The sequence below is a fragment of the Labeo rohita genome, chromosome 3 (assembly GCF_022985175.1).
Source record: "Labeo rohita strain BAU-BD-2019 chromosome 3, IGBB_LRoh.1.0, whole genome shotgun sequence".
NCBI classification, from domain to species: Eukaryota; Metazoa; Chordata; class Actinopteri; order Cypriniformes; family Cyprinidae; genus Labeo; species Labeo rohita.
This window is the reverse complement of record NC_066871.1, coordinates 12,361,961-12,484,961: the sequence shown is the minus strand read 5'-3', so window position 1 is coordinate 12,484,961 and position 123,001 is coordinate 12,361,961. Positions and strand designations below refer to the sequence as shown.

The window sequence follows — 123,001 nt, the reverse complement described above, 5'->3', positions numbered from 1 at the left end:
GTGGTCACAACAATTAGCCTAAACTCATATGTTAATGTTTCTAAAGCTTCATGAGGGAAAAACATGTTGTAACAGTGAAAGGTCTACAAGCTGATTTAAGTTTATTTAATTGTCAACTAGACTTTTACAGTTTTACACAGAAGTTATTTTTGTTTTTTTGCACTCAAAAGTAATCTCGTAGCTTCATAAAATTACGGCTGAACCACTGATGTCACATATGGACTATTTTAACAATGTCCTTGCTACCTTTCTGGGTCTTAAATGTGTTAGTTGTGTTTATGCAGGGTCAGAAAGCTCTCGGATTTCATCAAAATATCTTAATTTGTGTTCTGAAGATGAACGAAGGTCTTTTGGGTTTGGACGACATGATGGTGAGCAATTAATGACAGAAATTTCAATTTTGGGCGAACTATCCCTTTAAGATTCATCTACTTTACTTTAGTTCAGTGTATTTACAAATGCTGGTGTTATTCTTTATTTTTATCATTTTGCATCTGTTATGGAAGTTTCACAACAGTTTCTAACTACAGTATCACAAGAACATAAATGAAAGATTTTACCTTCTAACAGAAATTGCCATTCATGTGCTTGGCTAAAAACATTAAGATTTATTCATTCAAAATGTTGTTGTCCTTTATTGAAATCAATGAACAGTGAACTCAAATGAGTAATTAGCAACATTTTTACCACTATTTTATTATATCTCAACCATATTCGCAAAACGATACATTTTCAATGACTTCAAAATCATTATTTTGATCGCTGGCAGCTTATTCACCACATCCACTATCAAATGGCAGTGACATTTATATTTTATTGCATACAGTAATTGCTCTGCAGTAAAGTCATTTAAACCAGTTCAATTTTTGCTGATGATATTCTTTTGTTTTATGCCTGCGATAATTATGAGTGAAACTTCACGTCATTATTGTCTATCAAATTGCATGTATTTTGTCATCAGATATTTACATATTTTTGCATGAAAAATATACTTACACTATTACACACCTCTAGTCTCTAGTGACCCTATACACATCTTACAAAAAAAATATTCAGAAAATGGACATTCTTTTATATTTTATTATTTTTTCTGTTTTTCTATTTTATTATTTATTAAAAAATGGGTAGTAAATGACGCATTTAAGGGTTAATATTAAGATATTATAATAATATGGTAAGAAATAACAGTTTGCAATATCAAGAACGAGCTGTTTTGTACAGCTAAAAATAGCTGGAAACGATGAGACCGGAAGTCAGACACATAAAATTTACAAATGGCTATGCCTACAGAAAAAATAAGATCAACAGAAATGTTTGATCAAGTAAATATTTATTAAGAACATGAAATCTCACAAATGCTTCTCTCCTCTCTCAAGCAAAAAACATCTCCCCACTTTGCCTCAGACATTCGTCCATTCAATACAACACAATCTTCGCCCAAAGGATTGTCAGCTGATTTGTAATCATCAGGAGGCATTGACCAGAAACTGAAAAATAAAAAATGTAAAAATAAATAACGAATGAATAATTGATGGGATGTTTCTCATGACCCATCCAAACAGGTTCAAAATATAATTTTTAGATACATGTATCAGCAGACATTTAAATCAATACTTGCCTAAGATGATTCTTTGTCCCATCCACCCACAGCCATACACCTTCCGTGTGACTATCAGTCAGACCAATCCAATATAATGTTTGTGCCCCAATAGCGTGTATTTGCTCCGCAAGATATCTCTACGAAACAGAGATTAATCTATTTGATATGCATATATTTCCAATGTGCATATTTTATCTTAAATGATTTTTTTCTAATAGTCCTATTATATATCTAAACCTGCTCATCAGTGCTGTTGATAACAAGCAGGTCTCCACCCAGATCCTGACAGCGTTGTCTGCTGCTGTTCCAGTCCTTTGTATCGGTGGAGAAAACATAGAATCTGCCATTTTTCTGGACCCACTTCTCTGGGAGATCTTACATGAAAATTTCTGAATGTTTAATATGATTGTGCTGTACAAAACTGTTGTGTGTCACATGAGACATAACTTCTAACGTTTCTAATATGTGCTCTTGTTTAAACTAACATGAAAAAAAAATTGACTTGCTTTTTTTGGGACAGTGATGTGCTACAGATCTGTTTTCCATATCCTTGTGAAAAAACTGTTTGATTTGAGCAATGTGGCCAAAGTCTAGCATAGAAATAAACAAAATTATAAATAAATTATAAATAAACATTGTGTATCTGTATTGTCATGTAAATGAGAACGATAAGGAATTTGTCTACCTCGATCTGAACAGTTTCTTACTGGTTCACAACTTATTACCCAGTCCAGACCATTGCTATAATCTGTAATACAAATTAAAAAGACACATTTGAAATTTGAATTTGACAGAATTTGATCAATTTGAAAACAAATGATTTGAGATTTCCAAATTAGAGACTTCCTCCTCAGTTCAGACACAAAATGAACAACAAAAAGTTTATTAAACTAGACTGTAGTAGATGGAAAACTACAGAAAACCAAAAGCAATTTAAAAGTTTAAGACTAAAACGTTATTTTGTTGGAACAAAAAATAAGATTTTAACAATCTAGATAATCTGAACAAACATCGGAATAAACACAAACCATTTTAAGATTATTGTGTGAATTATTGTGTTATTTAAACATTATTATATAACACTTTTACACAAATTAAGAATGACCGTAAAGTTAAATCATGACGTGTGAGAAAAAATATACGGTTTGTTTCAATAATATAAAGTGTACATGTAAAACATGAAGATACTCACACAGGTAAGTCAACACCGCATTAGCCAGCAGAGACAGGAAGAGGAGCACCGAGAGAAAAACCACCAAACCGATAGCTTCTCTCTTATCAACTAAACAATTACTATCTAAAAGAAAAAAAATAAAATAAAATAACAAAAAAAAAACTTAAACTAAAATAAAACAAAAAAAAAGCTGTGAAATAGCACTTACTTTGACCCTTATGTGCTGACTTTGAGGTGGATCTTGGAATGGTGTTGGAATAAATAGGTGCAGGCATCTTTTGCAAATATGTGAGAAATGAAGGGAAGATCTGGTGAAGCATTCAGGCTGAAGGGGTTTAACTACTTTAGTCGTGATATTTCCTGTCGTCATTTCCTGTAAGTTGTTTATTAGCTGTTAGGGGCATCATCTTAAACAATGAATGATACATTTTTATCTGTGGTCAATACTGCTTGAAGGCTGTTTATGCTTTAATCTAATTGCTGAAATGTTGCTCTAATTTAACTTTGATCCTACTGTAATTCAATACTGATGGCAGTCTATCACACTGAAAAGAAACATGGCTTTTTTCTTTTTGGTTACTCTCATACTGAAACAGAGGGTGGGCCTCTTGCTGTTCACAGTTCACACAAATAGATAAAGCAGCAGCAAACACAGACCTTTATACATACATGCTATTAAAACAATGTACAAGGTGGAGGTCAAAATCAGAGAACTATTAGCACTTTATTTTTTATGAAATATTGTTAGTTTTCATTGCTCAAAATGAAGGAATATTAGAAGGAATTTGTGAAGGAATATTAGCTGTGGGTATACCACTGTTCTACTAATAGTGGTATGTTTGACAAAATAACCAGAGAATTTCATCAAAAAACTGGAAAAGTGACCAAAATTAGAGAACAGTAACCATTGTAGCATGAAAGAAGATTACAGATGAAATCTTGGTTGGGTTACGGCTCTCAGAAATGAGTAGGAAGTGTAGAGGCCCATGCTTTGAATGATTTCACCACATCTGTGGCCGCAAGTCATCACTAGTTTCTCACCCTGCGCTGGTGGGATATTGGTCTGCTCTTTTTCAACTCTCTTCCATAGTTTGGTAACTGTAGTGGGTTTCTTAGCCATAACATTGTCGCCAATGATTCTCCAGAGATTTTCAATCTTTCGATCAGGACTCAACTTCAAGGAACTGATTTACCTGCTTTGCAGTGTGATGAGGGCATGAGGGCAGGCTGATTGGGAGATGCTTGCAGGGAAGGAACTGCTTCAGAAAAAAACTTTCTTTCCTTACACACTTAGGCTTCAGTATTTCCTCAGACTGATGCTAAACAAAAAGTTTCCCATCAGACCCAAATAAACTAAACTGGCTCTCATCAGTAAAGTGAACTTTGGACCAGTCCTCTCTCTGCACAACATGTTCCTCAGCAAAGGTTAGTCTAGCCTTTTGATTCTTTCTCCTGATGAGAGGCTTGGTCACTGCAGAGTGCACTTTCAGTCCGACTTCCCTTAAACATGCTGAGACAGATCCTTACCCTTTTCAGCACTCAACTGGCAAGCAATTCCAGCTGCGGTGTTGAACCGATTCCCTATTGAGAGTCTAAAAAACTGCCCTTCTACTTCTGTTAGGATAACTTCAAATAGGACTAAGCAGTGACCTTTAAATTTAGAAAAAATATAGGTTATTCTCTAATTTTGATCTCTTCTGTACATTCAACACCAACACATCAATCAGTCAGTCTATGCACTGGTGAGCAAATGAACATCTGCAACTTGGATGGCCTTAGTGTGACAAAAATTTCAGCTATTTTTTATTTTATTTATATATATTTTTTTATTATTATTTTTGGGATGAACTGTTCCTTTAAAAAGCATGAATATTCCACCAGGGGGCAGAAGACAGTAATTTACAGTAATAATAGAGCACCTACCATCCACCTCCTCAACTGTCTCTGTCACTACTAACAATAATAGCAAAATAAAATCTACAATAAATAAAATAAAATTTTAATCTAGTCTTCATAAAGAGCTACACAGATTTCTACACTTTATTGTATATAATAATATAACATATAACAGTGATATTGAGTCATGAAGTATTAAAAGAACCTCCTTCTGAAACTTAAGAGTGTAGGTGCTGTAGTACTGATCAAGAACACGGAACCTCACAAATGCTTCTTTGCATTTTCAAGCAAGAAATATCTCCCCATTTTTCTCCTCTTAACTGTCCATTTATTACCGCACAGTCTTCACCCATTGGATCTTGTATATCATTATCATCAGGAGGGAAGATCCACCATCTGGCAAGACAGAACAAGTGTCAGGGCAGTAACCCATACAAAAAATCCATACGCTAAGCACATAAGATGTTGAAAAAAAAAAGGTACTTACGAGATGTTGTTGTTTAGGGTGGTGTTGTCCACCCAAAGCCACACACCTTCAGTCTGCTGGTCAGTCAGACCAATCCAGTGTAGCGCCATTGCATTAAAAGTGACTATTTTCTGAGCAAGAAATTCCTAAAAACACAAGGCAGAAATATGACTTTAGTCATGTAGTATGTACAATGCAGTGTGTGCTACAGTGTGGTTGATAAAAGTGTTTGCATAGTTTTTAGTCTTTTGCAACCCCGCATTTAAAGGGATAGCCAAACTCACCCAAAAATGAAAATTCTGTCATTAATTACTCACCCTCATGTCGTTCCAAACCTGTAAGACCTTTGTTCATCTTCAGAACATAAATTAAGGTATTTTTGATCAAATCCGAGAGCTTTATGGCGCTGCATAGACAGCAACGCAACTGACACATTCAAGGCCCAATTATGTAGTAAGGACATTGTTAAAATAGTCCATGTATGTCACATCAGTGGTTCAACCATAATGTTATGAAGCTACAAGAATACTTTTTGTGCACAAAGAAAACAAAAAATAACAGCTTTATTCAACAATTTCTTTTCTCTTGCATCAGCAGAACCACACGCACACTGTAAAAAATGGCAGTGAATTTAATAGTAAAAGACACTAAAAATGCTACAGTAAAAAATAGTTAACAGTAAGTTCCCCTACTATATACCCTGTAAAAAAAATTCAGTAAAAACTAAGCTGTTGTTTTTTTACCGTAAAAAAATACGGTGGGAATGTTTTTGGTTTTACGTACTAAAATCTGTTTTGTACCTTTGTAATACACTGATAACCACCGAAAGCAGGTGGTGATGAGAAAGTCACATAATGAACCAAAACCCATCACAAGCAGCTTTTAAATATTAACATACATATAGAAGGTCAAACATTAATTTAACAACATTATATGTAACATACAACCCTAATGTACAAAACTTTGTTATCTCAGCAAAAAAACCTCAAATTTGAAATTTAATGGGAATACGGTTATTCACCGTAAAATATACACTCCTTTTTACTTACAAAAACGATATACTTCTGTAAAATTACATGCGATGTCCAATACGGTTTTTCAACATATACATCATGGAACTGTTGTGAATGTGCGGCGGAGACTGACACAGAAGAGAAGTTGCTGAACAAAGTTGTTATTGTTGCTTTCTTTGCACATAAAAAGCTTCATAACAGTATGGTTGAACCACTGATGTCACATGGGCTATTTTAATGACGTCCTTACTACCTTTCTGGGCCTTGAAAGTGTCAGTTGTGTTGCTATCTGTGGAGGGTCAGAAAGCTCTCGGATTTCATCAAAAATATTTTAATTTGTGTACAGAAGATGAACAAAAGTCTTATGGGTTTGGAACAACATAAGGGTGAGTAATTAATGACAGAATTTTCATTTTTGGGTGAACCAACCCTTTTCATTTCCTCCCTTCAGTGTATAATCCTAATTACACTAAATTTGTAGTAGACACCCTTAAAAGCAATAGTAGCTTTAACAAAACCACAAATAATTAAATATTGTAATATAATAATATTATATTTTTCTGTATGCACCTGCTCCTCACTGCTGTTGATGATGACCAGGTCTCCACCCAGATCCTGACAGCGTTGTCTGCTGCTGATCCAGTCCATGGTATAATTGGAGAAAACATAGAATCTGCCCTTGTCTTGAACCCACTTCTCTGGCAAACCTAAAAGTGAAAGATTATTCAGTGTTAGTTTAGGGTTATTTTAATTATGTATGCATACATTCTAAAAAATGGCAGTATGAATAATTTCACAATTTAAAAAAAAAAGTACATCCGTATTAACTTAAGCATACAGAAAACACCTTGTGCATTCCAAATATGTTGAAAGGCAGTACTATGACATACCTTTATAAGAACAGGGAAGTAATGGCTTGTTGACTCCTGCGGTTGTGTAATAGTCTTTAAAAGAAATGTTTAAAAGGTCAACCAGTTATTTGTTTAATCAGAAATGGAATATTGATTTATAATAAAATAACAAAATGTGATTTGCAAACCTAGATTTGAGCTGTTTGTCACTGGCTTACATCCTATCAGCTGATTTGTGTTACTGGTGTAATCTGTGACGCATTAAAATAGCATTGAGAACGAGATGCACAGTGCTAACATGACATATACAAATACAATTTAAATGTTAGGATACTCACACAAGTAAGCCAACACTGCAGTAGCTAGGAGAGACAGGAAGAGGAGAACAGAGAGAAGGACCACCGTATAGACACCTTTTCTCTTATTGCTGACACACTTCTTATCTGAAAATAAACGAACTGTTACTACAAAAAACTAAGAGCTTTCAAAACAAATCCACACAGTTTAAGGTCGTACTTCTTTAAAGCATTTCCTGTCAGGCAGATTGCAGGTTATTGTGTGGGACCTAACACTGTCAACAGTCATTTTTAACTACGGGATTCCACAGGTTTATGCCATGGGTCCGCTAAGGTAATCGTCATTGCACACAATCGCAAAAAATAAGACCTCGGAAGAAGGTCTTATGACTTTTCAGTTTTTAAATGTGGATAATGTTACATATGAAGAGATTAGCATATAAAACTTTTAATTTAAGTTCAGAACACTAAATGAATTTACAAACAGAAAGTATACTCAAGTGGCAATGACTGAAACATGTATTTGATTTTCCATGCACAATTCAATAAGATTACTCTTGAACACATAAAATATAAAATTATAGAGTAAAAACGCACTTACCTTGATCTTTCCCAGCTGATCCTAAATTATGTCGTGGGAGAGTATTTATATAAATATTTTCAGACATTTTGTGTCTACTGCTGATTTTCAGATAGAGAACTGCTCTGATTGAACTTGGTATATGAGGGGTTTAGCTGCCACACTTTGCTTTTGTCATTTCCTGTCATCATTTCCTGTCAGGAGGTTATTAGGTGTTAGGGTATATCAAACCATTTGGGAGAAGTTTTCATTTGTAGTTTTATTCGTAACACTTTATCAGTGATAACATCGGTTTATCAATAACTATGTTTGTCTATGTGATGCAGCCGACATAAGAATGCGATTAATAAAACATTTAAATATATATGACACTGACATGTATCTGATGGCATTGGCTATATAGTTGTACAGCTCTGGTTGTTATTCAGGTGGTGCACTTTAATATTTTAATAGTTAACTGTTGTTATTCACAAAGATCCTTAAAATTAAAAAAAATAATAGATTATAAAAAGTTTTTTTCCCCTCTCCTAGAATTGATAAATCTAAAAATGTACTAGTCTGCTATCACTATAATGCAACATATTAATCTCACACACAATCTGGAACTTTCATTTTCTGTCCATAATTATGCAAGTTTCATTCCTGTTTGTGGTATTTTGTAAAACCATCTGTAAATGTCTATTACTATGGTAACTCAATGCCAACAATGGTTCTTTTGTGCAGGAAATGAGGAACATTTAGAAATACTTATGCTGAAACAGCAACACTTTTTAAAGCAATCATGGGATATTTAGCACTGTGGCCAATGACTGATCCTTCCACACCCAAATGTATTTTTTGTTTGTAAGATTCCTGTAATCACAATGCACTTTGCATGGTAGAAACTGGGGAGTATGGTAACATTTTTTGTAACATCTTAAACTTTGATCACATTTCCCATATCTGTTCCCATATCTTTAGCCGTGAAACTTGCTAATTAGCACGTTATTAGGAAAGGTGATTGCAGAGATTCATAAAAAAACCTTATACTCACTTCTGTTGTAGGTGAAGCTGGATCACGAATGATTTGCGTGAACATACGCATTTATGTAGATCGGGAGGTGCATTCCCTTCGCAAACAAGCATAATTCACTGCATCTTCATCGACTGAGATGTTGGGAGGAAATGACGACCACTATGTTCATTATTACATCCAGCAACACAACACCTCAATCACTCAATCAGAGATATATTCTTGTCTAACTTACATCCCTGCTCCGACATTGAACAATGAAGGTCAGTTACAGCTGATCTGAGGTAAAACACTCATGTCAATCAACTGTCGTGGGAGAACGGCTCGATTTGAAAAAGGGTATATTATTTTTACAGATTAATTAAAAACCACTGCATGAATTTTTATCATTATAGGGTAGATTTGTACATGCACTGCCAACACACATTAATGTTCAAACACCATGTAAAAGTGAACTTAGCATCTGATGACCCCTTTAAGGACTGTGTAATTTTTCTGTGAAACAAAAGTTAAATTTGTCTAGAATAGATGTCCATTTTTTCAGTGACAATTTTTAACAAAATTGTAATTTGTACCAAGGGGTTGTTTGCCCTACAGGTAAATGCCCCCACCCTCGCAAAGCAATTTTCTTTATACATATACAGCAAAATCAGAGCAGTTTTAGCTTAAACAAGACAATGTAAAATAACAGTAAATAAGTATGAATATTTATTAATCAACCATAAAAACAGCCTATTTGAAAAGTATTGTTAGATGATGCTAACTGGCTAGCTAAGCAGATAGCTGATGCTATCTTGAGGTAATTTTTATTTATATAAAGTCCAAATATTTTTTATTCAACCACCTAGTTAGATTAAATTTGATGGAAAAACAAAAGATGTGATGTTCAGAACATGGCATAACTACGGTAACTATGTAATAATTACTAAGTAATGGTATTTGCTGAGGCAGTGACAAGACTCTTTTTGTATTAGCAAATGTGTACTTTGGCCTGCTAAGAAGCAAGCTAGCTAACAGGTAACTAAGAGAAAAGTTATTAAAACAAATGCTTAAAACAACAACAACAACAACTTTGTCTGGCCTTACACTGTAAAAAATAAAAAACACAATTTGTTGAGTCAGCTTAAAATAATTTTTTACCCTGCTGCCTTAAAATTTTAAGTTCAGTCAACTAAAATAAGTTTATTCAACTTGAAATGTTAAGTTGTACTAGGTAACAACTTAGATATTTGTGTTTGCTAAACTTAACAGATGGGTAAGTAACCCAGCTGCCTTAAAATTTTAAGTTGATTCAACTCAAATATCTAAGTTGTCACAGTATAATTTAACATTTCAAGTTGAATAAACTTTTTTTGAGATGACTGAACTTAAAATTTTAAGGCAGCCAGGTTACAAATTATTTTAAGTTGACTCAACAAATCGTTTTTTACAGTGTAGCTGGTTTTAGCTGGTTGTTCCAGCTCCAGCCTGACCAGCTAAAAAAGTGGTTGAAACCCCTCTAAAACCAGCCTGCTGACCAGCTAAAACCAGTCAACCAGCTTAGGCTGGTTTTAGCTGTTATTTCAGGTTTAGAATCATAAAATAATTTAAGTGGAGTTAAAATGTATTTTAGGAAATATTACTTTAGTGAACTTTAAAGAAGTTTACAGTACTTGGAACTCTTGGTTTCTGAACTTAAATAAATTGAAGCAATCACTTCCTCAACTTGTTGGGTTTAACAGTGTATTATTTAATGCTTTTAAGGGTAAGTACATTGTAAGAGTGAACATACTGTAAAGAAAGGGAAACCAAAAATATCATACACAATGAATAAAGTACATTTAGATGTAACAAAAGTGAATTCTAGTCGACTGAAATGAGATGCATTAATAAGCAAGAAGAACTGAGATAATATCACTGAAACTAGTAGAATCAGAAGACATTGTTGAAAATGATTCATCAGTGTTTAACCGCTATTAATGTGAAGTCTTCATTCTGGTTATTCTCAGGGGGAACCTGAAAAAAATTAATGTAATATGTAAACAGACTTTTTTTTTTTTTACCTGTTGGGAATCATACCTCAGATCTTTTATTGTTAGTTTATGTGCACTAAAGTAAGAAAACAGAAAATTGTGCGTGCATTACCAGGTAGAAGTCATGTGGATTTTAGCCACCTGGATTTGAGTAGTTTGTTTCTTGCCCACATCCCATTAAATGATTTGTGCCATTGCTGTAATCTGTAAAATCAGTGATACTATGAAGATAACACATAGCGTAAAATTAAGATTGTACCATGGCATGTGTGTTTGCGTGTATTTTAAACTTGAGGATACTCACACAGGTATAACAATACACCATTAACCAGCAGAGACAGGAAGAGGAGAACAGAAAGAAGAACCTGGACACTGACACAATCACTCCTCCTCCTGCTGCTGGATGTCTTACCTACACAATACACATTACACATTAAACATGAACAAAGAGACACGCTGTAAAAAACACAATTTGTTGAGTCAACTTAAAATAATGTTACCCAGCTGCCTTACAATTTTAAGTTCAGTCAACTGATATTAAGGTTAGTCAATTTAAAATGCTAAGTTGTACTAAGTGACAACTTACATATTTGAGTTCATTCAACTTAACATTTTAAGGCAACTAGGTACCCTACCTAACCAGCATCAAAACATACCTACCAGCATATGCTGTTTTTTCACCAGGGTAACAAGCCCAGCTTTTAAGTTTAACAAACCAGTTTGTTTAGTCAACTCAAATATCTAAGTTGTCACTTAGCACAATTGAACATTTAAAGTTGACTAAACTTATTTGAGTTGACTGAACTTAAAATTATAAGGCAGCAGGGTAACAAATATTTTTAAGTTGACTCAACAAATTGTGTTTTTTTTTTTTTTTTTTTTTTTACAGTGCGTGTGGAACACAAATCAGCACAATGTATGAGCATTTAGGAAGAAAATATTGTGTATAATTGTCATTTTGGCATGAAAACCTCGGCTTCCAATTAATTTACTAACTCACTGCACAGGATTCGTTCATTCTATGATCAAAATTCCTTCAAATCTGTTACTATGAATAAACAAACACATCTACTTTGTTGTTAAATTCTCAAGTTTTTGTTTTTGGTTTAATTTTTCCTTTAAAACATAAGATGACAGAAGCCTAAAATTAGCAATATCCTTAACAAAACTGTACAGAGGAACAAGTGTGTCATCCTTGTGGCTCTCTAAACTGACTGGAATATGTAAATTTCAGTCATACAGATAAAAACAAAACAAGAATCACTTACATCCATGTGTAGCCTCCAGCCTCTCTTCAGAAAGTGGAGCAGCATTACTGTAAATAGGATCAGTCATCTCGTGTTTAGCCATAATCATCAGACAGTAGTGAGGAATTAGAGCAAAGATGTCAGGTGTGCTTTGATTTCACACGCTGCTCTGTTAACACACACACAGCAACTGTTAATATGTATCACTTCCTGTTAGAAGCCAGTGGTACTACTGACAGCCTTTGCCACTGGTTAGATGTGAATCTGTCTTGAAATTAACATTTTAATATCAGCTATAAACATATACGCGTCTAAATGTGTCAGTGTGATTCAGCTGAAACCCTGCTAAGCTTTCAAGTATCACCATTTCCTGCTCCAGGTCTGAATTTGGAGGACAGAGTGCAAAACCCTTCATTCGACAGTTGCATCTGCACTTCTGCAGAACTGAGCAGTGACACAGTTAAAAAGACATCTTCCATTCACATACAGTTAATAAGCACATTTATAAAAATCCAAATAGGAAACATGATGCATTGAGAGCCGGGGGGATGAAAACTTTTGGAATTTGAAGTTCAGGGTAAATTTAACTTATTTTGTCTTCTGGGAAACATGCAAGTATCTTCTGTAGCCTCTAAAGGGCAGTACAGAATGAAAGAAATATGATATTTAGGCAAAATAAGAAAAATGTACACATCTTCATTCTTTTCAAAAGTTTACTCTCCCTGGTTCTTAATGCATTGTTTTTCCTTCTGGAGCATCGGCGAGCATTTGAACCTTCTGTAATAGTTGTATGTGAGTCCCCCAGTTGTCCTCTGTGTAAAAAGATGGATCTTAAAAATCACACAGTCATTGTTGGAAAAGCTGTTGAACAAAAGAATTTGTGGGACCTGAAGGATTTTTCTGAAGAACAGTTTAACTGTTCAGGATAAACAAGGGACTATGTACAAAAGGTACACAGTCTAAACCTGACTGCTGCAGTGGTGGAGATTAACAGAACAAAACATGTTGTTGACCTGATTGAGGTTTGACTGATCTAGGTGGAGGCTAGACTTAACATTTTCAACACTAAAACCTAGAATACATGTGTAGAAGAAATAGCAGCATTAAGCATTACAGAAAAAAAAAAAAAAGTTTGTAATGTACGACCATGCAAGACAGAACTAAGAAATGACAAACCAAAACCCAACCGTTCACAGCAGCTGCTACTTTTTATTTAGCACAAAAAAAAAAAAAAAAAAAAAAAAAAAAAAAATTAATACACGTTGACATCTTTCACTCCATCATAAAAACCTAAAGACCCGTTTTCAGTTGCTTCCATTGTATTTTCCACAACCCGTTTCCTCAGATCACCAATACTCTGTTCAAGAAAACCACAACTTTAAATAGATACTGCCAGTTACTCATAAAACTGTACTCATTTGGTACATCAACCCACTTCCATTTGTTGGACAGGTGAAGTCATGTGATAAATAAGAGTTACAATACAATCAGGATATGACCCAATCCTTATAGAGCTGTACAACTTTATGAGCAGGCAAAATCTATCATCCACGACACAAATCACCACATTTCATTCTTAACTCTGCATTTCAGCTCCCCCACCCACCCCGATCAAAACCGTTTCCTCAAAAACACCGTCATTATTGCTAATTTATGATGATCCCCCTTCCCTAATCTGCCAGCTGTACATTGTAGTTACAACCAGTGTCAATTATGGATGTTAAACGGTATTTCCCATTGTTTCCGGGAAACAAATGGTGTTGGCAATTCAGTGAAAGGGGATCACAGGCAGTTAGAGACAAATAAGCAATAAACTGATTAGAAAACAGATTAAAAGCAAAACCAGGACAAAAAAAGATCTTGTTTGCCATGTACCGCGTCCATCAGTTGGTCAATGTTTGTCAAAAGAAAGTAGACATTGTTTCAATGGCAACAAACAGTTTAAGATGTGCGAAGGAGAGAATGACCACAGGAAAATCATTGACAGCAGCCCTTGTCATGTCCACTTGGGATTTTTATTATCTCATTGGCTGTTTTTCTTTCTTTAGGAATTTTCACGTGTCTTTGATTGTTGTCTGTTCTTTTCTAAAACACTGAGGAGAGAAACATTTTCATCCATTTTTTGCAAAAAGCACCTCCCACTGGATAAGGAGAGTAAAATCATGTTATACTGACTGAGTTGAATCTACCGATGCGAACAGCGCAACACTTATGCATCAGGGTTCATCATGAGCGTGTGTGTGTGTGTGTGTGTGTGTGTGTGTGTATGCACCGTTGTTAACAATCATAACAGATTAAGGTTCCTCATCTCTGATGATGGTAAATACAATGGCTTTAGGTCCATGCGCAGAGAGAGAATAAGAAGAGTGAAGGAAAGAGAGAAAGAGAGAGAGAAATAAGAGAGGAAAGAGAAGACACATCTTCTCTCAGTCTGGCAGCAGTAGTGCAGGTCCAAAAGGTCAAAGTTCAAAATTAAAAATGGGCGGTGAATTCTCCTTCCTGAAGCAGGAAGTCCACTGGTAGCATCTGTCAGGTGGTCAGTGCGTGATGTCGTAAATCAGCCTCGCTGTCGTGTGAGACACAGATTATGGATGGCGGAATGGGTCACTGTAGAACCAAACCCACCTAAAAAACAAAAACAAAAAAAATATTTCTAGGGTTTTTACACATTACTTAAAATGAAATAAATAATATATATATATAAATATGTTAATATAAATAATGGATTTCCACACAAAGTGACATCTAGGTGCTTGGGGAGCCAGATTGTGAAGCACTATGGCCACCTAGTGTATGAATTTAGCAATGCCAATGCTAACTTACTGTGCAAGCCAATGAATTTAAAGGGATAGTTCACCCAAAAATGAAAATTACCCCATGATTTACTCAATTTCAAGGCAACCAAGGTGTATATGACTTTCCTATTTCAGATAAACCCAATCAGAGCTATATTAAAAAAAAATATCCTGGCTCTTCTAAGCTTTATAAATCACAGTGAATGGCTGCTGAGATTTTTATACTCCAAGAAAAGTGCATCCATCGATTATAAACTGCCCCACACAGCAGGGGTTAATAAGGACTCTTGAAGTGAATCGAAGCATTTGTGTAAGAAAAATATCCATATTTAAAACTTTATGAACCGTAATCTCAAGCTTAAACTAGTCTCGCGTAGCCAGACCTTCAGACTGATGGCAGAGATCTGGGAACTTTGGGCGCTTTGAATGGCCAAGGCCCACCCACAATAACAGACTGGTTCGTACAACTCTCGAACTTTACATTTTTCACATACTTTTGAAAAGCCAGCGTTTAGTACATCCTGATAAGCGTTCGTTGTCACAGTTGTAAACACGACAGCTTTCTTTTTTCGTGAGAGGGTTTTGTGGCACGGCAGTTTTGTTTCCAGGAGGAAACACACGTTTTTGGCCCAGACACACAAGTCTCCCGGAAATCCTGTATAATCTAACCAATCCAATGACAACTTCAAAACTCCTGAAGTGTTTCCAGATAAGTGTGCCTTATGCACCAACTGCTACGTAAAACTAGCCCAATAGCATTTTGAGGGGGGTTCCTCATTAAAAATTGTGGTCCTTGGGGTAAAATACTTGTTTTGGTTGGGGTTCCCCTGGTAAAATTCGCATTCCATATTCTGCGGGAAAACCGCAGAGTTGGCAAAACTGCAAAGTTTCCTTTGTTCAGCAAAGAAAGTCTCCTCTTGGCTTATATTGAATTCTCTGACATTTTTCTTTACAAATACTCATTTTATACTTCTAATTCATAAACAGTGTTTTTTCTCTCCACTGCGTGTCCGTGTTCGTCACTTTTCACCAGAGCTTACGCTACACCTACTTCCTACTCATCTGCTGGAACGCACTCTTGTGAATGTGTGTAGGACAGTTAGCGGAAGCTAGAAATCACTGTTTATAAAGTTTTAAATATGGATATTTTTCTTACAAAAATACATTGATTTGCTTCAGGAAGCCTTTATTACCTCCCCGGAGCCCAGTGGGACACTTTATGATGGATGGATGTGCTTTATTGGACTTATTTTGGACTACTGAAAAATAACACCCATTCACTGCCATTATGAAGCTTGGAAGAGCCAGGACATTTTTTAATATAACTCTGATTGTATTTGTCTGAAAGAAGAAAGTCATATACATCTAGGATGGCTTGAGGGTGAGCAAATCATGAGGTAGTTTTCATTTTTAGTTGAACTATCTCTTTAACCTGACTCTTACTGACTGAAAAGGACTGGTTTTAATGTTTTAGGAACATTCAATCATGTGTATGAGATCTGAAAACCCATACCTTTTCTGACCCCATGCTGGGACATTTCCAATTGTAGAGGTAATACTGCAGATTTCCATCTCCAATGCCAAACTTGAGCTTCTCCAAAAATGTCTTGTTCTCCATCAGGTCCAGTGCATTAAAGACATCAAATCCTTTCTGAAAGGGGAATAAGACAAGAAAAGCTTTAATAAATCTGCTCATAGCTGAACGCTTCAGTTCATGCCCATTGCCCACTTTAAACTGAACTGAGGTTCACCTATGGTACTTCACTGCTACAATAACATTAAGTCATTTATAAAAGTCTTTTACAAATAAGGAAAATTGTACATCACTTTACACCCAAACTATAGCTAAGTAAACTCTAATTAAGGCTAATGAATCAAAATTGATACGGAAAATCAACAACAAGCTTAACTGTGCCTGCACATGCAATAAAAGATTTAGGATGCAATGGTTATATTTTAAATCTTTTTTGCACATAATGTATAGCACAGCCTTCACAGACAATAATAAAGGGAATGTTTCACCCAAAAATGAAAATTCTGCATAGACAGCAACGCAACTGACATGTTTAAGGCCCAGAACGTTAGTAAGGACATCGTTAAAATAGTCCATGTGACAGTGGTTCAACCATAATATTATGAAGCTACAAGAATAATGCGCATGTCAACATGTACAATTTGAACAATGTCATTAATACTGGGCTGTACAGTGTGACAGTTTCAATTTACGACTATAAAAAAAATTTAGGAGCACCGGTGTGAATGGCCTGATCAGCATGTGTGTGTTTGCGCTGAGGGGAGCTTCAAAAACTACTGAAAATAGTTTGAAACAAAGTCAAAACTGAGCCACTGCGCATTTCCATTCAAAGACAGCGGTGTTTCATTTATGAATGAACATGCGTTTTTAAACGAATCTAGTGAGTCAACGATTCAATTTCCCATTCATAAAGACAGTCACCGGCTTTATTCCTGAATAAATCAGCTGGTCGAACGAATCAAATGAATGAATTATTCAGTATTAAAATCAGTGACTTGCCACCACCTACTGGCAGTTTTAGTTTCATCTTTAATCTTTGCAGTTAAGTCATTTAATATTTCTATATTCAAATTTTTATATTTAAAAACTTCAACTCAACATGAATTTATGAATTTGATTGCACTCATCCCACCTCTGAGCCTCAATACACATCTGAAAATACACCTACAAGCCACTTTTGTGTTCCTGTTCCACCTCTGTAGTACAAATTAATTTTGTTAATACTGATTTAATTTGATTGATAACTTATTTGTATTCTACTTGTTCATATTCTGTTTTAATTAGAAATTTTAAAAAGCTTATAAAATATTTTTTTTTTTTTCAAAATTTGACATAAAAGATGACATACTTTTAATAAAGTTAGAAAAATGCCATTACAAAGGTAAAAACAAAATTCCCCAGTAAATCACTTTAAAGGGTCAAATATCACCTCGTAATGGGAAAGCTAATTTATTATCACATTTTTTGATTATTGATTAGGAGATGCTCCTGAAATTTTTGACTGTGCTCCTAAAAATTTAAGCGTAGAGCCCCGTTACTGCCTTTCTGGGCCTTGAACGTGGTAGTTGTGTTGCTGTCTATGCAGGGTCAGAAAGCTGGATTTCATCAAAAATATCTTAATTTGTGTTCTGAAGATGAACGAAGGTCTTACGTGAGAGTGAGTCATTGTTGACAGAATTATACTTTTTGGGTGAACTATCACTTTAAAATAATCATTAGTTGCAGCACCAACTCATACACACACACGCGCACTTTCACTGACTGACCGACTTGGCGAGGATGAGAGCGTCTCCCATCAGATCCAGCAGGGGGGTGGTGGTGTGTACGTTATAGAAAGAATACGCTGCCTTCAGACTGCGATGCACTGGATGGTTCATGATGGTGGACGGCAGAGTGTAGAAACTCAGGAAGTCAGTCACCTTCCCGTCTGAATTCTACAATGACATAAAGGACCATGAGTTCACATCAAATATATTTGACAGAAATAACCCAACTGTTTGTCACTAGGATGGTGTGTATTCTTAGGCTTCAGTGAGTGTAATACCTCCACTATATAGGTGTCAATGATGTTCTCCTGAGGAAGCAGCCAGTGTTGGACCTCATCAGGGCTCATGACGGGAACCAGGTTAAACTGACTCAGGTATTCCCTCAGCAGGCGGTGAACTGCTGGCACATCCTTTACAGTCATCGGCCTCAGGCCTGAAGTCTTAGGAGCCTACAGGAGAGAAACATGCCATGAGGGGGAAAAAGGAAACTACACAGATTATACTCAGAGAAGCAGGCTGGCGTACACACCTCTGGCAGACGATAGAGCTTCATGGTACGTTGCATAGTCATGTTTCGACTCAGGTGAGAGAACTTCACGTCAATCAGCTTCCGTGGGTTCAAGGACCGGTGCCAGTATCTAACATAAAAACAAGCAAAGCACTTAGTGGGAAACAGATTTGAAAAAAAAATTAAGCTCTGTAACATTGAGATTTTAATTTTTATGGGAATTTTGTCATTTTTTCTCTCCACCTCTCAAAGGATTGGGCTTGGTACAGTTTATGTTTTTGAAAGAAGCCACCCAATAGCCAATCTTATGGTAGCTTTTACAGAAGCACCTGTACATGTTAAAAGAGGGCAGTTGTGTGTCTCACCTGCAGGTGCCCACTGGTTTGGGCAGCACCACACCTGCGGTGTACACAGCCTGAAAGATGCCCTCCAGGTTGACCCGTCTGGTGATCTCCCTGATGAGTACCGGAGCCACTCGTTTCGAGCGAAGTTTCTTATGCACACACAGGAAGTTAATCTCCACCATCTTCTTCTCTCTGGGAGGATCGAAAAGCAGGCACAGGTCAACAATGAAACTGAGTGATCAACATAAATACTTTCAATGCAGACTAATTTAAACACCTCAGAGTGACCATTGCACTCATGCAAAAATGTGATTGGTGACAACTGTCACTATAAATGTTATTCTTTTAACAGTCTCTTTTAAAAATGGTCAGTAATCCGTAATAGAAATGTAACCATGGACCATAAAACCAGTCTTAAGTAGCACAGTTAGATTCAAAGCAATAGCCAAAAATACATTATATAGGTCTAAATCATCGATTTTTCTTTTATGCCAAAAAAACATTAGGATAAGTAAAGATCATGTTCCATGAAGATATTTTGTAAATTTCCTACTGTAAATATATCAAAATGTAATTTCTGATTAGTAATATGCATTGCTAAGAACTTCATTTGGACAACTTTAAAGGCGATTTTCACAATATTTTGATTTTTTGCACCCTCAGATTTTCAAATAGTTGTATCTCGGGCCAAATATTGTCCTATTCTAGCAAACCATACATCAGTGGAAAGTTTATTTATTAGCCTTAAGATGTATAAATATCAATTTTTTAAAAAAATTGACCCTTAAGACTGGTTTTGTGGTCCAGGGTCACAAAAATAGTTCTATAATTATTACAATTTAGTTTCATTAGCCCTATAAAATAATGTTTTTTTTCCAGATGTACTGGCAGTCATTAGTTGTCTGTGGATATATTCATAAATTCATTAAAATGACAGTTCACCCAAAAATGAAAAATATGTAAACACCCTTAGATTGTCCCAAACCTGCACCTGGGTTTCTTTCTTTTACTGAACACAAAATTAAAAAAAACTGTTTGGTAACCAAAAAAAAAAAAGGGTAGCAATTGACTTCCACAGTATTTTATTCTCCATAATATGGAAGTTAATAACTACAACCGTCAACTGTTTGATTACCAATATTCTTTGATACTTTCTTCTGAGAAAGAAAGAAACGCATACAGGTTTGGAACAATGATGGGAAGTCAATGAAGACAGAATATTAATTTTTTTGGATGAACTTCATTCATTTCACCCATGTTGATTAAATGCTTAAATTAGCTGCTTTACAACCAATTTAAAAAGTAGTTTCTGGACTTAGAAGCTGATTTTAGTGTATTTAAACCAGTATATGGAAACACTTCTGACTTCTTACATTTCATAGATGCGGATGTTGGCTGGAATGGCACTGATGAAACCAACTAGCTTATGATTAGAGTTCACTCTCACTCCACAATGCCACTGAGGCAACCAGCCTGGAGGACGCAGAGCCCTGGGACAAAAACAGAGTTCAGCTAAACTCAGAGACGAGGGCACATATCAATTAACTAAAAAAAAAAAAAAAACAACTTTTCAAACATTCTTACCAGAGCAGAAATTCAGGAGAGTAATCGAAACGAAACATGTTGTCATCATCCTCCACATAGTTCTCGTTCAGGAGAGTGTACAACTCTTTCAGCTTCAGAGAAAGAGAGAGAAAGAGAGAGGGAATAGAAAACAGATTTATAGTTGTATCCAGGTGTATATCTGTACGTAAATAAGATAAAATAAGCTTTATTTGTTTAAGTGTCGTACCACTCCAGGGTCTCCCAGGTCGAGAGTGTCCCAGGTGAAGCCCTGCGGGAGGCTGTAGGGCTCCTCTCGTATGTTATCTTTATCCGGCTCAATGCAGCCATGTGACATCACAGTCTCTCCTACAAACAAACAAGCGAGAGAATCAGACTGCTGTCATCAGGCAATTCAACAAAAACTTCAGTTTCACACAGTATCATCAGTCTACACTGTGCCAAAAGTCATGAGTCTCAAGAAATCATGTTGTACTACTGACAAATGGCATCACTAAAAAGCGATGTCAGACCAAGGAATAAGTATAAAAATTAAAGCAAATTACTTTAAACGTTGGAGTTACAAAACAAAAAAACAAATGTTCAATACCAAGTTTGGGAACAGGCTGAGTGTCCCAGAACTGATAACTGCGACGTGTGGCCTCCTCCATGGTTTTAGCTGGACCCTGTCCCACTGAAAACAGCTCAATGGCCTTCTGGATCTCCTGTAACTTGTCCGCAGGGAGGGAGTTTACCTGAGGAAGAGACAACAGGTAAAAATTAAGCGAACACTTACAAATAGGGGTGTCACGATAAATCGATCTCTGGAATTGATTCTGAGCTTAGTTCTTAACTGCAAACGGCGCTCTAAGCTAGTTTTTAACTGCACACTTACATGCTCACAAAGAAGAGCGCTTGTGCGTTTAACGTAATTAAAGTGGTTCAATGTAACTTGGACCTCGGGTTTTATGCTTTTATGACACAAGATTAATGCAAACACAGCCCAGTGTGAACATTCTTGTAATTCGCTTTAACCTTTTCAAACGTTATGAATGATTATTTTAAGTTCAAATGGTGTGCGTGTAAGGAACTAGATGCAAGCAGAGTATGGCTGTTTTTAAAGCATTCAGTGCCATCTACTGTTAAAAAACTAAAAATCTGAATCTATTCAAGAGAGAATCACAATGTATTTGGAAAATCGTAGAATCGATCCATTAATCGATTTATCATGACAGCCCAACACTCTTAAAAATAAAGGTTCTTTATCGGCATCAACGGTTCTATGAAGAACCTTGAATATCGATAGAACCTTTCAAATGCAGAATCGAATTGTTTATAATCGAAAAAGGTTCTTTCGATTTTTAAAATGTTCTTCCAATGGTTCTTTTAGGAACTAGGAAGGTTCTTTGGGGAACCAAAAATGGTTCTTCTATGGCATCACTGCAAAAAGATTTTTTTTTCTTTCTTTTTTTTTTTTTTTTTTTTTTAAAGAGTGCACTTACAAAAGTACTTTGGCAGTGCCATGGTGCCATATTATCAGATAGCAATTAATATTTCAAAAAAATACTATGGTATTCAAGGTATTTCCAGCACTAAAATATAGGTATAAATTAAAATATTTTAACTGTACATGAGTACACTATGAATTTGGGACAGCCCTTGTAAAGATTTTTTTCTCTCTTATACATACGTAGACATGTACAAATTATATTTCAGGCTGATACTGCTATAAGCTGAAAAATAAGGAGGCAAAGGTAACCTAGACATAAAATATCCTGTATTAAACACATGAAGCCATACAAATACACTTACTTTGGCTAGCGGATCCTGTGCTGGATCTTTTGCTCCAGACTTGTCTTTGTTCTTTTTCTTCTGTTTCTTTTTCTTCTTCTTCTTGGCACCTGTGTCCCCCTTCTCCCTGTGGGTCACATGAACTCAGTTGACATGGGCAGATATAATGAGAGGTTATGTCCACACCGCACTAACCGCGGATGATGCAGGTAAACAGGCAGCATGTAACATCCCAATAAAAACATCACCGTTCCTGATGCAATCAGCAGTATTTCAGAACGACAACCAAACTTCCTGCTGCCATCTGGTGGCACTATGACTATAACTTAATATTGACAAGTATATGTCTTCAGGGCAGAACATGTGAAGTTTGGTGCAGATTGGACATTGTATGTTTAAGTTAGTGCAAAACATGACATGTCCTGTTGCCAGCTGGTGGCACTATGACTGTAACAGAATACTGGCCTTCAGATGTGTTCAAGCCGGGACTCTTATTGAACATGTGAAGTTTGGGGCAGATCATTTTATGGCTGAGTTATAACTTCTATTCCCATGCTGAAACATCAATCTGTGTCACATTGCCATGGACACGCTCTTTAAAGAAAACTCAAGATCTTCGCTATTTAATAATCGCAAAGGCCTTTAGATTAGACTGACCAAATATAACGTTGATGTCATTAAATCTCTAGGAGGAGTTCGATACAGCATAAAATATGTCACTACCTGTTGCCAGCAGGTGGCGCTATGACTATAACTGAATATGGGCATGTAGATGTCTTTTGGACAGGACACTTATCAAATATGTAACGTTTGGGGCAGATCAAATATTGTATGCCTGAATTATAACAACTTCCTTTTTCAACATCGAAATTTGCCAGGCCGCCACAGATACGGCGTTCAACGAAAACTCAAGATCTTTGCAATTTAACGTCTTTAGATTAGACTGACCAAGTTTGGTGTTGATGTGCTTAAATCCCTAGGAGAAGTTTGTTTAAATACAACGCCTGAAAATGGAAAAACAGGACAAAATTTGCACAGAAAATTCTAAATAACTGACATCCTGTTGGGATTCAGACTTCGAACCGGGGGTATTTATTATTTTTTTTTTATAGGTATTGGTGTGACGTGTCTACCGAATTTCATACACTACCGGTACTTCACTGGAATTTTATAGGTGGCGCTATCGAGCCTTTTCCCCACACCCACTTCGGAAACCATTTGACATAAATTTTCACTACTTTTGGCGTGTGCAAAGTTTCATGAGTTTGAGCATGTTCAGGCCCTCAAAATGTGATTCATTTTGGAGAAGAAGAAACTGAGCAATTACAATAGGGTCCTCGCACCACGCTTGCTTGGACCCTAAAAAGAAAAAACAAAAACAAAACTGAAATATATAACACTAATGCCCCTCTATCCCACAATGCAGTTCAACTCATGCTTAAACTATATAGACACAAGAGCCGAGCCACACACCAGTGGTCGAGCTGGAACGGGACGACTTACAGAGAGATGCGCGGCTAATCCTATTAATGTCCACGAAGGGAGAGAGGTGACACAGCTGAGCTACACTTGTCAATGGGGGACAGATGGTCTATCACATGACCTGCAGAAAAAGCATGTTTTGTGTGTGCGAGGGGAGGTGGGCTATATGACAAAGACTTACGGATAAACAAGCACCCCTGTGACTATTGCTTTGACAGCCGTCCATCCCTGTTGGATGGGCCAAAGCCATCAGGGCTTCCCTTTTTGGTCTCTATATTGATTCAATAAGTATAATCTGCAATGAATGACCTCCTCTTAACATAACGGACAGCTGTTTAGTAGATTTAAATGATGCATGTTTAATTTGATTGAGAATAAACTACTAGTCTGGTCACTGAAGAAATGATGGGCGCTTTTGAAGTGATTCAATTGTTTCGAAGCTTTGAAAAGGTTTGTTTCTCCCATCACTACTGCGAAGTCAGTTGGCTGGGCAGATGGTAAGGTTGAGAGATCTGAAACTAGTTATGACCAGCTGTAAAAAGGAAACACAATTTAACTTGTCGCAAAGATAACATGCTTATGACATTAAAAGGAAAATTCTGTCATTAATTACTCACCCTTGTGTCGTTCTAAACCCGTTAGACCATCGTTCATCTTCAGAAAACAAATTTTTGATGAAATCTGAGAGATTTCTTTTTTTTAATCAATGTTCTTACTACCTTTTTGGGCCTTGAACATGGTAGTTGCGTTGCCGTCTATGCAGGGTCAAAAAGATGATCTTACGGGTTTGGAACGACATGTGAGTAATGTGAGACGGGTGAGTAAAAAAATGACAGAATTTTCAATTTTGGGTGAACTAAACCCTGTAATATCAATAGTAATATAGTCATAGTCATATACATTTTAACTGTAAATAATGCTTTATTTTAATGTAGGGAGGAGCTATGAAAAATAATCAGAAATTTAGGTTGAGACTAATGTATAAACATTTTTTTTCTTTATAAATGGAGGGATTTTTGACATCTCTTATCACTCCATAAATCAGAAAATACTGTTAACAGGCAGAAAAAAAACAACATCATATTTTTAGGAATAAAATAATACACAAATCAGGTGATTGATATGGAATGTTGATAGAATGTAGAAGGTTTAGAATGTTGATAGGAATGAAACTGATATTTTCTGGCTCTGTGCATAAAACTAAAGAAAACGGCTTTTAAAGATATGTATTGTAATTGAAATATACAGATGCAAACCTATAAATTGTAATAAACTAAACATTTAAATGTGTTTTGGATGTGTATTTTGAATGTTTTAGGTTTACACTAGTCTAAAACAAGACATGTTTTGGGAGCAAGACAGCCCAAAATTTCATTACTGACAAATTTATGAAAAAAAGAAAGAAAAAAAAAATAATGGTTTAGCTTGTCTTATCTTAAGATTACGTACTGTTTTTTTTTTTTCTGCACTGTATTTCACCTCATGATTTTAATTAAATATAAATCTACCAAACGTGTCATATGACTGTTAGACACATATAAACAAAACTAAAATGTATAAGGAAATATTAATAAACACATTATTGTTATAATAACGGCAAAAAACGGCAGTAACTACATGTGGCAAATCCTGACAGGACAGACAGAGTTTAGTCATATTACGTGATCTTAGGCACGCTACCATTACTTCATTATAATAATAAAACGCAATATTTCACTCACGGTGTCTGAATATGACCTTGAGGGACCCGAGTTAGATAAGAAGCTGGTTAGTGAGTGTCTTTCAGTAAACCAGGGACAGTAAAAGGATTTTGGTGAAACGCTGGAGCTCTTTGCTACTGAAAGTGAAACTCAGGCAGCATCGGTGAACACGCTTGAACCGGGAGCAGGGGGATGAAAACGTTTACGGATGCTCTATTTGCTACTAGCAGCAGTCAAGCTATCTTGATCAAGTTAAACCATTGGTTAACGACAGCAAAGCCATATTACTACCAACCTTGTGGTCATAAAGGCCTAAATTACCATGCTTGTAAGCGATTTTCGGTGGTGATTTATTAATACTGGGCAGCTTATGAGTTATTGAACAGCACATGCGATAGCGACTGTGTACGATTTAACGTAATAGCTTATTCGTTTTTATACCAAACCAAGAATTATGGTGAGGCTGCTAAACCTCTCATACAAATACCAATGACCATAAACCTGGTCATATGGAACCGTCCTTTTGTTTGATTGACGGCGTCCGAGCCAATCGTTTTAGAGATTCGTCCGTCAGTCAAGGCAGTGAACCAAAAGCGTAGAACCAAGGGGCGGGCTGATATGCTGCTAGCGTGCCACAGCCTAGCTGAACAAGGGCCCTGTCTTTTCGGGCCTCGAGGAAGACTATTTTACATTTACGAGCCAACAATAAAATGCATGCACGCTCACCCGTCATCAGAGTGGTGCTCTTCATTTTCACAATTGCTGCAGTGTCCGTGATCCACTTCTAGCTCAGTTTCTTGCTCCGGCTGCGGTGCTGTCTCATTCTCATCCGCCATCTTTAACCAGGAAGTGAGGATCTCGCCCTGCGCTCTCACACCCCGCGAAACTATTGGTGGGCTGCCGCAAAGCCCGATGGTCTCGGTAGTTCTATCATTCTATGCCTCACATGTCCATCTTATCCCATTTTAAGATGTATGTGTTTTTGTGACAGTGCACATTAATAAACATTACTGTAATAGCTAAAGGCTTTTTTATCTGTTATCCCTGGATAGAAGATAAAAGCATAATACGAATTTTAAAGTGGAAACCAGTCAGTACTCTACCAGTCAAAAGTTTTTGAACAGTAAGTTTTTTAATGTTTTTAAAGAAGTCTCTTCTGCTCACCAAGGCTGCATTTACTTGATCCAAAGAACAGCAAAAACAGAAAAAAATATGCTGATTTTGCGGTTTAAGAAACGTTTATTATTATTATTATTATCATTATTATTATTATTATCAATATGTGACCCTGGATCACAAAAACAATCATAAGGGTCATTTTTTTTCAAAATTGAGATGTATACATCATCTGAAAGCTGAATAAATAAGCTTTCCATTGATGTATGGTTTGTTAGAACAGGACAATATTTGGCCGAGATACAACTATTTAAAAATCAGGAATCTGAGGATGCAAAAAAAAAAAAATCTAAATATTGAGAAAATTGCCTTTAAAGTTCTTCAAATAATGTTCTTAACAATGTATATGACTAATCAAAAATTAAGTTTTCATACATTCACAGTATGAATTTAACAAAATATCTTCATGGAACATGATCTTTACTTAATTTCCTAATGATTTTTGCCATAAAAGAAAAATCTATAATTTTGACCCGTACAATGTATTTTTGGCTATTGCTACAGATATACCCCAGCGACTTAAGACTGGTTTTGTGGTCCAGGGTAACATATTTAAAACAGCTGAGTACATTTTTTAGGATTCTCTGATGAATAGAAAGATCCATAGATCAGCATTTATCTGAAATAAAACAATGTACACTATACCATTCAAAATTCAGAAATGATAGAAATTAATATTTTTTTAGCAAGGATGCTTTAAATTTATTAAAAGTGGTAATAAAGACATTTATAATGGAACAAAAGATTTCTATTTCAGATAAATGCTGTTCTTCTGAACTTTCTATTCATCAGAGAAACCTGAAAAAAATCTACTCAGCTAGTTTCAACATAATAATAATAAATGTTTTTTTGAGCAACAGTTCAGAATAATATTTCTGAATTTCTCAATATTTCTATTGCTTTGAAATCACAGGAATAAATTACACTTCAAAATATATTCAAATAGAAAAAAGTTACTTTAAATAGTTAAAAATATTTCAAAATTTTACTGTTTTGCTGTACTCTGGATCAAATAAATGCAGGCTTGGTGAGCAGAAGAGACTTTAAAAAACATTAAAAATCTTACTGTTCAAAAACGTTTGACTGGTAGTGTATCCTACCATGCACACATGCACATACAGACATTCAGAAGTCATTAAATCACACAATAATTAAGTTCAATTAGATTTTTAGATTTATAAAATATATGCATGCTTTCAAAGGCACTACATCTTTTCAAATATCAATACAAACAATTATTAAGCACAGTTGCACAATGGAGATTGATTCACATATTTTCAAAAATAGACTACTCAAGCATAAAGAAAACAAAGCTAATAAGTATCTGTGGTAAAGAGGTGAGGCGTTGCAACTGATGCCTGCTGTTAATAATGTAAAAACAAATACTAGTTTATAATAATTTATTTAACTACTGATTATCTATTTCAACACATCTTAAAAACAGAGTTTCCTTGCTAAAACGTATGCTAGTATTCACAAACATACACATACAGTACTGTATAAACAAGTAAGACATTAAGATCAAGACATGTTGTGTTTTCTACTTTGAAAATTAAAATTTACATTTAAAACATGTCTTAACAGAAGCAGCTGACAATGTAATATTATGATAAATTAATTAGCATAGCCTAGTACAAAACAGAACTTTATGAGTTGTCGATAACCACAAGTTTTTATGATTCATCAAACTTGGATGTGAAACAGAGTATCTAACGGCAAGTGCTATAGTTGCCTGCATCTTCAGCAAAGACTCACTGACCAAATTGTGTAATTTGACCAAATTTGAACATCTAACAACACTGAGTATTTTCACAGCTTGCTTTTAGCTTTCACGATAAATTTTCTGTCTCAAGCATTGTTAAACACAGATTTCACCATTAGCGGTAGCTTTTATAAAATATATATAATATAATTATTTTATTAAATTAATTATATAAATACATTTCATTATTTTCTCTTTTTTTCTTATTACCTATACACTGCTGAATAGCTGGTGTCTGTGTTTGAATCAATTAAAACTTGCATCAAAATAGTCATGATTCTTACTAAACAGTCCATACACTTGCTATGCTTCCTTCTAAATGTTTTTCTACACTTTCTTTACCTTGCTGTCAGTATTCAGCATATCAAAACCACCAACAAAAGACAAGATTTAAACATTAAAAAATATTAAAGACAGCTAATTTCTGTCTGTACATACAATTCTTGTCCAGCATGTAATGGCTAGTTTAAGCTCTAAATTTTCACAAAATGTGTTACCTTTTTTTTGATTTCAAGGCTCAAAGAGACCATATTTCAATGGAAACAGCCTCTATAATGTCAACACTGGCTTGTAACTTCTAACAATACTGATTTCATAACTTCCGCAATAACACTTCTATGACACATTAGACGTTCTGCTCTGCAGACAACACCACAAATGGACATTAAAACAGCAAAATGCACTTTGAATCACGCATCTACACTGACTTTCTGCAGACTGTTGTGCACAGTGTTTGTGCTTGCATGTCCATTGTCACATGCTTTTTCAGGTGGTCTCATTCTGGAGTCCCAGCAGCACCTTGAGAGCCTTGCTCAGGGGCTTTTCCTTCAGTAAGGTACTTCCAGAGACAAACATTTCCAGGAATCATGACAGAAGCCTCAGGCCTTGCCTTTCCGCTCAGAAACAGTTTTAATAGGAACTCCTCGTCGTACCACCTTGACGTGGATGAAGAGGGTGGCAGGAGACAGACTGGAGCCGTCAGCTTTTAGCAGGTGAACATGACGATAACCTGGAAAACAAAACAAACACTGGAATAAATATATGTGAAAAATCTAGTTAATAGGTGTTCCAACCCAGCAGGTACCAGGTGTCAGGTTGACGTTGGACCCCAACGATGGATAGACATTGCACTGTGGTTGAGACTAAAAATCGGGTTGAGGTCAGTATTTCACGTCAATTTGACATTGACTTAACGGATTTTGGTTACACAACCTAAAAACAACAAAATATCAACATCAGCTGATTAAATTAGCTGATTGAAATTAGACATTGAATTGACATGGAATTTTGGTCACCTGACATCGCAACCCAAATTTAACCAAATATCAGTGTTTTATGGCGTATGGAATCGAGAAATATGTAGCAAATAAACCACAGATTATTATTCTCTTATCCATTAAATGCATGTATGTTTGGCCAGTGATTATTACATATTCGGATCTTTAGTAACACGGAAGTATCTCTAACTGCTGCAATAGCATAAAATTCTCCTGATATTTTAATAACAATTACAGAAGAATTAAATTAGGCATTTTTATTACCTATTAAAACTTAGAAGGGTTCAAGTTTGAGCAGATGATTTTATCATCACCGTCATTGTTGAAACTCATTTCCCCAGTACATTCAGCATCTGCCTCATATTCGCGATCTCAACCATATTCTCAAAACTATTTTCAGAGACTTTAAAAACAATATTTTGATCACTGGCAGATTATTCATCACATCCACCATCAAATGATAATGAGATATTTATTTCATTGCGTACAGTTATTGCTCTGCAGTAAAGCCATTTAAGCCAGGTCAATTTTGCTGTTAATATTTTTGTTTTGTGCCTGCGTTAATTATGAGTGAAACATCACTTCATTATTATCTATAAAACAGTGCCACCTTGAGGAACAAAGGTGAATTGCACTTACAGATATATCAGATATTTAATAAATGTTGCTCAGGAAAAATATATCTACACTATTATACCACCTAGTGACCCTATACACTTTTTTAGGGCTGCCCCCTAATAGTCAATTAACCGTTAGTCGACGAGAACGGGCTTGGTCAATCAAAAATGTTATTAGTCACTTAGTCGTAGAAAAAAAAATCCACGGACATGACGGACAGATCGTTAACGGCTGGTCTATGTGGTAATATATAACATAGGACAGGACATTCAAACACTCATTTATCATTTATCGACCTCAAATATGGCTTATCATCTAAAATATGCAAGTAGTAGCAACTTTACATTGCCATTCAGTCTAATGTTTACCTACTAAAATGTGCGCTATTCAAGTGTCTGTGTGGAGTGTGGAAGCTGAAATCAGCGTGCTTACTACATGACAGATGGAGGCGCTGTTGTGGTCACTTGCTCCTACAATACTCTGTCATTTCTGGTCATAAAGATGAGAGCAATATGTCTTTAGAATCGGTAAAAACTCTACGTTTATTTGTGTGCACTCACAATAACAACGAAACGCTGTGCTTTTGTAAAATAATGAAAGCAGGATGCGCTTTCTGCCGTTTCGCTCTCTGTGAACTTGAGCACGAAACTTGGAAACTCTGTGTATACTTGCCTTACAGACATAAGAAATATATCTATAGAAAGTAAAATGTCTACTTTGATGAACCAATTCAAACAGAAAACAAATATTCACAGATTATGTATATGAAATATGCATACAGGCGCATCACTACTGCAGAGATGATGAGTCAGTGTCGCCGACTTCCTGCATGCGCTTGAGTGCTTATTAGGTTATATTTGTAGGCAATTAAAGGCTCATTATTATAATTTATACAGTTTTAATAACTGTGTGACTAATAGTTGGTTAATGCTTAAAATGAACGACTACTAGTTGACCAGAAAAATCTTCAGTCGAGGACAACCCACACTATTTACAAAAAAAATCAGAAATCAAACATTCCTATAATAATTATTTTCTTGTTATATTGTTTATAAGAAATAGATTGACGAATAGTAAGAAAGATGATGTCTAATTTTAAAAAATAAATGAGGGGGAGAGTAGTGAACGACGTCCCAGACCTGATGTATGCATAAGGGTTAAAGATGTCAGAACAATTAAAATTTTGTTTATATTGTATTATTTACAGTTATCTAATTTAGAGTTTATGACTTTCACTGTCTCAGTGTTTTTCCAAAATGAAGCCAAAGTTTCATGCCAATCAGGATTCGTTCAAATGCAGTTTCACATCCTTTTTGAACTTCAGATCTAGGCATTTTTTAACCATTACATGCTTTAGGCCATGGCCTGAGAAGCAGATTTCCATCTCATTGATCTCTCAGTGAACTGGAAGCTATTCTTCTTTAGGAATGGTGCAAAATCCCACTCCACACAGTAGTTGTACACAGGGTAATTGTATAACAACATTCCAAAAACTACTAGAGCTGTTTTAAAGGCAAAGGTTGACCTGACCCTTCATTTTGTCCTTTTTATGTCCTTGATAAATAATTCTTTTTACAGTGGATATTTCAAGCATTGTTTTCTGATTACTATATGTAATAGTTTATTTAAAAACATTAATTTATATAATTCACACTACTGAAAAGTTTGGAGTTGGTAAGTTTTTTTGTTTTTGAAAGAAGTCTTTTATGCTCATCAAGGCTGCAACTATTTAAAGGAGAAGTCCACTTTCAGAACAACAATTCACAGATAATGTACTCACCCCCTTGTCATCCAAGATGTTCATGTCTTTCTTTCTTTGGTTTGTCAAGAAATTGTGTTTTTTGAGGAAAATATTTCAGCATTTTTCTCCATATAATGGACTGATATGGTGCCTTGATTTTGAACTTCCAAAATGCAGTTTAAATGCGGCTTCAAATGATCCCAAATGCTGTTGTAAATGAGGAAGAAGGGTCTTATCTAGCAAAATGATCGGTTATTTTCATTAAAAAAATACAATTTAAATACTTTTAAATCTCAGACGCTCAGAATCTCATAGACTGCAGTCAGAGTTCAAAAATCATTTCAAAATCATCCTACATCACTGCAGAAGTACAGACCCAGTCTTTGCAAAGTGAACAAGATCAAACACCATTAACAAAAAAGGTAAAACAGCGATATAGGACAATTTTGAAATTGAGGGAGAAAATACGGTCAAATACGGTTTTTCGTCATACCCTAACTGCCTTGAGCCAGAATACACAGAGTTCAGGGAGAGTAAGACCAGACGAGCATTTCACATTAAAAAGTATATAAACTGTATTATTTTTATGAAAATAACCGATCATTTCGCTAGATAAGACCCTTCTTCCTCGGCTAGGAGGAAACAAATGCATTTGGGATCGTTTGAAGCTGCATTTTGGAAGTTCAAACTTGGGGCACCATATCAGTCCATTATATGGAGAAAAATGCTGAAATGTTTTCCTCAAAAAACATAATTTCTTTACGACTGAAGAAAAAAATACGAACATCTTGGATGACAAGGGGGGTGAGTACATTATTTGTACATTATTTGATACTTCAATAATCATTTTAATATATTGATTTGCTGCTCAAGAACCATTTAATATCATTAGCTGTGCTGAAAACACTGTGATACAGTTCATGATTCTTTAATTAATAGAAAGTTCAATAGAACAGCATTTATTTGAAATAGAAATCTTTTGTAACATTATAAATGTATTTATTGTCATTAAATTTGATGCAATTTAAAGCATCTTTGTTAAATAAAAGTTTTAATTTCTCTACATAACGGCCACTGTAAAATTTAACATACATAAAGTACTTACATCACAAGTCATGTTTATGTTGTCTTATAAAAACATCAAACACACACACACCTGTTCGTAGGCTGGTGAAAGGGAGGGTGAATTGGCCAATAAAATCGTTCTTGGATTTGTAGTCATGATCTTCCACCATGAAGCGCACCAAGGCCAGTTCAGGCACCTGCAGCTGAAAGCTCACAGTACAATCCCAGCGAGGGTTGAAACCTGCAGGGGGAGACAAACACACACACATGCTCAATATTCAATCCTGACAGGAACACCTCATATTAAAGTGCTTGTTCTTCACACAAAATAAATAAAAACCAAAACAAAATACTGTAATCAATACACACTCCATTAAAACGTATATAACATTTATAAAATACACTAATTGGTTAATATAGAACAGAGGTGCCCAAACTTGGTCCTGGAGGGCCGGTGTCCTGCAGAGTTTAGCTTTAACTTGCCTCAACACACCTCCTGGTAAGTTCCTAGTATGCCTATTAAAAACTTGATTAGCTGGTTCAGGTGTGTTTAATTGTGGTTGAAGTTAAACTCTGCAGGACACCAGCCCTCCAGGATTGAGTTTGGGTACCTCTTGTATAGATTAAACAGTTAAACATTACAACATAATTCCTGTGGATAACCAAATATTTCAGTGGCCTAACCATTGTTGTCAATGCGCTGAGTTTTTGCACGAGCCTTATCGATGGAAACGCCATGGATCTCCACCCAGACCTGTGGATCCACAATGGAGTTGGGATTGTCTGTGTTTATTTTAGGAAGTTGCTGGGCTGAGATTACCTGTGGGAGAAACAAAACGGCCCGCAAGTGCAGTTTAAAAAAGATTTATCATAATATTTACAGAGCACGTGGGATCCTGAATGATATTTCCTGTCAGAACATCAAGAGGAGCTGCTACTAACCCGTATGGTAAGCTGGGTGGGTATATGTCCTGGTCCTCCACCTGTGTTCTCAGGATCAAAGTTGGACTTTGGGTGACACAGGAAGTCAGGTTTCAGCACATATCCGCAACGCCCGTTGGGGAGAAAGCGGCCCTGGTTCAGGTCCATCTGCTCACCTGGTGTCTGGAAGTTTAAAGCCACTGGAGAACAGAGAAAATGAAGAATGATGTTCAAGCTGTTGCACTGCTGTACTTCCAGACATGCAGGAATGTCAGAGCATTCAGTCGCTCACCCATCTGGCATCCCCCATTCCACATGTCCTGAGGGTCGTAGTTGGAAGACTGTAACCTCTGGCCTGATGGGTAAACCCTGCTCAGCTGCCGACTGTTGTGCCGAACAAACAGCTTCCCTACAGGGGACAAAAATATGCGCATAAAACAAATGAACAGACGCAGATACTCATGCAAGGATAAATACATATTTATAAATATATTTTGAAACTAACTTTCAACAGTAGTTTTTTAAAGTAGATTAGCTGTTTTTAAATAAGCAGCAATGATATGTTATTACTTGTATTTATAGTGTATACAAATTGTGATTAACAAAATTCTCATTTGTTTTCGAATAAACACTCTTCTTTTGAACTTTCTATTCATGAAAGACTGTATCCAAAAAAAGCAAATGCAAATGATAATATTAGAATGATTTCTGAAGGATCATGTGACACTGAAGACTGGAGTAATGATGCTGAAAATTCAGCTTTGCATCACAGAAATAATTCACATTTTAAAATAGATTAAAGGGGAAAACAGTTGTTTTAAATTGTGAAAATATTTCAGAATATTACTGTTTTTACTGTATTTTTGATCAAAGAATTCAGTCATGGTGAGCATTAGAGACTAAATATATTATATATATATATATTAGAGATTAATATTTTAGAGACATTATAAATATTGCATTAATTTACTAAATACATTATATAATCTGATATATAACTAGTTTTTTCTCCAAAGCATAGCGTGACTTTTCTTGGACCCGGTTATTATAGTTTGTGTGGTAAATGCTGAGCACTAAAAAGTGGTGACACGACCTAATTATGAAATGACGTGAGTTTGTTGTAAATTTGTCATGCCGTTGGCTGTCGATGTTGGCTGGAAGAGCATCATCTTTGCTTTGGAAGTGATCTAATGATCTGCTTATATTATGCTTTATTATGAACCATCTGGCGGAGCCCAAGGGCACAGTCCAGATAAAAGCAGCATATATTAAAACAATACAGTTCACAGTAATATGTGAAATATATTCCTACAGTAGTGCATTGCTAGGAAGTCATGTGCCACATGTATTATCACAGACCTCACAGTATTAATATAAAAGTTTAACAACCTGCTTAAAAATGCTCATGTTTGTTAAAAACACAGAGTCAGAGTGCCTGCTGTTTAAAGCACTTTTGCATGACAGCGAAACTCAAAAGGATAAGATCTATCTGTTACAGTAGCAGGAAGAATGTATTTATTTATCAGGGGCATTTTTAGTGAGCAATCAGCTTGGTGAAATTTAAAGTAAATCTGTTTGTGACCAATATTTACCAAGCTTTGATGCCTGATGATCCGATTCAAACATTGCTGAAAGTTAGCTATTAAAAAGAATGACTGATCATAAAAGAAAAGCTGAACATAGGTTCGCAAATAAAATATATTGTTTAAATTGTTACTGCCTTCGATCTATCTATCTATCTTGCACTTATCACAGCTTCAGTGGATGTGTTAATCTCACCTGAGTCTTTGATGAGTTTGAGCGCATCATTCTCAGAGAAGGAGGACATCATGCTAGGAGGTCCCTGACTGGCCGTCTCGAAACCACTGAAAGGCACACTCTGACAATACACCACCAGATCTGACAGCTCTGTGCTCAGTTTAGTGCTCGCAGACTGGGGATGAAATTTATATGAGTAAAAGTATCCGCACACAAGCGGATTTTTTTTTTTGAACATTTAGACTTTGTATGTACAGTTGAGGTCAGAAATTTACATACACCTTACAGAATCTGCAAAATGTTAATTATTTCACCAAAATAAGAGGGATCATACAAAATGCATGTTATTTTTTATTTAGTACTGATCTGAATATTTCACATAAAAGATGTTTACATATAGTCCACAAGAGAACATAGTAAAATTGAGAAAAATGACCCCGTTTAAAAGTTTACATCCACTTGATTCTTAATACTGTGTTGTTACCTGAATGATCCACAGCTGTGTTTTGTTTTTGTTTAGTGATAGTTGTTCATGGGTCCCTTGTTTGTCCTGAACAATTAAACTGCCTGCTGTTCTTCAGAAAAATCCTTTAGGTCCCACAAATTCTTTGTGTATTTGAACCCTTTTCCAACAATGATTGATTAATTTTAGATCCATCTTTTCACACTGAGGACAACTGAGGGACTCATATGCAACTATTACAGAAGGTTCAAATGCTCACTGATGCTCCAGAAACAAACAAAATGCATTAAGAGTCGGGGGTGAAAACTTTTGAACAGAATGAGGATGTGTACATTTTTCTTATTTTGTCTAAATATCATATTTTTTTATTTAGTACTGCCCTTCAAAAGATACTTACATGCTTCCCAGAAGACAAAATAAGTTCAATTTACCCTGATCTTCAAATTCAAAAAGTTTTCAATTATTATTTTCTCTTGTGGACTACAAGTCACTTTTTTATGTGAAATATCTTATTGAGGTCAGAACTAAATAAAAAATAACATGCATTTTGTATCTTATTTTGGTCAAATAATTAACATTTTGCAGATTCTGCAAGGTGTATGTAAACTTTTGACCTCAACTGTATCATAAACACACACATACCATACAGTATACTATACTGTAGCTAAAGCATTTACCTAAGCTGTAATCATACTCATACACAAACAATCAAACCACACAATCTTCCAATAATTTACAAAATTGAGAACAGGATTTAATACCTTGGCCCAAAAAGCAATTCACATCAGGACTCACCCTTGCAGGATCCTTTTTGGATTCCTTTTTGCTCCCGCCCCCTCCAGCAGCAGACTCTTCATCTGAGCTGTATGAGAAGCTAGCCCAGCTGTCAGTCTTCCCCAGCAGACCACCTAACTTCTTGCCCTTCAGCAGGATTCGCCCCATCAACTCCTACAGTAAACAAGGCACACGTGACTAACAGAAATCTTCACAAATACTAGGAACACTTTGTTCTGACTTGGAAAATGCTAGCTTTATTTCAAAGGCTGGAACAGCCCTTAAATAAAATGGAAAAACAAAGTCATGACAGAAACTGCAAATAGTGAAAGAGAGGAAGGAAAATCGTCATAAATATGAAAATTGACTTAAATTTGTTCCTAGTACTACATAATTGCACATTTCCATCTATTTTTGGAGACAGCAAGGGTTTGATAATGCTCAGGAAGTAAACAGAACGTTTCCAGGAGCGAGATAAGAAGGGTTAGTAACACCAAGATCTTGGGGTTTGATTTCCAGAGAATGTATGGAAGTTGCTTTGGACACTTTTTTTTTTTTGGAAATAAATTAATACTTTAATTTAGAAATGATGCTTTAAACTAATTAAAAGTGACAGAAAAGACTTTTACATTGTTGCAAAAAAAAAATAGAACTGTTTAATAAATGTCTTTTGAACTTACTATTCATCAAAAATAAAAAAGAATCAAGGTTTCCATTAAATATTAAGCAGCACAACTGTTTTTTACACTGATAATAAAAGTTTCTTGGGCATCAAAACAGTATATTAGAATGATCTCTGAAAGACTGTGTAAAAATTCAGCTTTAACAATATAAAAATAGAAAACAGTTCTTTTAAAATATGATAATATTTCACATCATTACTGTTTTTACTGTATTATTTGTCACATAAATGCCGACTTAGTGAGCACAAGATAATGACCCCAAACTTGAACTGCAGTGTACATGAGTGCATCTGAGTGTAATTTGAATGTAAAATTAACAGTGAGTAACAGCACTCTATAGTTCTGTAAAACGTGACACACAATTATTATTATATTATGTCTTAAGACTGTACTATGATTAACGCAGGAATTCAGCATACTGGACAGTAAAGTACATAAAACATACTGATTACATAATATAATAACGTGAAACTATGCAATGTGCAACACTAAATTTAGTTTAATTTAGTGAGTGGTGTCCAATTAGCATACTGAAAATAAATATGGCCCTTTTGCTTTTTTTATTACAGTCGTGCCTAAAATTCTCTTAAAGGGATAGTTTTGTCATTAATTACTCATCCTCATGTAGGGCTGGGCGATAAATCAAAAATGATAATTATCGCGCAATATAAATTTCCTCAATAAACAATAACAAGAGTTTGGTAAATGTTCAATGTAATGTTTATGTGGCAAAGTCGGAATGAAGAAGCACTTGAACATTTGAAGTGCACCACACGGACTCTAGTAAACAAGGACACGAGTTTACTAGAGCAGATGCATTCAATCTTTGATGAGTCTCGGTCACGCAACTACTAAACAGTGCTGTGAGATCCAGTGTGAAGTGCTTGAATTTACACTTAATACAAATAACCAGATGATACAGAAGAAACACTGTGTGCAATGGGACAGTCAGAAGGCTTTTTAATCTACAAATCACCATCATTTACCATGGTGCAGTAACCGCACCAAGGTATTGTGTCAGAAATGTGGGTATTTGTGTCAAATTTTATTATATTATTAATGTAGATGTGTATTAATTGTATTGAAGGAGAAGTAATGGAATATATTTACAGCATTTTTTGTGATTAAGCTATAGCTATAGCATATAGCTATATATAAGCTATAGCATTTATGAATTTACATTAAACCACATTTGTGGTTTTAACCGTGATCATCATAATCTAAATGTATGCTACTATGGAAGACCAATGGTTAATTTAAAAAACTCTCAAACAGTCAGAATAATTACATTTCAACATATAAAATGAGGTTGCTACAATTTTACCGATATTACTAATTTTGATAATGAACTCAAGCTACTATCAAATGTGTATTTCTAAGAGACAAATTTTTAAATATTATTATTAATATTATGAGGCAAGATAAACCTGTTTCTTGATTTGAAACTCATTATAACATGTAGAACTAAGAAATGATTTCTTTCTTATTATTTTTTATTTATTTTGTTAAGGAAAAATTATTGGAAAAGTGTAAAGAATTCCAAAAAGTGTAGTGTTTGTCATGTTCTGGCCATAAAGAATAGTTTACAACCATCACATCAGAGCAAAATCTGCATTTAAACTTGACAGAAATAAAAATGTGACATTTATCATTATAATTATCGATATTGACTGATATGAAAAAAATTATCATGACCATTTTCCATCTTCATTCATCTTTCAAACACAAATTAAGATGTTTTTGATAAAATCTGAGAGCTTTTTGACCCTGCATAGACAGAAACACAACTGACACGTTCAAGGCCCAGAAAGTTAGTAAGCACATCATTAAAATAGTCCATATGACATAAGTGGCTCAACCGTAATTTTATGATGCTACGAGAATCATTTTTGTGCGCAAAGAAAACAAAAATAACAACTTTATTCAACAATTTCAACAACTATTTTATTGATGTCCTTACTACCTTTCTGGGCCTTGAACGTGCTAGTTGTGTTGCTGTCTAAGCAGGGACAGAAAGCTGTTGAATTTAAACAAAAATATCTTAATTTGTGTTCTGAAGATGAACGTATGTCTTACAGGTTTGGAACGACATGAGGGTGAGAAATGAATGACAGAATTTTCATTTATTGGGTGAACTATCCTATTAACTTTAGGAAATTAGATGAATTATTAAGTCAAGAAAGAGCAAAACTAGAAGTGTGTTTGACCTCAGGTGAGGGCAGGTCTTTGAGGGGCATGTCGTTTAGTGGCTTTCTCAAGAGCTTCTTTCCGAGAATGGAGCGCAGGTGCTGTGCCATGACCGCCTGCTGCTCCACTGAGCAGTGATTCTCCAGGGACAAGATCAGAGGATATGGAGATGTCTATGGAGAGAGAGACATGGTTGTTTGAAAGAACTGTCAATGATCAAACATGCCAAGCCATATTGTGACATTATACAGTGATTTTCATCATAGGCTGTCATTATGGTTCATGCATCTGCACCTTGAAGGCGTACTGAGCGATGGTCTCAATGACTTCTTTAAAGAGCACTTTGGAGGTGAGTGTGTGCCCGTGGTAGATCATGGGCTCTCCTTTATCACCGTCCCAGCAGTCCAGCTCAACACAGCGACAGCCCTGATGCAGAGCTCTGAACACAAACACAAACCCATGAGTTTAACCACAAACAAAAAGTAAGAACAATAAATATAATCATTGTATTAGCGCTGTGTGTTGCATCTCATAACACAGTGGCAACGTTTTGTATAGCTCAAACATTTCATACCAAAGTTTTAATTAAAAGTGTTTCCTTTTACTGTGACCTTAGGTATAATTATGTCTCCAAGTGCAATAGAGTTTCTCTGTGGTGCTGGAGGCAGATTATAAGGTGGGGTGGGTTTTGTACCTGATATAAGGCTCTGTGCTGCTGGCGCTGGTCACCTGGTCTTTGGTGAGGTACGTGTTATGAGAGGAAGAGATGTAGTAGTGCGCCAGCGGTCTGCTCATGTCTTGATACACGTGAGCGTGATCCGGGTTAAACACATCGTTCTCTTTCGAGAGCATGTACATGGTGAAACCGTTCTGGGTCATAAACAGATTCTTCCGGGCTGAGGGTCATAAAAAAAATATATTGGTCAAAATTTAACAGAGTTAAACACAAGCTTCAGTAGAGCGGGTCGAGGAAGTGTTTCATACAGACTTTTTATTGTATTGCGGATTACCAACGTATTACTCTGAGTTTCATAGGAGAAGTTCATATCTAGAACAAAAATTTACAGATAATTTACTCACCCCCATCATCCAAGATGTTCATGTCTTTCTTTCTTCAGTCGTGAAGAAGTTAAAGTTTTTGAGGAAAACATCAGGAATTATCTCGGTATAGTGGACTTCTATGGTGCCCGTGAGCTTGAACTTCCAAAATGCAGTTTAAATGCAGCTTCACAGGGCTCTAAACAATCCCAGCCGAGGAAGGATGGCTATTTTCTAAAAAGAAACTTACTTTTTAACCTCAAATACTCGTCTTGTCTAGCTAACGACATACCCTAACTGTCTTGAAACGGAATACACAGAGTTCACGCAGAGCTAGACAAAATGAGCATTTGAGGTTAAAATGTATATAAATTGTAATTTTTTTAGAAAATAACCAATTGTTTCACTAGATAAGACCCTTCTTCCTCGACTGGGATCATTTAAAGCTCTTTGAAGCTGCATTTAAACTACATTTTCGAAGTTCAAACTCGTGGGCACCATAGACGTCCACTATATGGAGAGAAATCCTAAAATGTTTTCCTCAAAAATTTCTTCACGACAAAAAAAGACGTGAACATCTTGGATGACAAGGGGGAGTAAATTATCTGTACATTTTTTATCTGGAAGTGAACTTCTCCTTTAAGGGCGGAAAGGAATAACCAATGTTTGTCAGTTATTTGACACAATAACCAGTGACACACTACTGAGCTATGCACTCACACTAGTTCGTGGAAGTGGACGGGTGTGGTTTTCAGTTTACTGTTGGACCTGCACTCCAGTTTTCAACAGGTCACACAATGACAAAATGAAATCTGTTTTGATTTGACGTTATTTTTTACTGACAGTATAGACAGTAGAATGCAGACAGGTAATGATGGGAGAACAGCAAGGGAAATGTGAGCTAGATCTGAACTGACAATGCCCACATGAGTGCCATGGGTCAATTTCTAGACAGCGGGCTCTGATAAATAGCTCCTATTGCTGCAACTCTAACAGTTGTTGGTTGTTTCTCGAATTACAGTACAGGGCATATACAGGGGTTAGACTATCAAACTGAAACACCTGGTTTTAGACCACAATTAGTATGGTGTTCCCTGTTAAAAAATCCAGCATATGCTGGTTAGGTAAGTTTTAAAGCATGGCTGCTGGTTTGAGCTGGTCCTGAGCAGGAGCTAGTTGCAGGACCAGCACAGGACCAGCACATGACCAGCTAAGGACCAGCTCAAACCAGCAGCCATGCTTCAAAACATACCTAACAAACATGCTGGATTTTTCAACAGTGTTAGGCCTCTTTTTGCAGCCAAAACTTGGGAATGACAAATAAGTCCTGCCGGAGGGATTTTGAGCCCCTTGCAGAACAGTGGCCATTAAGTGATGCTGGTGTAGGAAAACGTTTCCTGACTCACTCCTCAAAAACAATCCAAAATGGTTCAATAATATTCAGATCTGGTGATTGTGCAGACCATGGGAGATGTTCAGCTTCACTTTCATGTTCGTCAAACCACTGTGTCACCAGTCTTGCTGTGTGTATTGGTGCTTTATCATCTTGATACATGGCACCACCACACTGGGTGCACATAGTCAACCTTCACACTCTGCTCTTACTGGTGGAATGTGCAATCAGTAAAGATTGGCCACTAGGCTGTGCAAATATAGCCATGAGACCTCCAACACTATACTGGCCAGTGTTTCAGTTTCATTGTCCAACCCCTGTGTATATGTATGTATGTATATACAGTGGAGATCAAAATTAGAAAACAACGTATCATTTCCTAAATTTCACCTAAAGGTCACTGCTTAATCTTATTTGAAGTTATCCTAACAGGAGTAGAAGGGCAGTTTTTAAGCATATTTAAAAAATTAATTGCATTCTAAAGCACAGTATAAAAAACGTAAATGAGATTTTTGAAAAAGAACTTCACAGAACTACAGACACCTCTGAGTTATTGGTTCTGAATCAAATGATTTGAGATACGCGCATTGAAATCCGGTTCTGAATCAAATGATTTGCGATACATTCTTTAAAGTGCCGTTCAGAATCCAATAATTTGTGATAAACAATTTAAAGTCTGGTTCTAAATCAAATGATTCGTCATAAGCGCTTTGAAGTGCCATTCTGAATCAAATGATTTGCAATACACACTTTGAAGTCTGGTTCTGAATCAAATGATTTGCAATACGTTCTTTGAAGTGCCGTTCTGAATCCAATAATTTGTGATAAACGATTTAAAGTCTGGTTCTAAATCAAATGATTTGTGATAAGCGCTTTGAAGTGCAGTTCTGAATCAAATGATTCACGATATGCATTTTAAAGCCTAGTTCTGAATCAAATGATTCGTGATACGCGTTTTGAAGTGCCATTCTGAATCAAATGATTTGCAATACACACTTTGAAGTCTGGTTCTGAATCAAATTATTTGAGATACGCGCTTTGAAGTCCGGTTCTGAATCAAATGATTTGTGATAAGTGCTTTGAAGTCCGGTTCTGAATCAAATGATTCGCGACATGCACTTTGAAGTGCCATGCTGAATCAAATGATTCACGACACATGCTTTGAAGTGCCATTCTGAATCAAATGATTCACGATAAATGATTTCGACATAGTGAATCAGTTTGTGACACAATGGTTAAACTGATTCAGAGTTTCAAAAAACCCTGTTATACTGTGTTCTTTGCTCGCTTTCTCTATATAATTTATTTGTTGTTTGAATAACCGTGGAAATGAAATTATTACAGATCACAGGCCTAACTTATGTTTTTTATGAAACTGGGACACATCAAATACAGTTTTTGTCGTATTAAAAACATTTTATGACTTGACACCCTTTATCTGGTACTTGCCTAAAAAGACGGGTTTATGATGTTCATTGTTAACAGATTACACATACCTTAGGTTACTTAGGCCAGTGATGCCCAAACTCGGTGTCCTGCAGAGTTTAGCTCCCACCCCAATTAGACACACCTGAGCCTAGACATACTAAAAAACTTCCTGGCAGGTGTGTTGAGGCAAGTTGGAGCAAAATTCTGCAGGACACCGGCCCACTAGGACCGAGACTGGGCACCCCTGACTTAGGCTATAGCTTTACTGGAGTTGGGTCAACCTCTGCCTATGGAGAGAGGACGAAGTTTTCAAAAGCATCAACCCCCTCTGCTTTTTCACAAATCGCACCCCGTATATATATATATAAATATCCCAGTGTGTCCATAAACATTAAGTTACAAATAATGCATGGTGCTAATGGCTGTGTACCCCAGTCGTTGAGCTCATAGGTGTGGATGAGAGTCTTCGCATGGGCCAGTGACGCATCTTCACCCTGATCCCCGAGAAAATCCCGCAGCTCCATGGTTGTGAGAATACATCCATTACCGGAATAATGCCTGAAGACCGCGTCCAACTCCGGCCTGCGCATCAGCTCACGACAGAACTCCTCAATCTCCACGTGATCCAGCCGCCCGTCACACGAGCGATCGCACTTCTACACACAACAAGAGAAATAAAAGAGAGAGAGATTGCTTGAGGCCTCATGTATATGCTTTTAGTGTTTATGACAGCTGTTGCCACTTCCACATTGATCTCTCACACGAACCTTAAAGAGGGTGCGTGCATACTGTTCGTTCAGGTCAATGTTGATCAGCTGTAACAGATGTTTCACCTCGTCGTAGCTCATCTTCCCATCCTGGTTCTGATCCGCACGTCTCAGGTAGCTTCGAATCCAAGTATGCACAGTTAGGGAAAACTAGACAAACTAATAGTATGCATACACAACATGTCGCCAGCCATACAGTATGAAACAATACCAAATAGTTACTCATATCAAAGTATGAGCCAGTTTTGGACCTAGTTTTTACGTACCATCGGGTTAGTGTCACATTCAAAATTGTAATTTAATAAAAATTAACATATTATACGTTTAAAAATGTAACATATTAAATTAGATATATTAATAAAAATATACAAATATATTAATATATTATAAAATATATTTAAATGATTAATAATAAAGTATAATAATGATTAAAAATAGCATGTTTTAAGTAAAAAACTCTTTGCACTAGATTAACACTTCTAGTATTCAGTCTCAAAAATGTAGTTCTAGTATCAGATTAAATGTTTATTATTACAGTTACTTATTACATTTCAAGTGCTTTAATTTTTTTTTTTTTTTTTTAAAAGTAATAATAATAATAATTTAGAAACAGGTTTCCAAAACACTTTCCACTCTATCACTGTGTTGAGCTAGCCCAAAACTAAAATATTAGAAATCTGAGGATAACAAATGGGTTACAGGTTAAATAACAAAAGGCAAATGAGTAAAAACCACATTGGAGGAAAGAGAAACAGCACAAAGATATTTTTGAACAACGAGAGATAGCATGATACGTTCTGAGGTTCACATGTGTGGTGGAGTGGCGTTTAGATATCTTTTCTAGGTCTGCTCTATATTTAGTCGGCTCTCTCACTAAGTACTGCTGTGCAGTAATGGAGAGTGTGTTTACATGTCCAATTATTGGCATATGGTGGCCAAGGAAGGCGATACCTAAGCCTTCTGTTTATTGGCTATAATTAATTAGCCATTAAATGTGTGTCTACTTGCAGTTTTCTGCAGGTCTGGCTTTAAGGATATTGGTCCAGCTTTTCTTTCTGGCTCATGTTGGAGACGCGGTCTTTGAGCGTGCGGATGCCTCGAACCCAACGCTCCGCTTCTTCCTGCGTGGAGCAGCACAGGTCCAGGCTTTTCCTTCCTCCGCGGAAGACCACAGTGAAGCAGTGGGTCTCTGGAACCAGACCTTCCATTCGTCGCAGACACTCCGACTGACAGCCTTCCCGCACGCACTCAACCTCCGTCACAGAGACTGATAGAAAGAAACCACACACAAACAAGTGATTGGACTATCACTACTAATATTTACATAATCTGTTACTTACATGTGAATTGTGTAATCTATGTGCCATTTAGTGGCACCAAATAGAACTGGAGTTCCAAATACCAGTTCAAACCGCTCAAACAAACAAAACTACAACATGAAACTCTTCAGCTTTAAACAAACCCTGATATTAAAGTGTCTCCATGTCAACGCATGAGCTAGTCATTATGACACGTTGGTACACATGTCTGGCAACCTTTGGAACAACAGCCTAACTTAAACAGTACAAAACTAAGACACAAATAACATTCAAAGTAAATGAAACAAACTAATAGCTGAAATATTTTTTTTTGTGCACACAAAACATACAACCAAAAAAAAGCAGATCTTAAAGGTGCAGTATGAAATATTGGCAGCTAGTGTTTAAAATGGGTACTGAGGTCCAAATTCAAAATATTGTTTCTTCCGCCCCCTCCTCCTCAGATGTGATCCTCACTTGGGTTGCCAGATTGAGGACACGCGGGTTGCAGGTTTGAGTCCCAGGTCCGGCAGGGATTGAAGGTAGAGGGAGTGAACAACCAGCGCTCTCCCCACCCTCAATAAGTAGAAGTGTGCACAGTCTCCTGTGAAGGCTAGGTTTAGGTGTAGGGTAGGTGTAGGGTGATAGAAAATACGGTTTGTACAGTATAAAAACCATTACGCCTATGGAATGTCCCCATAAAACATGGAAACACAACATGTGTGTGTGTGTGTGTGTACTTGTTTTTGCTAAATTGTGGGGACCAAATGTCCCCACAAGGATAGTAAAACCTGAAATTTTTGACATTGTGGGGACTGGCCTACGGTCCCCACAATGTTAAAAAACTATTAAGAATAGTAAATGGTGTTTATCTGAAAGTGTAACGATGCAAACATGTTTTCTGTGAGGGCTAGGTTTAGGGTTAGGGTTGGGTTAGGGGATAGACAATATCGTTTGGTCAGTATAAAATCTATAGAAGTCTATGGAAAGTCCCCACAATTCACAAAAACAAACATGTGTGTGTGTTCACTGCTGTGTGTATGCGATGTGCAATCTCTGACGCAGTTAGTTATATGCTGTTTTCTACTCTCTGGCAACCTGGGGTGTCGAAATACTATTGGTTAAACTGGCAGTTGACTTAATCACACAGACCAAAACAAAAACAGACATTCTGACACAGAATGCACTTTTTTAAAGCAGAATAACTGTAGCATTGTTTTTCAGAGAAAAAAGTATGTGAACTTAGCATGTTTCCTAAATATATGGCAATTTAAGGGGGCATTCACACTGAATGCGTCTAAAACATGAGACGCAGGACTGGTTTAAAAAAAAGAGACGCACTTTTGAGACTTCATGCAATAACGACAATAACAGAAATAATAGTGATAGGCAAACAGCAGAATTCCTTTTTTTAAGGAACAAGTTGTGATAATCCCTTGAAGAAATGTTATATAATGTTATATGGCCCAGCCCTTCTTTTGGAACAGTCAAAATATTACATACAGCACCTTTAATTCTGTTATGCAAAAGATTTAAATGAATCTAACTGAATGAACACAAAACTAAAACATAAAAAAATAAAACTGAATTAAGTAAAAGCAGCTTCAAAAATAAACTGAATTTAACTAGCAGAATTAAAAAAATAAGTAAATATATTAATCTAAACGAAAAGTAAACAAAATAAATAAAACTAAAAATAAACCAACTAAAAGCAACATTGTATCATTCCAAAGGACACTTCAAAGGCACTAAACTAAACTAAGATAACTACCTGAATTAACACAAACAAAACCAAACAAAAAACAAAACAAAACTAAAACATTTATCTAACTAAATTAAACAAACTAAAAACAAGTCTTGGGTGTGTCATGTGAAATAAGACTTCAAATCAATTAAACTAAACCAAGCAATTTAAACAAAATTAAAAAGAACTAAACAAAATGCTCTAAAGTCTGATAACAAACATGTAAATGAATGATAAACAAGCAAGGACACTTAGAGGGAAAAAAAATAAAAGTATGCAAAGTCATTATCATTCATGTAAGAAGGAGGTCAAAGTTGTCTTTGCAATGTGTGATGATGCACATGGGTGTGAGGACTAATTTGGCTCTTGTAAAACATGACCTGTGCAACACAGTGCCAAAAATGTTAACAATGTACTCCTAAAACACACACACACACACACATAAACCCGCTTGACAGCCAAGTAGAGGCTTTGGACTAGACGTGTACTGGTATTCGGTAATGCATATATCACGATATTGTTATTGTAGGCACTTCAAAATACTGCAAATAACTGCAAATTATTCCAATTTTTTTAACACATTTGAAGAATACTTTTTCCGTCAACTTTCCCATTCCCACTCACTCTCAGACAGCAGATGGCGCTGATGGAACAGCAGAAACGTGGTCGTAACCCTGTAAACAAAACAGCTGCACTACTTTCTGTTTCTGAACAGGATTTGAATTATTTAAACAGCCATTCATATTTCTGTGTTAATGACAGTGCTAAATACTTAAATACTTAGACTTAATAGACTATTTGTTTTCAAACTTTTTTACATTTTAATCTGGACTACTGGACTAGAAATAAAAATGTTTAAAAATGTTTAGACTCTTTATTGTTCTGTCACACTTTACATTATGGCTCCATTAGTTAACATAAGCTGACATAAACTGCCAATGAAAAATACTTCAAAACATTCATTAATTTTAGTTAATTTCAATATTTAATAACACATTGTTAAAATCAAAGTTTGTAACTGTATTATTTAACGAACCTGAGCTAACATAAAAAACAAACAAACAAAAAAAAAATGCTGATTGTTAATGCATTAACTAAAGTTAACTAAGGAGACCTTATTGTAAAGTGTTACCTATTGTTCTTATAATTCTTTTGCACTTTAATCTGTTTGAAACTTTGTATACGTTTTTGTGAATTGCTTTATTGAATTTAAATGTTCAGTTCTTTTTGTTATATGAAAAAAGTTATTAAATCTGTTATGCTGTATTATGACAACATGTTTTTGCCAATAAATTTCAGTACCGTGATTAAAACTTCAACAATTTTCGCAACATGAAAATTTGATAGTCACGTGCCTACTTTGGACAACCGCTTTACCAAATCCAAAATGCTATGCTAATATAGTAACATTCAAATATAATAAAGCTCTATGTATTACATGGACTTCCCTTTTCCTTCATCATTTTAGAGTAAGTGCACATTTCAAGTCAGCTATAATAGCCCTGTCCCAAATGGCACCCAAAACCCTCATGGTCTTCCTTTGAATCCACACTTTTGTGACGTAATGCTGGTTGACTCCTGGGTAGCTCGCAGGTGACGAATGGGACACCCTATGGTCTCATGGATTTAACAGACATGCGCACGCTGCGTCCATTGTAAGACTGAAAGTGCACATGTAGTGTGCTATTTGGGACACGGCCAATGAGAAATCATAGACAGTAGTTGCAACAATAATGTCTTTAAACCATGGAAACTCCTACTCTACAAATAAACAAAGAGACATGCAGAGCCACAGGGCAAGATAAATAAATGCCCTTTTAAATGGCAAAGGCTCCCTGCCCACTTCCAAACACTGACAAACATGCATTCATAATTCTTGTGCGTATGGAGAAGAAGGGTGTTAATTTTAACAGCGCGCGTGTGCTGGAACATTTGCAATGCATGGGCGTTTTCTATGCCACTGGCATTCCTCGCTAATGCCCGCTGCATAGATGCACAGGCGCATGAACTCTCCAGAGATCCAGCCCTGCATCTGCTGTCCAATGAGGAGCTGCTGCCTACCAGCACAATGACACCTGCACAGACCCATCTCCTACACAGACCAGCATCATTTAGTGCAGGCTGATGCTTATGCCATAACCATGTGTCTTCTACCTTTATCTACCTTAATAAATAGGCAAAATAACTAAGGGATGAAGTGGTGCATTATGTAATGTTTAATGCACAAGCACTTTTCATAATGCAAACACATCATTATTTTACACACATACATGTAATTTTTTCCCTTAAGAATGTGGCAGTCCGTGAGTTGTGAGGAGCATGGTGGGATAGGACAGGAGCAGCTCAGCCTGCATTCCTGAAGCCAGTGTGACGCAGCACAAGACAGAAACAGAGAGAGAGGCCGTCTCATCTACTGCAACTCTCTGAGATCAGCAGTACAAACAAAACTGGTTTACAAGCATTTTCAAGTGTTGAAGTGTGTTTCAAATGTCAATAGTTTGGGGGTCAGTGTCTCTTATACTCACAAATACAGATCTTCCCATCTATTTATACTAATACACATTATACTGCTTACAAAACTAGCCTTTTTATTTTAAATAATGATTTATTACCATGTGATCACATATACTAGCAAATCAGTGGCGTGTGCAAACGAGGAGGCAAAAATCCTCAATTTACTATAAATTTCACCAAGTTGATTACTCACTAAAAACTAAAAACAGATCATGTTTTCATGCCATTTTAACATAACAAAGTGGTTACATCTAAGTGTGTGAGTTGTTTACTTACTTTTTTTAATTAGTATTTCCATTAACGCCATTATATTGTTCATTCAGACTGATTCATGATCATGGAGCACAAACACCAGAGGCATTATTTATAGCATGAACCAATCACAGCCAATCATAACCAGTCATATCCAATCATATCGCAATGGAGGCATTGCCTCACAACGCTTTAAGGGGACTGTTAAAACTCAACTTTTAATTTTGTAAAATTGGCCTTGTTTTATTTTTGTACTCTGATTTTTTCTCATCCAATATTTTGAGCAGACACTGCCTCCCTGGCCTCCTTGGAGGAAACACCCCTGTAGCTGACGTTTATGACTTTCCATTTACTTATCTAACAATATTTGACAATATTTGACAAGCATGATATCAATGATATTCTAAATCATCTAACTCTCTCTGTATTATAAGTTATAAAATAATATAAAATATAATTTATTCTTGTGATGCAAAGCTAAATTTTCAGCATCATTACTCCAGTCTTCTGTGTCACATGATCCTTCAGAAATCATTCTAATATGCTGACTTGCTGCCCAAGAAACATTTCTTATCATTATCAATGTTAAAAACAACTGTGCCACTATAAATGTTCAGTTTTTTTAAAACTGTGATATTTGTAACGATATCTCACGATCAATAATGTTATGATATAAAGTCCATGGTAAGGTTTTTTTTTGAGATTTAAAAAACAAATGAAGACATTTTTTCCAACAAATCTTGTCCTAACTTGTCGAGTGCACTGAACAAACAATTTCATGATGAACAATTTTTTTGGTTTGCCAAGAGTGAAGCAATTATACGGTATACTGTAAATTTGACTGTTGTTTCGAAATATATTGGCATTTGGCATAGCAAAGAAGCTGCATAAAGTCCTGTTTTAACTGACGTTTTACTACAGTAGATGATTGACAGGTGAGTGGGCGGTCTTTAGATGTTGTGTAGGGTGCATCGTCATGATGCATTTATGTCTAAACTACAAAAGCAGCATTTTGCAGGGAGTCAAAAGACGGTAAAGCACAAATGTGTTCCACTTACAATGAAAACACTAATCATTACATAACGATATTACATAATCAGCATCTTACACAGAAAAATCACAAAACTGATTACTAACAATACACTGATTGTGCATGTGTCACAGAGCCACATGATTACTTACAAGTTCACTTAAGTCCTGAGGATCTCATCAGAGGTCATCAGAATGAACCATAAATTCCCTCTAAGAGCAAGGATTATTCGTAACCACATGACATGGGCTTAAACTTACTGTATGGTTGCATCTGTATGTGGAAATTTGGTTTCAGAATTTCAGAATCCAGAAACATATGACTAAAATGGATTTAAAAAAACATGCTTCCATTCATATGTCTATATTACTTTACAAATTATATAGTTGTTGTTCACAGCTCATGTGTAAGAATGAGTCCGATTCAGGACTGGTTTTAGGATTCAAGGCTTGGATTGTTAAAGGGATAATTCACCCAAAAATGAAAATTCTGTCATTAATTACTCATCCACATATAGTTCCAAACCTGTAAGACCTATGTTCAAGACACAAATTAAGATATTTTTTGATGAAATTTGAGAGCTTTCTGACCCTACATAGACAGCAACGCAGCTGGTTCAAGGCCCAGAAAGGTAGCAAGGACATAGATAAAATATTTGATTAAAAAACCTTTTTAAATCAAATATTTTGTTGCATTTCAAGTTGCCTCAGTTATCTCAATGTAGGGCTCTATGAAATCCATTTAATTTTTTCCCAACTTTCATTTTATTTTTTTCCAAATTCCGTTTTTTTTCCATTTTAATTTTTCTCAACTCCTTTTTATTATTCAAAAAGCATGTCTAATTAATTAAAATTATGAAACACATACAATTTCACATCAATTTACTAAAGGTTTAACAAAAATGACATGTTTAGGGCCCTATGAAATGTTTTATTTTTTCTCACCATATGTTTTATTGTTATCAAATTCTGTGTTTTAGCATGTCTAATTATTTGAATGCATACTTAATTTTTTCAAATTTATTCTTAAAATAGCCTTATGAAAGCTCAGAAATTCTGTGTTGTGTATTTAAAATGTTCTAGTTATCAAATGAAGGCATAAAACATTAATTTCATTAATCTTTTAATTATTGAAAGTCAAGCTAACTTTCTTTGGCAAACAAAGGGGAATTTACTATTAAAATTAAAACATGGAAGAAATGTTGTGTGATTATACCCTAAAAAAATAATGTTTGTTTCATTTTAGTAGTAGCAGTAATAGTAATAATATATTTCTGGCACAATGTCTTCAAGTTTAACAGGAATTTTGACGGGTTGCCGTGTCTACCTTTACATTTCTGTGTGTATGTGATATGATGCTAGTTTTCCTAAAACGGAATGGTCAAATGCTGAAATCACCGCGAGCCTCAAGTGCGCTTCAGTGTGTGTAGTATACAAACTCGTTCATTACAACAGAGACACGCGGAACATACAGGATTTACATTTAAATGGTATTTTTGAGGCGTAATATTTACAGATACTAGTCCATATTGCAGTTGGATATAAGTGTAAGGACCTACTTTTGATTAATTCATTCAAACTTGAATTAATTCATTCAAACAAATTCCGTGACATTCCCCGTTATTCAGTAAATTCCGTTTTTATGACTGGATTCCGCAATTCCGTCCGCGTTTTCCGCATCGCGGAAATCATAGGGCCCTATCAGTGCAGTCAATGTTTTCAGCAAATGTGCAGAGAGATCATATAATTAAAGATTTTTGAGGGTGATAACAGTAGAGGTAATAACAGATATTTCAGAGGGCTGAGATAAATGACAGAGGGTCCCTAAATAAATGTGTCCATCAAGGCCTGTGGTTCAATAAGAGAAATAACATTCCCCTGCTCCAGTGAAGCGACATAAATGGAATTATAGCAGGAAGTCTGATTCTCTTTAATTTTTACAGCAGATTATCGATCCATCCGAAGAGCAAAAGTGAGATTAAAACAGATTAACAATCATCTGAACAGCTAGAGATTAAAGATGATAAGCACATATGCCATAATGTCTCTTGTCACAGATGAATCTGCAGTATGTTTCTATTATGCTAGGAGCAAAGGTTGAATTTGTGTGATTAAAAGAAGATTACAAATCACCTGAAAAACAGGTGAAAGTAACAGATTGGGACAATTAATTGGCACATGGCCCTATTCAAAGTAAGCACCAAATCTGCTGGCTTGAAATCTTTTAAAGCGAGTTTTCAGACAGTTCTGATTCATAATCGCAGTTTATAAATGGAAATATTTCTAGTTTAATTTCCTGGCTTTGTTTGAGCTTATGTAACAAGACAAACAAAAGTAGAAAATTAAACTGGAGAGAAGCTGAGGGTCTGAGCTAGTTTCTATAGACAAACGCAACCACACATGCATTGTGCAATGAGTTCAGACATATGCACACAAAGCTTTATGGGTTTTCTGTTTGCTGTTGCATTGGTTGGAAGGTCCTGTGCCTCATCAAAAACCTGCTGAGCAATATATCACAGATGGTCAAAGGTGAGCGGTTTACTTTGGGCAAAAGCATAATACTGGATCACCCCATCATACCACTTTAGGACAATTCGTTTATTCTTTACTCAGTCTACCTAATTTACCTGTCTACCAAAAGAATTTGATGTCTTTGAAGTATCTTGAATATCTATGTGATTCATTTAAATAATCAGCATATCATGCAATTAATTCATGATTTTAATCAAATGACAGCCCTAATGATAACATAAACTAAAAATGGTTGAAAAACAACAAAAGGCAGTCTCACAAAAATACAAAACCCATACATAATATATCGTGATGGCACTTGTAATGACTCATCACTGCATAACCTTTCTGCATCATAACTAGTGCAGGGTTTAGACATTTCTGTAACATCAGTTGAAAATCGTTCTCTTGTTTGACCTGTGACTAATTGGGTCACTGCTACAGTTCATTACAAGCCAAATCCATCCATCCTGTTAAGTTCAGTGGCATTCATTAACTAAAAATTGAACATCCTTATCCATTTAAAGGGATAGTTCACCCAAAAATGAAAATTCTGTCATTAATTACTCACCCTCTTGTCGTTCCAAACCCGTAAGACCTTCGTTCATCTGCAGAACACAAATTAAGATGTTTTTGATGAAATCTGAGAGCTTTCTGACACAGCATAGGCAGCAACACAACTATTTTCAAAGGCCAGAATGGTAGTACGGAAATCATTAAAATAGTCCATGTGACATCAGTGGTTCAACCGTAATGTTATGAAGCTACAAGAATACTTTTTGTGTGCAAAGAAAACAAAAATAACGACTTTATTTGACAATTTGTTCTCTTCCGTGTCAGTTTCCACCGTGCGTTCACAGGAGTACCACGACACGTGTGCACTCCTGCCGGCATTCTGAAGAGAAGAAATTGTTGAATAAAGTCATTTTTGCTTTCTTTGCACACAAAAAGTATTCCTGTAGCTTCGTAAGATTACGGTTGAACCACTGATGATTAACAATGTCCTTACTACCATTCTGTGTCTTGAATGTGTCAGTTGTGTTGCTGTCTATGCAGGGTCAAAAAGCCCTCGGATTTCATCAAAAATATCTTAATTTGTGTTCTGAAGATGAACGAAAGTTTTACAGGTTTGGAACAACATGAGGGTGAGTAATTAATGACAGAATTTTTTCATTTGTGGGTGAACTATCCCTTTAATGCCTGCCGGTCCTTTGGGATGAGGTTAACAATAGGCATTCAAAAAGACAGCATAGTAAACAAAACATTAATAACGCCTTATTTGGACTTAAAGCCAAGTATGAGGTCAGAGTAAGTGGAGAAAGTGGAAGAAATAGACTGTAATTGTTTTCTGATCATTATTCTTCCTCCAGGGAGTGACTATGTTTCCTTGATCTGATTACCTGGAAAAAAAATAAGTTTCCATACTGCAACCGACTGCAACAAACACAGAAGCAGTATTATAGCCTCTCATTCACATGTAAAAGTTTTGGCATCGTGGCAGCTTTCTCCCTACAGTCATGACATCACTGGCTCCCATGTCAATATAAAGTAATTTCTAAATCATCTACCTTTCTCTGTATTGTGAGATAAAAAATTATATAAAATATATTATTTTCAGCATCATTACTCTAGTCTTGAGTGTCACATGATCCTTCAGAAATCATTCTAATATGCTGATTTGCTTCCCAAGAAATATTTCTTATCATTATCAATGTTAAAAACAACTGTGCCACATAGTATTTTCAGCATTTTCAAAACTGTGATACTTTTTTTTAAAGATTCTTCGATTTTAGGGATATAATGATATCAAAATCTCATGATACGATGATTTCGCGATAGTCCACAAGATGATGTTTATTACGATATTTAAAAAAAAAGACAAATGAAGACTTGGAAAAAATGAAAATTTTGTACGTTCTAAAGTTAAATTATTAAATCTAATGCACTTTGAGAGTTCAAAAGTAAGAGCTCTAATCCATGTTTTTAAGTCAGAAAACAGTCAGTGAATTGACTTCTACCTGAACTTTAATCGGGACTCAAACCTCTTTTTATTTGTAATATACTGTCTCAAAATTACATTCACACTGGTGTTTTTGAAGCCAAACAATTTAGAATATAATAATAATAACAAACTTATATTATTGTTATTCCTATGACATTAACAGCCACAACAGTTGCACTGTAAAATAAATGAAAATGCATATTTCAAAGGTGTATTATTTTTGCTTTATACTACAGCAGAGGAATTACAATACTTTACTATTTCTACACCTGAAAGAGATATTTTGAATTTGGACTGCAGTAACATTACCCATTTAAACTGCTAACTGTCAGCAGTTCATACTGCACTTTTAAGCTTTTATTTTGAATGAAATGGCAGTAGAGCGTGAAAACAAACTTAGAAAAATGTGTCTCACTACAAATCTAGTGAAATGCTGTAATAATCTGCCACGAAAATAAAGCATAACTGGTGGCCAATGCGTTCCCAAACACACGCTAAACTCACAGTACATGCAATAAATGAGTTCATTGCATTCACTCACTGTGAACGGAGCTATTCACCGGATCACAAGCTGATTGCCTGAATGAAGTGCGCGCTTCGCTTTAAAACACGTAGTGAAAACAGACTTGATGAAGGGTTTAAGCTGTATTGCGCTTTCGGTTTAAGTTCGTTTGACAGATACCATGTCAAAGCATAATGGCCCAAAACACATCTTTGAAGACTTTTTATGTTAGACCATTTTAAAAATCTACACTTTTTGCCTGGAAGACCTATATCATGTCATACGATCATGTGACCACAATAATATTGAAACAGTTTTGCTATTGCGATACCACGATATTGATACTATCATTACATCCCTATTCAACTGTCAATGCTTCTGGTTGATGTTCTACACTGTAAAAAATAAAAAACACAATTTGTTGAGTCAGCTTAAAATAATTTTTTACCCTGCTAACTTAAAATTTTAAGTTCAGTCAACTAAAATAAGTTTAGTCAACTTACAATGTTAAGTTGTACTAAGTAACTAATTAGATATTCGTGTTTGCTAAACTTAACAGATGGGTAAGTAACCCAGCTGCCTTAAATTTTTTAAGTTGATTCAACTCAAATATGTAAGTTGTCACTTACTATAATTTAACATTTCAAGTTGAATAAACTTTTTTTGAGTTGACTGGACTTAAAATGTTAAGGCAGCCAGCTTACAAATTATTTTAAGTTGACTCAACAAATTGTTTTTTACAGTGTAGGTTAAGGGTTTATGGTTTCTACTTCCCAAATCCAACACTGTTTTTTGTTTCTATGTGATTCATATGAAACAGAAAATGATCCACTGCAGAGATGTGGTAAACTCAAAATGTAGAAACAAAATATCTTGCTAAAAAGGCCTCAGGAGCTAAGCTGACAGCTCTTACTGAACTGACCCCTGCACATCTTGCCACACAATTTCAGAACTCACAAATGCTGTGCTGCAAGCTGAATTTTGATATTTGTTTTTGGATGTAGTTCAGTCACACATGATATACTCACAGGTCTGCTGTCTTTGGCCTTTGCGAGAGGTTTTGCTGGACTCACACCACACCGTCACACAGTCTTCCAGAAGCTTCAGGCTCCTGTCCTTCCGCCAACGCTGAGATCGAACCTTCATCATCTTTGACCCCTGCAGCATCAGTCGCACATCTTCATCGTCCAGCACACCTATGACACACACATGCATAATTTTAAAATATGACCACCTCCTGTTCTTTCTAAATGTTTCCCAGTCTGTCCAACACACCTGCTGCACGCCGTAAATATGGAGTGTCAAGTCTCTAAGAGTTACACGTACCGTAATTCACTCATAATGTGCTGTCCCAAGGCTGTTCTCATATTCACAAGGTTATATGTGCCAGAGACACACACTTCCCGGCACTGACTCATACGCCATTTTGAAATTTCATCCAAAACATGGACCAAAATCAACCCATTACTCAAACATCTTCCAAAATAAATATATATGTGCACACTCACACATACTCGAGACATGAGAGCACCGGGAGGTCAGAAGATACAGTCACAAACACGAGGGATGATGTCATCCCACAGTGATGTAAGATACCAATAACTGTGTGTCAACGTCAGCAGTGATGACTGCACGTATAACAGGATATCAAATGACAATAATAGGGAAATTATTTCTTGATTGTTTTTTGTCATGCTGTCATTCTTAATAATTAACACATGCTTGTTTTCCAGATTAAAGTGACTTGCTTTCCTTCATAGCTTGGACTGTTCACTAAGAGCAAAGATTGCAAAACTGCCAGGAGTGCACACTGAGCTCTTTATAGACTTTTCAAAGCTAAGTTAAGCCTGGCTGTGCAAAGCGGTGCGGTGTTACAATAGGCTGAGCTGAAAAAAAAAAAAAAACAGGATGAGGGAGGAATTCAGTAACTTTGCTTGTTTGTATTCAGTAACGCTCACTTGCACACACCATTTTGTTTTAGCACTAATTCATGGAAATCAAGGTAAAATCTTGCTAAAGCTAAAGGCTTTCCCTGTTAACTTTGTATAGTGTAAATTGGTTAAGAAAAGCTCTTTTGATTAGCTAGAACAAGATGGATTACTACCATCAAGAACAGAAAATGTTCAAACTTTTGGTATATATTTGAAATAAGTTTTTTTTTTTTCCAGATGTCTCTCTTGCTCACTAAGGATGCATTTATTTGATTACAAAAATACAGTAAGATTTATAATGTACGATGGCGTTTTAGTGCCACGTTAAAAAAACAAAAAATCTGAAATTACGAGATTGAAGTCGAAATATTTTGAGAATAAAGTCGAAATTATGAAAACTATTTTGAGAATAAAGTTGAAATATTTCAAGAATAAAGTCAAAAAGCTTAGAGAATAAAGTCAAAATTTCATGAGTAAAGTCGAAAGGTTTTGACAATAAAGTGGAAATTATGAAAGTCGAAATGTTTTGAGAAAAAAGTTAATATTACGAGAGTAAAGTCGAAATGTTTCGAAAATTTAAATCGTAGAAATTAAAGTTATAATATTTTGAGAGTATAGCCTACACTGTAAAAAACAATTTGTTGAGTCAACTTAAAATAATTTGTAACCTGGCTGCCTTAACATTTTAAGTTCAGTCAACTCAAAAAAAGTTTATTTAACTTGAAATGTTAAATTATACTAAGTGACAACTTAGATATTTGAATTTAATCAACTTCAGATTTTAAGGCAGCTGGGTTACTTACCCATCTGTTAAGTTTAGCAAACACAAATATCTAAGTTTTTACTTAGTACAACTTAACATTTCAAGTTGAATAAACTTATTTTAGTTGACTGAACTTAAAATTTTAAGGCAGCAGGGTAACAAATTATTTTAAGCTGACTCAACAAATTGTGTTTTTTATTTTTTACAGTGTATATTGCGCAAGCAAATGGCCCGGATTTAGAGCACCGGGAGAAGTTGCCAGGCTACCGGAATTTATTTGCATACTGTTGCATCCGAGCAGCTGCATCATCTTACTTGGATGAGTAAGAGTCAACTTTAAAGGACTAGCGGAAACAGCCTAATATCAAGAATATGATATTTACTAACAGAATGAACAGGAACAACTTTTTTTCGACAATCCTTCTGGGGGTGCCGTAGCTCTCTTATTTAACCTTTTTTAATACTACAAATATATGTGGGATTATTAGCAGAAATTATACCATGTGTCATACTCGTGGGGAAAGTATGCTTGGAAATAATATTTTAACGTCTTTTGATTGCATTCGTTATTTTTAGTGCACCAGCCACCCAATAGCAATAAGCTTTGTGCTTTTGGTACTTTTAATATAAATCAAAGATTCAGCTTTCAAAAGTAAATTAGTGAAATACAAACAATGTGTCTTAAAATAATTTTCAAGCTCTTTAATGTGGCTTGACAGATCGCAGTATTTGTGAATCAATCGTCATTTCGATTAGCCTACAATGAGACATTTGTTTCATTAAATTATACTGTTTCTTTGTGAAAATTCCACCTCCTACTCCGCAAAAACATCTGTGGCGTCCAATCTTTCATTCCTCACATGTATTGAATTAAAAACAACAATATGTTCTAAAGGTTGAAGTGGGTTCCAACTCGTTAACATAACTTGCATTGTTTTCTTTTCTAATGTTAAGTGACTATTCACAAGCTGTTTTATTCTCTGCATAATACAGTAAATGATTGGACATAATATTTAATGTCTTCCATTCATTATTTGCAGCGCGCCAGCCACCAAGTAATCACAATAATTATATGCGTTGTTGCTTTAAATATAATACAGCCCAGCTTTCAAATTCTGTCCATTTTATCACGAAATACAAATTACAAATGTGTTTTTCCACTTTACTTCAAGTTGATATCAAGATATAAAAGTGAAGGAACATCAGAAGGCATGAAAAATAAACAGTAGGCCTACAGCCAAATTTAATGAAAAGAACGTATCATTATTGTAATTGGTAAGATGATTGATTTACATGCCGCTTAAACTGAAGCAAATACAGCCATCTGTCGTGCCACATTAAAGAGTGTGAAAAACATTATTGTAATATAGACATATTGTTTGTATTTCGCTATAAAACTGAGAAATTTTGAAAGCTGGGACTCTCAAAATATTATAACTTTAATCTTGTAATTTTTACTTAATACTCAAAATATTTTGACTTTATTCTCGAAACATTTCGACTTTATTTTCGTAATTTCAACTTTATTCTTAAAATATTTTGATTTTATTCTCATAACATTTCGACTTTATTCTCATAATTTTAACTTTATTCTCAAAATATTTCAACACTATTCCCATAGTATTTTGACTTTATTCTCATAATATTTCAACTTTATTCTCGTAGTTTTAAATTAATTCTTGTAATATTATGACTTCAATATCGTAATCTTAGATTTTTTTATATTTTTACCGTGGCACTAAAACGCCACTGTAATAATGACTATTCAAAATAACTAAATATTTTAAAATGCAGTTTATTTCAGTGGTCGCAAAGTCTTAGGTGTCACATGATCCTTTAGAAATTAGTCTGATTTGTTGCTCAAGGAACATTTCAAATTATTATTAATGTTGTAAAAAGTTGTGCCATTTAATTTTTTGTGGATTTTTTTTCATAAATCATTTGATGGATAGAAAGTTCAAAAGAACACCAATTTTAATTTGAAACAGAAATCTTTTGAAACATTATGTCTTCACTCTTACATTTAACCTACTTGATTTGTCTACTGAAAAAAAATATTCATTTATTTTTTCCTTTCTTTTTTTCTGAACGTTTCAGCTGCTTTTGTCCATATTATAAAGACAAAAATGACAAAAAAAGTAGCTCAGTCAATAAAGTCACTAACCTCACTGGCGCTTATGGCAGGACATATGTCATGTGACATGCAAAAACCAATGAGATACTGCCCAAGTCACCATAGTTGATCTTAAATCTGTATGTGTAAATTGATCAATGATTTGATTTCATCTGAAAGTGAAAAAGTATATAAATAAATAAAAACTTACATTTTAGTGATCTTATCTCCTTACATTTTTTGTTGGATTTGAATGGATTAACATTGAGCAGTTTTAAGCTTGAGACTTTTGGACCCCATTGACTTTCAGTATTCATTTATTTTAAAATGAAAACCTTACTGACCCCAAACTTTTGAACAGTAGTGTTCATGTCTATAAATTTTCAGCATTAATTGTGCCAGGTAAATAGGCCGCAATCTATAAACCATGTTAAGCCATGATTTAATTTAAATGAAGTGCAGCGCTATTTTAGTGCATTTAGCACCTGATTTAAAGGGATTGCTGGCAGTGAACACATTTTTGCATTGAGCAAATATGCAAATGTGGTGTAACTGTTTAGTGAACCTGAATCTCTGCCAGAGCTTTAATTGGACTCAAAAAACACCTAAATAAAAGACAGAGGTCATGCTCACAGTGAAATAGCTGCTCTGCATTCTTTCACAGCATGGAGACTTGCTCTAGTCAACACCACTTCAAACTCTTCTCTTCACCAGCTCTCTGAAATGTCATAAAACATGGCTTTCTTTCATTTTTAATACTTTTCATGTAACTTCAGAGTAAAATAACTACATTAAAGAGAAAGTGAAGTGACTGTAATGGGGCTAGAAGAAAATAACACATATAAAAAAGTTGGCAATCAACAAAGGAAAAATGCCTAAGAGAGAGGCAATGCAAACGCCCTCAACTGTTTCTGCTGAGCAGCCAAGAGTGTTTGGAGCAAAGAGACCCTCACCACAGCAACCAGAATGAAAAGACCCTGATAAAGTGTCAATGACAAGCGTGTATGTATACGTGAAAGACAGCACAGAGGTCAGGGGAAAAAGCTGATGGAGGGAGGGAGGGAGAGAGAGAGAAAGAGAGTTTTTGGTACATTGCCAGAGTACAAAGACAAAGCTACTGGAAATATGGCAATGAAATGACACCACAAATAAAACTAAACTAAATCATGTATAAAGAAGAAGACTAATATATGATTTGTGGTAAAAAGAAGCACCCAGTATTCTCCCTCATTCTCAAAACTACAAATGAATGGAGCTTTTGATAGATATGCCTAAGAAGGCTCCAATGCAAGTCTTCAGTAATGTTGTTATTGTTAATTAAAATGAATAAAATCTGTATGTGTTAATTCAGTTAAGCTCAAATAAAACTAAATATAAACATGTGACCTTGGACCACAAAACCAGTCATGAGGTTAGGATGTAAGGGCAGTATTTGGAAGAGATACAACTATTTGAAAATCTGGAATCTGAAGGTGCAAAAAAAATCTAAATATTGAGAAAATCGCCTTTAAAGTTGTCCAAACGAAGTTCTTAGCAATGCATATTACTAATCAAAAATTAAGTTTTGCTATATTTACAGTAGGAAATTTACAAAATATCTTAATAGAACATGATCTTTACTTAATATCCTAATGATTTTTTGCTATAAAAGAAAAAATCGATAATTTTGACCCATGTTGCTACAAATATACCCATGCTACTTAAGACCGGTTTTGTGGTCCAGGGTCACATATTTGATGAAAAACTGAGGTTGCCTCATGGGGGCCGCCATGTGGAAATCATTTCACTTAACATAAACACATTTTTTGTTTTCCCTTTTACAGGAACCTGAAACTACTGAAACCAAGCTGAAAAAACATGAATCTCATATCAGATTTAAAGAGCTTATGAATGTTTCTGACTTTTGTTTCTCACATTTTGTTCTGTGAAAATGTCACAAATACGTCTGCTTTAAACTTTTAAGTGCAGCGCAAACTAGATGTGACAGCAGCCTCTAACACATAAGTTGTACACGTAGCCACTTACTTCAAATGCAAACAGGTTAGCCAGTCATAATAGAGGTCACTTTAATCGTAATAATACAGTAGTGAAAAAAGGACATTTCATTTTATGGGTAAGTGAGAGGGAGAAAACTGGTCATGCAAAAAGAAAATTACCACTTTGGGTTGTTTTTTGGTTCAAAAAACCTCAATTAACTTTACTGTAAGTACACCACTGCTTAAAAGTTTGGAGTCAGCAAGTTTTTTTTTTTTTACTTTTTAGAAAATAAAGCTTTTACTCAGCAAGAATGCATTAAACTTTTATAATACTACAAAACGTTTCTTTATAATTATCAAAGAAAGCCAAAAAAAAAAAAAAAAAAAAATCTATCACTGTTTCCACAAGAATATTACGCAGCACAACTGTTTTCAACATTTACAATCACAAGGACATTTTTTGAGCAGGAAATCAGCATACTATAATGATTTCTGAATGATCATGTGACACTGAAGCTTGGAGTAATGATGCTGAAAATTCAGCTTTGCATTACAGGAATAAACTGCATTTTAAAACATATTAAAACAGCTCTTTTAAATTAAATTGTAATGATACTTCACACTATAACTGTTTTTACTGTATTTTCAGTCAAGTTGAAGTCAAAAGTTTACATACACCTTGCAGAATCTGTAAAATGTTTATTATTTTACCAAAATAAGAGGGATCATACAAAATGCATGTTACTGTTTATTTAGTACTGACCTGAATAAGATATTTCACGCTAAATATGTTTACATATAATCCACAAGAGAAAATAATAGTTGAATTTATAAAAATGGTCCTGTTCAAAAGTTTACATCCACTTGATTCTTAATACTGTGTTGTTACCTGAATGACCCACAGCTGTGTGTGTTTTTTTTAGTGATAGTTGTTCATGAGTCCCTTGTTTGTCCAGAACAGTTAAACTGCCTGCTGTTCTTCAGAAAAATACTTCAGGTCCCACAAATTCTATGTTTTTTCAGCATTTTTGTGCATTTGAATCCTTTCCAACAATGACTGTATGATTTTGAGATCCATCTTTTCACACTGAGGACAAATGAGGGACTCATATGCAACTATTACAGAAGAACTACCAGAAGAAAACACGATGCATTAAGAACCGGGGGGTGAAAACTTTTGAACAGAATGAAGATGTGTAAAAAAAATTAATTTGCCTAAATATCATGTTTTTCTAATTTAGCACTGCCCTTCAGAAGCTACAAAAGATACTTACATGTTTCCCACAAGACAAAATAAGATTAGTTTACCCTGAACCTCAAATGCAAAAAGTTTACACCCCTGAACAGCCGGCAGTTTAACTGTTCAGGACAAACAAGAGGATCATGAACAACTATGACTAAACATAAAAACACAGCTGTGGATCATTCAGGTAACAACACAGTATTAGGAATGAGATGCATGTAAACTTTTAAATGTGGTCATTTTTGTAAATTCAACTATTATTTTTTCTTGTGAACTATATGTAAATGTCTTTTATGTGAAATATCTTATTTAGGTCACTAGTACTAACTAAAAAATAACATGCATTTTGTACAATCCCTCTTATTTTTCCAAAATAATTAACATTTGGCAGATTCCGCAAGGTGTATGTAAACTTTTGACTTTAACTGTATGCAGCCTTGGTGAAAACAAGAGACTTCTTTCAAAAACATAAACAGTAGTTTAGACTCCAGTGACAAAATAAGATGTTTTTTAAAACATGTATTATATGGTCCCTTAAATGCAATCATTGTTAAAAAGATGACTCATGCTTTACTGCACGCAACATTTAGACTACAGTTACCTACGGTTCACCTGAGGTCCATAGTGAGCATGTCTATATTTAGAATAAATGTGGGCGCTATTGCTTGGATGGCTTATTCTCTCTCTCATTACTTTGTCATTTAGCAGAAGCACACCAACAGTAAACCAACTACAGCAACCTGGGAGCAACTCAGCTCAAATGAAACCATCACATTGTGTTTATAATCCCAACCCTCAAACAAGTGAACCCTCAACCTCTTGATTGTCCCTACGGGAGTGCTGTATTTTGAAGTACTGACATAGTAACATTAAATTCACGCCACTGAAGAGCACCAACTTAAACAGCCTCTTCATACAAGCCACCCAGCATCACTTTACAAGTGCAATAAATCTGAACAATGCACTTATAGCATATCTATTGACGCAGTAGCCATGGCAGTAAAGTAACCAATGGAACAAGTTGCATTAAAATAAAACAATGAATTCTCCATAGGTTGCCATGGAAAATAATACAGATGAGCACAACATTAAACAGACACAATTAAACCGAAGCAGGGTTATCGCCCATTAAAGCTAAACTCTTTCTCATGTAACTGCAGCCACAGTGCTGTAGTTATGGGAAGAAGCCAGGGAATGCAGACGAGTCCTCAGACGATCTGGTACTCGATATAGCGACAACATTCAACTCATTCATGGTCAAATGCAGAAGAAACCCAGCTAAAACATGCAGAGGTGTAAAAAACATCTGATGAAAGACCTGCTGAGGTCAATAAAAGCATTGCAATAACAGACTGCTAAACAATGATTTAAATACACTCTAGTTACTTTTCTTGGAAATCAGCCATTGTTCATGAAGAATGCTGCATATATTTTTTGTTGCATAATTGCTATACTACGCTACAGGCAGTCCAGGATTACATGTTATAGTCGTCATGTAATGACATCCATTTTATATGTTTTCAAATATTTTTATCTCTTACGTGTGGTTCCTTTCAAAAGCATGAAGCATAAACTAGCACAGTTATTTTGGCTTGGCTTGAGAACTAGGCTGATCTGAGCATGACGTATTGGTTTCGGATGTCAGCTTGCTGCATAATAAGACATCTCATTTGCATGATATGCAACAAAAATGCCTATATTAAAAAAAAAACATGTAGAATGGTTTTTACATGGACAGCATAATCAAGGGCCATAGGTGTAGGTGGTGGTGATCTCAGCTAGAGTCATACTGCTGAAGGGTGGAGATGAGAGGTAAACATGAGTGGGAAAATAATAATTGTGTGAGAGGAGTCAGTGGTTATGACTGTGGCAGTGTGGTTATGTGTGGCTGCTAATCACAAAAAAATATAATATGTCCGGCCATTCCAGACATACCAAAAAAAAAAGGATAATACTGCATTGCATATATTGTTGCAGCATACAGGCTTAGGGGCTTGTTCTTGTGTCCACAACATTTAGAAAAGGTTGTTAAAAAGGAACACAGGGCTCTTGGCGCATTTTTCTAAACCATAATGTTATGAAGTTTCAAGACTTTTTGTGCGCAAAGAAAACACACATGACTGAGTGGTGGAGACTGACGTGGAAGAGAAGAAATTGTTGAATAAAGTCGTTATTTTTGTTTTCTTTGTGCACAAAAAGTATTCTCGTAGCATTATAAAATTAAGGTTGAACCACTGATGTCACATGGACTATTTTAATGATGTCCTTACTACCTTTCTGGGCCTTGAACGTGTCAGTTGCGCTGCTGTCTATGCAGGGCCAGAAAGCTCTTGAATTTAATTAAAAACACCTTCATTTGTGTTCTAAAGATGAACGAAGGTCTTACATGTTTGGAACGACATGAGTAATTATGACAGAATTGTCATTTTTAGGTGAACTATCCCTTTAACAGAATGTTCATCCAAAGCTATCTGGTGACTTTAAAAATGTTCTCAAAATGTTTTTTGTTATTCATTCATTTTTGAACATTAATAGGATTATTTGAAATATTTTTACTATTTAACTATATAACTGCTTTCTATTTGAATATATTTTAAAATTTAATTTATTCCTGTGATCAAAGCCACATTTTCAGCATCATTACTCCATTCTTCAGCGTCACATGATCCTTCGGAAATCATTCGAATATGCAGATTTGCTGTTCAAGAAACATTATTATTATTATTATCAATATTTAAAACGGTTAAATACATTTTTTCTGAATTCTTTGATGCATAGAAAGATCCAAAGATCAGCATTTATCTGAATTAAAAAGCTTTTGTAACATAATACACTATACCAATTATAGAAATTAATACTTTTGTTTAGCAAGGATGCTTTAAATTAATCAAAAGTGAAGATAAAGACGTTTATAATGTTATAAACGATTTCTATTTTTGATAAATGCTGATCTTCTAAACTTTCTATTCATCAGTGAAACCTGAAAAAATTCTGCTCAGCTGTTTTCAACATAATAATAACAATAATAAATGTTTTTTTGAGCAGCAGATCGGAATATTAGAGTGATTTCTGAAGGATCATGTGACTGGAATAATGATGCTAAAAATTCAACTTTAAAATCACAGGAATAAATTACATTTTAAAATATAGAAAACAGTTATTTTAAATAGTAAAAATAGTTCGAAATTTTACTGTTTTTGCTGTACTTGGATCAGATGAATGCAGGCTTGGTGAGCAGAAGAGACTTCTTTAAAGAACTTAAAAAATCGTACTGTTCAAAAACTTTTGACTGGTAGTGCACTGTATGTCTGAAAAACCACACAACTAATTTAAAACACTTCCAAAAACAGCAACAACAAATTCTCCCTGCTCTGTTTTAGCTCAACTATCATAGTAATACAAACTGTCAAATGTCCCATTGCTGTCAAGCACTCTTGGGATGACCAACCAATCAAACTTAATCTAATTGTTGTAAATTATAACTGTATAAATGTCACAAAGCCAGGTCCAAATGCCAAAATCATGTGCATTAGACTATTCTTTACCAAAATCAGGTAAAAACTAACACCTAGACACTAAAGGGTTGATAAAACATCAAAAATCTCATGAGTTTACACTACGTCTCACAACACTCATGTCATGCAAAATGAGTAAAGGTCTTTATTGATTGATTTAACGTGAAATGAGTACATGCTCATTTGACATTTCACAATATGAACTTCTAGAGTTAAAAAAAAAGTTAGTGGCTGAGATTAAGTTTGCCTTCTGTGAAACTAAAGAAAGCATGCATACTTAATGTAGCAGGGTATATTAGACATTTTTGTCCTTATATGTAGCCTATTATGATCTCACCAAGCCTCCGAAGCGGGTCGTGGGTTTTTGACTCGTACGCTTTGGCTTCAGTCTGAACTGTCTCTGGTTTCTTCTTCCTCCCCAGCATGTTGAATATCCCTTCGGCTCCAGGCAGTACTTCTTATAACCGTCTTGAACCGAGAGGTAAATGTGAATAATCAATAGGCAAAAAATCCCAGAAGTGCGCGTAAAAACTGTCTCGGTCAGCGCATGTGAATGTCAGCGCTGCTGCTGCTGCTGTGACGGCTGTCGTAACACTTGACGCTTCTAAAAACGCAGCGCGTAACTCGAGTCCGGCGAGGAGCGGCAAGTATCCGCTGATGAACACGAGTCATTCACTCACACTGACTGTATGATACACTTACTGTGTCACAGCCTCCTGCTTCATAGCAAACTAGCTGAATTGAAAAGCCGATTGTGTAACAGGGTTATTATTTTTTTTTTTTTTAGCCAATATATTTTAGCTTAGTTGTCCACCTAACTGATAAACAAGTGTCACGAAAATGTCACAAAAATAGGCTTTGGAGATAAACTGTTGCAAAACAAGAATGAAGTTGTCTGAATGCAGAAGATGAACTTCATACATACATTTTTTTTTTTCCTGGACTCCACCTACCGGGTTTATTCATAGCAGCAAATGTTTTCAAACATGATTTGAGCTGCTGTGTGAGATTTACCGACAGCTCACATGTCACTGTAAATGCTGCCATCTGCTGACATACTAATGAACAAATAGATTGAAAATAGATGAATTAAAATGATATATTTTTTAAAAAATTAACATTGAAATAAAATATTATTTTACATTTTAAAAATGTAAAATGTAATCCTATGGGAAAGTGACCTGGTTAAGAAAACGTCATGCATGAGTGCACGCCTTACCTTCTGTTGACATGCAAATAAAATGTAATAAAAACATGAATTACTAATACACATAATATGAAATCAGCAGTTGGCTTTTTGGTACTGGTATACATTACACACACACAAACATACATTAAAATGCACAAATTCAAGTTGATCCTTGTTTACATCTAATGCAGGGATTCCTAAACTTTTATTTATTTATTTATTTTTGTCAGTCTAACGTCTTTCATCTATTATACAGTTATTTTACTTGAAGTACCTCCTTATTACTTTACTTTAAGTAATAATTATGTTGCACATTTGCATGTTCACGGTTCACTTTGGTTAATGGTCACATGACATGCAGGTAAACGAATTAAATATTTCATCTTAGTAAGTGTTTATTTTAATAGTTGTTATTTTAAAATGATTTACTTTAATTTAGCATTTTTATAATGTAATAAGTTACTGGCTTTTCATTAAACTCACGAAGTCCCTGCAGTTCCTTCATGAAACTTTGACGTAATGTTAATTTTGTTGAAGGATTACTTAAATTTCAATTTCCTGATAATTTACTCACCCCCATGTAATCCAAGATGTTCATGTCTTTCTTTCTTCAGTCGGAAATTAAGTTTTTTATTTATTTTTTTTTTTTGAGGAAAATATTTCAGGATTTTACTCCTTATAGTGGACTTCAATGGGGCTCAGCGGATTAAGAGTTAAAAATGCAGCTAAAATGCAGCTTCAAAGGGCTCTAAACGATCCTAGCCGAGGAATAAGGGTCTTATCTAGCGAAAAGATCGGTCATTTTCTAAAACAAATTACAATTTACACACTTTTTAACCTCAAATGCTCCATATGTCTAGCTCTGTCATGCGCATGCGTACTCTGTGTAATCCGCGTTAATACAGTTAGGGTATGTGGAAAAACTCTCATCTCATTTTCTTCTCCAACTTCAAAATCGTCCTACATCCCTGCAGAAGTACTGACCCAGTGTTTACGAAGTGAACGTGCAAAATAGTTGTAATGCCCTTTACAAAAAAAAGGTAAAACAGCGATGTAGGACGATTTTGAAATTGGAGGAGAAAATAAGATGGGAGTTTTTCGACATACCCCAACTGTATTGGGGAGCGCACAGAGTACGCATGCGCAATGCAGAGCTCGACAAGACGAGCATTTGTGGGTAAAAAGTGTATGAATATACATTTATTTAAGAAAATAACCGATTGTTTCGCTAGATAAGACCCTTATTGCTCAGCTGGGATCGTTTAGAGCCCTTTGAACCTGCACTGAAACTTCATTTTTAACCTTAAATCCATTGAGCCCCATTGAAGTCCACTAGAAAAAAAATCCTGTAATGTTTTCCTCAAAAAACGTAATTTTTTTGCCACTGAATAAAGAAAGACATGAATATCTTGGATGACATGGGGGTGAGTAAATTATCAGGAGTTTTTCATTCTGGAAGTGGGGTAATCCTTTAATAACAATGAATGGAATATACAGTAGTCAACATTTGAAGTGGATCAAAAACCTTTCATCGAAGTTGTCCTAAAAGCAAAACAATACCCGTTCTTGTCTTAGAACAACTTTAATGAACTTTTTTGACTCATTTGAAATGTTGACTACTGTTTTCTTTTTCTTTGTATCTTTTTATCAATATAGTACCAGGTTATTCCATTTAAACGAGCTAGGTCAAAAGTAATCTTAAAATATTTAAAAATTAGTCTGATTATATTAAAATGTACCTGTAATAGATTACGTTATTAACTATAATTTTTGTCATGTAATTTGGAATCAACGAACTACAACTTTCAAGTAATCTATCCAGTTCTGTACATACGTTTATGTTTCAAGTGTCAAAATGAATAGTAGCCGTTGTGACCATTTTTGTACTTACGTGACAAAGGTGTCATGTTGTTGGTCTGTGTTGGTCATGGAAAGCAGAAGCTAAGAATCTGTTTTAATAATATCTCTTCTTACAGGTTACACTGACACTTAAAGATAAATAATATATTACACGCCCTCTAAATCAACTATAGAAGTGATTTTTTTAATAAAGGATTTATAAATGAAATACTGGAAGCAAAGACAAAAAACAGAACTACTCAGACCATTGCTAAACACGTTTAAGCCTGTTAAACAGTTTCATTTAACACTGTATACAGGTTTTTCAGGTCCGTCTATAATGATGTAAACACACACGCACACACACACACACACACGTTTGTTTTTGTGAATTGTGGGGACTTTCCATAGACTTCTATAGTTTTTATACTGACCAAACGATATTGTCTATCCCCTAACCCAACCCTAACCCTAAACCTAGCCCTCACAGAAAACATGTTTGCATCGTTACACTTTCAGATAAACATCATTTACTATTTTTAATAATTTTTTAACATTGTGGGGACCACAGGCCGGTCCCCACAATGTCAAAAATTTCAGGTTTTACTATCCTTGTGGGGACATTTGGTCCCCACAATGTAGCAAAAACAAGTACACACACACACGTTTACTAAGCTACCTAAATGGGGACATTTATATTGTTTTTATATAGAGTTTGTTATAAGTACTAAAACTTAACCCACGCCTTAAGAAAACGTTCTGCATATTTAAAATGTATAAAAACTTTATTTATTTATACTGTATACCATTCTTATGATGGCATGACCAAAATCAAAAATGTTTTGTCAGGTTTAGCTCATGTCTGGTGACAACTTTGTCCCCAAAATATTAAGAAGGTATCTACTTGTCATCTATCTACTGTTTCTGGCTCTCTATGTAAACAACACATACATGAAATACCTCAGTAGAGGTGGAAACAGTGGCATTTCTCCTATACGTTTTCTCAGAAACCTTGCTCTGTGCTAAAATGCTTGCAGGACAAGACAAAAACACAAACCCCGAACGAAATATGCTCTGCAATAAGAATTTATTATAGCTTGTGACAGACACTCTTTGCAGGTTAGATCTCTGTTCTTTGCATTGAGGTGAATAGATTTCTGCATAGTATTCGTAAGTCACAGAGAAAGGCCATTAACAGGGAAAACAGTCTAGTGGAGTTAAAACAGGTACACCCCAAGATTTCCAAATAAAAGTACTTATTATATCCATACAAAATATATGTATAATATATACTGTGTATAAAACAAACAAACAAAAAATATTAAGGAAAAACATTTCAAGTAACATCTTGAAAGAAATGACTGTGCACCTAAGTGCACTTTGTAAACCATATATAAACTAAAATAAAGCAAAAAAAAAGATAATATGTTTATTTACAAGGTTAACTTAAGCAAGGCTTTGTACAAATGTTACAAAATCGTTTGACACACACATACTCGACCACATAATGTATACACAGGCAATTTCAGACACACATACACACTCATATGAAGTGATTTCACCAATGAGCCGTTACTTAATGTAGATGTGGGAAGGTGAACACGCCACACTGCCTCTTATGGATCTTAATGTAGTGAGTTACTGGTAGAATTATGCACCTGCTCTGAGCTCAATGGCCTATGTTAAAACTAGTAAAACTACTATCAACACTGTTCCTGTTTCTCTAACACTGTTTAACCAATACTGTACCGGCACGTTTGAAGAATTGGTTCATCTGGGACTTGAAAACACAAAAGCACTCCATGGCATGTGAGTCGTGAGGGTCTTGGCAGTAATTTAAAGAGCAGAATGTTGTCATGTGACTGGCCAAGAACATGTGAAAGGAAAAAGAAAACTTTGGCAACACTGAAAAGCCCCTTTGCCTTGCAAGTGAAGTAAATCTGAATAAAAGTTAAGTGACTTAAGTGAGGGGTTTTATTTTGTATTCACACGCCAAACTAAAGGGCTGTTCACACCAACAGCAATTTGCTGGTTACGCTGGACACGGCAAAGCAGCCGTTGCACATCAGTTGTACTTTATGTCAGTACGTCACAGTGTTGCCAAGTCTGCGGTTTTCACGCGCAATTGGGCTACTTTAACACTATTGCCATGGGTTGAAGTGACCCCAATAATGTGATATTTAGCCACTGGAATGCAAATTTTACCAGGAGAACCCAGACAAAAATGTGTATTTTACCCCTGCAACATGATTTTTACTGGGGAACCCCCCAGAAAGGCGGGCTGGTTTTGAGTAGCAATTGGGCGAGTTTTGTTGCGAAAGCCTGGCAACCCTGGTACGTCATAAATAGAACGAGGCATCAGTTTACTGTTGCAGATTTGCCATGTCGTGTTGCGCCATACCGCATCCAGTGTAGACAGCGTCACTGATTATAATGGGTTTTATTGTTTTTTTTCGCATTGCTTCACACCGCTCGCATTCGGTGTAGATACGGTGTCAGGGCATTTTCACACCTGTCTTGTTTGCAGCATTTGTTTTCGGAACCTGACACATTTTCTCCTTTATTTCAGTGCTTTTGGACATGGCGATCACACTCAGATCCGCACCAAGACAATTAGAAGCATCTTTTTGCAGCACCTCACAGGTGAGCGGCACGTTTAAGATGCTGTGTCAGGTTAAAGAATTTCAACTTTTACACACAGCGCCCCTCATCAGTGTCAGTTACAAAACAGTGCACCAATCAGAAGACCATGGAGGTGGGGCTAACATTGCGACAGCTTTTGTTTATAGTAGCAGGATGGTAACTTTTGTATTTTGACGGCACATCTATAACTATGAGGGCAAATCTAAATAAATAATTAAATAAAAATAATAATTGTTCATTAATCGTAATTGAGGTAAAACATTCAATAAATTGAGATTTTAGGACATATCATCCAGTCCTAGTGTGTGTAACAATCCATTTGGATGGATGACACTATGAGCAGAACCCTGGAACATGAACAGGCGCACTCTGATCAATGAGAGGACAAGTTTACACACGTGACTTAAAGCGAAACGCTGTCTTGTGAAAACAAACCGAACGAAGTCCCTGTTTCAGAACTACTGGTCTGAAAACGCCCTTGTTGCAGTTTTATTTGAATTTCAGTTCATTTGAATTCTATTTAATATAATTTAATTCAATTCAAATTTTAATTCAGCATTCCAATTTACATTTTTTTTTTCAAATTCCCCAAAAATTTGGAATGGTGCCCAATAACACTCACATTATCCGTCACCAGATACAGCTGGACACTGGAGTGAGTATGAACGCCTTATATCTCGCAATTCTGACTTGTTCTTGCAATTCTGAGTTCGTATATCACAGTTCTGACTTTAAAATACACAATTGCGAGTCTATATCATACACTTCTGAAAACAAGTCAGAATTGCGAGTAAAAAGTCAGAATTGCAAGATTTAAACTCGCAATTGCAAGAAAAAAACATTTTTATCTCACAATTTACTTTTTTCTCACAGTTCTGACTTTTTTTTCAGAATTGCATGACATAAATTCGCAATTGTGAGTCATAAAGTCAGAAAAGCGGGGTATAAACTCACAGACTTTTTTCTCGCAGTTCTGAATTTATATCTTGCAATTCTGACTTTTTTCCTCACAATTCGGACTTTTTCTCGCAACAGACTTTTTTTTTCTCCGAATTGAAATATAAACTTTGTTATAAAGTCAAAATTGTCGTATAAATTTTCTGAGGAAAAAAAGTGAAAATTACGAGATAAAAACTTAAATTCAAATTTAAATTCAACACATTGTTTGCTACTCCAATTAAAATTTTTAGCAATTTCCAAAAAAATTTGGAATGGTGCTCAATGTTGGTGCCCAATGTTATGAACCTCTAGAAGTCAACAGAACCTGGCAACGACGTAATCGCTGTCAGTGTGAACAGTGTGAACAAACTAAGGACGCAGCTACAACACAACCCAAATCCAGCTCTCTTGGTTCACTAGCCTTTACACACCATCACTGCTACAAGTAATCACGAAAGCGCGAGGTAGGCAGGGCCCGACGTACAGTAGGGGCTTCAGTCTCTGAGCACTCTGGGTGGGACTCTCCAACGTCCTGCTTGTCAATAGGGGAGGGCAAAGCTAGCGGTTTGGGGGGCGGCGCCTGTGTTTTTTTGTCTGAACAGTCCGTAGGAGAGACCACCACGGTGTGTCTCCTCCACGCTCGTCTCTTTCGGCGCGTCTCCGGCGAAAGCTGTTTCCTCAAGCCGACACTACGTAGGTCATCCGCCGAGCCCATCAGACGAGCCCGTACCTGGTCCGCCAGGGAACCCTGCCCAGTGGACAACAAGCAGCTCTTACTTCCAGGACCGGCTGCGGAAATTGCCGTGCACTCATTGCGCACGCTAACGCCTTTGGAGAAAGATTTGGCTTTTGGGGAAGGAGAAGGAGAGGACTCAGGGATTTGATTTGAACCTGACCGCCGTTCTCCTTCAGTGGCGGAGGAGCTGGACAGTTCAGAAAGTTCCACCGAGGGCGCTTTGGCTTTGTCTGCCTTTAGCCGACGCCGTGCGAGGGTGTCGCACTGTATGAGGCGGTGGGAGTTAAAAGAGTGGCGGCTGTGGAGGCGCTGGGAGGCGGATGATGAGTAAGAGGAGGTTGAGGGAGTAGATGAACGTGCTGCAGGATCTTCAGGACTGGTTGTGAGGGAAGGAGGAGGCGGAGTGAGTGGGGCGCCAGAGGGGTTCTGCGATTTGCAGTGTGCATAGAGGAAACTCCGCGGTGCAGTCGGTTCGGGTGAGGCTTGTGAGTTTTGGCTTATGCGGCTTGGTTTTTCTGGCCTCTCTTGGGTGAGCGAGCGTGAAGCAAATCCGCTTTCGTTATCGGTTTCACTCACCAGTTCACTATGCTCGTCATCTGCATCTTCACCCCGCCCCTCTGATGCTAAACTCCGCCCAAGAGTGGACAAAGTAGAGTAGCCTGACACAATAGACCGTGCATCATCTCCTCGCCAGCTGCGACTTTTCACTTCAGACCTTTGCTCTTCCTCCTCACTCAGCAGCACCGCTGGTGCCGCTTCCTCTGTGGAGGAAATGCTGGGAACTACTTCTTCCTTCTGCTCTTGTGGCTTCTGTCTCTCACCCTCCTCTTCCTCTTCCTCATCTTCCTCCTCTTCTTCTTCTTCATCCTCTTCTCCCTCCGCTCGAGGGGCACAGAAAGAAGCAACCTGCCCCATCTCTTGCAAGTCGTCTTTTTTCGGAGATACAGGATTTAATGGGTTCATGCTCGGAATCGTCATCTGTGCTGCTCCCGAGGAGACGGGCGTTATGCCGTTTCCGGCGTTTGCGGGTCACAGCCGACATAATCGATAATGTCAGGATGTCCTTGGCAGTAAAGTCACGTTTTGATCCCCACGACCCCTAAGTATCAAATATTTAAAAAAAAAAAATTAAAATATTAATTATTATGAAATAAAATACATAAAATGTATTATTAAATATTTAAAATATTTTTAAAAAAATTAGAAGTAAATATTATATTAAAACTATTCATTAAAACTATATAAATACCATATAAATAAATAATAAACAATTTAACAATTAATAATAAATCAAGAGTGCGAAACAAAACAATACGTATTTTATTACTAATAACAGTGAGCATCCAAATACCCACAGTATTCTCCGCAACCTTTAAATCACAACAAACATATTAAATAGTTTTTGGTCAATACTGACCTTAGATTTTGCTGAATCACTGTTGGTTGAGTCTGGCCAGTTAAAAAAACAGAGAGATAGAGAGAGAGATTTTAAGAGGAAGTTAGTAAAATTAACAAATATTTTGGCACCATGTTAAATAAATGCTGTATTAATGAGAGGCACAGAGGAGGATCAACCTTGTGATTGTCAGTAAGTTAACTTAACACATTAATAAACAAGACCTGCCAGTGGCAGCCTCTGTGTCAATCATTAAGCATCACCCCCATACACAGTGATTGTGAGACAGTGTTCACACAAGATCCAATATAAACAGCATCTTGTAATAAACAACAAGCCGTTGATTGTCAGTTAATGTTCCAATGTGAACAGGGTCTTAGGAGAAGAAGTGAAGGAGCCCATATATGCAGTGGTAAAGATAAAGCGCACACTGATGATGACATCACATCACATACGGATGACATCGACCCATGAAAGATGCTATGGGAAGGCAAGGCCAGAAACTTTAATTGTCAGAGGGGGAGAAGGACGAAACAAACACAGTTTGCCACCACACACAGGCCCCGTTTACATGACTTGGGCGTCACTTTGTTTTCAAAAGTTAAGAATTGTGAAGGCTTAGCTATGGAAGCCTATTTCCACAAGTGAATGAAAAATAAATAAAAGTTAACTGCGAGATATAAACTCACAATTCTGACTTTTTTCAGAAGAAATCCGAAGAGTTTATATCTCACAGTTGTGACTTTTTTCCTAAGAATTGCGAGTAATAAGTCAGAATTGTGAGAAGAAAAGTCAGAATTGCTAGATGTAAACTCGCAATTGTAAAAAAACTCTTTAAAAAAGCTTTTTATCTCACAATTGCGAATTTACAAATAGCAATTCTGACTTTTTTTCTCACAATGCTGACTTTTTTACTTAAAATTCTGACTTTTTTCTCAAAACTGCAATTTTACATCTAGCAATTCTGACTTTTTACCCACAATTCTGACATTTTTTCTCACAATGCTGACTTGTTTTCTCACAATTCTGATTTTTTACTAACAATTTTGACTTTTTACTCACAATGCTGACTGTTTTGCAATTCTGACTTTTTTTTCTCAAAACTGCATGATATGAACTCACCATTGCGAGTTATAAAGTCAGAATAGCTGGGTATGAACTTGCAATTGCCAGAAATAAAGTCAGAATTGTGAGTTTATATCTTGCAATTATGAGAAAAAAAGTCAGAATTGTGAGACAAACTTCCAATTGAGAAAAAAAATCTTTTTACTCAATTCTGACGTTTTTTTTTACAATTCTGACTTTTTTTTATTGCATAAAACAATTTTATGCAATTCTGCAATTTTATGCAATTTATACAATTTAGAACTGCATGATATAAACTTGAAATTGCAAGTTAGAATAGTGGGGTATAAACTTGGCTGTTTTCTCGTAATTCTGAGTTTATATCTCACAATTCTGACTTTTTTCTCGCAGTTCTGACATTTTTCTCAGAATTGAGATATAAACTTGCAATTGTGTATTATGAAGTCAGAATTTGGAGATTTGTGAGATAAAAAGTCACAATTACATTTTTTACATTTTTAATTAAATGGCTAAAAATTGGCTTCCATACTTAAATCTTAATATTATTTAGATTTTGCTCATATAATTTTACATGAAATTTACTTCTGTGATACATACCATCATCGCTCAAATTTCTTTTAGAGAAACTATGCTCAAAAATATTCAAAAAATCTTACTGACCCAGTTTGAACAAATCTGTATATGGTATAATCTATACTAAGCAGTACCTGCTTATTTAAAGTTAGTAACTTATTAAGTTACTATTTTTAATTATCATGCTCTAAAATTACTAAATATTTGATACACCTCTGCCATGAGCTATTCTGTTTGAATGTGGCTGGTTTGAATGAGAGAATAAAAAGGTATCCTGTTGACAGCTATATTTAGCACTTAGGATTAACACAGATGTTAACAACAGATGTAAACGGGGCCATAAACACCTCAATCACTTGTGCTTATATCCATTAAACACACACTCATAAACACACACACACACACACAAACAGAGTGCATGGCAGGCGAAACCCATCCTACCGCAGTGGCTGTTCCACAGGCTCAGCTAAGAGAAGGATGCAGAAATGTACAGAGAAAGACAGTAGAAAGTAAATATAATGAAAGAGATTGTTTTAAAAAAAAAAAAACTCAGAAGTAAAGAGCATTCAACATGCAGGAACACAGAAACATGTTGGACCTGCTGTTTACTAGTGTCACATGTTCAACTGACAGACCTGTCCATCCACATGCAGGTGAAAGTATGTATTCTAGTGTTAGTCATCTGAAGTGGAATATGACTGCTAGCCGAAAGTCATTTAATGGAGACTACTGTCAATAACTGGCTGTTATTAATCTGAACATTGTAACTGGTTAAGCACTCTCACCTGATGCCTCCCCTAGCGGGCCCGTCCGACCAATATTAGACAGGAGGTGATCTATGTTTGGGGCAGGCTGAACATCCTCTGTGTCCACTGGTGTCTGAGCGGTGACATTTTAATATTTAGACAACAGCCAAAAACAACTGTACAATTTAAATGCTTAGTTATTTAGTCATATAGATCACTTAATGACTCATGAAGTAATTTTTGAGTATAGTTAAGTATAAAGCAAACAAACCTTTTCATCTTTTTCATGATCTTCACTGAAAAACCAGGCATACTGCATAGAGAGCAAAACAATCATTTAAAATCGTAATTAAAATGATGACTAGCTATAAAACCAGTGGTAATTTTTTGTCAGCTGTGTCTCACGTGTTGAATGAGTGTCTCCACAATCTTGTAGCGGTCAGGCATGTGGGTGACCATGTCTGTCATGTTGTCCTCTGAGGTCCGGACAAGAGTGGGGCCAAACACCAGCGCCAAATTACGCGGCTCCATCTGCACATACAGAAGCACTCAGTAAAACACGGCTGACATGAACTAGCATGCTACTGCATGCAACAGGTTAAATGAGCAACTCTTCTGCTTTTTTAACATTAAACACCAAGTTCTGATGCTAATCAGTAATAAAATTTTAATGGGTCATGAGAAATCAAACTTCCGTTGATCTTTTGATATGTAAGAGGTCATTGTACAATAAAAACATCCTTTAAGGTTCAGAACTCAAAACTTTCTCGTTAGCCTAAGAACAGCTTATATTGAAGCCACCAGAAGTGTAACTGTTTTTATTACGTCGTCACTATTGCTTTGTCTGTTATTGCAGATCGTTTGATATGTACTGAGTATTTATGCGTTTTAACCTAAATCACAGCAGCGTCCATCGATGAAGGATGTAGGCTGTTAAACGTACACAATTATTAGCTAATCATAGCAGTGGGCGTTTACTTCCGATTCTACGATCCGGCATGCATATTCAAAACAGGACAGTATATAGCCTATTACTTCCAAATTATGATGCATTTTGATGTAAAAATCTTGATAGCATTATAAGTGGACCTCAGAGAACAGTACAAAATAATAAAAAAGCAGTTCATGACCTCTTTAATCAATATTACTTATTCAAATCTCTAGACTATTTGTAAAAGTCTGCATAGGCAAGGAAAAACAACATAAACCAGCTGTTTGTTAACTTAACACAAATCCAAAATAATATATAAAAAACAACACCTGTGTTCAGTTATGCTATTGTAACTTACCAAAGGTAAAAATATAGCGTAATTTGAAATACCGAAATATCTGAATCACAGAAAAGCAAGTATTGCTCACTTTGTTCTTCTCAGAGTGGTCTGCCACAGTCTTTAGGTGTCCAATTAGAAATTTTAGAGTGTGGAAGTAATAATCTGGTAGATCACGTATCTGCAGGAAGACAAAGAGAGACAAAAGGGAAAACGTCAACAGAGAAACAAAGTAAAGAGAATGCAAAATCAATGCTGTACACTACCATTCAAAAGTATGGGGTCGGTATAGGTTTTTTTGAAAGAAGATCTGAAAGATCTAAAAGTTTTGAACGGTAGTGTAGACTAGCAGCAGAATGTGGCTTTTAAAAGGATAGTTCACTCCAAAAATGAAAATTATGTCATTAATTATAAAAAACAACACCTGTAAGATCTTCATCTTCAAAACACAAGATATTTTTGATAAAATCCGAAAGCTTTCTGGCCCTGCATAGACAGCAACACAACTGACACGCTCAAGGCCCAGTAAAATAATTAATGACAGAATTTTCATTTTGGGGTGAACTATCTCTTTAAACATGCAGAAAACAAGTTCATACCAATTTCTTCATTGTCTTCAGCCTATCACTGGCATTCTCCATCCGATTGGCCTCAATAAAGTCATTGTATTTGTCTTCAAGAGGATACAGAGAAAAGGAAATAGGACAAAGAGAAAATGTTACTACATGACATACGTCATACTGTTCAGAATTTCCAGTATATTTGTAGTTTTAAGCACATAAAACAGCTCTAAATCACAGTTAGCGTGTTTATAATCTCACCATCTGTGAAGAGGGGTTCTGGGAGTTTACGGAAGAAGGACTTCAGCAGGCTGCTGACCACATTCAGGTCTTGCCATTTCTGTACAGGAGTAAAAAGTGAAACCACTTGTTGTTGTTGAACCCAATTATCATTAACTTCTCAGTATGAGGAAGCAATCTCTTAAACAATGGGAAGTGAATATAACCAGCATGTTGACTCAGTCTCAAAGAGCCAGTTGCAATGTAACAATGACAGTGTCTCTATGTGTGAGTAAACAACTCACCTCCTCAGCAGTGTTGATGTCTCCTCCTTTGTTGAGCTGCTCCTGCAGACTGGACACTACGGCATTGTTTCCTGGCACTCTGTAAATCCCTGTATACTCCAGACCCATGTCCTCCACCAACCCACAGCAGATCTCCACAATCTGGGGAATGAACTACGCAGACAAACACACACACACATGTAAACACACTAACATGAGCATTAGAAACACATTCAGCACCCTGACTGCATAAAAGTCATACCTTGTTGTTGGTAGCGGGCTGGCAGTCCTCTAGACGCACACCAAACGCTTTAGGACTTGCTTTCTTAGCTTTCTTCATTATATTTATGCCCCAAGGAGATTTAGGGGGGCTGCTCTCATCTTTGGCCTCGTGTTTTGGAGAACGTGGAGGTGCGCTGTTGTCTTGCTTACTGAGCAGAAATGTCATTCGAGGCACTCTGGGTGAGGAGTCTGGTTTATTACCCGTTGGACTACAGGAGGGAACCAAGAGCAAGCAGACCATTTAAAAAAAAAAAGTTTGTAACAGTAAAATGTGTTAAAATGCTACAGAGATCGCCAATCTCACCTTTGCTTCCTGTAGTCATTAAGTTTCTTATTGATGAGAGCTTGTCGTGAGAAACCCAGTTCCTACAAACAAATATGAATAAAGAGCTTTTAAAGTTAATTGAAAAATTATTAATTGTCCCAGCCAAAACACCAAATTTTGTGCAAACCACAGGCCACAGAGCCACAATGTTCTCAGTCTTAAGGGAAATCAGTCAACAAACTGTGTTAGCGGTAACGGCAACTACAACAAAATGTAAATTAAAAGTTTTTCATGCACTAAAATAAAACATAATTGGGGGGAAAAAACATACAAATAAATTGGACAAATTTAAATAAATTACTTGTAAAAATTACTAAAATAAAAATTTAAAACAAAATAAAATGTACTTTCTTTTAATGTTAGCTTTTCCAAGTACATTAGGTTTTATTTTAGCATGTTCATAAAATAAAAGAAAAATTGAAAAGAAAAATATATATAATGTACTTTATTTTAATGCCAATTTTTCCAAGTATGTTAGGTTTTAGTATTTCCATAAATAAAATAAAAATAAAAAAAAAAAATAAAATAAATCATACTATTTTAATTTTAGTTTTTTTAAAATGTAAGGTTTAATTTTATCATGTTCATAAAATAAAATAAAAACTGAAAACAAAATATAATGTACTTTATTGTAATGGTAGTTTTTCCAAGTATGTCAGGTTTTATTTTAGCATTTCCAGAAATAAAATAAAATAAAATAAAATAAAATAAAATAAAATAAAATAAAATAAAATTAAATAAAATAAAATTAAATAAAATAAAATTAAAATTAAATTAAATTAAAAAAATTAAATTAAATTAAACAAAACATTCATTGCAATTTTACTTTTTCCAAGTATGTTAGACTTTATTGTAGCATGTTCATAAAATAAAATTAAAATTAAAACAACATAAAATGTACTTTCTTTTAATGTTAGCTTTTGCCAAGTATGTTTTATTTTATTAACATGTCCATAAATTATTTTTAGTATTTAATTTAACTTAGTAAATTTAGTAAATTTAATTTAATTAAACTTCTTAATTTTGATCTTAGTTCCTCCAGATATGTCAGGTTTTATTTTAGCATGTCCATAAATAAAAATAAAATATTAAAATAAAATAAAAAATTATTTATATGGATAAAATCACATATATTTTACAAGCCCACATTTTATGATCATATTCACATTTACTAGCAGTGATAGCAAAGCCTTCTTACAGTAAACAGCAGTAAGAGAGGAAGCAGATCTCAAAAACAAACACCATTTAAACATGCGCTGGTTCCTGTACTGGCAATGACAACCTCAACAATCCAGCGTCAATCGTCTGGACAAACCCAGAAGAACAGATTTAGTCTTGCCATTTTATTCGGTTGAAGCCATCACTCTCACCTCGTTGTCAGTCTTGCTGTTTTCTCTAATGACTCTGATCCACTCCAGCATATCCTCTCTGTCCTCGGCCTGCAGCAGGTATTCACAGAAGTCCTGTGTGGTCAACCTCAGCGCATGCTTGCGCTTCGTTTCGCTGTACGCAATGTCTACAAGGCAGCCTCGGATGCTGATTGGCTGCTCCTCTTCGGCCCCGCCTCCCAGCGCCGCCCCTTTAAGCACTGCCTCTCGCTTGTCTTTGTAGAGGAACAGAGAATGGGAGCGAAGCACGGAGAACACCCGCCTCCACGGCCAGATGGCACTACCCACCTTCTGCAAAAGAGAGAGAAAACACAAATGTCATCCATCAGATCATACAGGTAACTAATTACTCATTAACAGACACTTTTATTCAAAGAAACTTATAGTAAGGTGAGTTTGAATCCAAAGCTTTTTGGCTATTAGCCCACATCTTTATCTAAGCCACTAACAACTGTTCCCCCAGATTATAAACAAACACTTGCTGTCTGTTTGGCTTACCTTGCCCTTCTCCGTGTGGATCTGTTTAAAGTGGAGCCAGCCTTCTCTCTTCACGTCACTGTAGCTGATGCTGCCCAGCTCCGAGGTAGAGTGTCGTTTAGAGCGAGCCTCCTCCGCAGCACCCAGACTGTCCAGAGACTAAACCGTGACACAGGACAGAGAGTGATCATCTGAGTGATCAGTGACACTGACATGGAACTACAGCATATGAAGATACATTTAAAGCTGTATACCACAAAGATTTAAGTTACAATATTATACAAAATGGACATTTTTAACTTCCTAATCCATTCTTGGGCTATTGGAAAATGTTAAATGTATAGCTAAAAACTATTTAGGCACTGCTTAGCAAAGACGCATATTTAATTGGAAAAAGGTGATGGAGAGGTCAAAACTGTTATTATCGTATGGATTATAATGTGGCTGGAATGCTCTATGCTGACCAGTGTTGTTACTGTTAACTTAAACTAAAACTATTAAAAATAGTATAGAATTTAAATTGAATTTTTTTCTTTTTAAACATATTTATAAAAGCAACAGATGCACATACCATTTTTGAAAACTTAAAACATAAAAATAGAGCTGAACTATAATAGAATAGAAATGTACATTTCTAACAGAAATGTAAAAAAGTACAAAAATTACTAAAACTAAATCAAATTAATTGCAATTACATTTAAATATTTCTTAAACAAAAATTAATAAAAGCAACAGAAGCACATGCAATTTTTAAACTTAAATATAATTTGAAAACTTAAAACAAAAATAAAAGTTTAACTATAATAGTATATATAAAAGAATAATAATATAAATATTGTTAAAAAACTTAAACTAGATGTTGCTTTTGCAACTAAAAAAAATTAGTTATATTATATGTTAATAAAATTATTAAAACTAAATAAAATTAACTGAAATTAAATTGAAATATTTTTAAAACAAAAAGTAATTAAAGCACCAGAAGCACATACAATTTTTTAAAAACTTAAAACATAAAATTAAAAGCTTAACTATAATAGTATACATAAAGAAATCATATATATATATATATATATATATATATTCAAATAAATATTATCTAAATATATTGAAAAAACTCGATGTTGCTTTTGCAATTTAAAAAAAAAAAGTTGAAGTACTAAAATTACTAAAACAAAATAAAACTAATTGAAATTAAACTGAAATATTTTTTTAAACAAAAAAATAATAAAAGCAACATAAGCACATACAATTTTTAAACTTATAATTAAATTGAAAACTTAAAACATAAATATAAAAAATATATTGTATATAAATAATACTAAAATTAAACAGGTATTGACTAGGGGTGTGACGAGACGAGACACGAGACGGGGTTCACAAAGACGAGACGAGATTTTTAAACTTTTTTAAAGAAATCCTCAATGATGAAATATACAGGGAAAATAGTCTTTTATTCAACTGAAAAAGATATAATGCAAAAAAATGGAGGTGCATTTTGAACTTTATGAAAATAAACTTCCATTTTAATGAATTATATGCAGTAATAAACAACATTTAAACAAGAGCTTCATGATTTTGGATAACTTAAGAAATCGCAGTTGTTTTTAATAAATTGGAGACCATGATTCTCTCACGATTCTGAAGAAAAAGATTAGAAAACTAAATAAAATAATGTAATTTACTAGTGGTTCTGACAAAAATGTTCATTGCTTAAGTCTTTTAAAAACATATTTATTTAAACAAAAAAAAATAAAAAAATAAAATAAATTCAATGAAGGATGTCTCAATTCACACATCGGATCTCGTCACATCCCTGATCTATACACAGAAACATCACATTATGTTGCCTAATGTTGACTTAAAACAATATTACAGCACTTTTGTTCATGTCGAAATTTTAGAGCGTATGACCCAGTTCCTACTGCAATTCAGGAAATCAAACTCACCCCTTCAGTAAAGAAGCTCTTGACTCTTTTTGGAAGCCTCCTGTTGAAGAAGCACAATTAAAGCATGTTCAAACATAAAATCAACTCACAGCATTCTTACTAAGATGTGAACAATATTCAATATTAGTAATAAAAGTCCCAAAACTCACGAGAAGACCCGCCCCTCTTCTCTATATGCATTAAGCCCCTCATCACATGACTTGGAGCGTTCAGTGGTGATGGCCAGCAGGTACGAAGAGCGACGATTAGACTTAGGATCACCTGCTTATAGACAGAGAATGAGAGAGAGACATCCATTCATTACAAACTGTGAAAATGACAAAGTACAGCTATACAGGAAAAGAAAGAGAGAGAGCTGATGAAGGACAGTTAGTGTGGAGTTGAGTAGGACACAGGAAGTAATTTGAAATTAGGAGGTGGGAAGGCGATGGTCTTCATCACAGTCTTGGTGAAGTCCAAAAACGGTGCACGGGCATTATCGAACGCTCATGTGGACATACGGCATGCACATACACATTTGACTTTTTTTGTGCTGTATGAGTACGCATGCAGTAGGAGGAGCTTCAGAGCGATCACATGCATAATTTCGTAAAACTCGCGATTTTTTAACATACAGCACCAGGCAGTGACTTGATCATTTAGTAGTAACAATAACAGTGTTTCTCTTTCTCTGCGTCACTCACTGCAGTCGTGGGAGAAAAGGCGGTTGAGGGGAAAGGTGAAGGTTGGGGAGGCGGGGCTTGTGGCCACAGCAGGGGCGGAGTTTATACCGCCACTGGACACGACGGAGGAGGCGGGGACATGACGTGCCCGCAGATCTGCACTTGGACTGGTCGGCTCATCTGTGGGAGGAGTGGAACGGAGGAAAGGATAGGAAAAGGGGAAAGGAAGGAAGACAAGAATAAAAGAAAGTTATATAGGTAAAAGGAGTAAGATTGAAAGAAGGGAAAGCAAAAAGAACAACAAGGAAGGAGGGAAAGGTTAGAGGGAAAGCAAAACGGTGTCACACAGTTAATATCAAGATATCTGAATTTCATAACACACTAAAACACAAGAGACTCTTCCTCTCTGATGTACAAAAGTGAACTGAATGTGCAAACACTCTTGCAAAACCTAATAAGATTTAGACAGAGGAGTAAACAAGTGTTACTGTAAGGAGAAGCTAAAGCACACACTTCATCAGTACCCACTCAAATTAACAATGCTGAAACGTGTGATACGTGAAAAATTATGAGAGATAAGAGAAGAAAAAGAATGAGAAAGAATGAATAAATCACACAGGATTTTGTACCTGACTCGTGGCCCTCCATGAAATAAATGCTCAATGTGGAACTGAGATGCACAAGTCCTTTTTGTATTAGCACATGGTTTCAGTTCTTGCTAACGTGCATCGTTGTGCGTTTGGTGGGAAGTAGTTGGTTGCTGCAGGTATGCTTATATAACAACCTCTTTGGAGTCTTCAAACAAATACATTTAACGATCCATTCTGTCAAAATGTTTCTTTTCTCCAAATCCAAATATAAAAGTACATATTAAATGTGTGAGATGAGTGGCAACTTCAAGGAGTTCTTTAAAAAACCCTCAGTTTTCAAAGCATGTGATTGCGGTTTTGTGTCAGGTCTTTCTTGCCCTGCAGGGGTAAGATGATCGCTTCCAAAACACAATTTGGCAGCAGGTTGGTATTTCAGTGACTAAGGAGAATCTGTCAACCGGGAAACCACCTGCAACAACATCTTTCAAGACCACCAGGTGGCAGCAAAACACAAATACTACTAGCACGGACCCAGTTGTCCAAAAGTCATTTGTGACCCTGGACCACAAAACCAGTCATAAGTAGCACAGGTATATTTGTAGCAATAGCCAACAATACATTGTATGGCTCAAAATTATAATTTTTTCTTTCATGCCAAAAATCATTAGGATATTAAGTAAAGATCATGTTCCATGAAAATATTTTGTAATTTTCCTACCGTAAATGTATCAAAGCTTAATTTTTGATTAGTAATATGCATTGCTAAGAACTTCATTTGGACAATTTTAAAGGTGATTTTCTCAGTATTTTGATTTTTTTTGCATCCTCAGATTCCAGATTTTCAAATAGTTGTATCTCAGCCAAACATTAACAAACCATACAGCTTATTTATTCAGCTTTCAGATGATGTATAAATCTCATTTTGTGGTCCATGGTCACATTTGATCACATTTTGGCGGATTAGATGAAAATTTGAAAATTGTTTGTTTAAAAGTAAAAAATTGGGAATGGGGTTGATTTTGTAATCCAGTCTTGGTTTTGATCTGGGTCAAAGCTTCAATATGTGTTTTTCAAAAGACATTTTAGTGTGACTGGCATATCTTTGATCCAAAAAAGCAGGATTATCCTGATCCCATCAGAAGATTTTCTTATTTACACATATAACCCCCCCAAACAGCTGTTTATAACAACCAAAAATAAGCTGTATCAAATTTGAACAGTCATTTATCATCCACTAGCAAAATGAAGTGTTTTTGTAGTGCCATCAGCCAATCAGTGTTGTTATGATGTTATTTTCCTGCTTTGATTAGTCACGAGATTCCAGCTCAGGTGACTGGACCAAAAATACCTGTCTGAGCTGAGAAGAAGGATAATGCCAACAGACAGCTTTCTCTGGGTATAATATTGACCCTCTTCTTTCTAAAAGCTTCTAAAAGCTTAAAGGTATAGTTCACCCAAAAGTGAAAATTCTGTCATTAATTACTCACCCTCATGTCGTTCCAAAACTATAAGACCTTCGTTCATCTTCAGAGCACAAATTAAGATATTTTTGATCAAATTTGAGAGTTTTCTGACCCTGCATAGACAGCAATGCAACTACCACGTTCAAGGCCCAGAAAGGTAGTAAGGACATCATTAAAAATAGGCTAGTCCATGTGACTAGTCCAAGTGGTTTAACTGTAATGTTATGAAGCTACAAGAATACTTCTTGTGCACAAAGAAAACAAAAATAACTTTGGCTGCGTCCAAAAGCTCTAAAATGCTGCATTCCAAGGCAGGAAGGCATCAAGACATGTCCAAATCCAAATTCCGCTTCACTTTCTGTCTCCGGAGGTACCTTCTTCTGATCGAATTTTGAAAGCAGCATGAATGTATGCTTCGCCGCCTTCGACTTCCCAAAATCCTGTGCGTGTGCGCCATATATGCTATATAAATAAAGATATTCTGTTGGAATTAAACTTATTTTATAATAGATGAGATCTTGACCATGATATACTTTATGAATAGTAAAAAAAACATAATAAGCAATACTGTTTGTAATAATAGTATTCAAAAAAAAAAAAAAAAAAAGATGAGTAGTAAATAAGAATAATATTTACAATATACTACTAATAATATCGAAACAGCCTCTACTAACAGTGACCTGTTCAGCAATAAAACTTGCATCAGTGTTTTTATTTTTTAAGCAAAAAATAGCTGCTATTCTCAGTCGTCTTTTCCAAAGCACAGACCTTTGGCGGGCAATGACATCGAGGTCTTTATGTTATTAAAGCATTTATATATAACTGTATAAGATCGTTTTTCTCCAAAATATACAACTTAACCATTAGGTAACCTAGCAACGAGGTACCTTAGGGGGTGTTCACATATCGTGTGTTTTGCACGCTCAAGTTCGTTATTTCAAATGTAGGCGCGCGGCAGCCACACTCATAACAGAATCGACGTGGTCGCAACAATCCTTTTGTTTTCTTTGTGCACAAAATTCTCACAGCTTCATAAAATTAGGGTTGAACCACTGATGTCACTTGGACAATTTTAAAAATGTCCTTACTTCCTTTCTGGGCCTTGAATGTAGTAGTTGTGTTGCTGTCTGTCCAGAGTCAGAAAGCACTCGGATTTCATCAAAAATATCCTAATTTGTGTTCTGAAGATGAACGAAGGTCTTACGGGTTTGGAACGACATGAGGATGAGTAATTAATGACAGAATTTTCATTTCTGGGGGAACTGTCCCTTTAAGAAGTAGTCCCCTGTTTAAACTTAGCTGCTTTAAAGCTGCTCTGTTATCTCATTATCTCTGTGCATCACTTTTTATTATAATAATGCGACTTTATCTCAGCCATCAATCTGTTCTGACTTCATATGAAGTCCACTTCTTTTCTTCTTAGTCATCAGTTTATCACATTTTCATTACAATACACATACATCAACCAACCTCTAATTAAATACATTTGTCTTAAATCAAAGTGAATCCTCTTTCGTTTAATTCTCTGATGCTGTCTACTCTTTCTCTCTCACACTGGAAGGGAGCAGGGGTGGAAACATTCCCAATCTAGGATGTGGAATCTGGACTGTGCTTGTTTTCCAGCCACTGGCAGAAATAGCTGTTCTGTGGGTTTAACAAAGGCCCTCATTACTGAAGCCTGAGTATGAGCTCACACACACACACACACACACACAACTCTATAGAGTCTGTATCATGGACATACAACACTTGCACATACAAAATCCATCTGCACTACTTCGACATCGGTCATGTGCAACAGTCGTATTTTGAGCTTCTGATGAGATGCTGTAAATAACCCAACCAATCAGAAGTACTTCCATGAACCGACTCTCGCTGGCCACAACATGCAGTCTTTCTGCAGATGTATCCACAAAACCAAACAGCGAAGAACACAAATATAACGAACATGGCGAGGTTTCCTTTTATAGTGTCACAAATCAAAATGAAACCAGGCCTGACAACACTGTAATATGAGCAAGCGTGGTCAGAGGGATTTCTCCAAAAATTGAGATGGGTTTGAAAAGAGACAACGTGTGTGTTAATGTGCAAATATCTCTGGTGAGTTAGCGTGTGAATGGTTGATGGAGTGAAGACTCCTCCCCTTTTTATTGGAGACACAATGACCACATTGAGGGCAGAAAGAGCTGAGTGTGCCGATTGTGTCTGGTAATATCTGATTGTGTGAGAGTGTGTATGTGTGTGTCCTTCACCCCTAACCCCAAAACCCCCTGCTCCCTGTCCCTCTTCCTTCTGCCACTCTCAGTTCATTACACGATTATGAAGTGCAAGGCTTCTGCAACTAAACAACACAAAAGTATTCACAACATGAAAACAACTCCATTCACTCCAAAACAATTTTAACTTTCCTCATTCCTTTGAAAAAAATTTACCTGAATAAACTGTCCCTTCACTAAGCTCTGCCTCCCTCAGTTACTTTTGCTAACTGAGAGAAGTTTTACAGAACCTCCAATAAAAATGACCTAGAGATTTGTGATCAGCATGATTTTTACTAAAACACATTCATAAAGTAATAAAAACAGATTGGGTATTATTTTTCTGTGGGCTGGAATGAATAAAGATATTACAAAGCCTTTGTATTTGCTTTTTTGGTAACACTTTATAATAAGGTTCATCAGTTTACATGAACTAAGAATGAACAATACTTCTACTACATTTATTAATCTTAGTTAATGTTAATTTCAGGATTATATATATTATACTATAAATAAAATATATGTATTTTTACTTGAAATAAAGTAAATGTTAAAATAAAACTTAAAAATAAAAATAAACTAAAAACAATATATACATATTTACAATAATGGTGACACTTTACAATAAGGTTCATTTGTTAACATTAGTTAATAAGAACTAAGAATGAACAAAACGTCTACAGCATTTATTAATTATAGTTAATGTGAATTTCAGCATTTACTAATGCATTATTAACATCACAATTTGTGTTTGTTAACATTAGTTAATGCACTCTGACCTAACATGAACAAACAAATTAATAACTGTATTTTTAACTAACATAACAAAGATTAAAAAATAGTGTGATAAATGTATTGTTCATTGTTCGTTCATGTTAGTTAATACATCAACTATTGTTAACAAATGAGACCTTATTGTAAAGTGTTTGTTCTTTAAAGAATAGAATCATTTTGGAGTAACTTTATATTAAGTTATGTAGTAACCAGGGTTATTATAGTTAATTATAACTAATATATATATATATATATATATATATTACTTAAAATAAAGTAAATGTTAAACTAAAACTTAAAAATAAAAATCAACTAAAAACAACGCTTTACAATAAGGTTCATTATTTAACATTAACTACTTTAGTTAACATGAACTAAGAATGAACAAAACTTCTAAAGAATTGATACATTTTGTTAATTTCAGCATTTACTAATGCATAATTAATGTTTGTTAACATTAGTTCATGCACTGTGAACTAACATGAACAATGAATGACTGTATTTATTAACCAACATTAACAAAGATGAATAAATAGTGTAATGAATAAAAATCACATGAATAAAATGTGTTGTTCATTGTTCATTCATGTTAGTTAATACATTAACTAATGTTAACAAATGACACCTTATTGTGAAGTTTCACCTAAAATATAAATAAATTAAAAACAATACATACATATTTACCTTAAAAAGAAAAAAAAAAACAGTAACACTTTATAATAAGGTTCATTAGTTAACATTACTTAACTACTTTAGTTAACAAACTAAAAATAAACAGTACTTCTACAGCATGTTAATTCGAACATTTACTAATGCATTATTAAAATCAAAAGTTGTGCTAACTTTAGCAAAGGTTACAGTATAAGTACTGTAATGAATGTATTGTTCATTGTTTGTTAATGTTAGTTAACACATTAACTACCATTAACTAACGGAAACTTATCGTAAAGTGTTACCAAAAAAGAACAAACTAAACTAAACTTTTAACTTAAATTTAAAGGTAAAGTTTCAAGTAATGAATTCAAAAATATTACTAAAAGCTTTGACAGTATCACAGTGATCTTAAAATTACACTTTCAAGACCCAAAGTTTGTCTAAAAATCTTCTCTTTTTTTAAAACAAGGCATGAACAGACTTTTTTTTTACAGTTTGCTGCATTCTGTAGATTGACAGAGATATGGCCTTTTGCAATGAACATTTATGTTTCCTGGTTGTAATCATATGACTTGAATGTCAACTTTACACAAAAACAAAGATCCAATTGCACCAACACAATAACGTAGTTTGAAAACCATTCACCCCAAATCAATACGAGAAATTCTAGTACAAACAACTCCACTGACATGGCAGGTAGAGCAGGAACAGACTGTCTGTTGTGTTTTTATCAGCATGGTGTAACGTGCCCCAGCTTGTGAGCATTTCTGTTAGTTTCAGAGCCTTTTTATGCTGTTTTGCCTCCATCGATCTCTAAACCAGGGCATGGGATACACCGACCTGCTCCCATCCTAAATTTTTTGCAATACTTCACAACTTCTCCTAATCAAACACAGCATAAGCAAGATCATTTGCAACAAATGTAATCAAACTGAAGGGTCTAACTCAAGGGGTGTGTTGCATTGTACAGGTGTGTGGTGCTTCTCGTCTGAACTGAATGCTAAAGGTGGGGCATTTTTATGCATAGTGGTTTCAGGCTTAACCTCCCTCAGGAATGAACGCACTGCGCTAACAACAGCTTATGCAATCACAACAGATCATAAAAAGATGTCCAGCAGTGAAAAGATCCGAGCGATCTAAAAATCCCAAAGAAATAGGTCTGAAATTAATTGGTTTGTTTTAATGCTGCCATTACAACTCCTAATGCAATGTTAAAGGAAAGCAAATGACCAACTGAAAGCTTTTAAGGAAACTGCAAAATCAATAGCACTCCACTTGAATCCAGCTGTGCTATAAACATATAATTAGAGGAAACAGAGATTCATGGCCAACCATATATAACCCCGTAGCACATTTAACAGTAAGAGTTTTGCTGTCAGTTTGTTTTGAATGTTTTGCATTCGGACAGCCATTTTGTTTCAGATTTCCTCTTGCACTCTGGTTTAGTAATAAAGGCATGCAGAGACAAGATCACGTCGAGCTACAGGCCAGTTCAAACACACAAACTACACATACTTAGACAGCTGCTTTATTCAAATAAAACCAATTATAATTACTGTAAACTAACCCCAACCCAACCCTAACCTTACCCTTAAGAAGACTTAAAACATTATTTACTTTATTTATAAACCGTTTCCCCATTTAAGGGTGTCTCTTAAAGGTATAGTTCAGCCAAAAATGAAAATTCTGTCATTAATTACTCTCCCTCATGTCGTTCCAAACCTGTAAGACCTTTGTTCATCTTCACAGAACACAATTTTTTGGTCAAATCGAGAGCTTTTTGACCCTGCATAGACAGCAACGCAATTACCACATCTATGTACGAATGCCGGCTCCTGCGTCAGCAGCACCACACGCATGCATTGTGGTACTCCTGTGAACGCGCGTCAAAGACTGACACCAAAGAGAAGAAACTGTTAAATTACAGTTTAAGCACTGATGTCACATGGACTATTTTAACGATGTCCTTACTACCTTTCTGGGTCTTGAACATGTCAGTTGTGTTGCTGTCTATGCAGGGTCAGAAAGCTTTTGGATTTCATCAAAAATATCTTAATTTGTGTTCCGCAGATGAACGAAGGTCAGTTTACGGGTTTGGAACGACATGAGGGTGAGTAATTAATGACAGACCTTTCACTGTTGGGTGAACAAACCCTTTAAATTTAGTTTTTGTCATTAAGATAATAATTAAGATATTAATTAAGATAATACATTACAATAATATGGTAAGACACACCAATTTGCAATATCAAGCAGTAAACTGAGTTTTGTACAGCTAAAAATAGCTAGGCGCGGATGAGACCAGAAGCCAAACCCATTAAATTTACAAATGGCCGCACCCACTCTTACGGAAAGAAAAAGGTAGATAAAACATATTCGCACGATTGTGCCTTAGTCAGTCAATCACTATTTCTACCTTATGTAAACATGGCGAGACAATTCACATGTCAAGACAACTCTCTTGAAATGCTTTAGCTTCATAGTGCTCCCATAGTGCAAACAGCACAGCGTGGCACTAGCAATGCAAAGGTCATAAGCTCAATTCCCATGGAATGCAGTTAACTTGGATTGAAGTATCTATTAAAAGAGTAAAACTGTGGATGGGTGAGGCACTGGACGAGTGGAAATAGAAGGAGAGGAAGAAAGAAAAATAGGACTCATTTAAATCCAGTAAGTCTGATTCAGCCACAGACAACTAATATTGTCAGGCTGACCATGGGAGATTCCAGCATTACCTAATGCACAGACATGCACACTGGTTCACCAGACATAGGAAATGAAGGGTAAGACCAGTGGGGTTGTGAGTTATTAAGACAAGTACAGTCATTCGCTAACATTCCCATCAGTCTATTTTAATGGTGTCTGGATACTAAATCAGTTTCCTTGTTAAAATAACAACCATGTGCAGGATAGTGAGCAAATGATGGGAAGAGAGAACGAGAGTGAAAAACCAAGAACTGAATGGAAGAGTAGAAACTAAGAATTCGATTTGCAGTAGGGACTTACCAATGAAGGGAATTGAGGCGAGGGAATCGTCCTCGATGGATAGCGGTGGTAGGTTACCATTCGTACGACGATGAGAAATAGCACTTTCCGCTTTGGCAGGGGGCTCCGTAGGATCAGAGGTAAAGAGTAGAGGGTCACTGGAGTCAAGTGCTATACCATAATGTGGATGTCGTAGGGCGTTCGCACCCCTGCGTCCAGTGGGTGGCTTCTGCCTCAGAACCACTTCTTGTGTCTGGGCTTCGACTGTTGCTTCCCCTGCCCCTCTGTCGTGATTTGTGGGTCGGTAAGTTCTGTCTTGTCCTTCAGGGGGTGTGGGAATAGCAGTTGTAGAAGAGGTGGTTGGTGGAGCCGAGGAAGGAGAGGCTGAGGATGGAAGCCCCTCTGGGGGACTGGTCTTGGGTGTAGGAGTCCAAAGGTGTGGACCTGTGTAAGAGGGGTCTCTGAACGACTGGGCTTGCTGCAAGATACGTCCGGTCTTCCGGTTGAAAGAGGGGCTGTAGCTACGATAGCCAATCGGCTCCTCGTCTAGACTTTGGCAAGAAGGCAAACGTCTTGCCTGTGGAGCTGCCTGCTGTGGATGCGGAGTCTGAGATGAGTGTTGGTGTGCTGCATGTGTGAGGTTTTGATGCTGGATTTGGTGGTGTGACTCGTGTTGGCCAGAATGCCCGCCACGTCGTAGATAGCTTTCAGTCCTGTTTGGGGGCTGATGGACCCAAGTAGATCTTTCGAATCGTGGTGAGAGTATTCCCACAGCTCTGTCGAGAGTTTCCAGTGAACGTCCCGAATGTCCGTACCGGGTTGCTAGAAGGTTGTCGGAGGACTTGCGCCCATAAGCCACCGCGGATGGGTGCTGTCCATAGGCATGCTCACCCTGCCAGTCTCCGTGGTTCCAGTGGGGATCAGGGTACGCTGCTGAGCTCTGCTGAAGCAGCAGCAATGTGTCTTGCGATGCACTGTGGGGAAAACCAACTTGCTGTGAACGCCTGGCCCTCCCAATCTCACCTAGTCGGTCCTGTGAGAAACTCCTGTGGCGTGGGTGCATGGAGCGAGAATTTGAACGCTCCCGCTCCCGGTCTCGGTCTCGTTCCCGCTCCCGCTCCCGCTCCCGGCCTGGTACTTGGCTATAGTACCAGTTGGAAAGAGCTTGCTGGGTGCGTTCGCTACGACTGGATGGGGGTGTTGATGTTGACTGAGAAGGGCTGGGCCAAGGTGGGCTTTCCTTGCGGCCTCCAATGTGCCCCATGGCAGTTCCCACGTTGTGGTTGGCAAGATGAGCATGATGCAGTGGACTCTTTATCCCTCCCGAGGAGGAACATGATGAGTATGAGCGTCCCCTCATTTGTCCGATTCCCTGCTGTCCCCTGTCAGTCATTCCATACTGGATCTCCTCAGTTCGGTGTGCAGGGCTACTGTGACCAACACCTCCTGGCTCACAGCTCCTGCCCTCGGCTGCCCAGACAGCATTGGAAGCTACTGTCCGGTTGTCAAGGGGCGGAGAGGGACCAGACGAGGAGCCGGGCCAGCGGCTCCAGTTATCCAGCTGGTTTTGCCCCATGTGTGAAGAAGCTGGGGCAGGGCCCGAGGGGTACCCCGCAGGAGACTGTGATATTGTACGTGGAGGGTAGAGGACAGGGGGTGGTGGAGGAAGATTTTGGGCCTTTCCTGTATATGGATTGTTCCCTCTTAGGTAGGCATCATGGGAATAAGCCTGAAAGAGAGAAATACAACTGTTTCATTCTTAAGGAACATAAAGGGGTGACTTATGTTCAACAGAGTGAGAAAGGCATCAAGGAGTGGAGGTGAAAAGTTCATAGAAAAAAAGGGGTAAGAGAGATGACATAACTATTACACACTGAGCATGAGACACTATCACTATATAATGAACATGTGATTGTGTCGTAATACTGAGTTTCAGTGTAGTATTAGCTTACTCAAACTTTCAAACATCAAAACATACCTTAAAAACTAAAACTGGCTTATCTATTAACTACAGTCAAACCAAAATTATTCAGACACTGTCAACAAATAACAAAATGGTGAACAAAGTGGTAAAATTTAATTGAAGCAAATGTTTAGAATTTATTTAAAGAGATTAAATTATTTTACAGGCTGATTTAGTTTTAACTTTACCTCTTCTTTAAATACACTCCAAAAATGCTGGGAGAAATATAGACAAACTCAGCGAATGGGTTGTTTTGACTTAACATTCTAGGTAGTTTTATTAAACATAAATATTGTTAAATAGTTAAATAAAATTAATCCAAAATAAACTGTCATTTAAAAATCAGACACATAATTACTAGAGGCATCAGCAATAATCAAAAGGTGAACATTTATTAATAAGCAATTAAAAAATAAAAATAAAAAAGTTTATTATTTAATTATTATTTATTCAACTTACTAATAAATCTTCAGTATTAAACATACTAATAAATGTTCCTTTCCAACCTGTTTTGGGTTAATTTTAAGCAAGAAATATAGTAATTCTAAGCAATAGTTGAGTTAAATAAAACTACCCAGAAGGTTGTGTTAAACATTTAACCCAACTGCTGGGTCAAAACAGCCCAATCTCTTATTTTTAACCCAGCATTTTGTGTATGTATAAATACATATGTGACCCTAGACCACAAAACCAGTCACAAGTAGCACGGGTATGTTTGTAGCAATAGCCAACAATACATACAATGGATCAAAATTGCAGATTTTTCTTTTATGCCAAAAATCATTAGAATATTAAGTAAAGATCATGGTCCATAAAGATATTTTGGAAATTTCCCACGGTGAATATATCAAAACTTAATTTCTCAATATTCAGAATTTTTTTGCACCCTCAGATTCCAGATTTCCAAAAAGTCATATCTCGGCCAAATACTGGCCTATCCTAACAAACCATACATCAATGGAAAGCTTTTATCAGAAAGATTTATTCAGCATTCACATAATGTATAAATCTCAATTTAAAAAAAATTGACCCTTATGACTGGTTTTGTGGTCCAGGGTCACATATTATGTTTAGATTAATGGTTAAAGCAAGAAAATGATAAGGATAGGATAAGAAAAGTGTAAAACGTAATTCACTTCATATTAAAAGAAAGGTAAAATCACCTTCTAAATTAAATTCAGCTTGTTTTAAGGATGTTTAAATAGAAAATATAACTAAAACCTTGACTAAGAAAATTATTTTTGCAGTATAATCACAAACGAGAAGACACCGACTTCAAAACCTCAACAATTTGCACCATGCACTGACTACTGTGCGACTGGCTGTCAAGCTGACCAGAAGCGCCAGCCCTCCATCAACACTAACCTCAGAACACACTGACACAAAGTCGACATGTGCTACATTAAGAATTTATTAGCAAAACAGAGACTTGGCCGGCTGACGAAAACGTTGTCCGGCTCCAGACACGCAAATCGACTAACATAGCACAGTACATGCAGTCTGCTAATACATGCAAATACAACCAACACAGAGAACTGAAACTCACTAACCAAGCGAAACATTCCCTAAAGCTTCAATGTGCCAAACGCCTCTCGTTTTCTTTAAAGTGTTCTCTTTAACAGCTTAAATTTACCTCTCATGTCCTGATTTGTGCTTTTTCAAGTTCATGTCTCGTTGTCACGTCCCTCTGTTATTCTCTGTATCTCTTTTTCTCTTTCTGTCTATGGTGAGCCCTACCCAACCCAATGCTCTTGAACTCCCTCCTTTCTCTCTCCCTCTCTCTCTCTCTCTCTCGTCGTCTCTCCACCCTGTGGGAGTGTGGGAGGGGCCACATAACTGATGATGTCATCTCTGGAATGTAGCTGATGCGGGTGTAAGGAGGGGTGTGTAGAGAGACAGAGAGAACGAGAGATAGACATGGGGGGAAGAATAGAGGAGTAAGAAGGAGTGGGGTCCCTTGGGAGGCTATATGGGTAATTCGCTTAGTATGAGTGCCCTACTACAAAGATCCATTCGAGTGTGTATCTGTACGTGCCCCACAAGTGCATAAAGGTTCCCCTTCGTCTTTAGTAAGTTGCATGTCCGATCATGTGGGCAACTGGGTAATTTGTACACTGAAGAAAATATGCGAGTGGGAATGTTTGTGCACTGTGTGAAAGAATGCATGTGTGTTTGTGTGGTAATCATATGACCGTCTGCATGCTTACAACATGACTGATTCTTGATTTCTTCAAAAATGCTTCAAAACGTTACTGCTGAAGCAACCTACTGACTCACACATTGCTTTATAATGACTACCTAAATTTATTAGAGTTCTCAAACTTTGGTGTCTGTGTCTGTTTCAAAGTATGAGAAATGTGTACATACCTCTGAGGGTGTGTGTGGGTTTACTAACTTTAATTCTGAAACAAAAGTTACCAAAACTCTATAATCTACAATTGCAAAATGTTCATATCACAAGACATTTTCTTAATGAGTTTAGCCATGTTTCAGTAAAACTAAACAACTAATGTGGCATAAAATATTAAGACATATATTTTAAGCATGAATTATTTCAAAATAAACTGAAACAAAATCAAGAATCATTCTTTCCAAAACAAGTCTTAATTTAAACAATTTAGTAAACTAATCTTATTTTACTGGAAAACAAAACAAAAGATGATTTTTTAATCATCTTAATTATTTAATTAATTGACCAATTATTAATTATGTAATTTAACAAAGATAATTATTTGACTTTAGGTTAGTCTGGAGTAGTGTTCATTTCATTAACAAAAACTATGCCAAAAAATATTAGCTGACATTCGTTTTTTCTTGAGTAAGACAAGATGATTTAACACAAACTATATAAACAGGCAATACTGTTGACAAAAACAGATGAGAATAAAATGTTTTAAATAAAAACTCTCTATATCCAACATTTCTGTTATCTTTAACAAAAAAGAGGGGTAAAAAAAAAATGGCCCTCCACTAGCTATCATGCTTGGGGTTGCCAGATGTCAAGAGTTGAAATCCACTTATCAGAGATTCTCTCTTAAAAGGACATATTTTCTGCCCTGTGTTTTGCTTTATCTTCACAACCTGGCAACCATTCACACAAGCGCCCTCTTCCACTATGGAAAAAGCACTGATGAGCTGAAAACATCAATAAACATTGGAGTTTAGAGATCTCCACTGAGATATTCTGGTCAAATGAAAATAATACAGCCAGTCTATGTTCTTTCACACAGCTGTTTGAGTGGTTTGCTGCAAATAAATCTTCCATTATACCTTCTCCAATAAATCCAAATATTGATCTTGACTATATTTTTAGCGATTGGGTTGCTAAATAAATGCACTTAGGCAAGTCTTTCTAGTTATTTTAATTTAAATATGTGAATAGCTTGAATATATTGGAATAAATTAATTAATCTTATCTTTTTAATATAAAGAACGTCTTTATATTTATGATCTTATTTCATAAAAAGATCATATTTCATAAAAAATCTGTAAACTAGATGAGGTCAAAAAAACATGTGAATGAGCTAACACTCTCTTGATTTAGGGTAAAAGTGCAATAATTCTGATGAAATTTCTCAAATGATAACATTCATGAGCCTTGAGCAAAATAACTATGATTATCAGTTAAACCATTACGTAGCGTGACTAAAATGTGTAAAAGTTTTAATTGTCTAAAACTAGACAAAAATTCCCATACTTTTAGTCAACTAAAATTTGACTAACAGCACAGGTTGACTAAACATGATAAAAATTTTAAGACATAAATTCATTATTAACACTAATCTGGAGTCAGCACAATAAGCTTTATAAAATAAAATAAAATAAATGTGTATGGTATGCACTTCTTAAGTCAACCAGGTAAATGTGTAGGTATGAGTGGATGTATGAGACAAAAAGAGTGGCAAGGTGTGGCAAAAATGCTGAAACGTACACTTACCAGCTGCAGCACGTCCTCGTCCTTTGGCATGATGGAGAGCTCCAGTACACTCTCACTGCAAAGACAAAACAAAGACACCAGAGAGCATGAGATCCAATTGGAGTATCTACAGTTTATTTGATTTACAGTGACAACTGAACAAATTCTCCATTAAAAGTTTTGGGTTGTGGTTTGGGTTGAGTACAAAGACAACCTTTACATTGGAGTCAGTAGTAACCTTTCTAAGTAATGCACATAATCGTCCAGCGAACACTGCCTGAGGTCATTCTGTTACGTAAAACATATGTCACAAATTCCACATGAACAACACTCATGTGAACGTTTAGTTATGTTCTGCTGCTTCAACTTTTAACTCAAAAATCCAAACAATGTTGTAGATCAAGACATCTTGATCTGCATTTGCTTCTTTGGTTTGATTTAGATACCTGTAGAAGACCTCATTTGAATCAACTCATGCAACAAAGTGGAAAAAATATTCTGAATAGATGCTATTTGACTTGAGAAACTCACCTGTTCTGAATCAGTGCAATGACCTGGGAGTATGTCTTACCCAGCACACTCTCTCCATTCACTTTAACCAGCCTGTCTCCTGCAAACACACACACACACACACACACACACAAAACAAGTTTACATGAAAAATATTTAGACCAGGGCAGGGTCGAAAATAAACAAAAAAAATGATACCAAAATGAATAAAAATGTCCTACAAATTCAAGACAAAAGAGCCAAAATGTCTCTGCACAATTAAACAATGTATTACAGCTGTCATGGTTAAAATGAAATGTTAAAACGAATGAAAAGTGTAAATTCGCAAAATTATATTTAGATTCGCTCACACTGCCTCTGTTTTGTGCAGCCTAGAGCCTTATAGCCAATTAAACGCGTTACTGCTGAATTTAGGAATGAACTGGCCAATCAGAGGTGCTTCGTTTAGTCAGCGCTGAAAACAAGCCAATCAGAGGCGCTTAGATTAGTCAGCGCTGAAAACGTCAGAGCTGTTGATGAATCCGCACACTCGCGAATTCCCTCATTATAAACAACCAACAACACAGCGGCCACGCAGATACGATGTAAATAAAATATTGATTTCGTGGCTTAAGTGATTCTAACGGGAGTTTTTGCAGAACTTGTGCTAGAAACCATAATGCGACGTGCCCAAAACTGCTTTACTTCACAATATTACTGTTTTACTGTTTTTTGATCAAATAAATGCAGCCTTAGTGAACATAGGAGAACTGTTTCAAAAGCATTAAAAATGTTTTAAAAACTCCAAACTTTTGATCAACAGTGTATTCTTTTAGTATTTAAAATTTGTAACATTCACACACATGTACAAAACTTATATTAGACATGACATATATTACTTAATATTACACAGTTATATTCACATTTAATAGTAGTTTACACAATTGGGTTTATTGTTTTTAACATTCTTTACATAGTGAGTGCAAGCTAACATGTGCATTCTGTTCAAATAATAAAGATTAAGTAGACTCATTCCATGTGTTCGCTCTATTTTCCTTAGATCTCTGGTGTGTTTTGGGTTCACGTCAGGGTTAGGTTATGGGATCATCTCCATCAACGGCGGTTTGTCAGGAGGACTCAATGAATGCTCAGCCTTCTATCCAGTCATAACCAATCATATTATAATGCATTCATCAGAAGTAGTGTATGATCGGTTGCACAGGGTTCCTCGGAAAACACTTTTTTAAAGACTGTTTGCTCAGAAGTGGATCACTTATCACCCTTGCATATTTGTTTATGAAATATTGTGGCTAATCTGATTATGCTGTCAGCTACTCTCAGCTCCATGTTACAAATTGTATACATTCCATTGCCTTTACATCAAGATGAACACATAAAATACCAAAAAAGTCTGTCATATTCCTATTAAATGTGTCTTAAATTCTGTCAAAGAGAGATTGTGTGTAACATAGTCACTAGCAACAAATACAGTAAACATACTACAATCCTGTATTGTATTGTACAGTTTAAGGATAAGGTAAGGAGAATGTGCCCTCATTGAACTCAACTACCTTGTCCTGACCAGGAAGCAGCCATGTGTGTGTCTCTCTCACACACAAACAAACAGAGTGAGAGATAATGAGTCACCTTCTGTCATGCTGAGAGTGTTGCGTATGAATAACAAACCATAATTCACCGAAGACAATGTTTCATAATAGATAATGCTCTGTAGTAGTTTCTTTCTCTAATTTAAATTTATTCTGTTCATAAATATCACAAGAATAAAACTCTCAGGTTTATCTGAAAGCAGTGAGAGCACAGTGGAGCGTCCATGGCAGTCAGGTGACATGATTAGTCACAGGAAGCATGACATATTGGCACTTTAAATATGTCTTAGCACAGAGACACATTCCTGTAATCTGTGACAGGCTCTAAAGAAGAAACAAACCATCACTGAGTTAAGTGGGCAAGTCATAACAAGAGATTACATATGTATGGGGTGGATATAATCAAAGCTAAAATCATTTAGCATGTACACACACACACACACACACACACACACACACGCAGACTAGGGTTGTAATATACCAGTCTATCCGGGTTTGAACGTGCACGATTATCATACTTTAAACAATTGCATATCCACATTTTATTTTAAAAAAAATGAATGAAAAAGAAATGTCACCCTCGCATATGCAACTTATTTTCACTCGGCTGCTTGACTTTGCATTCACTCTGGCTGCCTACACGCAAGCTACTAATCTCAATCCCCCGCCGAAAAAAAGGATAAATCTGCAGTGTGGAAAACTTCGGAATTCATATGCATGAATTCATTGCAACTATTACAGAAGGTTCAAATGCTCACTGATGCCTCAGAAAGAAAAACGATGCATTAAGAGCCTGGGGGTGAAAACTTTTGAATGGAATAAAGATGTGTACATTTTTATTTTTCCTAAATATCTTTTTTTTTCATTTAGTACTGCCCTTCAGAAGCTACAGAAGATACATGTTTCCCAGAAGACAAAATAAGTTCAATTTCACCCAAGTTCTCTTCAAATTCCAAAATTTTTCACCCCTGACTCTTAATGCATCATTTGTCCCTCAGTTGTCCTCCGTGTGAAAATATGAATCTCAAAATCATACAGTCATTGTTGAAAAGGGTTCAAATACAAGAAATGCTGAAAAAACAAAGATTTTGTGGGAGCTGAAGGATTTTTGAGAAGAACAGCGGGCAGTTTAATGGTTGAACTATCACTAAAAAAAAAAAAATCAATCGTGGATCATTTAGATAACAAAACAGTATTAAGATCTGAAATTCCTAAGAGGTCTTCAGGAATGAAACAACTACAGTTAGCTCAACTTTCCGTAGAATTTTAGGGTTATGTGCGGTAAGGGTTGCATCACCTTGTTCACTTGTTGACTAAAAAATGAGTACTCACTAGTATTGAGGGGGAAATGATTAATGCACCAAAAATGTCAACATCACTGAGTCAGTGAAAGCTGCGAAAGAACTGAATGAAAATGCAAATTCACTGTCTGAAATTAGGTGGCACTTATAAAAAAGCAGCAATACAGCTGTTACCCTAGTACACCTAGCACTACACAACTTTCTGTTTCTGACACTCACTTTTCACAGCGAAGATTTAAGATTTTCTTCAGATTTTTGTATTTGCATGATGTTTATCAAACAAAAGTAAATACAAGAATACAGCGACCTTGTTCCAGATTATTCCTCTGATATTTACTGCTTTACAATTCTTTATTGTTTTTTCTAATTATAATACCATTTCTATCATGAGAAAAAGCAAGTTGCTTGCTACTGCCAATATATAAGCTGATACACTGCTGTATTTAAGACATACTGTTGCTGCACAAGTAGAACATATATAATAACCCGTAGCAGATCTATACAGGTGGAGCTGCGGAAGTGGAAGGTTTCAGATGAACTCTAAAAGCATGCTGTGAAATGCTCTAATGAATGCTAATCAGCCATTTGAATGTAAAGCAGCAAGCGCATTGGCTGCGTATGCAACATGAATCAATCAGCTTGCAATATGGGCTCATCAGTTTGCATTAATGACCCATCAGCCTGCGCCATCTAGAGTTTCATAACACAACTTAGCATTTTGTATAATCCTATTTATTATAATACTATTTTGTAATACTATTTTGTAACAACAAAAAACTGACTAAAAATACTAATCTTATTGGTTGGCCAGTTTCTTTGCAGTATGACAGAAATTAGAAGCCCTCTCAGTTACAGGGAGGCATGCTAGTTTTTGTATTGGTCTGAACAAAAAATTACAGCCAATCATTTGGCAAAATCAGAATGTTTATAGCACCAAACACTCATTTAGTTGTGAACAGGCCTTTAAAGGAGAAGTCCACTTCCAGAACAACAATTTACAAATAATTTACTCACCCCTTTGTCATCCAAGATGATCATTCATGTCTTTCTGTCTTCAGTCGTGAAGAAATAATGGTTTTTGAGGAAAGCATTTCAGGATTTTATCGGGTGCCCCGATTTTGAGTTTAAATGCAGCTTCAAAGGGCTCTAAACGATCCCAGCCGAGGAAGAAGGGTCTTATCTAGCGAAACGATCAGTCATTCTTTTCAGAAAATAAAAATTTGTATACTTTTTAAGCACAAAAGCTCGTGTAGCACAGGCTCTGAGATGCGTGTCCATGACGCTACCTACTATTGAATCACGTCGAAAGGTCACGCGAAAGGTCACGTAGGCAGAACTACAGACCCAGTGTTTACAAAGCAAACGTGCCGAGACTAAGGAAGCGCAAGTAAGTCAAATGCTGTTTACAAACAAAAAGGTACAATGATGTCGGACGATTCTGAAGTTGTAGGAGAAAATTAGATGGAGTTTTTTACCTTTTTGAGCCGGAGTACACAGACGATGAACTTTCGACCTTTGACGTGATTCAATAATACACAGCGTCGTGGACGCGCATCCCAGAGCCTGTGCTACATGAGCTTTTGTGCTTTAAAAGTATACAAACGATCGTTTCGATAGATAAGACCCTTCTTCCTCGGCTGGGATCATTTAGAGCCCTTTGAAGCTGCGTTTAAACTGCATTTTGGAAGTTCAAAATCGGGGCACCAGTGAAGTCCATTATATGCAGAAAAATGCTGAAATGCTTTCCTCAAAAACCATAATTTCTTCACGACTGAAGACAGAAAGACATTAACATCTTGGATGACAAAGGGGTGAGTAAATTATTTGTAAATTGTTGTTCTGGAAGTGGACTTCTCCTTTAAACTGATGCCATGTAGTTTCTATGAACATATGATCATCTTTTACCTGTACACAAGCCAGCCTGGTGGGCGGGGCCTTTCTCCCTCACATTCTTAACAAAGATGGTGTCCATGGGCTCCAGACGACTCCGATGGAGCCCTGCATGAAACAGAAACACACAAAAATATACTTGTTTAAAAAGTATACATAGTTTGTACAGAAGGCAAATACAGTGGGAAAACAAAAATACTTTTTGTGCGCAAAAATAACAAAAATAGCAATGCAGGGTCTATGCAGGGTCAGAAAGCTTACATGAAAAAATCTTAATTTGTGTTCTAAAGATGTTATGGGTTTAGCACGACATGAGGGTGAGTAATTAACGACCGAATTTTTTTTATATTTGGGTGAACTATCCCTTTAAGATTTTCCATTATTTATCAGGCACAGATCAGAAAAGAAAAACTAAAAGAATAAAAAAACATGATCATCAGGTTTGACACAAACTTGTGCAGCTGTTATTAAATAATATGCAATATTAGAACATTACTGACTCCAAATATTAAGACAATCGGACATTAATGTTAATATTTTAACATACTGTTTATATCATTTGTAACGAAAAAAGAATCTGTATTAAATTAGAAAAAAACAAATCGTTTCATTCATGGACTTCTGAACCTCACTGTACAGACACACAAACGCACACATTCACAGATGTTTAGGCTGGCACTGTGGAATGTGTTTTGCTCATACTGATGCCTCTGTCTCATGATGGCATGATAAGATGAGGACAAACGGTAACAATCAACAAACAGGTTCAGGTAGTAATCCATAAACTGATCTGGGAACTGTGGGGCTTTAGTGTAGCATCAACACCAGTAATCAGATCATCTGTCGCAAGCAGCTTTCATTCTCAGTCATTACAAATCTCTATGATCTGGAGGTCCAGTGTGTGTGGACTGTGTGTAGATGTGTGTTAATGCTTGTGCACCTCTGTATCAGTGAATAAACTGGATTTTAGCTATATTATAATTGCTTGGGATACAGTAGCATGGTTTTATGACAATATGTAAAGCGCAATAAGATGTTAGGGCTCAACAGTATTGGATTTGCATCTTGTTTTGCTTGATATGTAAATATGGAAACATTTTCATATGTCAGAACTTGCAAATGATATGGCATATATCTCAGTCATGCTCCTTCCTATATTCCTGCCTAAGACTAATTTGAATGCAGATGGGCACTGGGAATGTGCATGAATGGAAACTTAGAGCTCTAGAGGGCGCCATATAACAAAAACTGGTCTCCCTGAGTGACATTGCATTTGCTGCTAATTCATCTCAGATCGGTCACTGAGAAATGAAAGAAGTTCAGAAGATTATAAATTAGGTAAGAAGAATAAACACAATGTTCAAGTCATATGAAGTTCAGTCAACTCAGATGAGTGACAAAACATTTTCAAATGATAAGAAATTATCTTTAATGACTGCAATTCACACAAAAGAAATACAAAAGACAGACTTACCCTTTCCATTCCCATTCTCTTCATCCTAACAGGAAACAATAAGAAGAGAATTACATCATAGCAAAATGACAACATGGCCTTAAACTTAATGATTTAGTAATTTACAAGATACTTAAGTGATTATCAAGTTACAATCATCTATAATAAGTACTCTACTAATCGTATAATTAATTTAACAACAAGAAATTTAATTTAAAAAAAAAAAAACAACAGCTAAGAAAAAACGCTCATCAAGTTTTTGTTTCACCCAAAAATGAACATTTTGTCATTTTTTACTCACCCTTATGTCACTTTTAAAAGCTATGACTTTCTTTCTACTGTGAAACACAAAGAACAACGATGCTAATGCTATCATGTCACCCATTTAATTACAGTGAATGAGGCCTGGGATTTTAACCCTTAAGAAGGACCAAGTTATTATGACTATAATTTATTATTATAAGTTATTATTAATAATATTATTGTTATTTTTACATAATACTGTTTCATATAATAATAACAACAATATAATGTATATATAAATACATTGTTATTATTTTGCACGTCATATGGACCAATTCATGATACTTTTATGCTGCTTATTTGTCATTTTATCCTTATTTACTTTTATTATATTAAAAACAGTGGTCAAGATTGTAAGCATTCTTTAGCAAAACATTTGATGAGGGTGAGTAAATGATGACAGTTTTAACTTTTTGGGTGTAATTTTTTATGTCTTTATTGTGCAACATGAATCAGAAGTCAGTAGTTATGCTCAGTTATGCATCATAGTCACTAACAAAAAAACAAAAACCGTATAAATCTTTAGTTTTGGATCAGTGTGATTTTGAATGTTTTTTAAAGATGTCTTTTCTGCTCATCAAGGCTGTGTTTATTTGATTAAAAATACATAAAAAACAGTAATATTGAGAAATATTACAGCAATTAAAAATAGTGTTTTTCTATTTTAATATACTTTAAAATAGAATTTATTTATGTGATGCAAAGCTGAATTTTCAGCATTGTTACGCCAGTCTTCAGTGTCACACTTTAGAAATAATATGCTGATTTATTATCAATGTTGGAAACAGTTGTTCTTTAAATTTTTTATTTATTTATTTTTTTTGGAAACTGTGATAATTTTTTTCGGATTCTTTGATGAGTAAAATGTTAAAAATAACAGCTTTTTTTTAAAAATAGAAATCTTTTGTAACAATATACACTACTGTTCAAATTTTGGGGGTCAGTAATTTTTTTATTTCTTTCTTTGTTTGAAAGAAATTAATACTTTTATTCAGCAAGGATGTGTTACACTGGTAAAAAGTGATAGTAAAGACTTATATTGTTAGAAAGGATTTCTAATTGGAATAAATGCTGTTCATTTTAACATTTTATTTATCAAAGAATCCTGAAAAAAGTATCACAGGTTCCAAAAAAAAAAAAAAAAAAGCACAACTGTTTCCAACATCGATAATATAAAGAATCTGAATACTGGATTGATGATGCTGAAAATTCAGCTTTGTATATTAAATTAGAAAACTCATTTTAAATCGCAATAATATTTCATAATATTTCTTCCAAAAGTTCCAGATAAATGGAACTTTGATGAGCATAAGAGACTTCTTTAAAAAAACATTAAAAATCTTAATGATCCCAAATAAATTGGCTTGATCTTATGGGAGTGATTTCGACACTGAATCTCTCCCAGCACTAGAGGTCAGCACCGAGAAAAATGGAGCATTTTAGGAGTGAATGAGCTTCTTATAGCCACAAACACTCATAAGCACACCTCCGCAAAAAGAGCCGCAACACCATTAACCTTTCCATCTGTGCAGGAAATGACATAACCTTTATAATACTCACTCTGCATCTTTATTTACAACAGACACGGTTTAGATAAGACACATGCACAGCCTTCACAAAATAACCAGACTGCAAACCAGAGGCTCAAATCACACACACGCAACGCTGATCAGGCAGTTTAAAGTGGGCAGCCCAATGTTTAGTCTGCGCTGACTGGGCTCATTCCTAACAAACTCACACAATACTGAGGCTTTGCCGTCCCGGGAGAAAGACAGACATAGGGGCAAACAGATGGGTAGGGAGTGACCAGTGACCACAACTTTAAGATTTATAATCAACATCCAACCCACGGATCAAAATGAAAGTCCACGTGTGCATTAGCTTGAAGCTGGTGGGGTGACAGATGGAGAGCACCACAGTCCTGTGACCACGTGGACACTGGGAACAGTGAATGGACCAGAACACATTGTCCCGGCAGCCCTGGTACGGCCCGGACCAGCCCAGAGCGCGTGTGGTACCAGTCAAAGACAAAATAGGCCCTTTGAGTAGGAAAGCAAACAGCAGCTTCTCAGAGAAGAGATGCCATATACGATTATAATGGGGCTTTGTTTCTCCAACATCAACTACACACACACCGTTGAAACATCTGTAGCATGTCTTTCTTTAGTCGAAACGAAATTACGTTTTTTGAGAAAAAAAAACATTCCAGGATTAACAGATTGAAGATCCAAATTGCAGTTTCAATGCAGCTTCAAAGGGCACTCGAGAAACAAGAGCCTTATGTAGCGAAACAATCAACATTTTCTAAACAAAAAAAAATAACATTCATATACTTTTTAAAAACAAATGCTCATCTTGCACGAGCACGATGCATGTCTACAACTTCACGCATTACATAATCACACTGGAAAGGTCATGCGTGCTTAGTTCTTCGTCTGTGTACTCTAGCTCAGAAAGGTAGGGTAGGGCGAAAAACTCATTTTCTGCTCCAACTTCAAAATCATCCAACATCGTTGTTTTACCTTTTTGGAAAAGGCCGTTTGACTTTCTTTGCACGTTCGCTTTGTAAACACTGGGTTGGTACTTCTGCCTACATCAGGCATGACATTTCCAACTTGACTATGTAATGCGTGAAGTCGAGCTAGAGGAAGATGAGCATTTGTGGTTAAAAAGTATATACATTTTAATTTTTTAAAAAAAATGACTGATCATTTCGCTAGATAAGACCCTTATTCTTCGGCTGGGATCTTGTAGAGCCCTTTGAAGCTTCATTAAAACTGCAATTTGGATTTTCAACCCATTGATCCACATTGAAGTCCACTGTATGGAGAAAAATCCTGGAACGTTTTCCTCAAAAACCTAATTTTTTTTCAGTTGAAGAAAGAAAGATATGAACATCTTGGATGACACAGGGGTGAGTGGGGTGACTGGAGTGAACTAATCCTTTAATATGACTGAATCAAGTTGATCATATTCTGTTACATAAACAAATATGATTAAGTGTCAAATCAGGTAAAACAAAAAAAAAAAAAAGATAATGACTGCATATGTCCATATTTTACATGGTGAAAAAACAAACAGATGTCAGACTTTAGATATCTTATGGCTTTCCTTATATAAGCCCTCGATTTTTTTTCTCTAATTATGGTGTGCTTTCGCCAAACACACTTAATCTCTCTTAAACCACTTTTGTGGTCTTTCCCTTTTATTCTCTTTAGAAAACGTACTAAAGAAAACGGATACCAATCTGGCTATCTATGAGGTCAAGTACTTAATGGACCAGCTATTGCTAGCATGGCCTAAACCCTTAAAACAAAAGGCAGTAACACTTTGGTATAGGGAACAATTCTCACTATTGACTAGTTACTTATTAGCATGCCTATTATTAATATATTGACTGTTTATTAGAACTTATATAGCTCCTATTCTGCATGACCATATTCTACATCCCTACACTCTCAAAAATAAAGGTGCTTCACGATACATAGAAGAACCTTTTTGTCTAAATGGTTCCATGAAGAACCTTTAACATCTGAAGAACCTTTCTGTCTCACAAAAGGTTCTTTGTGGCGAAAGAAGGTTCTTCAGATTATAAAAAGAGATGGTTCTTTAAAGAACCTTTGGCTGAATGGTTCTCTGTGGAACCAAAAATAGTTCTTTTATGGCATCACTGTGAAGAACCTTTTTAAAGCGCCTTTATTTTTAAGAGTGTAATCCTACCCAATACCTGAACTTAACAACTACTTTACTAACTATTAATAAGCAGCAAATTGAGGCAAAAGCCATAGTTAATTGTCTGTTAATAGCGAGAACTGGACCTTAAAATAAAGCGTGACCCAAAAGGCATTTTAGAGTCTGATTTCATAAATGAGCCTGTTTAAGATTCAAAAAAGCTGCTCCAGTTTACTGAAGAGTTTTCTCAGGTTTTCTCTCCATATAGTGGACTTCTATGGTGCCTGTGAGTTTGAACTTCCAAAATGCAGTTTAAATGCAGCTTCAAAGGCTGAGGAAGAAGGGTCTTATGTAGCAAAAAGATTGGTCATTTTCTAAAAAAAAAATTGCAATTTAAATACTTTTTAACCTCAAATGCTTGTCTTGTCTAGCTGCGTTACTGAATTGTGAATTCAGGTTCAATACAGTTAGGGTAGGTCGAAAAGAAGATCAAACGCCCTTTACAAAAAAAAGGCAAAACAGCGATGTAGGACAACTTTGAAGTTGGAAAAGAAAATGAGATTGTAGTTTTTGTCATGAACTGGAATATACAGAGCACATGCAGAGCTAGGCAAGACGAGCGTTTGAGGTTAAAAAGTATATAAATTGGAATTTTTTTAGAAAATAACTGATCGTTTCACTAGATAAGACCCTTCTTCCTCGGCTGGGATCATTTAGAGCTCTTTGAAGCTGCATTTAAACTGCATTTTGGAAGTTCAAACTCACAGGCACCATAGAAGTCCACTATATGGAGAAAAATCCTGAAATGGTTTCCTGAAAAAACATAATTTCTTTACGACTGAAGAAAGAATGACATAAACATCTTGGATGACAAGGGGGTGAGTACATTATCTGTAAATTTTCTTTCTGGAACTTTTACTTACATACATTTATATACATTTATATACATTTTGTAGCTCGATTTTATGACTGCCCGACATCCTCACCTTGAGACTGGTGTGCAGGGCGGACTCTGGCGGGTAAACGATGAAGTGACGTAGTGTGAAGCCAAAGCCCTGAGAGTTCTTATGGAGCACCAGTGTACGTGGACCCTGCCAGGACACACCCAACCCATCTGCCCCGCTCCTGACCACCGGCCGAGGGTTCTCACTCGATGAAGAGATCCCATCTCTCCGCCCCTTTGCCTGGAGGAAACACACACAGCGAAAACGGTCATTAGAAATTCACAAATCATTCAGTCAGTCATTTAATCCAAAACTATTGTTCCAATGAGATAAAACGTCAAGTAGAACAATGTATCTAATGCAAATGAAATGCATATGCGTTGACGAACACGTCACATTTAATGTGATAATTGCAGAATACTCTTGACAGATAATTGCTAGAAATAACACCCTCTTGTTCTAAATGACCAGCCCAACTGTTTTGAATCTGTCAGTCTTCTTACGCCACCTGTGCAAACAGACGTGGGCACGTGAGCAAAAGCAACTGAAAGGGGGAGGGAACGGGAAACATCTCTCCACATTTTAGAACCATGATGTCATTTTTGTGATGTCAACATTCGCTAAAGAATTCTCAGAAACCACTAACAGGAACATATATTGCAAGTAAAAAAAAAAAAAAAATAATAATAATAATAATAATAATAAAAATAAAATAAATATTTTTCTATTTAATTGAGATTTTTTTCATCGTTTCTCCATTAAGTATTTAACACATTCATTCACTAAAGAGTCCCTAGACACCTAAATATTGGGACACAACAGGTCAAAGGCGTGTAGTGGTGTATTGTTTGAAAGGTGACATCATCATTTCCCTCATTTTGCAAAAAATTACTTCTTTTCTCTTCAACCTAAAATCAACAACCTCTCCATCCCTGTGGTTTCACTATAACAGGAAGTATCCAGTTAGGGTAGGAAGTTCCCTAGGAATGGTGCCAGTCTCCATATGCATATGTCGACAGTGGGGATTTTTTTTTATTTTGCCAACTCATTTTATATAAAGCAGATATTTACTTCTCAAATGTCTCCTCTTCACCCTGTTACTCCTCACATCTCTCTGCACTCAGCAGAAGTCATACTCTATAATCCAGCGGTCCTGACTCTGACCGCAGCCTCACCCCCTCTCTGCTTCTCACTCTATTTCTGTCTGACACGCTGTTTTCATTTGCCTGTGCTTATGTCTGAACCTTCTGTCTTTCACTTGCATTCTTACCAACTTGCACGCATGATCACACATATATAGACAAATGGTAACGCTCCTTTTAAACTGCCCCGCATATTTGTGTGGAATGACGTAATGTTTTTATTTAATTTCCTCTTCTTCTGTTAAAGGAATAGTTCACCTAAAAAAAATAATAATAATAACATCCTGTCATCATTCATATCTTTCAAAAGATGTCTTTCTTTGTGGAACAAAAAGAATATATATAGTCAGAATGTCCAAGCTGCTTTTTTCCTTACAAAAAAAAAAAGGATGGTAACTCTACATTTCAATTCGTTTCACTGAAAAACCTCAGAAGACTTTGAAAATAGTTCACATGCCATTTGGACTAGTTTAATGGTGCTTTATTGTACTTTTATGGTACTTTTAGAGCTTGACAGTCCTTGGTACCCAACCACTTTGATTATATGGAGAAGAGCAGCAAGAACAGTCTGTATTGGGTGAATTATCCCAACAAACATGAGACGTCCACCCGACGTGCAGATCATGTCTATATTCCGACAAAGACGTTGAAATGAAGTCGTTTGGACGTCGTTTGCTCAGTGGGATCCCTGTGAATAAAATGAAAATATGTCGTTCCAAACCCATAAGACCTTTGTTCATCTTCAGAACACAAATTAAGATATTTTTGATGAAATCCAAGAGCTACAATGGGGCTAAAGGCACACCTTAAGAAAAAATGTGCTGTTCGCTGCACCTAAAATTTATAATTGCAAAAAATATATATATGTTCGTACTGAACAGATTTTGTGTGACAATAAATCATACAAGTCGTTTATTTTGTTTTAAAATCTTATAAATGTATGAGGTGGCAAGGGGGGCATTTTACCCCACACACAGGTTAAAAGGCTCACCAGAATGAGGCAAAAGTCACACAGTATTGATGTAAATATTTTAGCTATAATGTTATATATATATATATATATATATATATATATATATATATAAAATGTCAAGTTAATACTTGTTCAATACAATCACTTTAGCAAAGTTTGGACTATTTTCTGCTTATTTTGAAAAATGAAATAGTTAATTTTTGTTCAATAAATATATTGTCATTAAAATATGTTAATATAAAAATGAAAGATTCTGAAAGCACTAAAGGATATCCAACAATAATATATGTTATTTACCATCTGAATCTAACAATGTCATGTCAACAACTGGAAAAGTCAGGCATCTATTAATTATCATGTTAATTGTTGTGCCTTATAGCATCAACGGCAGGGGCGCTTTTTACCCCAAATACCATACTTACATATTCTTTCATTATTTAAAAATTGTTGTTTTAATTATTTTAATTGCTGTCTATGCATGAAAGAAAGATCAGAAAGCTCTTGTATTTCATCAAAAATATCTTCATTTGTGTTCCGAAGATGAACGAAGGTCTTACAGGTTTGTAACCACATGAGGGTGAGTAATTAATGACAGGATTTTCATTTTTGGGTGAACTATCCCTTTAAGGATTCAATAAGACAAATGAACTAATTTGCATAGACATCGTAAAGACATTAAGGCTTGTTTTCAGCGAATGCATCTTGAATTAAAATTCTTGTCTTTCTCCATTTAAATTCTTGGGAGATTTCTGCAGAGTTCATGCGCGCGTGGGCCTGCTCAATGGATTAGACACACAAATAAAAGTGAAAGACACAATAAGGCTGTGTAAGTGACAGGATGAATGTACAGGGGCATGTGTGAATTCCATAACATTTACCGTTAAGCCAGGACATGCTCAGACAGAGACGGAGAGGCTAGCTTTAGAAAGAGAAAGAGAAGGAGAACTCAGTCTCCAGCAGGCTCCAACATGTAGGTTTCGACCACAAGGTTCCTCCCGGCACTGAGAATACCAAACCCTGTTATTACCCCCCCTCAAAAAACACACAAGTGTACACATAAACACATGCACACATGCTGGACTCCTTATGGTCCAGCAATGTCCATCCATTTGAAGCATTGAACTGTTCCTTCCGTTCTGTTTTTGTAATTGATGCTCCTTCATAACTAACATTCTAATGAATTGGAAACGTGACTCTCCAAGGAAACCAAGCACTAAACTCAAACAAGTCATCTGTTTGACGTCAGAGAAACCTCCAATGTTCTCCAAGAACACTTAGAACATTTCTATTAGAGAATCAAGTTTTTAAGAAAGCTCCAATCCAGTGGTCCATTATATCGCATCTTATATGTGACCCTGGGCCACAAAACTAGTAGCATGGGTATATTTGTAGCAATAGCCAACAATGTATGGGTTAAAATTATCGATTTTTCTTTTATGCCAAAAATCATTAGGATATTAAGTAAAGATCATGTTCCATGAAGACACTTTGTAAATTTACTACCGTAAATATATAAAAACTGAATTTTTGATTGATAATATGCATTGCTAAGAACTTTTGGACAATTTTAAAGATGATTTTCTCAATATTTAGATTTTTTTGCACCCTCAGATTCCAGATTTTTTTAAATAGTTGTGTCTTGGACAAATATTGTCCTATCCTAACAAACCATACATCAGTGAAAAGCTGATAATGTATAAATCTCAGTTTCAAAACAAATTGACCCTCATGACTGGTTTTGTGTTCCAGAGTCGCATATAGATAAGTGTCTCATTTTCCAGCAAAAATATGTGAACAAATGGACATGAGAAGCAAAATTAATAGATTTTTTTTAAGAGAATGTATCTTGAATTTTTCTCATGCACCACTGTGATTAGTTTTCTTGCATTATGCCTAAAAATCACTAATTCTTTGTTAGATTTATGCTTAGGTGTCTGCGCCAATAGCCTAGTGGTTGCCGACATATAGTGCCGTTGCGCTGCAGGCGTCCCGAGTTCGAATCTCGGCTTGTGGACCTTTCCCGATTCCACCCACTTCGCTTCCTGTCCAACTACACTGTCCTATCTAAATAAAGGCATAGAAAAAACGCCAAAAATAAAATCTTTTAAAAATGTATGCTTAGGTATGCAATGTTTTCTGAAGTAAATAGATCTTTTTTTTCACATTTGTGTAACCATGCATCAGCCAAATTAAGAAATGCAAATATCGTTGAAATCATAGTAGTGTTGTGCACTAGAAATCCACCCTGATAACTTCTGCTCAACATCCAAAATTCATTCAGCCCAATGGCCGGGTTGAGGTCATAGTTTATGACCAGCTGATGATGGGTTAACACACACCGACACATTTTTCTCTGGAGGTGACGTGTTTCTAGTGTTGATTCAGGGTAATTTGGTCATAAATCAGGAAAAGAACTGGAAACTAACTGTGGACATTGACTTATGAATGTATATAGCGAAATGCCCTTAGAATACCTCATTTGATGGGTGTTTTATTATGTCTCCAATCCTCTAAGTTGGCAGGCTATGCTTATGCACACACGCTCACAGACCGTCGCCAGAAACAATACACTCCAAACAGCTGAGTGTGTGATCCTGCTGAAAGTTGAGCGTAATTAATGTTGAGTGTTTAATCCCTGACACCCTACCCTATGACTGCAACACACACACATTGCTGAGAAGAGGTGTGTGTATGTGTGTGGTTAAACCTGTCTGTCAGCTCTTTCAGTTCCGCTGGTGCTCCGTTAAACAGGGTTTTCCACCTTTAAAGCAAAGTTTAAGTCCAGGAGTAAAAAAAAAAATAAACAGAACTGCAGGGAATATGAATTAATATACTTGTATGCAGCAGAGTGACTTCAGTATCAACATCATTTCAATATCAACCATAACCATAACCATATAATGACTATATAATGTGGTAAATGGTAATCCTAGACCACTGTGGTGCATATCATGAGCATAAACCATTATTTTAGTAATATTTACAGCTTTATAGTAGGGCTGTCAAACGATTAATCGTGATTAATCGCATACAAAATAAAAGTTTGAGTTTGCTTAATATGTGTGTGTGTGTTGTGTGTAATTATTATGTATATATAAATACAAACACATTCATGCATATATTTAAGAAATATTTACAAGTATATGTATTTATTATAATTTTTATATAATTTATATTATATATAAATAAAAATATTTTGTACATAACACATTTCTCTTAAATATATACATTAATTTGTGTGTATTTATATTATACATAATAATTACACAGAGTACACATACATATATTATTTTGTATGCGATTAATCACGATTAATCGTTTGACAGCCTTACTTTATAGTTTTATTCAGATCTGTATTTTTATATTTTCAGTTTTCTATGTAATTTAAGTTGTTTTGATTTTTTTTCTTAGTTTCTGGGTTTAATTCTAAATCATGTCTTTGTTAATCTTTTAATTTCTTTTTATTTCAGTTTTAGTATTTCAATTTACTTCAACTTGCCAAGGCAAAATTTCAAATAACAGCTTTAGTTAACAATATTACTGCATAAAATAAGCAAATTTGACATTATCGGAGTGGTATGGCAAAGTGTCTGAAGATTTGAATTGGTGACTAAAAGGTTATGGGTTCAAACGTGATACCTGAGCTTTCACTGTTGTGCCCTCGAGCAAGTCTTTTAAACCCATGATCCAGGGGGATCGTTCTTAAACATATGATAAGTCATTTTGGGTCATGTCTGCTAACTGACTACTTACCTATTAGAGCTCCAAGCAACAAAGGTATTTGAACTGACATTCTTATTATTTAGTCCATTTAATTCAATGTAGTCAAATTCTACCAATAGGGGGCACTATAGCAGAAAATTGCTCAAAGCTCTGTGACCGTTTGATCGGGGAACTTAAATTTAGTGTGGTGTTTCTTACAAAATTCTAACATATTCTGAATAAAATGTCATCATTTTCTGAATGAATCAATAAAATGGCAGCATGAAATGAAATGAAATACTATGAAATTTGGTACACATGTGCAGATATCCCTAACTAAGCTACGTACCAAATTTTATGACAACTGGCCACAAGTTGGCGCTATAATGGGTAAGTTTACCCATGACACGTTCAAAGCCCAGAAAGGTAGTAAGGACACTGTTAAAACAGTCCATGTGACATCAGTGGTTCAAGTGGTTTTCTTTGCACATAAAAGTATTCTTGTAGCTTTATAACATTATGGTTGAAGCACTGATGTCACATGGACTATTTTAACAATTCCTTACAACCTTTCTAGGCCTTGAACGTGTCAGTTGTGTTGCTGTCTATGCAGGGTCAGAGAGCTTTCAGATTTTATCAAAAATATATTAATTGGAGTTCCAAAGATAACCAAAGGTCTTATGGGTTACGAAAAACCTACTTTTTAATTATTTTTCCCAGTCAGTGGTTTGATTCACATCAAATGTGTATCATCTAGATTCCATCCTGACAAAACGTTCAGCAACCTTACAGCACACCTCCAGCATTTGTGTATTTTAACACAGCCTTGCTAAAGAACACCACCTGGCAACCTTCTGTCAGCCTGCTAACCCAAGAGAAACACACAGCTGAATGACAGTGATCAAGAAAACTGGAGCATTAAGTCCTACAGTAAATCTCAATGAACCCAAGCAGCTTCATTTAAATACCGGCGGTTCTAATTAAAACAATACGGCTCCACGCCTTCATTAGCAGATCAGACTCTGTCATTCTAAAGACATTTTCCTTGTCTGCAATTGGAAAAACTGGAAAGGTTGACCTCTGAACAGATTATGATGGTTGTTCAAACATGGTGATGCATAGTTTGCTTTTTTAGGAGGACATGGAGCAGTTAACCCAACTGAAGGGGCATTCCAACCACACATAGTTCAGTTTGGTTTGGGTTAGCGTCCCATATGAGCATGTATCTGGTCGACAGCTGTCTGCATGAAAAATTCTGAAGAATATGCCATTCCATTTTGACATGCCTGGGAATATGTCTTTTGAATATCTTAAAGTGTGTTATTACTATGACAGAAGATTCACAGAAACAAACAGACTCTTATAAACACAACAGACCTAGACATTCCCTAACTATATCCTATAATCTAGGTGCTTAAAGCAAAACCACACCATCCAATCAGTCTAACACACACACACAAACAAACACAGTCACCCGAAGGGCTTTTATTACCTCTTATCTGGTGCCTTTACTTTCTAATTAGTGCATCTGACCTCCCACAATTACCTCGGTGGTTAAAAGTCTCAGATAAGATGTAAACGCTAGTAAGGCATTGTCTTAGAAATTAAAGTTTTTTAAATCCCAATATTTTTCCTGAAACTGACCTTTTACCTTTACAAGGAAATTTTTTTCCAAACCATGTAAGGACACACAATACAAATACTTAATATGTGACCCTGGACCACAAATCCAGTCATAAAAATACATTTTTTTTAAAATTGAGATTTATACATCATCTGAAAGCTGAATAAATAAGATTTCGATTAATGTATGGTTTGATAGGATAGGACAATTTTGTTCGAGATGCAAATATTTGAATATCTGGAATCTGAGGGTGCAAAAAAAACTCAAAATATTGAGAAAAACGCCTTTAAAGTTGTCCAAGTTCTTAGCAATGCATATTACTAATTAAAAATTAAGTTTTGATATGTTTACAGTAGGAAATTTACAAAATATCTTCACGGAACATGATCTTTACTTAATATCCTAATGATTTTTGGCAGAAAAATAATAATTTTGACCCATATAATATATCGTTGGCGATTGATACAAATATGCCCGTGCTTCATATGACTGGTTTTGTGGTCCAGGGTCACATATAACATTAAATAATCTAATATATATAAATTAATTTCATATACTTCAATAATCAAATTAAATTTGATATAGAAGTAATTTAGTATAATAAAATATATCAAATTTAAAAATATATATAATGCTAAACAACATCATGTAATTCTAATGCATTTTTGTCCATTTTGGGCTTTTATGTTTTTTATATTTCAGACTTTCATAGGCATTTTTGATCAATTTCTAACCCTAGTGAGAAATAAGTATAAAAGTTTTTCAACAGCATTTAGTATATTAGGCTATATGTTCCTCTTTTCTCCAGACACACAGACACACACACATACATACATAAAAACAGCTTACCCTGCAGGTCTGTGAGGGTCTGGGTAGTGCTCTGCCAGCACTGATGCCATTTGTGCTTTCAACATTGTCATTTTGGAGGTTTGAAACGCTTATTTGTGGTGTATCCCCATGTAAAACCGCCACCCAGATACAGCGAGGTTCTGGAGAGCTGCAGTCCACCCCTACCGCATCCTGAAAACACCACTCCTTACCCCCCACACGCGGGCACACAGCAGGCATCGCCAACGGCACCTGAGCCGCTGACCACATCACACATCAACACGCACGGGAGTGTGCAAGGGCTCACAAAAGGACAAGTCGCAATCGCAAAGGAACCATCAAGACCTTATGATGTGGGGGGTAAAAAAGAAGAAGAATCTGATAACCAAAAAAAGGGGAAAGTTAAAAACTACAAGTCAGCTTAAAGACATGTCTGTTCTCTCCCAAAGAGAGGAGAAATTCCAGACGCGGTTTCTGTTGAACATGCCCAAATCTCCTCAGATTTCGTTAATCCATGCTGGCGAAACTTCTTAAAGGATTCCGGAGTTAAACTGATAGTTCCACATCACACCGATGAACTCCGCACCTCCCATGCTCACGCACACGCACGCAGACGAGTGTTACGACCACAGAGGCATATCCAGAGACGAGAGTGATCCAGGATGTAGCCACATACCCCTGTCTGGCAGTGTGTGTGTGTGTGTGTGTGTGTGTGGCGAGCACGTGGCAGTGCTGGCAAGATGTAGATCCAGGGAAGCCGGCTGCAGGATGGAAAACTTAATTAAATCCAAGTTTTTTAGGCATTCTCTTTCTTTGCTTCAGTCTTTTTTCTTCTGTTCCTTCACTTTCTAAGCAATTCAGCTCATTCAGTCTTTCTCTCTCTCTCTCCACTCTGTCATCTCCTGACAAATTCTAAACTCTGGCTCTCTGTCACTAGAAGTGGGCCGGCCCTCCTGCTTTTCTTTTACTTGCTGTCTCCTTCTCTCTCTCTCTCTCTCTCTCTCTCTCTTCTCCCTCCCTCTCTCTCATTCATTCAGGTATCTTTCTGTTTCCTGTCTATATGTGTTTATATACTTTCATATGCCTAGTTCTACTCTTTTTAAATAAAACACAAAATCAAAATGAGAGTTTTGCTGCTTTTAGTCCATGTCTATTAGCTTTGAGGTCTAGTTCACTCCTAATAATCCCTTTCAACACATTTCTAGACACAAAATTCACAGTTTTTTCCTTCGGAACACTCACTGTAAATCCTGATGACTCATCCTGCACTGCACAGAATTCCATCCAATCAGATGCTCTTTAGAATGAGAATGCCCCGCCCTCTAATGCTAACTGCAACTCATTTTCAGCAAGTCATTTTTAACCCTTCTAAACTTTTTTTAAAAACTGACAAGGTGTGACTTTCTTATAACGACAGACTTGTCGAGTCCTTATATTTCAAAAATAGTCACCAAATTTAAATTAAATCAGCCAAAAATGACCGAAAAGCTTATAAGCGTTGAAAAATCCCTTCATTATGTAATTAACTTACTCAAACCCTAAACTACAGGCATCATTTTCTTTTTGCCACCTCATGTCAGTTAGCTAATCATTTTTAACTCTTCTAAACTTTTTCAAAAAATTGACAAAGTGTGACTTTTTTATAACAACAGACTTATCGAGTCCTTATTTTTCAGATTGCATTTCTAGAACAGTTACCAAGTTTAAATGAAACCAGCCAAAAATGACATAAACCTTATAAGGGTTGAAAAAAATCCCTTCATTATGTAGTTAAACTTACTCAAACCCAAAACTGCGGGCTTTATTTTCGTTTTGCCATCTCTATCCCTCCGGCTCCTGCTCTTTCTTTATCACTCTCATAT

The 123,001-nt window shown here is 35.9% G+C and overlaps 4 protein-coding genes and 1 long non-coding RNA gene across 5 annotated transcripts; all 5 read right to left on the bottom strand.

The window, feature by feature from the left end:
* Window positions 1–1,624: 1,624 nt before the first annotated feature.
* LOC127157524 (C-type lectin domain family 4 member E-like) lies at window positions 1,625–8,017 on the bottom strand. Its single transcript, XM_051100765.1, has 10 exons — window positions 7,898–8,017; window positions 7,339–7,443; window positions 7,189–7,251; window positions 7,040–7,093; window positions 6,720–6,856; window positions 5,158–5,282; window positions 2,983–5,066; window positions 2,793–2,897; window positions 1,838–2,348; window positions 1,625–1,737 (listed from the first exon to the last, which is right to left on the bottom strand). The coding sequence occupies exons 1-7, from the start codon at window positions 7,962–7,964 to the stop codon at window positions 4,916–4,918; spliced, it is 702 nt and encodes a 233-aa protein (XP_050956722.1). The 5' UTR covers window positions 7,965–8,017; the 3' UTR covers window positions 1,625–1,737; window positions 1,838–2,348; window positions 2,793–2,897; window positions 2,983–4,915.
* Window positions 8,018–10,660: 2,643 nt separating this feature from the next.
* Window positions 10,661–12,308, bottom strand: LOC127155370 (uncharacterized). Its single transcript, XR_007825588.1, has 4 exons — window positions 12,169–12,308; window positions 11,205–11,312; window positions 11,013–11,104; window positions 10,661–10,883 (listed from the first exon to the last, which is right to left on the bottom strand). It is a non-coding gene; the product is annotated as an uncharacterized LOC127155370 (long non-coding RNA).
* Window positions 12,309–13,336: 1,028 nt separating this feature from the next.
* On the bottom strand, window positions 13,337–26,478 carry nmt1a (N-myristoyltransferase 1a). The gene is made up of 12 exons (XM_051106482.1): window positions 26,336–26,478; window positions 22,449–22,554; window positions 21,247–21,391; window positions 20,887–21,005; window positions 20,679–20,770; window positions 20,468–20,584; window positions 19,116–19,286; window positions 18,772–18,880; window positions 18,521–18,691; window positions 18,243–18,410; window positions 16,456–16,593; window positions 13,337–14,772 (listed from the first exon to the last, which is right to left on the bottom strand). The coding sequence occupies exons 1-12, from the start codon at window positions 26,443–26,445 to the stop codon at window positions 14,752–14,754; spliced, it is 1,467 nt and encodes a 488-aa protein (XP_050962439.1). The 5' UTR covers window positions 26,446–26,478; the 3' UTR covers window positions 13,337–14,751.
* A 1,475-nt stretch (window positions 26,479–27,953) lies between these two features.
* Window positions 27,954–68,917, bottom strand: plcd3a (phospholipase C, delta 3a). The gene is made up of 15 exons (XM_051100693.1): window positions 68,391–68,917; window positions 57,541–57,708; window positions 45,699–45,927; window positions 44,661–44,790; window positions 44,324–44,549; window positions 40,729–40,930; window positions 40,329–40,473; window positions 40,055–40,207; window positions 37,186–37,338; window positions 35,949–36,102; window positions 34,462–34,578; window positions 34,191–34,369; window positions 33,933–34,068; window positions 33,340–33,489; window positions 27,954–29,556 (listed from the first exon to the last, which is right to left on the bottom strand). Exons 1-15 carry the CDS (start codon window positions 68,476–68,478, stop codon window positions 29,426–29,428), a joined length of 2,361 nt encoding a protein of 786 aa, XP_050956650.1. The 5' UTR covers window positions 68,479–68,917; the 3' UTR covers window positions 27,954–29,425.
* Window positions 68,918–73,089: 4,172 nt separating this feature from the next.
* Window positions 73,090–122,085, bottom strand: arhgap23a (Rho GTPase activating protein 23a). Its single transcript, XM_051100681.1, is given in 24 exon segments — window positions 73,090–76,332; window positions 76,334–76,498; window positions 76,817–76,848; window positions 79,240–79,333; window positions 79,472–79,513; window positions 79,606–79,731; window positions 80,560–80,649; window positions 81,068–81,141; window positions 81,290–81,368; window positions 81,553–81,705; window positions 81,794–82,022; window positions 82,118–82,179; window positions 83,509–83,817; window positions 84,025–84,162; window positions 85,950–85,989; window positions 86,099–86,210; window positions 86,633–86,791; window positions 95,354–97,061; window positions 101,233–101,287; window positions 101,743–101,821; window positions 106,514–106,606; window positions 107,973–107,997; window positions 112,913–113,110; window positions 121,161–122,085. Coding segments are annotated over 24 exon segments (5,541 nt in total). The 5' UTR covers window positions 121,410–122,085; the 3' UTR covers window positions 73,090–75,102.
* Window positions 122,086–123,001: the final 916 nt, after the last annotated feature.

Bases quoted from the DNA above. Each gene is read 5' to 3' on its own strand.
- LOC127157524 (XM_051100765.1), bottom strand. From the start codon at position 7,964: ATGTCTGAAAATATTTATATAAATACTCTCCCACGACATAATTTAGGA. The intron at 7,094-7,188 runs GTTTGCAAATCA...TTTCTTTTAAAG, and splicing joins GACAAACAGCTCAAATCTAG to ACTATTACACAACCGCAGGA. The intron at 6,857-7,039 runs GTATGTCATAGT...TTTCACTTTTAG, and splicing joins ACTTCCCTGTTCTTATAAAG to GTTTGCCAGAGAAGTGGGTT.
- nmt1a (XM_051106482.1), bottom strand. From the start codon at position 26,445: ATGGCGGATGAGAATGAGACAGCACCGCAGCCGGAGCAAGAAACTGAG. The intron at 18,411-18,520 runs GTATTACACTCA...ATGTCATTGTAG, and splicing joins TTGACACCTATATAGTGGAG to AATTCAGACGGGAAGGTGAC. The intron at 16,594-18,242 runs GTCAGTCAGTGA...TTCCCCTTTCAG, and splicing joins CTCTCATCCTCGCCAAGTCG to AAAGGATTTGATGTCTTTAA.
- plcd3a (XM_051100693.1), bottom strand. From the start codon at position 68,478: ATGCTGGGGAGGAAGAAGAAACCAGAGACAGTTCAGACTGAAGCCAAA. The intron at 40,931-44,323 runs GTACACAGCCAT...TATGACCCTCAG, and splicing joins CTATGAGCTCAACGACTGGG to CCCGGAAGAATCTGTTTATG. The intron at 36,103-37,185 runs GTGAGTCCTGAT...TTTCATCCCCAG, and splicing joins CCAAAAAGGATCCTGCAAGG to TCTGCGAGCACTAAACTGAG.